General features: G+C 41.8%; 1 protein-coding gene and 1 long non-coding RNA gene across 9 annotated transcripts; one reads left to right on the forward strand and one right to left on the reverse strand.

Annotated features, from left to right (window-relative positions):
* The first annotated feature begins 45,427 nt into the window (after positions 1-45,427).
* LOC138748520 (uncharacterized) lies at positions 45,428-73,869 on the forward strand. 7 transcript variants are annotated; one of them, XR_011348095.1, is made up of 4 exons: positions 55,184-55,361; positions 58,375-58,441; positions 70,710-70,878; positions 73,643-73,869. It is a non-coding gene; the product is annotated as an uncharacterized lncRNA (long non-coding RNA). The 7 variants fall into 7 exon arrangements; XR_011348096.1 differs by lacking the exons at positions 55,184-55,361; positions 58,375-58,441 and adding an exon at positions 45,428-45,501; XR_011348098.1 differs by lacking the exons at positions 55,184-55,361; positions 58,375-58,441 and adding an exon at positions 51,347-51,374.
* Positions 45,533-107,128, reverse strand: rerg (RAS-like, estrogen-regulated, growth inhibitor). 2 transcript variants are annotated; one of them, XM_069908866.1, is made up of 6 exons: positions 106,851-107,128; positions 106,118-106,298; positions 65,761-65,817; positions 55,078-55,151; positions 47,125-47,598; positions 45,533-45,779 (listed from the first exon to the last, which is right to left on the reverse strand). In XM_069908866.1, the coding sequence occupies exons 2-5, from the start codon at positions 106,176-106,178 to the stop codon at positions 47,191-47,193; spliced, it is 600 nt and encodes a 199-aa protein (XP_069764967.1). In that variant the 5' UTR covers positions 106,179-106,298; positions 106,851-107,128; the 3' UTR covers positions 45,533-45,779; positions 47,125-47,190. The 2 variants fall into 2 exon arrangements, with proteins under 2 accessions (XP_069764967.1, XP_069764968.1); XM_069908867.1 differs by lacking the exon at positions 106,851-107,128 and adding an exon at positions 106,559-106,772.
* Between the last annotated feature and the right edge of the window lie 16,799 nt (positions 107,129-123,927).

The raw sequence follows: 123,927 nt of genomic DNA on the forward strand, positions 1-123,927 counted from the left end.
ACATCACATGGTACCAGAGTGTGTACAGGAGTAGAAAAAAACCCCCAGGCATGTGCAAAGTGAGTATCACTCATTATCAGCAGAGATAAGGAGAGCTTAAAGATTCCTGATGCTGTAAATTGGACTGGAAATGTCAACCATGAGTGGAGGCTATTCAAACAAAGATTCACCTGCAAGCCATTGGAGTCAATAGCAAACCTGATGCATGGAAGATTGCACTGCAACTTAACATGGTGGGACCTCAAGCACAAGAGGTTTTCAATACATTTGCTTTTTCCAAGGCAGAAGACCAGGACAAGTTCGACAAAGTTATCAAGATGTTTAATGAACAATGTTCACCAAAGAAAAACACAATTACAGGGAAAGAGTTTAATAAACTTGAAATTAAAAGCAACAACTTGCAATTTTGGATGGCTGCAAGATTCAATGATCTGTGATCAAATTCGGGATCATTGATAAGAAAGTGGGAGAGAGGTTTCTACAAGAGACAGAGCTTACTTTAGCTGGAGTTGTGAAGATATGCCACTCCAGTGAATTAGCCCTGCACCATGCGAACAATGTGAACAATAGTTCAAAAGCCAGTGAAAATGAAGGCACAGTTGTAGCCACAGTGTGTATCCACCCATACAAGCAAAAAATGAGATATAGGGAACAATAAAAGATGGAGAGACATTCAAGTGCAAACGTTAGGGTACTCAACATGCATCAAAACAAAGCTCCACATATGGAAAAGTCTGTAATAAGTGCAAAGACCAGAATCACTATGCAAAGCAATATTTTTCCAAAAGGTAACAAAACAGAAGTGAAACTGCTCTCAGTGATGCACTTTTCATTGGCAAGGAAATGCAGGAAGATTATAAACCAACAGACAGTGGACAGCCAAGTGTGAACAGAGTCGAGAAGGATAAGTGGACTGTGTCAGTACATACAAATGGAACAAATATTCCTTTTAAGCTGGACACAGGGGCAAAGGTCAATATGATCTGTGAGCATGACATCAGGGTAATGAAGATAAAACCATACATCCATGCAAATCCTGTACAGCCCAAGGCCTACAATGGACAGAACATCAACAGAAAAGGTACATGTAAACTCAAGGTGAGAGTTTAAGATAAAGAGCACCACCTCAAGTTCAAAGTGGTTCCAGATGGAAAGCTGAAGTCTAGTCAAGCAGGTATACACATCAGGGAAACCAATTATATTAGCTAATGCATTATTAAGGGAAACAATACAGAGTGAAGCACACAATGAGAGTTCCACAGATTCAGATGTGAATCTCCACATGAGCCTCATCACTGAATCACTTCCAATATCTGACATGAAATCCAAGCAGATCGCACCTGAAAGAGAAAAGGACACAGTTCTATAGAAGGTCATCAAGAAGTTGAATGAAGGATGACCTAGAGGTGAATGTCAGCCACACTACAACATCAGAGCTGAGCTGGGTGTTGTCAATGGACAGAAGTCAGAGCAGAATTGTCATTCCTCAATCACTGAGACAAGAGATGCTGAAATGTGTGCTTGAGGGGCATCGTAGTACGGAAAAGTGCAAAAGGAGGGCAAGAACTGCTGTTGATTGGCCAGGAATGAATTCTGACATTGACAGAGTGGTTTCCAGCTGTGACATCTGTTTGAAACATGTCACAAAGCAGACAAAGGAGCCCGTGATTATAACTGATGTACCAGCAGACCCATGGCAGAAAGTTAGAACTGATCTGTTCCGTATGGATGGAAAGAATTATGATGGTTATTGATTATCTATCATACTATCTGGAGATTGTGGTGCTTCCTAATATGTCTGCTGGTTGTGTGATCCAATATATGAAATCAATCTTTGCAAGTCATGGAATTCCTCAAATTGTCTACAGTGACAATGGACCATGCTACAGCTGTGGAGAATTCCAGAACTTTGCAGAAGAATATGATTTTTGACATGACTTCCAGTCCTCTGCAACCACAGTTAAATGATAAAACAGAGAAGGGAGTTCATATAGTTAAACAGTTGCTCAAGAAAGCACTAAACAGTGGTTCAGATTCTTATCTAGCTCTATTGAGTTACAGAGCTTCACTGCTTGAACATGATATACCACCCACTGAGCTTCTAATGGGATGTAGACTACCCTATTCTGCAGACCCAAGCAAGAACAGAGATATCAAAGATGTTGAGTATGTCATTGAAGACTTTTGTAAACTTCTACAGGTGTTCCATGGAGAGCATTCTGGCTGGTTGCATCCCTGCCAGATATGGAGGCACCAATTATTAAGACAAAAATAAACTATAGAGGGTTGTTAACTCAGCCTGTGACTTCATAGGCACCAGACTTCACTCCATCGAGGACATCTACATGCGGTAGTGTCTTTAAAAAAGCAGCCCCTATCCCAGTGGTTCTCAACCTTTTTCTTCCCATTCATATACCATTTTAAGTAATCCCTATGCCATCGGTGCTCTGTGATTAGTAAGGGATTGCTTAAGGTGGTATGTGAGTGGAAAGGGAAGGTTGAGAATCACTGCTCTAGACCCAGTTGTTACTGAAATATTTTGCTTGAGAAAAATTCTCATTGGCCCATTTCCTTTGGAGTTATGAAACCATGCACATAACGAGTTAATGAGGTATGATTAATACAATGGTTTTCAAACTTTTTCTTTCCACTGACATATCACTTTATGTAATCCCTTACTAATCACAGAGCACCGATGGCATAGGGAATACTTAAAAGTGGTATGTGAGTGGAAAGAAAAAGGTTGAGAGCCACTGCTCTATCCTCAAAGACCATTCCACCCATCCCACCCACCCACCATCCAGGTCATTCCTTCTTCACTCTGCTACCATCAGGGAAAAGATACAGGAGTCTAAAGACAAGTACTCAGAGGCACAAAGATTGGTTCTTCACCTCTTCCATCAGATTCCTGAATGAACTACAGTCACTGCCTCACTTTTCATGAACTATCATTTTTAATTTTTATAGAAATGTTGTAAGATGGTTATAATATGTATGTTTGCATTGTGATTATGTCCATCCGCAAAACACAAAACACCAAATTTCATGATTTATTTATGACAATAAATCCTTATTCTGATTCTGAAACAAAAATGTCTGCATGGGAGACAAAAAGCAAACTATGACAAGTCAGCAAGAAGCTTAGGGCCACTGGCACAACATGACCCAGTGTGGCTCTAAGATTCCACACCTGGGACAAAATGGCTACTCTTTTAGAGAAAGTAAATCCAAGATCCTACACTGTCAGAACAGAGGATGGCCAAATACTGAGAAGAAATCAAAAAAGCCTGCTGAAAATGCAAGAGACACTGCAGGAACAGACAAATGCAGAAGATTCAGTCTGCACAGTAACAGAGGAAACACCACCAGTGCTAGTCAGTCGTGGGCCAGCAGAGCCAACACAAGGACCTGTGTTAAGGAAGATCCATACTCGTTATCAAAGCACCTGACAGACTGAATCTCTAAAAAAGGAACTGCACACTTAAAAGTTTGTGCTGCTGATGTTTGTGTTTACATTGTGTTGTATTTTTAAATTGATATGTACTGTGTTAGTGAGTCATGCTGTTAGATTAAACATCTCAAGGAAAGGGGATGTACTGATTGAGTGCTAGTGATCCTCCTGACCACTTGAGGGAGACTAATTTGTTGCAGTTCAGTTGGATTGAAGATGGATGCCTCCACATGGTCCTGAGTCTAATCTTTAGCTAATAAAGTATAATTGTTTTAAAAAAAATACAAGTTTCTTTAAAAAAAAGAAACCTCACAGTGTCTCATCCAAATCTAGGCCATTATGTACACAGCGGCTCTGTGCAAGCATCAGGAAGAGACGACCACCTCATAAACTACCCATCCATCCCATTGCCCACATCCTTTTTCTCTGAGGAGGAGTTCATTGTTCACACTCTGGATTTCTCAGCCCCTTCAGGACCCCTAAAACTGGAGAGGATACTTGTCATCTTCATAAGGTTTATCTTCATGACACCAGGTAAAATAGTAAAGGTTCCATTATTGTCATGTAATATGGCATTTGGAATGTAACATACATGGAATTCATTAACTTTTGCCTACTGTAAGGCAGACGGAGAGTCCCACTTTGTCCAGTGCCCCTCACAGTCATTTGAATAAGGAAAAATCTTTCCTCAAATATTTTTGGGCAGTCTGCTTGAACCACTTCACTTCCATTTGAGATTTCCTTTCTTCAGAGTACTTTCAAATTCCCTTTTTTTCCCCAAATTAACTGTTGCCAGAACTCAGTTCTATATTTGTAATACTGAGCCAGTGAAGGAATGAGTCTCAGGGAGGAATCAGTTCTAAGCATCTCTTCACAGCTGTAATTGATGCCATGGATGGATCAATTATCATATTATTGTGATTCCAGAAACATTACATCGAAACAATGCCGTAATGCACCTTAAGTGCTGCTCTTTTATTAGCACAAGCATGAAGAGTTTTGTACCAGTTTACAATGGAGATCTCCCACTTTGCAGCGCTAACCAATTAGCATTTTAATTTCATACATCACTTCCCCAAAAGGCTGAATTCAAACATAGGGACAGTATTTATTGAAATACAACAACTTGACTTTTGCTTCAGGACACAAATACTTAATTCCCCTTCAAGACATTGCAGAAATAAATTTGGGATGCCGATTTAACATCAGGATGTAGTAGTCAAGATCATTTCAAAATTGAGCCAACCCATATTTTATTTATAACATGACTTGAAGAACTAAATATTAAATCAAAGTTATGTTTTTTAAAAGTTGGAAAAAACTCAAACACAATCAAGTCCAATGAGGGAAGGAGGACTGTTTTATTTAATTAGTAAAACAATTTCAGATCTCAAAATGTCATTTATAGCTGGAATGTTCTGTCCAATGGACAAGGAGAAATGTTTAAATTAAATGTTTAAAAATGTAGACATACAGCCCAGTCAGTAACAGGCCATTTCGGCGCACGAGCCAAAGCAGCCCATTTAACCTACAGCCCCAGTAGGTTTTGAAGGATAGGACGAAACCGGAGCCACCCCGCCCCCCCAGGGGAAACTCACGCAGACATGGAGAGAACATACAAACTCCTTACAGACAGCGCGAGATTTGAACCCCAGTCCCAATCGCTGGCACTGTAACAACATTGCACTAATCACTACTCTAACCGTGCCTGTTACAATGCAGAGAAACCAGAATACGACCAAGATGTTGATAAAGCTGCAGAAAATAAAAGATACAAAATGTCAAAATATTAAAATTAACATCCAGGCGTTATTATTTTGTTCCATTAGTGAAATCCAGTGTGTCATTCTGAGGTCAGTGTATGTAATACACAGAAATATAAATAATAAGTTTTCTTTGCAATCCCAATTGTATTATTAGAAAACATCAGAGGCTCTAATCAAGTACATTGCTCTGGTAACCAATTATTTACTGTTGATAGTTGAGAAATCTAGCTCTTGGTGGAATATTCATTCGTGATATTTTTAACTGAAGCATCTGCTAATTAGAACCTTCTTTAAGAAACAGGTGGATAAATACAAATTGGAATGGGCCTGGTAATCACAGGGATGAGTGGCGATTGATGGTTAGCAGAATTCCCTCTGCATAATTGGAAATGTAAAGGTTCAAGGGGAGGGGAGAACTATGCTCTGTAATTGATTAAAGCCCTTAATTATAGACTCCTACAGATTCTCTGCACCTGGACAAGCTAAGTGATTTCTAAAGCAGGTTCACTCGTACATCACGAAACCTTGACTACGATATTCACATCTTTGGCTTAACAGAAGCAGGGAGCATGATTTACCTTACACCAACGGTTTTCAACCCTTTTCTTTCCACTCACATACACATTAAGTATTCCCTATCCATAGGTGCTCTGTGATTAGTAAAGGATTACTTAAGGTGGTAGGTGAGTGGGAAGGGAAGGTTGAGATCCACTTCTCGAGACCCAATTGTTACTGAAATATTTTGCTTGAGAAAAATTGAAATTGGCCCATTTCCTTTGGAGTACTGAAATCGTGCACATAACGAGTCAATGGGGTATGATTAAAACAGGGGTTTTCAAACTTTTTCTTCCCACTCACATACCACCTTAAGCAACCCCTTACTAATCACAGAGTACCAATGGCACAGGATTACTTAAGGTGGTATGTGAGTGGAAAGAAAAAGTTTGAAAACCACTGCCTTACACTGATACTCATCCTGAGTTAACCTAAAATTCTTGCAACACAATGGGTATAATATTCAGTGGAATGAGGTGATCAGAGGGAGGGAGATTCTGCAGGTTTTCTTTTTAATGCCAGAAGATGGTTCTGCAATAATTTCCAGGCAAAAGGGCTGAACTGGCCAGAATTGTTCAAGAAATTAACTCAGTAGGCCAAAATACTTGGAATTACTGTTTTCTTAACAGTCACTTAGAAGTATTGTTAATTAGATAGTTTCAAGGACATGTCATGCACGAAGCATAACTCCTATACCAACATGTGCTATTGTTTATTCAAACCAGCTAAAATAAGTATAATTTGGGAAAGATGGAATACACTGTGTGGGAGAATGTTACAGAAGAGGAATAAATAAGGTTTAGGAATGAAGCCTGCAAATATATTTACTCTGTGAATTCACTAATGCAGCATACATCCAAGGGCAATTGATGATTAAATAAAATTACAGCCAACTCACAAAGAATCCAAAACATACAGCAGCACTTAAATCATTTCATCACTCCCAAATGTTACGCATTCAATGGATTACCAAGAAGATTACCTCCTCGTGCAATACTGGACAAAGCACAGAAAAATTTTTTTTAAAGCTATTGAACGATGAGGAAATCCAAACAATCGCCAAAAGATTGTCTTGTATACGTTAGATTACAATGGCTCTCAACCTTTTTCTTTCCACTCACATGCCCCTTTAAGTAATTCTTATGCCATAGGTGCTCTGCCATAGGTAAGGGATTGCTTCAGGCGATATGTGGGTGAAAACCACTGTTTGACTTGTTATGTGCATGGTTTCATAACTCCAAAGGAAATGGGCCAATGACAATTTTTCTCAGCAAAATATTTCAGTAATAATTGGGTCTCGAACAATGGATCTCTACCTTTTTTTTCGCCCACTCATATACCACCTTAAGCCATCCCTTACTAATCACAGAGCACCGATGGCATGAGGATTACTTAAAGGGATATGTGAGTGGAAAGTAAAAGGTTAAGAACCACTGGGTTAGAAGAAAACACAGGCACAATAAGTAAAACAATATATACTTTTTCAGCTGTCAGGGTGATGCTATCACTGTCACATGCTCTGTGGGAGAAGCAGATGGGAGCAGATATGCAATCGCAGTATTTTAGACTTTGTGAAATTTAACTTGAATATATGGATACTCCAGGTAATATTGAACTCCTGGGTCTGAAACAAAGCTATCGCTGCAATTTTTACATTATTTAATTTTCTTGCTTTGTCATTGCAGCATTAAATTAAAGCCAACGAAAAGGGTGCAGTGAAGTTTCATGAGGAATCATGTGAAAAGTTACCATGTTTGAACTCTTAAGATTAATTGATGCCTAATATGAGTTGTCTTTGAATTGTGAAAAGACTTTAAAAATTGAATAGGGGAAGGTTATTTCTTCTGGTTCACAGATCCTCACCAAAGGGCAAAGATGATGGATTATCGTAAGAACAAAGCTAAGTGATGATTTTCTTTCAAAGGGTTATTGACTAATGAAGCACTTTACAATAAGTTCAGCGCTTGACGTCCTGCTTTGCGGAAACTGCCAAAATGTTTGGCCTGGAAGTCAGCCTGAAGAAAACTGAGGTCCTCCATCAGCCAGCTCCCCACCATGACTACCAGCACCCCCACATCTCCATCGGGCACACAAAACTCAAAACGGTCAACCAGTTTACCTATCTCGGCTGCACCATTTCATCAGATGCAAGGATCGACAATGAGATAGACAACAGACTCGCCAAGGCAAATAGCGCCTTTGGAAGACTACACAAAAGAGTCTGGAAAAACAACCAACTGAAAAACCTCACAAAGATAAGCGTATACAGAGCCGTTGTCATACCCACACTCCTGTTCGGCTCCGAATCATGGGTCCTCTACCGGCACCACCTACGGCTCCTAGAACGCTTCCACCAGCGTTGTCTCCGCTCCATCCTCAACATCCATTGGAGCGCTCACACCCCTAACGTCGAGGTACTCGAGATGGCAGAGGTCGACAGCATCGAGTCCACGCTGCTGAAGATCCAGCTGCGCTGGATGGGTCACGTCTCCAGAATGGAGGACCATCGCCTTCCCAAGATCGTATTATATGGCGAGCTCTCCACTGGCCACCGTGACAGAGGTGCACCAAAGAAAAGGTACAAGGACTGCCTAAAGAAATCTCTTGGTGCCTGCCACATTGACCACCGCCAGTGGGCTGATAACGCCTCAAACCGTGCATCTTGGCGCCTCACAGTTTGGCGGGCAGCAGCCTCCTTTGAAGAAGACCGCAGAGCCCACCTCACTGACAAAAGGCAAAGGAGGAAAAACCCAACACCCAACCCCAACCAACCAATTTTCCCTTGCAACCGCTGCAATCGTGTCTGCCTGTCCCGCATCGGACTGGTCAGCCACAAACGAGCCTGCAGCTGACGTGGACTTTTTACCCCCTCCATAAATCTTCGTCCGCGAAGCCAAGCCAAAGAAGACTGATAAGACAAAGAATGGAAGGTAAAATTATATTTGAGGTACAGGTTATTTTTGATTGGTTGGAAAAAATATTTTGCTCAAAAAAAAAGCGCAAGGGTGCAAATCAAATATTACAGAAATAAATGTACTTTCAGTTAAAAGCCTGCTGACAAATGCCAGAGTAACCTTCTGCCCAAGATCTGTTTAATAAGTATTTGGGGAGGGCACTAATTACTAAGGTACCTACACACTTGGGTTGGTGGTGGTGGTGGTGGGGGGGGGTGGGGGGGAGGGGTGTGGCATTTGCAGGCAGATAATGCCCTAATGTGTGAGAGGGATCAACAGGTGGCGAGGTACACTCTGGGGGGGATTTGATAACAGTTAGCGCAACACTCTTACAACATCAGTGGCCCATGTTTGAAACCGGCACTGTATGTTCTCCCTGTGCCTGAAATGGTTTCCTCCGGGTGCTCTGGTTTCCTCCTACCCTCCAAAATTGTATGGGATTTGTAAGTTAATTGGTGTATTTGGGTGGCACAGACTTGTGGGTCGGAATGGCCTGTTTCCATGCTGTATCTCTATTTTTAAAATTTAATAAAGTTGAATTAACAATAAAATATTTAAATCAAATCTGCAGAAAATTTATACCATTTCAAAAGTAAGGAAGTCCCCAACATACATTCATGCCATGAGCCCATCTGCCTTCTCCATAACAACCAGCAGATTCCAGTATCTGCAGTCTCCTCTAGATCTTTAATTCATCTTTAATTCTGCTCCAGTAATAAATCTACTTTAGTGGAGCCCAGTGTCATGGGTTGTTCCAATGTTAAATTTGTATGGTATAATTGCTGGCCAAGAAAACTCTCACGATTTAGATGTGGTGACTCTAAAAGCACAAACAGTTCCGATTGCAACATTCTGGTATTTGACAGGCTGAGAAATTGTTCTTTTAACTATTTTTTCAGTTAGTGCGATTACTTCAGAAAAAAGATCAAAGACAAGACAAAGGATGCCTGTAGACAAAGGACAAAATAGAGAACAGTGCTTGAAAGTATGAAAAAATGCTCAATAAACTCAATAGCCTAATGACAAGATATACTGCAGGCATATTTCACGCTACAAAGTTCCAGGACATTTTATATTTGATCTCCTGTTTATGTTGACAGGAATGAAAGCAATTAAATATTACCACCAACCCCAAGGCGCGCGCGCGCACACACACACACACACACACACACCGTAAGCTATATAAAAATCTTGTTTCGGCATTTCACCTTTTACCTGGTGTTGACGCTTCAGTAGACTGAAGTGCGGGCATGTGCAAAAAATTCTGAGTCTAATCCTAAATGCTCAACAGTCTCTTTTTTTTTTAAATTTTTTATTTTTCACACCATAAATCACAATAGCCATGATATACACTTTTTCTTTTTCACACATTTATAGTGACTTTTTAATGCTCAACAGTCTCAATTCTCACAGTTCTACACAGTTCTCTGCCTTGGTTTGGCAGTCAGCACTCATTCAATGTGAATTCCAGAGGTTTCAACACAAATGTCCCAGTGAAGACTAAAGAGGCTGCTGCACTGTCAAAGGTGCCATTTTGCTGATGAGATATTCACCCAAGCTGATAGTATCTCTCAGTTAGATGTTCCTGAGTATAGTTTTGAACAGCAGAGGAGTCTGTCTAATATTTTGGCTGCTATGACAGAGTCTAACTTAAATTCACTTAATCATTATTGCTACCTACAAGAACTTGTTCTGTACTTGTTCCCACATTTCTTCTGGAACACGAGTATGTCATCCTGACCTTTTGAGCCTGTTCCATTTTCATTAATATCATGGCTGATCTTCTACCTCTGTACTTTTCCTGCACATTCCTCATATCCCTCGATTCGCTTGAAGTCCAAATATCGATTGATTTCTGTTTTGAATGAACAACGTCTGAGCCTCCCCAGCCCTCCGGGGTAGAGTATGCCAAGAGTTCACCATCCCCTGAATGAAGAGATATCCCTTTCTCTCTAATTGGCTGGCTCCTTATTTTGAAACAGTGCACCCTAGTCCTCAGCTTCTCAATTAGGGGAAACATTCTTCCTGCATCTTTAACAATTGTGTATAATTTCATGAGGTCTCATCACGTTGTTCCAAATGCTAGAGAACACAACTTAATCTGCTCAGTGTCTCCAGGTATCGCAAATCTTGGAATCTGACGAGTGGATCTTCATTACATTTGTTTTATGATAAAGGCATCTACTTCTATGAAAGGAGACCAAAACTGTTCACTGTAGTCAGGTGCAGTCACATCGAGTCCCTATACAACTGTAATATGACCTTGTTATTCCCATTTTCAAATGATCTTGTACAAAGGCACGGTTAGTGCAATGCTATTACAGTGCCAGGGTCCCAAGTTCGAATCTAGCGCTGTCTGTAAGGAGAACATACATTCTCCCTGTGCCTGACTAGATTTCCTTCAGGTCCTCCGGTTTCCTACCACCCTTCAAAGCATAAGGGGTTGAAGGTAAATTGGGGTATTTAGGCGGCAGGAGCTCATGGGCTGAAAGGGCTGGTTTCAGTGAAGTATGACTAAATTTTTTAAAATATGCATTAAAAAACATATACATACATTTCTTATTCAAAAATAATGGAAAAATGAATACACAGTGATTTTTTAAAAAAACCTTCACCCCCAAAAGGCCGATAGAGAAAAAGAAAAGATAATTTATAAAAACTTACTAAAACTATCAAACAAAATCTTTCTTAATTTTATTGATTTTGGAATTTAGAAGTTGGAAGGTTCAGATTGGGAGATTACAGCTTAATTCCGACAATTTGTAAATATGATTCCCAAATTTTTTTTGAAAATTTCGAATTTGTTACATAAATTATATGTAATTTTTTCAAGTGGTATACCACCACCTAGTTCAGTCTGCCAACTACCCATTCCCAAATATGCATCTGATTTCCAAGTTAATGCCGCTCATTTTCTATCTACAAGTATGTCTAAATTTAAACAAAAAGAATCTCTTGCTTCACCTGCATTGTTGGCCTTGATAATCTGTGTTCAAGCAGACACAGGTTCTATTTTAATCAATCAGGCTCAATCTCGCATTCTTTAACAAATACTCTACTGGTCTGTTACGTGTATCAAGGTGAATGACCTTACATGTTTCCACTTTGCATTTCATTGCCTCTATTCTTGCCTTCTCACCCATCTTTTCTGTGATCTAAGTTTCTTTACATTCACAAGCCATCTTGTTTAATGTCATTGGCACTCTTGGGCATTGGCCCATCCCCTAAATTATTGATTTAGATTGTGAAACGATGTGGACCAGTCATTACAGCCAAATTGAAAATGATTTATTCCAGTTCTTTGTTCTCATTGAATGGCTTTTCATGCTTCTCAGCTCCAAGTCCCCAAACTCGCTCCATATTTTCTGCTTTTGTTTATTCTTTCCCTTTGGTTTATTCTGAAGGGAAAGGATTAAAGTACTAAATTAGAGCCCCCTAAAAGAGTTCAGTGGAGCAGGAACAATTGGGAGCCAGGGGCAAGGATGCACTTATTCAAACAGATAAACCACTACTGATCATCCCTTTTCTGCAAAACCCCAAAATAGAAGTGGTGTTGGCCACCAAACTATCACCAAGGTTTTTACTGATAATTACAAAATATGATTGTTGATTCAAATAACAAGATCAAATACACTTGAAACATTCTTATTGTTCAGATGCATTATGGCATTTTGAGGCCATGATGTTGCGGTGGTGAATATATTTCTTTTTTATTGTCTTGCCTAAGCCTTCTTATGTTTGGAAAAAATGTAAGCAGTGGTAATGCAAGTCAGCACACTATAAATCGTTAATCTCTGAAGCACAATTCAAGTTAGAGCCAGTTGAAAACTCTGTAGGTTTCTATTGATCATTTTCCATACGCTCCTCCGCAATAGCTTCACCTCACACCCCTGTATCATTTTATACCATATTGAACAATGAGTGTGTGTGTGTGTGTGTGTGTGTGTGTAAAGGTTCTGTTATTGTCACTTTTTAGAATGCTACATTTTAGAATGTTACATACATGAAATTCTTTAACTTTATCTACCATAAGGAAGTTGCCATTTTGTCCAGCGACCCTCGCAGAAATGAGGCCCCATTGAAGAATGAACTTGCAACCCTTGGTTTACAAGACCTGTACTTGAACCACTGAGCTATTGGAGTGTGTGTGTGTGTGTGTGTGTGTGTGTGTGTGTGTGTGTGTGTGTGTGTGTGTGTGTGTGTGTGTGTGTGTGTGTGTGTGTGTGCGGGCGGGCGGGCGGGCGGGCGGGCGGGCGGGCGGGCGTGCGTGCGTGCGTGCGTGCGTGCGTGCGTGCGTGTGTGTGTGTGTGTGGCCAAAACCTGAATTACTGATGGATTATGCAAACAGAACTGTCACTTATAAAAAAGCATTCTGTTCTGTTCAACATCAGTTCAACATTAGACACAAATAATGTAAAAGTTGCAAATATCACTGCCAAAAGAAATCTCACTGTGCCCCAGAACTTATTTTTAATTGTAATGAGTTAATTTGTGAAGAATTATTCAACTTTGCAAGCTCTGGATTTGTATTCAACAACAAAATTGCATTTATTTAGAGGTTTGTCATTTTAAACTATTTAAAAGCTCATCTCTGTTGTGAGGATTAATAACCAGCCAGACAAGCTCTGCCAAAAATGAAAATGGTTTTATGAGATTATGGGGATTATGACCAGTGCCTCAAATATCTATTATAGTTCCTTCCATAATCAAAGCATTTTTAAATATGTAGAACACTTCCACTTTTCTTTTGCTTTAACAGATTTTTTAATTGCTAACTGCAGAATTAATTTTTATAGACTTGATTACACTTATGAGAAGGATTTGGATAAAGATTTATTTCTACTTATGCTGAAAGAGCATTGTTCTACATATCAGAGCTTGGAAGAGTGCAACAGCAGAGAGAGAAAGAAGACCATTCACCTTAGATTGCAGAACACAACTGACTGAGGATGCAAACAAAATGTTGCTGGAGGAGCTGAATGGGTCGGACAGCATCACCGGCTAGAAATGGTCACTTAATATTTCAGGTCCACTCCCTTTATTGACACCAAAGTGAAAAGGGGTGATATTACATCTATAAAAAGGGAAAGAATATGGGGAGGGGCTTAGGGGAAGGGTTCATCCCTCTTTATCTCCTCAATGAACCGTGCACATAACAAGTCAATTAGGGAAAATTAAGAAAGTTTTTTTTCAAACTTTTTATTTCTACCCACATACCACTTAAGCAATCCCTTACTAATCACAGAGCACTTATGGCATAGGGAATAATTAAAATGGTATGTGAGTGGAAAGAAAAAGGTTGAGAAGGAACAGAACTCTGAAGACCAGCCCCTCTCGGTTCAAGAACAAGTTTCTTTCCAACTGCTAACTTTCCTTTGTTACACGAATTAGAGACTGCTCCAACACCATAAAGGGCTGTCTCTACATAATCTTTTATCCAAAACCCTTGGGACCAGACACTTTTAATAATTTGGGATTTTTCGGATAAAAGAATAATAATAATAATGGTGATACGTTAAGTAATAGCGTTGATTTCAGATTTGCGCAAAACTAAGACACACACCAACTAGAAGGGTCTTTGGATGTGGGCGGTGGTGTGCTGGACATGGTGGGGGGGTTATGGCCATGCTGGATGGGAGGAGTTTGGTAAATGAAGTGAGATCACGGTAAAACTTCAACAAATTATCATTCTGCTTCTATAAATCATATAGGGTCGTAGTTCCCACACCCTAATCAGTAAGATGCCACGATCAGGCTTCTGCAATAACTCTACTTACTCTGCTATCAATAATGACAGATGCTTCCTTTTCTGCTTCTCTCTGTTACCTATCGGGGACTCTGCGGCTCTTTTTTGACATTTTCACACTCTTCAAAGAGGCACGTCTGACTGGTTGGAGCACTGAGGCGCGGCGCTGGATGGGGGTGGGATGCTTCAGGTCATGTTTAGAGCCAAATACGAGCTTTGTTGTGCAGACAACATCCATGGAAAAAATGTTCGGTTTTCTGAGGTTTCCGTTTTCAAAATTTCGGAAAAAAGTTTATGGACCTGTACTACTTTTTGCATTAGGATTCCTGTGAATATTTATTTATCCATCTATTTTATGTATTATTGTCTATTTTTAATTCAATGTACCTTTACTATTATCATTTTTTAAAAATACCTGTACAATTGCAACAAGAATTCTGGTGCATACATACATTGTACAATGTACTTGACAATAAAGTCATTCAAAAAAATAAGTACCATAGTAGAGACTTACAGAACGGAAACAGATTGTCCAACCGTCAGCATCCATCTCTACTAAACCTTAACTCATTACATTTAATCCTCCCTACATTCCTATCAACTGCTCCCAGATTCTACCACTCACCTCTACGATGGGGGAAAATTGGCAGTGGGGTGCAATAAGATTATTTGTTAGGAGGATATTAGGCTGGGATAGCAGATCTGTGGTGCAGTGCAGGGCACACAAGATTCTAATCTGCAGTTGAAGGACTTACTCTAGGAGGTGGTAGAAGGGAAACCTGAGCTACAAAGGAAGCCAGTGGGGGCCTACTTTAAAGGAAGCCAAGCAAAGTACATTTTCCAATACCAGCAAGGAACAGATGCACAATTGAAAATGATAGAAATAACATTCAAGCACTTGATATTGCACAGTTATCTCAAAAAATTTTTTTCACCACCCAGAGGATTGTGGTAATCTGGAATACAGCATCACGTTCTGGTATGGAAATACCAATACCTCTGGGTGTAAAGCCCTCCAAAAGATAGTGGGTACAGCCCAGGGCTTCACAGGCAAAACCCTCTCCACTACAGGGAATGCTGCCATTGGAGAGCAACAGCAATCATCAAAGACCCACATCACCCAGCACACATACTATTCTCGCTACTGCCATCAGGAAAGAGGTCTCGGTGCCACAAGACTCATATCACCAGGTTCAGGAACAGCTGCCACCATCACTCCTCAATGACAAACTCAATCCGGGATTCATTTTAGAACTCTTATTTGAGCATTTTATTGATTTCCTTTTTGTTCTCTCTGTATTGCCATTTGTTTACATTCGTTATCTGTTTACAATTCTTTGTTTATGTTTTACGCTGTGTACCGTTAATTTTTTTGCACTACCAATTATTGGTCTTTCATGGCTTGGTTCAGCATCATGCTGAAGAAGATTGAAAAGAGGGTTGGTGCGAGAACACAGCCTTGCTTCAGGCCATTGTTAATGGAGAAGGGTTCAGAGAGCTCATTGCTGTATCTGACCCGACCTTGTTGGTTTTCGTGCAGTTGGATAATCATGTTGAGGAACTTTGGGGGACATCCGATGCGCTCTAGTATTTGCCAAAGCCCTTTCCTGTTCACGGTGTCGAAGGCTTTGGTGAGGTCAACAAAGGTGATGTAGAGTCCTTTGTTTTGTTCTCTGCACTTTTCTTGGAGCTGTCTGAGGGCAAAGACCATGTCAGTGGTTCCTCTGTTTGCACGAAAGCCGCACTGTGATTCTGGGAGAATATTCTCGGCGACACTAGGTATTATTCTATTTAGTAGAATTCTAGCGAAGATTTTGCCTGCAATGGAGAGCAACGTGATTCCCCTGTAGTTTGAGCAGTCTGATTTCTCGCCTTTGTTTTTGTACAGGGTGATGATGGTGGCATCACGAAGATCCTGAGGCAGTTTACCTTGGTCCCAACAAAGCTTGAAAAACTCATGCAGTTTGGCATGCAGAGTTTTGCCGCCAGCCTTCCAGACTTCTGGGGGGATTCCATCCATACCTGCTGCTTTGCCACTTTTCAGTTGTTCGATTGCCTTATATGTCTCATCCAGGGTGGGAACCTCATCCAGCTCTAGCCTTAGGGGCTGTAGAGGGAGCTGGAGCAGGGCGGAATCTTGGACTGAGCGGTTGGTACTGAAAAGAGATTGGAAGTGTTCTGACCATCGGTTGAGGATGGAGATCTTGTCGCTGAGGAGGACTTTGCCGTCTGAGCTGCGCAGCGGGCTTTGGACTTGGGGTGACGGGCCGTACACAGCCTTTAGAGCCTCGTAGAAACCCCTGAAGTCGCCAATGTCCGCGCTGAGCTGTGTTCGTTTGGCGAGGCTAGTCCACCACTCATTTTGGATCTCCCGGAGTTTGCGCTGAAGACCCCAACAATGAAGACGCTGTTTACATCCGGTACCGCACGGATGGCAGTCTCTTCAATCTGAGGCGCCTGCAAGCTCACACCAAGACACAAGAGAAACTTGTCCGTGAACTACTCTTTGCAGATGATGCCGCTTTAGTTGCCCATTCAGAGCCAGCTCTTCAGCGCTTGACGTCCTGCTTTGCGGAAACTGCCAAAATGTTTGGCCTGGAAGTCAGCCTGAAGAAAACTGAGGTCCTCCATCAGCCAGCTCCCCACCATGACTACCAGCCCCCCCACATCTCCATCGGGCACACAAAACTCAAAACGGTCAACCAGTTTACCTATCTCGGCTGCACCATTTCATCAGATGCAAGGATCGACAATGAGATAGACAACAGACTCGCCAAGGCAAATAGCGCCTTTGGAAGACTACACAAAAGAGTCTGGAAAAACAACCAACTGAAAAACCTCACAAAGATAAGCGTATACAGAGCCGTTGTCATACCCACACTCCTGTTCGGCTCCGAATCATGGGTCCTCTACCGGCACCACCTACGGCTCCTAGAACGCTTCCACCAGCGTTGTCTCCGCTCCATCCTCAACATCCATTGGAGCGCTCACACCCCTAACGTCGAGGTACTCGAGATGGCAGAGGTCGACAGCATCGAGTCCACGCTGCTGAAGATCCAGCTGCGCTGGACGGGTCACGTCTCCAGAATTGAGGACCATCGCCTTCCCAAGATCGTATTATATGGCGAGCTCTCCACTGGCCACCGTGACAGAGGTGCACCAAAGAAAAGGTACAACGACTGCCTAAAGAAATCTCTTGGTGCCTGCCACATTGACCACCGCCAGTGGGCTGATAACGCCTCAAACCGTGCATCTTGGCGCCTCACAGTTTGGCGGGCAGCAGCCTCCTTTGAAGAAGACCGCAGAGCCCACCTCACTGACAAAAGGCAAAGGAGGAAAAACCCAACACCCAACCCCAACCAACCAATTTTCCCTTGCAACCGCTGCAATCGTGTCTGCCTGTCCCGCATCGGACTGGTCAGCCACAAACGAGCCTGCAGCTGAAGTGGACTTTTTACCCCCTCCATAAATCTTCGTCCGCGAAGCCAAGCCAAAGACCAATTATTGGTAATTCTACTGCACACACAGGAAAAAGGAACCTCGGGGTTGTATGTGATGTCATGTATGTTCTCTGACAATAAATCTGAAATCTGAATACTGTCTGAGAATGTGGAGAAGTTATGTACCATTCTTTGGCTTGGCTTCGCAGACGAAGATTTATGGAGAGGGTAAATGTCCACGTCAGCTGCAGGCTCGTTTGTGGCTGACAAGTCCGATGCGGGACAGGCAGACACGGTTGCAGTGGTTGCAGGGGAAAATTGGTTGGTTGGGGTTGGGTGTTGGGTTTTTCCTCCTTTGTCTTTTGTCAGTGAGGTGGGCTCTGCGGTCTTCTTCAAGGGAGGTTGCTGCCCGCCGAACTGTGAGGCGCCAAGATGTACGGTTTGAGGCGATATCAGCCCACTGGCGGTGGTCAATGGGGCAGGCACCAAGAGATTTCTTTAGGCAGTCCTTGTACCTCTTCTTTGGTGCACCTCTGTCACGCTGTCCAGTGGCGGGCTCGCCATATAACACGATCTTGGGAAGGCGATGGTCCTCCATTCTGGAGACGTGATCCACCCAGCGCAGCTGGATCTTCAGCAGCGTGGACTCGATGCTGTCGGCCTCTGCCATCTCGAGTACTTCGATGTTAGGGATGAAGGCTCTCCAATGAATGTTGAGGATGGAGAGGAGACAACGCTGGTGGAAGCGTTCTAGGAGCCGTAGGTGATGCCGGTAGAGGACCCATGATTCGGAGCCGAACAGGAGTGTGGGTATGACAAAGGCTCTGTATACGCTTATCTTTGTGAGGTTTTTCATTTGGTTGTTTTTCCAGACTCTTTTGTGTAGTCTTCCAAAGGCACTATTTGCCTTGGCGAGTCTGTTGTCTATCTCGTTGTCGATCCTTGCATCTGATGAAATGGTGCAGCCGAGATAGGTAAACTGGTTGACCGTTTTGAGTTTTGTGTGCCCGATGGAGGTGGGGAGCTGGCTGATGGAGGACCTCCGTTTTCTTCAGGCTGACTTCCAGGCCCAACATTTTGGCAGTTACCGCAAAACAGGACGTCAAGCGTTGAAGAGCTGGCTCTGAACGGGCAACTAAAGCGGCATCATCTGCAAAGAGTAGTTCATGGACAAGTTTCTCTTGTGTCTTGGTGTGAGCTTGCAGGCGCCTCAGATTGAAGAGACTGCCATCCGTGCGGTACCGGATGTAAACAGCGTCTTCATTGTTGGGGTCTTTCATGGCTTGGTTCAGCATCATGCTGAAGAAGATTGAAAAGAGGGTTGGTGCGAGAACACAGCCTTGCTTCACGCCATTGTTAATGGAGAAGGGTTCAGAGAGCTCATTGCTGTATCTGACCCAACCTTGTTGGTTTTCATGGAGTTGGATAACCATGTTGAGGAACTTTGGGGGGCATCCGATGCGCTCTAGTATTTGCCAAAGCCCTTTCCTGCTCACGGTGTCGAAGGCTTTGGTGAGGTCAACAAAGGTGATATAGAGTCCTTTGTTTTGTTCTCTGCACTTTTCTTGGAGCTGTCTGAGGGCAAAGACCATGTCAGTAGTTCCTCTGTTTGCGCGAAAGCCGCTCTGTGATTCTGGGAGAATATTCTCGGCGACACTACATATTATTCTATTTAGGAGAATCCTAGCAAAGATTTTGCCTGCAATGGAGAGCAGCGTGATTCCCCTGTAGTTTGAGCAGTCTGATTTCTCGCCTTTGTTTTTGTACAGGGTGATGATGATGGCATCACGAAGGTCCTGAGGCAGATTTCCTTGGTCACAACAAAGCTTGAAAAACTCATGCAGTTTGACATGCAGAGTTTTGCCGCCAGCCTTCCAGACCTCTGGGGGGATTCCATACCTGCTGCTTTGCCACTTTTCAGTTGTTCAATTGCCTTATATGTCTCATACCGGGTGAGGACCTCATCCAGCTCTAGCCTTATGGGCTGTTGAGGGAGCTGGAGCAGGGCGGAATCTTGGACTGAGCGGTTGGCACTGAAAAGAGATTGGAAGTGTTCTGACCATCGGTTGAGGATGGAGATCTTGTCGCTGAGGAGGACTTTGCCGTCTGAGCTGCGCAGCGGGCTTTGGACTTGGGGTGAGGGGCCGAACACAGCCTTTCGAGCCTCATAGAAACCCCTGAAGTCGCCATTGTCCGCGCTGAGCTGGGTTCGCTTGGCGAGGCTAGTCCACCACTCATTTTGGATCTCCCGGAGTTTGCGCTGAAGATGGCTGCATGCGCGACGGAAGGCTTGTTTCTTCTCTGGACAGGACAGCTTTGTAAGGTGAGCCTGGTGGGCAGCTCGCTTCTTTGCCAGCAGCTCCTGGATTTCCTGGCTTTTATCGTCGAACCAGTCCTTGTTTTTCCTGGAGGAGAAGCCCAGTACCTCTTCAGTGGATTGCAGTATGATAGTCTTCAGCTGATCCCAGAGAGTTTCAGGGGACGAGTCCGTGAGGCGGATTGCATTGTCGAGTTTTGCTTTGAGGTTTGCCTGGAAGTTTCCTCTCACTTCGTCTGACTGCAGGTTTCCAACATTGAACCTCTTTCTGGGGGCTTTACTGTTCCTTTGAAGTGAAGGTTGAGCTTGCAGCGAACCAGCCGGTGGTCAGTGTGGCATTCCGCGTTGGGCATGACCCTGGTGTGGAGCACATCTCGTTTGTCTCTTTCTCGCACCAGGACGTAGTCCAGGAGGTGCCAGTGTTTGGATCGGGGATGCATCCAGGTAACAAATGAATTGCCCAGGTAAGTGCTGGTAAATGGATTTAGTATAGATATGACATTCATTGGATTGAATGTGATGGGCCAAAGGGCCTGTTTTGGTGTTTATATAATTCAGTAGCTCACCCCCTCCATAAATCTTCATCCGCGAAGCCAAGCCAAAGAGAAGCTCAACAATCAGAACAAATATTACACACCGTATGCAGGTTCCACTTTTCAATGCTGTTTTATTTCACCTTTGCTTGGATTACATACTGAATAAATATACCATACAGAGGTTAAATTTCAGTAAAGAATACTTATCTTTCATAAATAAAGGCAAAGCCTGTATTCCTCCCCCTTCCCTTTCCTCTCCTCCTCCACACACCCCAACGCTTTGGTCAGGTGTCCACATTTTTACAGTTACCTTGCCTTTAATTCCTAAGGGTTTTGTGTGACCCGCTGAGTTTCTCCAACACTAGTGTATTGATCGTGGTTTTGAATGATCTTTTCTCATTACAATATACCATGTTTCAGATAGATTGTATTCTGTCAGTTACTGAATATATTGATCTAAAAAAAACATCCTTCTCACAGCATTATTGCTCATTTGGTTTGACTAGTCAGTTGTAGATTAAAGTGACAGGTGTTTACAGATGTAGCCTTATCTGAATTTTCCTGTTGAGTTCCATGTCATACATCACCAGCACTCCGTCACAACACTGAGTTGAACAAGTTCTTCTCTGCTCATTAAAGAATGGCCTGTAATTTGAGAGCTTTACTTTCCTGTAACAATGTCCCATAACATTTTTTCTTAATAATACTTCTACTGGTACAAAGTAGTTTATTCTCCATTTTATGAAGAACAATACCAAATAATTTCACAATTGTGATAAAATTTTCCTTTAATATGTAATGCAATAATAATGAATCTCAGACATAAAAAGAGTAATTTCAGAAATAATAATTATGATTGGATTATAATGACATAATACAAAGTCTGAATTAATTTACATCATATTCTCTTACAAACAAATGACTGAAGGCATAAACCTATTTCATTCATGCTGTTGCCACTGAAACCTTCAACAGATATTTGCAAGCTGTGCATAGCCATTGCAACATATTTCCCAAGAGATCCATTCCAATTTATCTTGATGTTTCCGCCTTAGTTACAAGGAATGCACACCTCTCAGTATAATTTAGCTATCAGACAAAATATTTGAAATTAGTGTTCTAGTTCAGGGGTGGGCAACCTTTTTTAAAAAAAAACTCACATTCCACTTTAAGCAATCCCTAAGCCATAAGTGCTCAGTGATGGGTAAGGGATTGCTTAAGGTGGTATATGAGTGGGAAGGGAAGGTTGAGAACCATTGTTCTAAACCCAGTAGGTACTGAAATATTTTGCTTGAGAAAAATTGTCACTGGCCTATTTCCTTTGGGGTTATGAAACTTTACACATAATGAGTCAATGAGGTACGATTAAAAGAGTGGTTTCAAACTTTTTCTTTTATATGTGCTGTTGGTGCACATCACAGTTATTGGGTCACATGGCATGGAAACAGGACATTCTGCCCACTATGTCCATGTCAACCAGTAGACACTCATCCATATTAATTCCATCTTCCAGGGTTGGGCCCAGAGCTTTCAATGCTTTTCCAGACATTCCTTAAACGCTGTCAGTGACTCTGCTTCCACCCTTTCTCTCCCACAGAGCATTCCAGGTACTCACCACTCTCTGGGTGAAAAGGGACTCTCTGAGATGACTGCACTGAAGACAGTCTAACAATTCATTTCCTTTCTTATATCATTTGCTCTATTTATGGAAATCAATAAAATACCCATTAAGCCCACTTGGGTTTTGCTGCATCCTTGTCTAATTTTCCATTTATACCCTGTGCCCAACTTTCTTCTTAAATATATCATTTAATTCTGTCCTTAAAGTGTCCACTCTCTGCTCCACTTGCATTGACCTATTTGACCTGTGCTTTGTCTTGCAAAGTGAAAATCTTCACCAGTGTTAGAAATAGAAGTACCTTTAAAGAAATTGCTCGAGACAAAAATTGAGAACAAAGAACATTTATTACAGCAACAATGCAAAGTTGGGTGCTTCCCCTTACCCTGGGAATACACACATATACTGGGGCTCACCCAACTTTTATACAGTTGATTTCAGTATAGGAATACCCTCCCCCTTACATTCTTCTGCCTCCTGCTGGAGAGGTTTGGCATTAGGCAATCCTGCCTGCCTACGTGCAATTTCAGTATACTTGGAGGACCAGGGGGTATCCTGTCGGTGTCCCTTCATGTTATTGTCCTTATTCACACCTTCCTGATTCTCGGGGCTACAGTCTCTTGATATGCAGAGTTGGCTCATCCTGTCTAGGGTTGGCTAATTTAATATGTATAAATCTGTGTAAGGTTAGCTAATTAGATATGTAGGACTTGGTACTTCTGTCCAGGGCTAGGAGACCCTTATCTGATCCAGACTACCTCAACTTCCTACATTCTATTGTTCCTTACCACTCCTTATCTTAGTCTTATGGTCTTGTCACAAAGACTAGAAGATTCTTATGTTAATCGTGCTGACTCTGCTTTCCTGCATCCTAACCCCCAAGCTCATCCTGTTTGTACTGGTTACAGCCATTAACTGATGTATGAATTTTAATTTCCTTCATGTTCATAATTTTAGATCAGTTTTCCCATCTCTCACACCAGCAATTAAATTATGTTGAATTTATACTCCAAGATCAAGATTAGTGCTACAATATTTTGACAAAGTAATTAGATGCATAATTTCTTCTTCAGGCATTTTGTTTTCTTGCTGTAATGGGAGTGAAACCAAACATCGAATGTAAACACTGAATTTATATGTGGAGGCATTGTTGAGGGAGTGGATGTAGAGAAATAAATATTATTTTCTTCCTATACTTAGTGGCAGTGAACTTCATATCCATATTCATGATAGCCCAGATACTATTTTTCCACTGATGTTACAAAATGCTGACCATTTGGAAGTTAGAGCCAATTCTGTGGATAGTATCACCGTTAAGTTTTACCTTATTCCACCTTTTCGCCTAGTTTATACATTAACGACTTCTTGTGTTGCTTTTGGAGAATGGGCCGCAGTTATAACGTTTATCAGTTATATCTCGAGTGCATTGACTCTGTGCTGAATATTTCAGACCTCTGCCTTTGCTATCCATTCATGTTAACATTCAAGTAGGCTGGGAAGCAAGTTCTTTGTAGTTCCTGTGCAAGCTTCTGCCGCAGCTGACACTAATTGTAAATTGCAGGAGTTGCATTGAAAGGCGAGAAACTATTTTACAGATGAATTGAAAACTATTCAATGTCCATCTAAACACTCAACAAAACTAACACTAGGTGTCTTGTTCATCTGCATTATGCTCTCCATTCATATTTTACCCATTACTTCTTGTCACCAAGACACTGATTGTTATAAGGCAGTGCATGTTTTATTTCACCCTAAGTAACTTCATGTGCAATAAACTAAATGTCACATTATTATTTTATGGATGGCATGTTGTACTAGGCAAGTTAGGCATTAGTAATGCTTCATAAAATTAATGTATCAATGTGCATATTCTTCAGTTTCTGCAAGCAATGTTACATAAACATTAAGGATTATATGGTGAAAGTACCTAAATCACTGTCCTGTAAAAAATCTGGGAAATGTAACTCTGTTTACAGCCCTGCTGAACTAACAGACAAAATCCTGAGGCAAAACATTAAGCTTTTATAATATCACATGCAATTGTTTCAGAATATCATCTCTAAAGTATAAACTACTTAAAATGGGGACTGATGTATGTAAAATATTTGGAATGTCCAATAAATATTGGCCAGTGATGCCCACATCCCTGAAACATGGTGAAATCATTCAATTTTTCTTTCATGTGTTTCACAAAGTCTAAGAGTTTACAGCATGGATGGCATGCATGCTGTCTTCAGGAGAATGAATCTGAGGAAAGCATCTGGCCCAGGATGGGGTACTTGGCCGAGTATTAAAAATCTGTGCTGACTAACTTACCAATGTATTCATAGATATCTTCAAGTATCACTCCAGCAGGATGTGATGCCCACCTGTTTCAACAGACGTCAATCATACAGATGTCAAAGAAGAGTGTAGTAACCTGCCTTAATGACTATTGGCCAATAGCATTTAAATCAACAGTGATGAAGTGTTTTGAAAGGCTGGTGTTGAAGCATATCAGCTCCTGTATGGGCACTGATAAGGATGCATTCAAGTTCACCTATCTGAGCAACAGGTCTACAGAGGATGCCATCTCACTGGCTCTACACAAAGCCCTGAACATCTGGACAGTAAAGATGCATTCATTGGAATACAATTTGGCATTTAACACCATCATCCCCTCAAAACTAATCATCAAACTCCAATACCTGGAACTCAATACCCCACTGTGTAATTGGATCATAGATTTCCTCATCTCCAGACCACAATCAGTGAGGATTGGCCAGAACATCTCCTCTACAATCTCCATCAATACCGAAGCACCACAAGGCTGCATCCTTAGCCTCCTGCTCTACTCACTTTACACCTGTCACAGTGTGGCTCAGCATGACAAGAACACCATTTACAAATTTGCTGACGATTCTACTGTAGAGGGTTGTATGAAGGAAGTAGATGAGTCAGGATACAGGATGCAGATTGAAAACGTGGCTGAATGGTACACCAACAACTATCTGACCAAGTTTACTGTCTCAGCTCATCCCATTTGCCTGCATTTAACCCGTACCTCTCAGAAACTTTCCTATCGATGTCGTTGTCTGAATGCCTTCTAAATGTTGCATCTCTACCACTTTCTCTGGAAGATCATTGCAGGTACCCACCAGCTGTGTATGGAAAAAAGTGCTCTTCAATTCTCTTATAAATTTTTCTCCCCTCACCTTTAATGTATGTTCTCTAATTTTCCCATACCCTTGAAAAAGATGATTTATCTTTTCTATGCCCCACATGATTTTGTAATGATCAAAAGGTCTCCCTCAGCCCCCAAACTCCAGAGAGAAAAGTTCCATCCAATCCAGAACTGCCAGCCCAGGTAACATTCTTGTGAATTTTGTCTGCACTTTTTTTCAGCTTAATGATCCCTTTTCTGGAAGCTGGGTGACCAGAACTGCACACAATACTCTAAGAATGATCTAAGCAATGACGTGTAACATGAGATCCTCTGTGTTTTGACTGATGCAGGTAAATTTCATAGAGTTGTATCCCTAAGTATCTATGTTCTATGGCACTCCCCAGGGGCTGATCATTTACTGCATAAGCCCTGACCTGGTTTAAGCTACCAAAATGCAACACCTTACCTTTGTCCAAGCTAGGTTGCATCAACAATTTTTTGGCCCCGCTTTGCCAATTCATCTAGATCCTGAGGTAATCTTAGCCAGCTTTCTGGGTTTTTTGAATTTCTCTCTGGATATTGGAGTGATGTCAGGAATTGATAAGTAAGACAGTCAATGAAAAGGAACTGGAAATCAGTTTATCGAACTTCCAAGCAGAACGTGGCATGATTCAATGGATTAAGGTCACTCATTCTGACCAATACTAAAGCAAGAGAGGATAAATTGACTGGAGTTCAGGATGAATAATTAATGTCAAAGAAGGATTTATAAGAATGGAGAATATTTCAAAGCCTAATATAATACAACAAATCAGAGGGTAAACCAAGTTTCACAAATGCTGCAACAGTTTTCTATTGAAATGAAAATGTGTGAGCACATGACAGCTCATGTATTAAATGATTATTTCCTTAAAGTATTCACCGGAGAAGGCATGTGCATCATGTCATCTCCTCCCCCAGCTAAATAACAATAACTCATGGAGATTTCATGTCTGAAGGAGGTGCAAGCGTTCAACAGGCTCACAGCCAATCAATCCCCCCAAGACGACTGCCTACACATTGACAAAGGAGATCATTGAAGCATTTATTAGCCATTACCCCTGTCAAATCATCTCTGGGGAGAACTCATAGGATGGAGTCACAAAAATAATTCTGTTTGGGTTACAGTTGATTTTCACTTAGATTGCCTTAATAGCAATCCATAGGAAATCACTGCCAGGTGCTTGCACTGAGCTCAACTCAAAATACATGTCTCAAGTTTAATTCAGTTGCCTGTGAAACCTCAGTAGAACTCAGGGTACTTAAAAGCAAGCACAGACTCTAGAATGTCTTTGGTTACATTAATGACAGCAGATTCTTTAGAAACGCAGTCCATGGGTGTGCCAAAGTTACAACAGTTTGGTGATTTGAAAAAGAAACCAGGGGATGTGTTAAGGTCGATGTGCAGTCCAGCAGAGAGTAGTTCAGTCCATCAGAACATGAAAGTGTAAATTTTAATCCATTTTTATTTTGATGAATATTGCAAATAAAATCAAACCACTGAAATTCCCTATTACATATTTTGAGAGACCAATTCACACAAATCAATAAATAATCCAATCTATTTTTTAAATTCTTGTTGAGGTTATTTCCATTTCTTATATTTACATAAATTAACAGAATCAGGGAATGTACAGATGAGGTAGGGATTAGGTGAGTCCACATGTTCTCATTGACTGGTATTGCCTCTTGTAAGGAAGGCATGGATTTCTGTCGTCCACTGAACAAAGAGAGAAATATTCTCTGAACTCACTCTTGAACTTAAAAGATAGGTGGCCTATTATCAAAAGCTTAGAGATATGTCATGGCATGTGAATAGCACAGAGGGATACTGACCTTAACTTGCGCTTCCAAAATATGACTCCCCTTCACCTCTCCGTGCAGTGAGTTGAATGGTTCAGGATCTCAAAATTGGAATATCTTCTAAAAGTCTCCCAAACAAGTTAAAGTTATAATAGCTATATTTTTTAAGAGGTTCTAAGGCAGATTTTAACAACTGCAAAGATCTTACTTCAATACCAGTATGAAGAATGGAGTAATCAGGGCAGTCTAACATAAATACAGGTCAGAAAAATCTCTCCTGGATATGATTCTTTTGAAAACCGTGCCATCCCAAGAGGAGAAGGCCATGCGTGCAGCATTTACATAAAAGCAGTCCACAGGTAGAATTCACAGTTGAATATGACACAGAAGTTAAAGTAAGTTCTGAGACTAGTTCTTGCACTGAGTCTGATCTTTCTGGGCTCCGTCAACTGCTCTCAGGAGTTTGAGGAATTGACAATAATTGATGTCCTGACAAAAGGAGTCAATCTGGTGCAGTGAGAAATCTCTGATTTAATTTGCTCTCATCAGATTACTTTTCTCATTTGGCTGAAAGCAGGGGTCAACAAAGTGGATCAAATTTAAACAAGCCTGGTATGAGAAATCAAATGATTAACTCAAAATTAAAATGATTTAAATGATTTAAAATGAAATGTCTTACTTCCCATTTTCAAGTTCAAGTTTATTTATCATCTGATTGTACATCTTCTCTGGTCCCCGGTGCAAAAGCAGTGTAAACAGACAAAACAGACATACACATACAGAAGCCTATATACAGTCCAACTCCGATGATCGGAAATGGTCGGGACCGGGCCTATGTCGGAAAAACTTTTTTTTTCAGGTAACTGGTCAGTTTTTAAAAACAACCCAGAAGCTCTTGTAACGGTGGTTAAACAACAACAACAACAAGGGAAGGCTTTTTAAGCATTAAAGTTTAATTCTCACCAAAAAAATCGGCCTCCGCCGATCACCGACATCTCCCCACCGCGGTTCCACTCATGCCGGGAGCCTGAGGATCACAGAGCACCTATGGCAGAGGGATTAATTCAAGTGGTTTGTGAGTGGAAAGAACCAATGGTCTAGAGAGGGTCACCTTTATTTGTTCTATCCTTCCCATCCTGCATCACTGCCTACAGTGCAACATCAAACATCCTTGGTACATGCTCCCTTCTCAGGTAATGCAATTTCTTCTAAACTCCTGATCAACTTTGGAAAATAATATTCCCCGTATCTTGTAGCCAGAATGCTTTAAGCATTGCAGACGGACTTTAAGTGGTTCTAGTCAATCATTCTATTGGCTGAGGTATGTCGCCTATAAGCAGTGCAGTTGAATCTTGATCACAATGCTTATATTGAGAAGCCCTCACGTGTTTTTAATGTTGCACCAAAATCCCAGCTCCTTCTGGGATGCATCTTCAACCTCTTAGTTCTCAGTTGAAGGTTGTTAACAAAACAGAGGCCCAAGTGACCAGAGAATGTAATCAACCAATCATCCTTCTGTGCCCACGTATGATGACGGTGAGAGTTGATTGTCATACACATGAGTACAATGTAGAAATGCACGGAAATGCTTGTTTGCTGCAGGAAAGGAAACCTGTGTCAAACATTTATACGAGACTGCAACTGTTAAGCAGCCATCGCTGCTGATTGATCATGATTTCTCTCCATTCTGTTCCAATGAATTGCAGTGACTTCTTCGTTTCACTTGATTCATGGTCCACCGTGGATCTTGTGAGGAATTTTCTGACTGAACCCCACTGAAGTTTTATCAAAAAAACTCATTATTTTTACCTGCCAGGAAATGAATTGCAGAGAAACACAGAGTGCTATAACTGATCATTCCTTTGATGTAAATATCACTGCAAAACAAAACAGCACTATTTCATTAACAGTATTGATCTGATTTGAGCTGACTGGGCCTTTCAGTTCCCCTTTTCTCCTTGCCAAGCTAACTCAACACGTCAATATTTCCCATGTAGAAATGGTTCCTAACAGTTGAAGAAATCTTTACATTTAAATTTTGGCCCTCGAGTCCATGCCACACAATTTACACCCCATTAACCTACTCCTCTAATACATTTTTGAAGGGTGAGAGGAAACCGGAGCCCCCGGAGAAAATCCACGCGAACATAGGGAGCATGTGTAAACTTCTTTCCGACAGGGATTCGAACCCCTGTCCGGTCGCAATCACTGGGTCTGTAAAGGCATTATGCTAACCACTGCGGCAGCTGTGCTATTTCATAAAATTCTGGCTTACTAACAGTTTCAGGCAAAAGGTCAAAGAAGAGCTTAGCAAAATCTGACTTGGAAAGTTATCAAGGAAATAATCTAATTATGTGTTAATATCTTTTTTAGGTTGCTAATATATTCAACCTTAATTTTAAATGAATGAGGTAGTAACTAAATACAAATTGTCAGTCCAGGTGAGGCACTTTCCATGAACTTTGGAAGGTGTTTCAACAAACTGCTGCCTCTTTAATGCTGCCTAGTCAGATCTCTTCTTATCCAGAGTTTCCCTTTAAGTAGCAAAAGGAGAACAAGCCAAAGAGGGATTGCCTCTTTGCTCTCTTGGGAATCTTCCCCATCGCTCTTAGTCACCCATTTGCTCTAAATTTATGTTTATACAGAGGAAAGTGCCATTAGGCAAATAGGATAACATTTGGTGTCCGCTTGTGGCTGGGAAAACATCAGGCATGGTGAGGAGAATAGCAAATGGCTGGACTAATTTCACCCAGAAATGATCTCAAACCCAATCAACTTCAGTTAAAGTCAAGAATGAACCATACACCAAAATGTAGATGACCTGCTGTCTAATTTCCAGTCACGTTTTATTGATTGCATCAAAGCGTCAGAGGATTTCTGACTGAAGGAAATGACACCAGCTGAATATTTTCAGAGAAGAGAGTTTTGTCTCAACAAAGAGAAGTTGCATTGGCCATTATAATTCTCACCTCGTTACTTATTTGTTGTTCTGTAAATTCTACAGATAAGCCTGGATGGCCTAGGAATGAAACCTTAATATAACTGTAAGCCACAGAGACTCTCAGCCATAAAATTGTGTTTTCAAGATCCACGCTGGGACTTAAGTCTTGGAATTTCATTAATATTCAGGCATTTAACAGGCATTCAGAAACTTGCGCAGTCTGAGGGTGCCACTTTTGAGATGAAGCATTAAAGCGATCTAAACTCTCAGGTAGACACAAAATATTTATCAGAAGAGGAGATTTCCTGGTTTTCTAGCCAATGTTTAAACTTCAGCTAACATCCACTTGTTTTTACAATTTGTAGAACTGTATTGTGCATCTGCTATGACATAATCCCACATTCCAACATAAACTATGCTTAAACGCTACCTCATTCATGTACATCTATTCCAGATATGCTAGTGCCTTCTGCAAACGAAAGTCTTTCTTCTTCAAATATCGTATTAAAATAGCAAAGCACAGTTATTATGCAGTCGAAATAGGATTATCAATGCACTTTTGAGGTGCAACCACATTATTACAGTGCCAACAACCCGGGTTCAAATCTGGCACTGGCTGTAAGTAATTTGTACATACTCCTCATGTTCTAGAAGGTTTCCTCTGGGTGCTCCAATTTCCTCCCACATTCCAAAGGTATATGGGGTCAGAAGGTGAATTGGTCTCATGGATGTATTTGGACAGGCTGGAAGGCCCTGCTACTGCGCTGTATCTCGGAATCATAAAAATGAATTGCAAACTCTTCCCATGTTGAAGGTGGCTTTTTCTCTGGTGAACAATTCATGTTGCCTGTTCTTGAACTCCATGACAAATTATGTTTATTTGAATCTGTAAACATTGTCATGGATAAAAAAAATCTGCATTGAATGAAATAAACATTTCAATTTTCTCTGGAGAATTTTGTGGGCGATTTAGAATGATCACACCATTTCAATTATGATCAGAGAGCATCTTGCCGCGATCCCAATTAAACCATTTTGCACCAGTTATTATTTGAATCAAGTCAAAAAAGTCAAGAACTGGTTCAGAGTCCCAAGTGAGAAAGCTCTCGTTCTTTCAGCACGCTTTATAAATTTACATTGGACTTAACATTTCTCAGTAAGTCTTTTCAATATATGTCCAATTATGTATGCAACAATACCATTATAATAAAATGATTTTAGTTTGTGAGTTTATTGTTTATTGTGACTTAATTAAGTTCATCAATATTTGGAATGCATTGTAAATATTATTCACCTTTTCAGTGATAGATTGATCAATGGTGATTATCCAAGAGTTTATGGAACAGTTACAGTTCAAAATTCGGATTAAACTCTCCTTTCAATGTTGCTTTGCTTATCCTTAGTCCCAGTGCGATGCACTGCAGCGCGAACAAACGAGCTCAAACTATGAAGGCTTTAATTAGCTTAAAACTGACAGACAAGGTTCAGTATCCTTTCTGACTATGTGTGCTCTACACCTATCCAAGGGCCGGCATGAGCCTTTATATGGGGCCGGTAATTGGCAGGGAGTAAGTGGAGCCAGCCTCCCAGGATTACCTCCTGCAGGTACAGTGGGTTTCCCCCTGCAGTAGGCAGGCAGGAATGCACAGGCACAAGAAGTCATAGACAGTCCAGTGGTTGTATCACCACACCCATACTGAGAAGATTTACAAAACTGGTCCCAGGACTTGAGAAACTGAGTTACAGGAAAGGTTAAAGAGGTTAGAACTTTATTACCTGGAGCTCAGGGAATGAGGAGAGATTGATAGAGGTGTTCAAAATTATGAGGGGTATAGGTAGAGTAAATCAGGCAGTCTTTTTACATTGAGATTAAGTGAGAACTAAAGGACATGGATTAAGAGTGAAAGAGGAATTGTTTAAAGGGAGCATTAGGGGAAACCACGCAGAGAGGAAAGAGTGTGAAAGATGCTACCAGCTGAAGTAGTAAATATGGGCTCAATTTGGACTTGAAGGAAAAATTTGAATAGGTACATGGATGAGAGGGATACGGAGGGCTATGGCCTAGGCGTAGGTCAGTGGGACAAGGCTGATTAATAGTTCAACATAAACTAGATGGACCAAAGAGCCTGATTCTGTGCTGCACCTCAAACACGAGTGAAGATGAATCCAATCCCTCCCCGGTGCACCATCAACTCCAAGGCTCTTGGAAGGGAAGAAGAGTAGGTCAGTGTCTGGCAACAAGCCAGTGTCAAATAAACATTTTAAGCTCTCTACAAATTGGGGTAGCGACTTCTTTTCTTGTTGAGAGCCTGTAAAGCTCTTTAAGATTCACTGTGGATCTTTATGTTCTGAACCCAGGTATATTTTAAGGCCATGTGTTAAAAGATTACTGATCTGGTAAAGGAGGCACAAGATGAATTTATCTCCTCTTAATTGTATGTGTAAAAGTTCCTGCACTTGTTTTTTTTAAGATGCCGATCGCTGAATGCCCTCCTTTGTACATGACTATGGTAGATTTCAGGTTAATTTACTGCCTTTAGCACAAAACCTGGATGCCAACGTTGAATTGCATGATAACAACTGGGAATTTCCAATTTTAGTAAGTCAAAAAACATATAACTAAAGGTGACTATGACACTACATGATGATTGACTGATGTCTTTCACAGTAGGGAATCCTGGTTGGTCCAATAAGGGACACAATGCAGTGTGAGTTAACAATAGGCAATAAATGATGGCATTACCAGCAAGATCTACCTCCCATGAAAGAAAGGTTGCCAGCACAATTACATCTCAGGATATAAATAGACAAATCCCCATGCATTAGATGTTTCAACGTTAATTTATAACCGTGTAGGAGAGGGACAATATCACCCAACAGCTACACCCATGAGTTTTAAATAATGTTTGAAGGAGAGGGATATATCTGATGAACTGCATCCCAATTAGCATTATCAAACAGGGCTATCATTTCCACTGTAGCTTACTTATTGGAGACAATCAGTCATGTTCAGAAAACCTTGAGGGAAATAAATCTGGTGGAAAAAGAAATTCTGTAATCAATATAAAAATGACTGACATATTTTATTTTCATGACTATTCCCAATTCTGAAAAGGTAATTGTAAGGAAAATTAGTTCCTGCAGGGCTTGGATGCTTTTCATATGAACCTTGCAAATAGCAAGAAGTAATAAAGATTTTTAACTTGCACGCAGCTATGATTAATGATTGTGCTTCATTAGTAATTGCCTGACTAAACTGCTCGAAACGGAAGTCTACATGAAGTGGCTGCCTCATCAGGAGGTTGGAGGAGTAGCTGTCAGAGTGCAGTAGGAATGTAATTCTTCAAGGGAGGATCCTAATAGAGATCGAGGGCGAAGGAGGAATATGGAGGCAAGGGTAGGCCCAGGTCATTGGTTTTCTGTCCTGTTATTTAGTTTGCTTACACAGAGGACTTGCTCACGGCCTCATTTGGATTCTGACGTTGCGCTTGTAAGGGCCAGAGGGATTTGAATCTTCTACAATGGCTGGCAAGATTCCTCAGTGTTGTGGCTCCCCTTTCTGGCCAGTGAGGGTCCTTGGGTGCCTTCTAAGAAAATGGCCCATCCACTAGTAGAGAAAGCCCCTAAAACTCTCATGAGAACTAGCTAACTCTGACCTCCAGGCTTACCCCACTCATCCTCTCTCAGGGTGAGGCCAAAAATAATCTGGAGGAACAATACATCATATTCCTCCATAACAGTCCACAACCATGAACATCAATATTTCCATCTTAAAGTAAACCCCACCCACATTTGGTCCCGATATTTTCATGCCTTCTTTGCCTCCTCCTGTATTTTTTTCTTCTTTCTAACTTTTCTACCCCCATCCTCCCGATCCTGGCCCCATCGAGAATCCGTCCTCCCGATCCTGGCCCCTTCAAGAATCCATCCTCCTGATCCTGGCCCCATCACGAACCCGTCCTCCCAATCTTGGATCCATCAAGGATCAGCCTATCAATTCTGGATCCATCAAGAAGCCAGCCTCCTCGTGCATTCGTAGCATGGCAAAGGCACAGTAGATAGGGACGTTACCTGAGCTCATGTAAAAGCTTTTCATCATTAGAGAGTAGTTTCTTGGTTCTTGGTCCTCCAAAGAATTCCATATGGAATTTAAACTGGACGTGGGGGAGGGTGTGCTGAAGGAGGAGATTTTCTGGATAATAGTTCCTATTATTTATCCAGCCCTTCCCAACATTATTGCCCAAACCAAAAAAAAATCTTATGAATTGTGCAGAATGATCCGGCTGAATCTAACCCAAACTGTCTTTTCTCAGCTGCATTAATTATGGTGACAGCCTCCAGGAGTAAATGAGAGCCCAACCATAATTTAATGAATTAAATTGATATTCAGTTCAGACATCCAGCAACAGATAACTCAGGGCCTGTGAAATAGACACCAAGATTGTGAAGATCAGATAGAAGGAGGCCTATTTTGGAACTGGCCCCCGTTACAATTTTAATTCTGGCAGAAGTATACCAAAGGAAAAAAAAAATCCCAAATTTGCAATCTGACATAATATTACCCAAATAACAATTAGTCAAGTTATATTTGCTCACTTGGCTGAGACAATTGTATATTCACACATCTCCTCATTCTGAAGGGAATAGATATATACAACATTTTTATCCAAAATTCTTTAAATAAGTTGAGAGGCAAAAGAACACCAAAGTGCCATAAATAATAAGGCACAGGAGGTGAGCTATGCTTGTAAAAAAGGAAACTGCATTAATCTTCACAACCTCCTGAGTCTGTTTGGACATGAGTGAAGTAAAGAAGTGTCTCGAATCTCACGTAATGAACAAAGAAGGAGAGCAGACGATGATAGAGACGTATAGCAATCAGGAAAAGATGATCCAGATTCTCCTGAAGCACGTTAATGACAGGCACTCATGTTTATATCTTGATTGTTAAACACTAACATCTGTGCTAGATGTATGTTGTGAGATCCTAAATGCTGCGTGCATGTGGAATTTTAGATGTAATACATAAACTGGATTTGGAAGTGTGTTTTCCAGTACTAGGGCAGAATGCTTTGATCCTTCTGTTGTATCTCTGAAACAATTATTACTGAAACATCATGTTTTTGCCTTCGACTCCACAGAATATTTGGTGCCAGTTCATCTGTTCAATTAGTTCCTGCTGTTTTCCTTTAATATCTTTCTCCTTGTTAAAACTTTTACACTCAGGCCTGGCTTCTATTTTAGGTGACGTAATGAGCCAATCCCCAAGTTCTCTTCTTCCCGTTACCCCCAATTTAAAGTGTTCTAATCTCGACAACATTCACAAGCATCTAAGCCCCAACCGCTCTTTCCTCGCTAAGGTTCTTAAGTGTGCTGTGAACTTTCAGATCTGTTCCCAGCTTTCCCATATGAGTTTGAAATGTGTTTCCATTCTATTCTTGTCTGAGCATTAAAACACCCCAACTCAATATGTAGTTGCCATTTTCTACCATTAGGAATAGTATCTCTCCTATTCACTCTGGAGTTTCTGACGCGGTCAAGCCTACCTCCAGTGACTTGCCCCCAACGTCTAGCTCGATGATAATGCCTTTCATTACACTTACCTGCCAAAGGAAGTACTGCCCCTTTCTGCCTTCACTTTTTCCCCCATTGATCCATCCATCTTCTGTGTTCAACTCGTGTGCTCGTCCACAAAGCCCCTGAGTGACTCAAGACCCATCTGCGACAAAGATGGGTTTATCATCTTCACCTTGCTTTATTGTACCAAAAGTGTACTAGTACATTATCCATTTCAGCATACCATTCCTTTTAACTTTAAATAGTACTCACTGATGCTGCTCAATCACCACTCACTTAGTAATCACTCAGTCTTTTATCCATAAACATGGCTTACCCCTACCCCTATCGATTGAGTCAGCCTACCACATCCAGTCCCACTTTTCAGAATGCAGCATCTCATTCTTATTTGTTTTAGTGAATGAGTCCATTGTTATCTCAAGGAAATTTCATTCCATGTGATATTTGAATCAGAATTTATTGTGATGAATAAGTCACGAAATTCGGTGATTTGCGCAGCTTCGCAGTGTGAACATTCATTTTATTAACCATCCTACAACACTAATATTAAAAAAAATAGTCGTGAACGAAAAGTAAGGCAGTGTCTTTGGTTCTTTGATCATTCAGGAATCTGATGGCAGCGGGGAAGAAGCTGTCCTTGTGCCGCCGAGCTTTCGTCTTTAGCCTCCTGTACATTTTTCCCAATGGTAGCAGCGTGAAGAGGGCATGGCCTGGGTGATGGGGGTCTTTGAGGATAGAAGCTGCTTTTTTAAGACACTGCCTCATGTCCTCGATGGAGCGAAGCCTGGTGACGGTGACATCACAGGCCGAGTTAACGACTCTCTGGAATTTATTCTTGTCTTGAGATTTGGCGTCTCCATACCAGGCAGTGATACAACCGGCCAGAAAGCTCTCTACGGTACACCTGTAGATGTCTTCGAGCATCTTCGGTGACATACCGAATCTCCTCAAACACCTCACAAAGTATAGCCGCTGGTGGGCCTTCTTCGTGATTGCATCGACATGGAGGCTCCAGAACAGATCCTCGGAGATGTTGACACCCAGGAATTTGAAGTTCTTGGTACTCTCCACTACAGAGGCTGTGATGTAATCAGTCAGAAAACTATGCATGGTACATCTGTGAACTGTTCAATGCTCCACAGATTAAGTAGTAGAATATGCCCAGCAAGAGCAAAACAATGTTCAAGCATGTGCCAGGAAATGACCATCTCTGAGAAACAAACGTCTGAACATCTACCCTGACCCTTCCTGCACTGCTGCTAAAAGTTGTTTACAGAGTAGAAAGTTGTAGGGCTGCATAGTATCTATGAGCATTAGTTACACCTGAATAAAATTACAGAATCCAGGCTCAGTTGTTGTGTGCTCTAAAAGAAACTTCACTTAACATAGTCTCCAATCCAACTCCTTCTCCAGTGGGGGAAAAAAAAGGTGCAGTGCATTGGAGTGAGAGAACTCCTTTCCAGATGAGAAGGAGAAGCAGGGAGAGAACTCTGCAGGGAAGGTGAGCTTTGCAACAGAGGCTGCAGGACTCACGCCAGGCACCAGACTGCTGGAGGCCGGCTTGCGAAAACTAAGTATCAGGACCGGGATTCAAGAGGGTGCTGATGGCAAGAATGGCTCCCGAAGGGGCTTGGGTGTTAGCCGCTTCCTGAGTTGTGTCGGTGGTTCAGGACCAGGAGTGAACAGGAGGTCGTGCGGCTGCAGGAATGCAGGAAGCTAACCCATGATGCTCTTTCACTTACTGCTGGGGGTGTTGGGATAGGGGAACCACTCTGTGTGACTGTGGAAAGCAAAGGTTGACAATTTTTATGCAGTATGTACAGGACAATAAAGGAGTCTTCAATTTTTGGATCTTGGATTCCTCTGTCCATGTTTTATTAAACACCTGTCAGGACGAGTGCATCTGTGATACCTGCCATATTATACATACTCACATTAAGGTATGATAGAATATCACATTATTGGAAAGGGAAATCTTTAGGAATTCCACCCACTTCATAATGTCACAATGTTTATTCGAGATTCTTTTTATTGCATTATAATAAATAAAGAAAATGTAATATTACATAAAATTTTCTTTAGTCTATCGTAAGGTAGAATAGATTGTCACCATCAGCAGAAATTGTCCGACGTTCTTTACATTCAAAGAGATGCAAATGAGAGTTCCCTCCCATCCCCAATCGATGGATTTGACTCCAGTGCTCTGCAGCCACAGAACCTTCAGTCCAAACCATCAGCAACCCCAGCTCCAGATTGGAACCTCCAACACAATTAGAAAGCCCTCAGCATCCCTGTTCTGATACCTGGTATCGCTTCAGCCGGTCTTGAGCCAGTCTCCAGCAATCTGCAGCCTGGTGTGAGTCCCTTGACTGCCGTTGCCAGCAGCCCACTACCTGTGTATTCTTCAGCTTCAGAGCCTCTTGCTGGCCCACCAACTTGGTTACCGCCCTGTGGTTCTTCTCCTCTGCTTCTCCTTCTCCGTTTCATGATGCCCTGCAAATCCAGAGTCGGAAACCCCTCAAGGCCGCTGCCGTACATAGGCATCGCCATCTTGGGCCCAGACCCCACTGCCGATTTAAAGCCTGTATGGAGTGGAAGGCAGTCGGATAGGCGGTTGAACCATGCAGGGTAGCCCCCACTCTCAGCTGGTCCAGATCAGTGCCAGTGCTGCCGATAACAGCAGCTCCAGCCATTTTTCACATTAATTTTCTTTGTGGTTAAATCCCCACTAAATGCTTTCAGGGTGAAAGGGAAATTGAAAGCTCAAATAATAGAAATATTTTCTGTTCATAATATCCAGACCCAGATCGGAGTCTCAATGTATCAATCAGAAGTTTGCCATTGCACCAAACAGTAGAACAAAAGACAAATGTTGAAGCTACTTTGTATTCCCTTGACAACTAAAAGCTCCTAAAAACTAGCGCCCAAGCCAAAGCCAAACCCACTTATTTTCCAGCACTTCAATGGAATCCCCACATGCTCTTCGGTATCAAGATTGGGGCTGCATATAGCTTTAATTACGCTCAAAGAAGGCTACAAGTCCTACTGGCTGTGAGCCAATCAAATTTATCAGCAATTCAAAACCAAGTGGCATGAAAATAGAAGATAGGAATGAGTTGCAAGGCGGCCATGTGATCAAGGGTTTCCAGTTAAACTGAACATAAACCACCTAAATATCCTGCAGTGTGGAAAACTGCTTTTTTGGTGTACACCTTGGCAAGATAAAGGAAGGTTATGTGATGATGTCCAGTATAAAATACTTGTGTCATCATAGTGAAGAGTTAAGCATTAAAACTGCTCATTACATCAGCTCTGTGAGTTTACTGGATGTAAACTGCTTTGCATAGAAAAAAATTGGTGAGTATTGATAACAACAGAGAGAGAAAGAGAGAGAGAGAGAGAGAGAGAGAAAGAGAGAAAGAGAGAGAGAGAGATACCCCTCCCTTATCCACCTATTCCCCACTCCTACCCATCCCAACTTGCCAATGTATTCACGGATATCTTCAACATTTTATTCCAGCAGTGCGTGGTACCCATCTGTTTCAAACAGGTGTCTAACATACCATTGCCCGAGAAGAGTGTGGTAACTTGCCTCACTGACTATCAACCAGCGGCACACACATCAAAGTGATGAAGTGTTTTGAAAGACTGGTGTAATTGGATCCTTGGTTTCCTCACCTCCGGACCACAATCAGTCAAGAGTGGAAAGAACATCTCTCCACAATCTCCATCAGTACCGAATCGGAGCACCACAGGACTGTGTTCTTAGTTCCCTGCTTGACTCACTTTACACCTATGACTGTGTGGCTCAGTAGGACAACAACACCATCTACTTGTTCGCTGATGATACCAACGAGGACATCTACAGGGAACACTGCCATTGGAGAGGAGCAGCAATCATCAATGATCCACACCACCCAGCACATGTTCTGTTCTTGCTGCTACCATCAGAAAAAAGGTATGGATGCCACACGACTCACACCACCAGCTGCTACCCCTCCACCATCAGACTCCTCAACAACAAAAATCAATCATGGACCCATTTAACGGCCCTTACTTTTGCACCCTCTGCATTGCACAGTTTGTTTACATCTCTTTATTTGTTTACATGTGTATGTTAAATCAGGTTTTTTTTTTGCATTGCACTTCCAATAAGTGGCAATTCTGCCTGGCCCGCAGGGTGTACATGATGTCCTGTATGTACTCTGACAATAAATCTAAAAACAAACTAACTTTTCATTGTATCTCGTTAGACATGACAATAAACCAAATACTAACCCAATGGTTCTCAACCTTTTTCTTTGCACTCAGATACCACTTTAAGCAATCCCTAAGCCATTGGTGCTCTGTGATTGGTAAGGGATTGTTTAAGGTGGTACGTGAGTGGGAAGGGATGGTTGAGAATCACTGCTCTAGACCCAATTGTTACGGAAGTGTTTTGCTTGAGAAAAATAGTCATTAGTCCATTTTCCTTTGGAGTTATGAAACCGTCCACGTAACGAGTCAATGAGGTACGATTAAAACAGTGGTTTTAAACTTTTTTCTTTCCACCCACATACCACCTTAAGCAATCCCTTACTGATCACAGAGCACTGATGGCATAGGGAACACTTAAAGTGGTATGTAAGTGGAAAGAAAAAAGTTGAGAACTACTGCACTAGCCCTTCGTTACATTTCATAATGCTCTGTAATGGGATTCAGTATAGGCCATATAGTTCCTCAAAGCTCTTCCAGCATTCATGACTGATCAGATCTTTTGCCTCAAGTCTGCCTTCCTCCCCAATCCCCTTGATTCCCTATTATCCAAATAAGTGAATAGAGAGAGGTGTGAGGGGATGGGAATGGGTAAGCCGTGGTGGTGGGGAAAGGGTGGCGGTGCACCCTTGGGATCAAGCAAAGGAGGTATTCACGGAGTTAGCCATGCAGAGGCTGTGGTTGGTGTGAGAACTGGTGAGGCGTAGAACACGAAAACCGTGATTGAAGTAAAAACACAATGCTGGAAAAAGAAAGCAGGTTAAACAGGTACCTCATGTAGCAGAGATCAAGATGTCTAACCAACGTTTCAGGCTTGAGCCCTTCATCCTGAGCAGAAGCTATGGTGCAACCCTATGACCACAGGGCACCATTTGAAAGGACACTCTGAAGACAGACACCTCATCGATCAACTCGACTGCATCAATTCCCTGACTTCCCTGCTCTTGGGCTGGGGGAGGTTTGCACACTAAACCCTGCTTTTATACTGTATCCCGTTTCTTCCTCCCACACACACCCTGTGAATCATTACACTGCACATGGAGGCACAGGAGAGTGCATTTGAAGGGTTCCATTTCAAAAAAATGGACCATTTATTCCCCCCCACTGTTGCTGCTCGACCCGCTAAGTTTTCTTCAGCAGGTTGTTTATCCGACTACACATCTATTACCCTTTAACCTTCTAAAATTTCTTTTTCCTGGACATCTCCTCCACTACCTTTTTTAAAGCCCTGTACACAGCACACAGTAGATCAGGTTTCCCAAGGAGATCTTGCTACTGCAGGCAATTTTCATAAAGGAATAAAAAGCCTGGAACCCTGACCAAGTTGGGAGCAAACTGAGAGCAAGCTGTCACTTGCATTTGATGGCACCCTGTCAACCCCTATTCCACACAACAGCTTCTTTAATGTGACTTCATACTGAGGTGCAAAATGTCACACAGTACGCCTAATTATTTTCCAGTTTTTAAGTGCTATTTATTATAAATATGGAGGCACTGAGGTCTCACTCTTTGGTAAGTTTGAAAAATCACATCATATCAAAAATCTCCAGCAATTAACTCACATCCTTTTGATTGTGAGTGAATACTGAAAATGTCCAGCGATAGAACCACAGAATGCTATAGCACAGAAAGCAGGCCATTTGACCCTTCCATTTTGTGCTGAGGACCATTCTCCTCTGACCGTAAACAGCCTGCAGCTTGAGCAATGCAATACCCAACATATTTCCCTGTCATCTATTAAAGGTAAAGAGAGATAAAGCAAACAAACAGGCCCTATTTTTAAACTGATTCTGCCCTAACCCTTTGTATTCTCTACAATCACACAACTCTCACTCCTTCCATTGTCACCCACCTCCATTCTCAGGATTATTTATAGTCCACAATTAAGTTCCCACACCACTTGTATTTTGGACGTAGGAGGACCCACACAGGCTGCAAGGCTGTTTACGGTCAGAGGAGACACAGAGGCTGCCGGCTGCTGGAGACTGGCTTCTGCGATCCGTGTATCGGACCTGGGATTTGAGAGTAAGCTGAGGGCAAGAAGGGCCTCGGGGGCTGAAGGCTTCCTGATCTGGATCTGGAGCTTGGGTTGTCGATGGTTTGAACTAGAGTCTGTGTGGTTGCTAGGGGCAAATTCATGGACACTCAGTGTCTCTGAAGGGACTCTCATTTGTTTCTCCTTCTCCTACTGTAAGGGTCACTGGGCAATGTTCATGGTGACCCTTTGTTTGTACATTATATTTTTAATGTATTTTTACGTGACAATAAAAGGTACCTTTGAATGCGAAACCCTCACCTGAGGCAGGATGTGAAGATTGAATCCGAAAGAATGTGGCAGCATCACTACTTACCATGTCATTCTACTATTTATAAATGGTTGGAGAAATTCAAGAGTTTTAACAAATTCATTGGAAATATATTCCGATCATGTTTACCTGGAAGTTACCCAATAGGCTGACCTGATATCTTGACATTACACCATTGGAGCAAGGTCGAGGAGGCACTCTACTCAACAACTTTGCCATTCACTAACATTAAGCCTGTGAAAGTACTCCAAAATAATGAAACACAAAAGAATTTAGAGTCCAAGAAATCTTCCAACTATATAATGGTTTATACACAGGAAAAAATGACTTTTAAACGATCATCTGGAACTGGATTTCAACTCCAAGACCCAAGGGAAGTGAACAATGCTGACATCCTGTATCCATGTTCTCTCCTGGCTCAGTGTTTAGTTTGTTCTCGTTGTTTGCCAGTGTTTTACAAGCCTGCGTGGCTGCAGCAAGCAACTTTGTTTTTAAAACTGTACATTGCACCAATGAATACCTTGATCACTGCACTTCAGTAACTCAAATGTTTATATCATGTGGTGAACTTATTTCATGCCGCTCTCCATTATCTTCACACCTCAGTCACAATGGTCAGCAAAAAAAGGGATGTCTACCAGCTTTTTGTAGAGATGCCCTATTAGTCCCATTCGTTTATTTTTTTCTCACAGATATTCTGCTTTGTGTCCATTTCAGTCACTTGTTGATAATTGGCATTAATGCTTGACTTTTTCATGCAACATTCGCAGGATTACTCAGAAAGAAACATTTTCATCACACCTGCTGCTATCAATTAATAGCCCATTCAAAAATCAACAACTCCATCATAAAACTGTATCATTCAAAGTCTATAGAAATTCAATATCAGTTCACTTAAATCTGAAAGAGTGGTTACAGAAATTAAATTGCTAACCCTTGCCTGCATTAAAAAAACCTCCCTCTAAGCATCTAAACATCTGCCACAATGCCAAACCAGAACTACATACAATTCTCAGCTCTTTCATGGGAAGAGGTAGAAGAAAATAGCCTCCTTCAAAATAATTGTAAACTTCCCATTTACCTCAAGGCCATGCATTGGTATGAGGCAGAAGTGCACTTGCCTGCTGCATGAAGCAACTTCTTATCCATCTGTGACAAGAGGCTGTGGTTCTCACAGGCCACCTCAGAATCCATAAAACTAAGGTGGGAGCCTGGTATCCTTAATCCCTAGAACAAGAAGCCATGCATGATCGGGTCAAAGGGGACACAGCAATGGCAACAAGCCTTTCAGCCCACTGTGTAAATCCTATCATCCAATCTCATTTCTGATCCTCCTGACATAGTCAGCACCTTCCAGATTCCACCCCTCACTACCCATTGGGGTAGTGCCCAATTGTCCTATCAACCTGCACATGTTTGGATTGTGGGAGGGAAATCAGCAAGTACAAAACCTTGGATAGGGCACATTTGGTGTATTTGTACAGATCTGGTGGCCACATTACAAAAAGGATATGGAGGCTTTGGAAGGGGTGCAGAAGAGGTTCAGCAGAATATTAACAGCTTGGAGGGTATTAGCCACATGGTAGGCTTGGAAGCAAAGATGAATTGTTTTCTCTGGAACCTCAGAGGCTAAGGGGGGAAATCTCAAAGAAGTACATAAAATTATGAGAGGCAATGATAGGTAAACAAAGTATTTTTACCAGGGTGGAAATGTCAAATACTAGGGGGGGTCGGGTGGAGTTTAAAGAGGATTTGAAGGGCTTTTTTGTTTTGCACAGAGTGGTAGGTGCCTGGCATTCACTAACAGAGAAGGTGGTATGACACATTGAGAAAAGCACATTAACAGAGCAGTGGTTTCCAAACATTTTCTTTTCATTCACAGTGAGGGATTGCTTAAAGTGGTACGTGAGCGTAAAGAAAAGGTTCAAAAACCATTATTTTAATCGTACCTCATTGATTCGTTATGTGCACAGTTTCATAACTCTGAAGGAAATGGGCCAATGGCAATTTTTCTCAAGCAAAATATTTCAGTAACAATTGGGCCTAGAGTTTAAAAAAAAATTGGGCCTAGAGCAGTGATTCTCAACCTTCCCTCCCCACTCACCTACCACCTTAAGAAATCCCTTACTACTCACAGAGCATCTAAGGATTACTTAAGGTGGCATGTGAGTGGAAAGAAAGTTTGAAAACCACTGGTATAGAATACAGACCCATGTGTACTCTTATGGGAATAGTTCAATTGCCTCGCGTTTGGTGCAGACAAGGTGGGTTGATGGCCATTTCTCTGCTGCGTTTGTCTTCTATGCACCTGGAGGAGGAAACCTATGAAGTCACAGGAGTATGCGTAAAGTTCACACAGACAGCACAGGAGGTCAAAATTGAACTAGAGTCTCTAGAGCTGCGAGACAGCGGCCCCACCAGCTGCGCCGGCCATGTGTACTTCAATAGAGCTCTCCGTTAAGATAAATGTAAAGAAAGGGGAAAAAAATAGGGTGGCAGGATTAGGTAATGGTAGGTATAACAGTGCCAGCGATCTGGGATAGAAGCCAGCACTATCTGTAGGGAGTTGTACATTCTCCCCATATCTGCGTGGTTTTCCTCTGGGTGTCCAGTTTCTTCCATCCCTTCAAAAACATATGGGGTTTGTAGGTTTATTGGTGTATTTGGGTGGCGTGGCATGTGGGCCAAGAAGGCCAGTTACCATGCTGTATCTCTAAATCTAAAATATAAACCATACCATTTTATACACTGAAATTATTCAACTTGAATTGAGCTAACGACCCTGGCTAATTCCAACAAAGAAACAAAATAATCTTTGCCTCGTGCAAGTAATTGGGCCACAAAAAACAAGGCTTTGATCAAGAGATCAGATTGTCAGTTCTTGAATATCATTATCTGCTGCACCATGAACTGAAATGGCCTTCCTCGTTACTGATCCGCTGAAATATCTCCAGGCTTCTCTGCAGCCTGAAAGCTATTGAATCGCTGTGGCAGTCATACCTCTCCCATCAGATCCGATCTCACTTGTCAAGTCAGAACATATCTGAACACAAGTATGTGTACACTTATTTAGCTAACCAAATATTTTGAAGAATAGTAAATATATTGAGATTTATTTTACATGAAAAAGCAAGTTACAACCATAACACGGCAGTAAATATTTGCAGAGGCAGTTTTTGTACTATTTAATTCGTGGAATGTTCTGGAAAGTCCATTGTATATGAAAACCAATCTTTCCTGCAGTCAGATAAACAAGTTCAGAAACAAAACATATTGGATATTTTTTGCCATTTGACAGAGGTTTCTGCTTGTGATGTATTAATGATGTAATCTGTGGGATTTAACAAGAATATTATTTTTCAATTTTATTCAATTCATTTGGACTTCCTTAACAAAATTATTTGAAACATTACTTTGAAAAGTAACAGATAAATTTTTTTCTGTGAGAAAACTTACACAGAACATTATAAACCTACATCATTTAGAAGTTGTTTGCTACTTTAAGAACTGATTAATTTACCTAATGTATCTCATTAAAAGCTTGACAAACCACACACCAACTAATGAAAAACACCAGGCTCATATTGATCTTGCAGTGTTGTGTAAACAAGCCAAGAGATAGCCAAGCTTGGATCTAATATTAAAAACCACAGATCACACATATTTACAATTTGAAAGTCTTTCCTCTGTTCATTCATTACATCAATGTACAATGAATAATTTTTCCACATCTTGCCCTGTTCCCACTGAGCCCTTGCTGGAAGGTGAGAATCCAAATCAGTGGGAGATGACGGTTCTTCAGTTTTCTGCAAAACTGGTCAATGTTTCTATCAGTAAGTGCAACAGTAGGTCAGCTTGACTATAAATGGATGGGAAGGGCAGGAGGGGCTATCAAGAGGGGGAGGATTTGTTTTATTCTATCTATATTGCACTGTTTGTTTACATTTACTTCTTTGTTTACATTTCTCTCTTTTATATGCATATCTTTTCTTGAGTACAACTACCGGATAAGTAGAAATTCTGCCTGGCCCACAGATAAAAAAGGGTTGTTTGTGATGTCATGTCTGTATCCTGACAATAAATCTGGAGTCGGATGGGTAGAGATAAATCACAAGCAAATCCAGTCCTGAAAATGAACAGATACTTCTCGCACGGGCTGCCGATGAGCAATTGGGAGTAGGGGCCAAAGGAACATTCTCAGCACCCTAACTCAGGGGTTGCCGCCAGTTACTGTAAGCCTGCTGAGTTTAGTGTCCGCAGCACAGACTGGGTACTGAATTCCAGGCCAACCTGATCCGTAGACTTGTCATAACCAGCCAGAGACTGCAGCAGAAGGCGAGATCTTTTTCTCTTACCTGCGGACCAATACCCTGCGCATAGCACACCTTTTAACTCAAATGGAATTGGAAACCTTGGTTGAACTAAAGAAAAAATAAGTACACCCATCATAAGATTTAAAAAGCGTTATTCCACCCCCCCCCCCCCCCCATATTTTACCAATCTTAATTATCAATAAACCTGTACACAGCAAGGGTTATCAACCTGATACACACTCTTAAATATGGTATATAATATTACAGAACACCAGATTTTTTTCTGACGGATGGATGCTGGGCTTTGTCTGTTTGACAGATTTTAAGCGATGTGGAAAGCTACCACCCCTAACTGCTTATTACCTATTTACGTGATATGATTCTAAGTATTCTTCAGTTTCAGAAAAGTTTTCTCTCCAGCATGGAGATTTAACTACTAATCTTAGTCAGCATTTTGTTGATGGCCTGCTTGACGTGGGTTGTAGAGCTTCTCCGCCTTGTCTTGCCCTGAATCATTTTGCGGCGTCTCACCTCCCTGCACAGTTCATAGAAGGCTTCATTAATGTTGCCTTCTCCAGTGCAAGCTGAGCATTCATAAAAAGCACAGGCCATTTCCGTAGCCATCTTCTCCCCTTCTTCTGTGGTGACCTGTCTGGAGTGGTCGAGGTCAGCTTTGTTACCCACGAGAATCAGGGTCACGTTCTTTGGCTTTTTGATTTCATCCAGGAAGTTTTTTAATGAAATCACTTCCTCAAAACTGATTCTATCCGTGATGTCGTAAACCAAGACAAAGCCCTCTGCCCAACGCATGTGACTTTCTCTCTGAATGGCATCTTCCTGAAAAGTAATGCCAGAGTTAGATGCTATTCACACTGAACAAACACTGAGATTACTACTGGTCTTCGAATACAGAAATTAAACCATCATCTCATAACTACATATACTCTACATGAAACACCACTTGATTTAAGAATTAATGACCAATCTGTGCCAGGAGCCAAACACCATGAATGTTTATTTATTTATCCTTTTAGAGTTATCTCTTTTTCAGTCTTGGCATATTGTCGGCATTTACTTTATACCAGTGGTTCTCGACCGTTTTCTTTCCACTCACATGCCACTTTAAGTAAGCCCTATGCCATAGGTGCTCTGTGATTAGTAAGAAATTGTTTAAGGTGGTATTTGGTTGAAATAAAAAGTTTGAAAACCACTGTTTTAACCGTACCCAATTGACTTGCTATGTGCGAAGGAAATGGGCCAATAACAATTTTTCTCAAGCAAAATATTTCATTAACAATTCAGGTCTACAGCAGTGATTCTCAACCTTCCCTTCCCACTCACATTCCACCTTAAGCAATCCCTTATTAATCACAGAGAACTTATGGCAGAGGGATTACTTAAAGTGGGATGCGAGTTGGAAGAAAAATGTGGAGAACCACTGCTTTATACTATTGTTGGTTACCTGCCTTTTACATTATACTTATGAATATGACAATAGTCCTCAGTATAATGTACAAATGCATTGACATTTAGCTCACTGGGGCCTCAGAATCCATGCTCCCGTGTATCTGACCAGTGTCACATTCCTGCACTCCCTTGAAATTCAACGGAACCCCATTTCCGACACTCTGGAGACTCATCAGGGCCAGTTTCCTGTGCATTCTTTAACCACATTCACTGGAAAATTCATTACGATATTTTATATCATTTTATAAAGGTGAATTGAAAATGAATTGGGGGCATTACTAGGAATGATAGCCATCATTCCAGAAAATCTGCATTTCCAAGGATTAATGAAATTTTACTGTAACACAGCCTTGAAGTTCCGTCCCATAAAGGAAGTTTATCCAGTCAGTCAAACCTGATGGGGAATTTTCAGATTTCTTATGGAATTTATCAGAAAATCATTTCAATGCAGCCTTCATAACCAACTTGCATAAAATATTTTGAGCTGAGTTGATCCACATTGACTTAAACAGGAATTCTTTTGAAAGACCTTAACCACATAATATCAATGAAAGTAGCATAAGCTGACCAAATATATGAGGCCAATGGCATTAAACTATTGTCATTTCCTCAGCATTCACTGAAATTTAGTGGCCCAAGGCTTTGTTACATCATGGAGGATGATATTGATTGCAATTCCTCTTTTACTGCTATCAAAGCAGATCTTAATTTTTTTTAAATTTAAATTTTAAATTTAAACATACACCACAGTATGGGCGTCACGGACTCGTGGGGTGAAATGGCCTGTTACCATGCTGTGTACGTCTATGTATGTATGACGGTCAGTAGAGTACTGGTGACAACTAGGGAATGGCTATTCATCGCCTTGAAAATATTAAATCATAATTCAATTCACCTTGGTTCCACATGCCTTGCTAGACTCACCTGATAAAAATCAGCCAACGTTGGGCTTAGAAATTTCAACATAATCCAAGGTATTTTAAGACTGCTGCTTCCATCTTTCAACTAAATTTCACTTTTTGATTTCATTTCTAAATGATGCAGTTCTAATTTTAAGATGATGCTTCCTCGATTTGGACGTGAGATATATACAGTTCAGAACTTAGGCAGGTGGAGAGTGGTGCTTCATACAACAAAAAGTGAAAATACATTATGCGGATACAACCAAAACAAAAAGAAAACCCAAATAACTGACTTATAGGGAAAGGTTAAACGGGTTAGGAATTTTATTCAAGCATCTCGGAAGAATCTGGGGAGTTTTGATAGAGGTATACAAAATTATGATGGCTATAGATAGAATAAATGCAAGTATGCTTTTTCCACTGAGGTAGGTGGACATGGGCTAAGGGTGAAAAGGAGAAGTTTAGGGGGGAACAATAGGGAGAATGTCTTCACCTAGAGAGTGGTGGGAGTATGGAACAAGCAGTCAGCTGAAATGGTGAATGAGGGTTAAATTTTAACATTTACAAAAACAAAATCGGACAGGTACATGGATAAGAAAGGTATGGAGGGATATGGTCTGGGTGCAGGTCAGTGGGACTAAGCAGAATGATAGTTTGGCACAAACTAAAAGGATTGAAGGTCCTGTTTCTCTGTTGCATGGTTCTATTCACCTAAGATTGTTCATTGATGAGATGCAGTCTTCTCAGGCAAGCCTAATATTCATTGCCCATCCCTACCCACCATTAACACTGTATATATTTGAAAAGGAAAATGTATGTATCTTGGTCAATGTGGTTTATGGTGTGAAAAATAAAAAATTTAAAAAAAAGAAACTGGGTGAGATATCTGTGGTCATTCTGGGAAGGGACAGACTCAGATTTAGACCTAGCAATAATTAAGTTGCTGATTTCTTGACTTGGCTTGCTAAACAAACTATAGGGTATAACTGATTTGAAGAGGAACAGAATTCAAAACCAAAATGGACACTCTTATTGATTCCATGGACTCATTGCCTGGAATTACTACTGTTGAGCAAGAAGTTTCTTCAGTGTTTGGCCAATGTGCACCTCTACTTCCTGCGAAGGCTGAGAAAAGTTTATCTCCCACCCTCCATCCTCACTACATTCTACACAGGATGCATTGAGAGCATTCTGAGGAATTGCAACACCACCTAGTTTGGAAGCTGGACCACCTCAGACCATGAGACCCTGCAGAGGGATAGTGAAGTCAGCGGAAAAGATCATTGCGGGCCCTCTTCCCACCATGATAGACATCTACTGCACACGATGCAGGCGAAAGGCAATAAACAGTGTGAAGGACTTCAAGCACCCGTCATGTAAACTGTTCAACTGTTCTCCCTTCTGCCATCTGGTAGGAGGTACTGTAGCACTCGGGCCCTTACATCCAGATTGGGCAACAGTTTTTTTCCCCCAAGCCATCAGGCTCCTGAATTCCCAAACAAATGTGGATAGTATATCTTGGACTTTTATTGTGTAAGTCTTAATATTTTAACTTATATTTATGTAAATCTGCTCTGTGGTCCTGGAGAAATGCTATCTCTTCTTTAGCATGCAATGTATGGTATGAACAACAAATAAAGATGTCTTGACCTGTCAACGATGCTTTTTATTATCTTATTGTTGCTGGTTTGACTTCACTGTGTACTTTTTAGTTACATTGGTTATAACAGTGGCTAACCGTTAAGCATTGTAAGGCTACAAAGTACACATTAAAAAAAACATGAAGGGTGTTAAAGACAGGCCTTTCATGCTTTGTCTTCCAGTGAGGTACCATATCCCGCTGAGAGCACAGAATAGGAATCAAAAAGAGAAAGATAAATCCAAATGATCAGTTATAATTGCTCCTCTCTCCTCAAACTAAAAGAAAACCGCAAAGCTGATCTCTGGAAACCAAATAAAAGTGGCCCGGGGAGCTTTAAGTGCCTTCTCAAAACTTAGGAGAAGCGATTATGTAGGTCACATTGAGCTTGGCCCAGTAACATACGAGGCAAGACACAAGAGGCAGTAAAAGCTGGATGCATTCCTGTGGTGTCTGAAGCATTCCTGAATGATGAAGAATGTTTCTTGCTCAATCTAGCTCATTGTTTGTGATTTTTTTTTTAAACAATCAACCATTAAAATGATATTTATGATGCAATAATACAGAATTTGAATCCTCTCCAAGCCGGGTCTCCGAATGTATAGGTAAGGATTTCAGCCAACATTTAAAAATAACAAGGTTGTGAGCCTTCTGTTTTAGTCAGAGGCCACAAATGTAGTAGGCAATTTTAAGGACAGCTGAGACAATCTTGATTTTAAGTCTGCAAAGGGAATACAAGAACCAGCGGCTTCATGTAATGCCTTTACAGAACATGATCTTCACAGCAGTCATTCGGTTGGAAAGCAACTGAGAAAATGGACTTTTTAAACCAGCGTGGAGTTGAACATTGAGAATCGCTTATGTCAGTGGGTGGAGAAGGGCAATGGGATTGTTCCCCAGGAGCTCGATGGACCAAATGACATTATTAAAACGATAAAATAATAGCAAGCTGTGTGCTCACTGCCCTGCAAGATGGTACTAGGCAAGCAGGGTATACTTTCAACACAAGCCACATCATTTAAGTTTGATGGTAAATTAATACATGGACTCCATTAACCTAGTGGGAGCCTGTATCCGGAAAAGCATCTGATGGGTCATTTGAAAAAGGATGTGTGCGTCCAAACCAGTGTAAAAAAAAAATGTCCTTGTTCTTGCATTGAAATTCCATCGCCACAAACAATCTAGATTACAGTCTTGATATGATTAAATTCATAATCAATTCAGTGTAACCAAACTCCAAATTTCCTGGAAGACAAACACATGATGAAAGTGAGCTCTTTAAAATGGTTACTTCAATAACCCATCTGATCAGAGGAGCTGCAAGATTTAGAGAAGCATCAAAAAGGGAGGGAAAGAAGAGCAAAATTACTCAGCAAAGCATGGCACGGACACGAATGAAAACTTCTCACAGATGATATGAACACAACAAAGGTGTGCAATGCAGCAGGTCTATGCCTTTATCTGTTTACATCCAATAACGTGCATGAGAAAAGCAAAGAGTTATTGGAGACAGAATATCTAAGTATCGGTGTAATCACTACATTTTTCAACCTTCCAGTTTTTGAAGGTGTTTTCCAATGAGTCCACCACCAGGAAAATGACACCACAACCGACAGATTCTTAAATGTCAAAGCCAATTGTTCTCTGCTTCATTGTGGGAGATACTATCAGGGAGCATTAAAATGGCCTTGAAGTTACTGAATACGCAAACGCTCCTTTCCATGTCGCATGTATCAGTGTTGGCAGTAAATAAATAATGTGCACTCGATAAGGACTGATAAAGATCTCATTCTTTGGAGGCAGGATATGATTGAATCCTGATGATCACATGATGGTAGGAAAAAAGGATTAGATTGTTATACAAGAAGCTGTGTACAGGATGTAAACATGTAATTGTTGCTAGTGACCAAAATAGCATTTGTAAGTGATGCCCTGAAGCTCAGTGTCTTATCAAAAATTAAAAATCAAGAAATTGTACGTTAAAATCTTCATCAGAGACCAACAATTTCCACCTCCATAAGAATAAATATCTGCTGCTGTACATCAGTCTGTGCAGTCCAGAAACTCTCAGCCATGCTTTGTTCTTTAACCTTTTGGCCAAGACTATTTCAGGGTTCTTCTGACTCCCTTCTCATCTTCATGCTTCACTGTCTTGAATTCATTCAAACTCTGCTGCCTTTAGCTTAACCTGCAATCTCATTCAACTTGTACTCATGACAACTATGTCCCCGCTCCACCAATTTCCAACCTTGAGTTTAAGATCCACTTCAGTCATGCTAACCTTACCTCTAGTGGAGTGAAGCAGGAAAAGTCTGCAGATGGTGTGATTGTAGTGAAAACACAGAAACGTTGGGAGGAGCACAGCGTCCATAGGGAGGTGAAGATATACAGTATATTTATAAGGTCAAGGTACTTGAAGAAGAGCTCGGGTCCAAAATGTCGGTCATACATCTTTACCTCCTATGGAAGCTGAACGACCTGCTGAGTTCCTCCAGCATTTCTGGTACCTTACCTCTAGCATTCTGGAGTTCCACAAATATAGCCACTTCAATTCTGTCCTTTTCACAGACCTTCCTACTCCTCCTTTCCAGCAATAACAATCTTCAGCCTGAGTGGTTGTGGGTTATGGAATCCCCTCCCTCAATCTCCATTTCCTTCTTTAAGACCCTTCACACCAAGTTTTCATTACCGCTCCAAATGCCAGTGTCAACTTTTAAGAATATAGTGGTTCTTGAGCTGGCGGGGAACATTTTTTCCCCCTCATTAAAGATGATTTTTTTTAAAGCAGGTTAGTATAATGGTAGAATTTGAATCAAAAATATAGTATTACACACAATTTATGTATGAAAATTTCCGTTCACAAATATTTGCCCAATATTTAGAGGCCATAAGGACCAAAAAAAATCCTTTAGAGAAGTTCTGTTTTAGGGAATAAATCTGATTTAAATGGGATGCAGCCTCTAATTTGGGTGCAACAAATATCCAATCCTATCTCTATAAACCTGTCCACATGAGTACATAAAAAAACACAGAAAAGCTGGACCAACTTGGCCAGTCTCGTAGCATTCACAGGAGTTAAGGAAATATTACTGACATTTCAGACTTGAGCCCTTCTTCAAGGAACAAGTTAAAAAAAAACACAACACTCTTCACATGTGTATGTGGACATGTGTCTGTTTGAACACAACAGCAGCTCCGTATATTTTGGCATATAAGATAAGACAGCCTTCAGATAAGAGGAGTCCCCAATTTCAGCCTGAACGTCATGGTTTTATTATATATCGGGTGTATAAAATAAAATACGTGTGTTGACTGAGCTGTTGACCATGCCAGAAGACGGGTGTTATCATGGAGCCTCCAGCAAAATGAAGAACGCGTGAAGCAAGTTTTAAGTTCAAAGTCACTGAAGTGGCCAAGGAATCTACCATCTGTGTCTCTACAAGGACATTTGACATCACTGAGAAGATGGTAAGAGAGTGAAGAAAGAATGAAGATATTTTAAGAAAAATGCCAAAGAAACAATGCTCGTTGGCCAGAGTCGGAAAACTCCAAATAGGTACTCGAACAGAGGCAAGGTCGCTACATCATCGCAAGAAATAAAATTAGAGCCTAGGCACTGAAGTGGGCAAGGTCAAACCCAGAACACAGCAGAGATTTTAAATGTACAGTAGGCTGGTGCAGCCATTTCTTGAACAGGAAAAAAATCTGGTAATACGACAAAAAAAATTGCTCAAAAGATCTTGATCCTAAAGTCATAAACAGTGAGAGTATGGATGTGCTTTGCTGAGTTCTTTACCTCAGATGATGAGAGTGATACCAAATTTGAAGGACTTTAGATGTGTCTTTGTTCTTTTTACCCCTCAATAAAAACTCTTTCTAATATACCGGTAGCTTAAATATTCGTTGTAGGGTGTGGGGTCTGAGTGGATTATGGAAACAATCAAGGGCTATTTTGAGTAGAATTTTAAGGTTACGTTTTTGAATCTGCCCTTTAAGTCCAACCCTTGTTTTTTGGCATGTTTTTTTTTAGGTGCTTCAAGGGTCATCTTATACGCCGAAATATTAACAAATTGCCATGTGATGAGTTCACTTTATCAAGGGATTAAGAATATATGCTAATCTTAAAAATATATACTAATTATATTTCTTTTGTAATTACCACATCACAAATAGTTTCATAGTTCCCATACCTTTTTCTGGTACATTTTCAAGCATGCATGCAGGGAGGATAAAGTACAAGAAAACATCATCAATAAGGTAAATAATTTTACAAGTTTATCAATGATCTTGGGCTTTGCATTAACTCACCTGTCCTGCAGTGTCTAAGATTTCCATGGAAACTGCTTCATCATCAATGGTTGCTTGGTGGCGATAGGTTGACTCTGGCAATTTGTATACAAAAAGGTATCTTTGATTAGTGCTGGCAATCAGCAGATGTCAATTTTAAGTTTAACAATAATGTATATAGATTGACCTCAGATCCAGACTGTTGGTATTTCTCAGAAACAAACTTTTAATCAGACCTGTCTTTAATGAGATTGGTGATTGCCTGAACCCTCCAAACAGCAAGCTTTCAAAACCCCTCAGCTCAGGTTAGCTTAGACCAGGAGAAGGGTTTCGACATGACGGGCGTGCTTTGCAAAAAGGGCTTTGAGAAGGGAATCTGGGATTGTATCAAATACTCTGCATGTACATCTGAGGGGCAGTTCAAATTAAAGAGTGGGAAACAGATAGCTCCCCCATCCAAGGAATCAGGCAGGGTTGCCCGCTCCCTCCAGTCTCACTTGCGTGCTGCACAGGGATGTTTACTGAATCCATCAGGAATGATGAGAGCGCAAGAGGAGTGACATTGCCAGGCAGAGAAGGCACTTGGGTCAAAGGCATCCTGTACCTGGGCAAGGTTGCTTGCTGTCTTCTGTTTGGACACGTGATCGGTCCGCAGCCTGTATCAGGTGCCAGGGTAAATCGGGGGGAAGATACTTCTTGGTAACTGGTCTGACAGTTAGATCTAACTACCTGATGGTTTGGAGGGGCCGAGGTGTGCAATAAAAAGAGGTTGCAGCGGATCGCAAATGTCCAGCAGAAATGGGGTCCAAAGGCAAAGCGTTCCCTCTCAATGACGGGGAAGAACCTGGTCGTCAGGTGCAAGGTGCTCTCAGTACGGCTGGACGTGGCACATCCTCCCCAACACCTCCACCCTGGCAGTCACCAGAACAGTCTTTCCATGATGGAAAGGGTCGTCCATGCACAAGTGACCTGACAATGGGGGGGCAATGGCATACCCAACTTGGCCCTCATCCAGATGACCACCTCAGTGTGTGGCTGGATCAGGCTGTACACAGAATCAAAATACAGGGGCCCCAAGTGCTGCAATGTGTTTAAGTTCTATCTGCCCCAGGTGCTGAGAGGATGAGCCTGGCCCCGTTGCCACACAATATCCCAACCAGCTAGACTTTGCCACGCCACCTATCAACAAACTCCTTTGGCCATAAGGCTATCAGGCAGTTGTCAGCATGGGACGTCCGACAGAACTTGATGGATACTGTGGGAAAGTTCCCAGAGTAAACCAAGTCATCTGGAGGAACATCTCATTGCCAGTGCTCACGGACAAGCACCAGGATTTGGCCTGGCTAGCAGTGAGAGGAGCCCTCCTTGTTAGATCCTTCCTTCACAATAGGACTATAACCCACAACACACATTGTCACCGAGATGACTGATGGAGTGGAGACAGTCGCCCACCTTTTGTCAGAATGCAGATTTGCTAAGTGTGTGGAGACTGATGCAAGGGTCTTCATCAAGCCCAAAACGTCAATTATGGTAACTTGATGAAGGGCTCAAGCCAGAAATGTCAGTGATATATCTTCATCTTTCCTCCATAAAGGACACTGCTTAACCTGCTGAGTTACTCCAGCATTGTGTTTTTACTTCAACCATTATGGCTGCAGACTTCCCTATTTTACTCCCTCGTCATGGTTCATCACCAGCTGTTTCCGGGGAAGCACACATATGTAAAAAAAAATGGTCTAAAAATTATCAAATTTTTAAAGAATTCATTTTAAAATCTCTTATAGACTGTCACGAAGATATAAAAGTTAGAAATATTAGGTATTTCAATGCTTTTAAAAGATTTTTTTTAAAAAGAATGTTTTGAGGAAGTTTTTCTCAGCGTCTCAGTGTATCAGTTGTCATGTGATTGTTAAGGGCCTTGTTATTTTTTAGTTTAGACATACAGCACAGTAACAGGCCATTTTGGCCCACAAGCCCATGCCGCCCAATTTACACCCAATTAACTCCCACCTAGAACATTTTGAACAGTGGGAGGAAAACCCACGTAGATACAGGGAGAATGCACAAACTCCTCACAGACAGCGTAAGATTTGAACCCCGGCCCCAATTGCTGGTACTGTAAAGGCATTGCGCTTTGACCCAAGTTCTGCTGACTAAGTCTTACCGTGAAGAAAAGCTTGCCTTTCACAGGGCATAAAGGGCCTTGGGAATACTGGAGGAACTCAGCCGGTCTCGCAGCATTCATAGGAGGTAAAGATATCTGACTGACATTCGGGCCTGAGCCCTTCTTCAAGGTATAAGCGAAAAGTAGGAAGACTGTGTTGGGTGTGGGGAGAAAGCATGCTGGGAAACCTGAAGGAGAGCTGGTAAGTATCTAAAGAATATCTACCTCTGTCAGATTCTTAACCCCAGGTGAGGAACTACTCAGGAAGTCCCTTTAAGTTATGGAGCACAATGAAAGTCTGATTAGCTGGGCAATCGCCCAGTAACAGACACATTTTGGATCCATGAAATCTAATCTCTCTAAGAAATGCTCTAAACAAGTATTGCACAGGGAATAACTTCATTAACTTTCTTCTGACGAGGCAACGGGAAAGGGGTGGACAAATTTCCAGACAACACAAGAATGTTAAGTCACATTAGAAACCCAGAAGCAACAATCTCCATAGGGTAGCACTGAGCTATTTTCTAGCAGGCCTTCTCTACATTGGAGAGACTGGGTGCAGAGCACCTTCACTCTGCCCACATCAGTGAGTAGAATCTCCCAGCAGCCAACCATTTCAATTCTGGGTTCCACCCCCACAGTCATATGTACTATCCCACCAAGACTTTCTGTAAATTGGAGGAACAACACTTGATTTTCCATCTGGGCGCTCTCCAACTGGATGGCAGCAACATTGACCTCCAGCTTCTGCTAATCTACTCTCCCTTCTCTCTCTATTCATGGAGCCATCCCTCCTCCCCCTCCTTGCTGCAGTGCCCTCCCACCCTTATCCACCTCCTGCTTGTGGGACCGTGCACCTCCCCCTATCCCCACCATTTTGTTTGGGCACCTGCTTACATTTTTCCACAACTTGATGAAGGGCTCAAGCCTGAAAAATTGGTTATGTATCCATATCTTTGCTCTATAAAGTACATGGCTTGGCCTGTTGAGTTTCTCCCGCAGTGTGTTTTTACTTCAATCACGGTGTCTACAGACTTTCATGTTTTACTGCAGACAAATCAGAACTGGATTAGGTTGATGCATGTATCAGCATGGACAAGCTGGGCAAAGAGCCCGTTTCTGTGATGTCAAACTCTAGTGTTCTTTTTTTCCAGCTTCTCTTCAGTTCAAAAACAATATCTGAAAACTTATCTCGCTGGCTGGTCAATGTGAGGTAGTTGGGTATGTTGGGATGGTCACAGTATTTTCCTATTTTGTGTGATCAGGGTTAGTTTTGCTTGCCCCAAGTGATCCCATTAAGGACCGGGATACCTTTTTGAGCGGGGGGGGGGGGGAGCTGGGAGGTCTCACCGTTGCAGATTCCTCCCAGCAGCTTCCAGAACTTTCCAATAAGGTGATCATAAAGGCCACTTTTATTTCTAACAGATGCCAGGGACAGGTTGGTGATGTTCCCCTTTGACAGAAGTAATGGGCTGCTGTGTTATTATGAATTAATGTGCATGAAACCAGGGATCATTTATGGAGATATTTGGGTTCATATTTTCTTCCTGGTGGTCCAGGTTGCTTCATTGTGCTTTGCCATCTTCAGAATCTGAACTGTTGCATATCCCATGCAAAGCACTACTGGTCCGTTCAATGCGATTTCAGTGATTGTTAGACTCAAGCACGCCAATCTGACATTTCCTTGTGGCCACTTAAATTAATTATGCAGATGTACCAATCAGGAAACTCTTCCTGTTTCACACTGACGCCTGCCATTATAAGTACAGTACTGTCTTTATATAAAAAGCTCAGCTGAAGATAATCAATGAGGCTGCAATCCAGTATGTAGACTCGCTCAGAAAATTGGGCAAGTGCGTTACTTCATGCTTGGCCAGCATTCAATGTTTGGAAAATTATCAACCACACTTGAGCTGCATTAATCCTGCTATCCTTGCCCCCTCCCCTGTCCAATCTGTTTGTCCCATCATGCTGGGCTCCACAATACGCAAAACCTTATCCTTGGCCTCAAAGATAAGTCGAAGCTCTTCAAATATTCCCCAATGACTCCTACAAGTCCAGGGTTGTGATTGGTCACAGTATTCTGTGCATCACCGGGGAGTATTTTAATTTTCCAGTGACGCTTGCACAAACATTTCTGCTGCCCTCTCTCCCTGCCACTTAGTTCACTGGGGCACATGTCAATTCTTCTCTTAATGCATTTCCAAACACATTTAACCCAAGAAAGCTTCCCTTATTTCTGGCCCCTCGTCACACGCTTACTAGAATTCACCGCAGCAGTAATAAGCAGCTGAAGGTTGAGGGTTTTGCTGCTATTTTACATTTCCACAGTCATTTTCTGTACAAACATGACTGGATCTCCAGCAGATAAATAGTTGACACAAATAATGGTTGGCATAGCAGTTAGTGCCACCCCATTCAGCACCAGCAATCAGGACGTGGGTTCGAATCCCGCATTGTCTGTAAGGAGTTGGTATGTTCTTCCCAGGTCTGCATGGGTTTTCTCCAGGGGCTCCAGTTTCTTCTTACTGTTCAAAACGTAGGTTAATTGAGTGTAATTGGGTGGCACGGGCTCATGGGCCGAAATGGCCTGTTACTGTTTCAAATGTAAAAAAAATAAATTAAAAAATATTAAATTTAAAATAACCATAAAATATTAATGATACAGCTGGATGATATTGATAATAAATTATTGGAAAATGCAGAAAGCAATGTTCCAAGAAGAAAAATTTATAGCAAGTTTAATTGGATTACAAGATTCGGTGGCAACTCAGATAAACTTCAATTATGCCTCCAATAAACTGTCTTGAGAAGGTAGTAAAACTGCCAATGAAGTTATTCTACAAATAAGATCAACTTTTATTTGATTTAATTTGTTGTATGCGTTACCTCCAGTATATCACTCCAACTGCCCTTGAAGTGGTAAAGGAGAGCCACATTTCAAACCATTCTAGCCTCGATCACATAGGGATCCCCAAACATGGGGATAGTTTCATTATTTTAATTTAATGGAAGGACAGCGAGTTCAGGTACAGGATAACACGTGACTTGTAGACTAAGCACCGCAGCAGTTGTAGCACAATGAAGGGGAGAGTGGCTGTTTAAATGAAGTGCCAGCAAGTAAGGTGCCTTGTCCAAATTATTATAAGTTTAATGGGTGTGTCTGAAGTTACACACATCAAGATAGTTGGCCAGTTTTCCATCACAGTCTGGGAGCACCGGATGCAGTCGATGACTCCCGTTGTGGCCTTCTCTGCATTGGAGAGACTTGACGCAGACTGGGAGATCGCCTCGCTCAGCACCTTCACTCCGACTGCATCAGAGACAGGGATTTCCCAATGGCCAACCGTTTCAATTTTGCGCCCCATTCCCAAGCAGACATGTCTGTCCACAGCCTCATATACTGTCAAACTTGCAAAGTGAAGAAAAAACACAAGTTTCCATCTGGGCACTCTCCAAACATGAACATTGACGTTTCTGATTTCTACTAGCCTACACCCCATTCTCCCTCCATTCCCCCTTTTCTCCAGCTCTCCACTCCCTTCCCTCTCCATTCACAGAGCCATCCCCCCCCTCCCCTTGTTTGTTGGTGTGACCTCCTTCCCTTATCCAACTACGGTATTACTTGCTGTGTGTAGGCTGTCCTCCTCCCCCCCCCCCCCACCCCCCAACCATTTTGTACAGGTGTCTGCCGACATTTTATCATACCTTGATGAAACATTGGTTTTGACCCTTTATCTTTGCTATGTAAGATACACTGGGTGCTCCAGCATTGTGCTTTAACGTCAATCACAGGGTCTGCGGAATTTTGGTGCTTTACTTCTATAATTACCCCAGCCTAATCTCAAGGTGGCCTCACAACACTTTATCACACTCATTCTGCCTTTATTTGGATAAAATCTTAAAATAATACAGCTATAAAGAACAGTCAAGACATCCAAAGTAAACTGGCATGCATCACCTTACAACCTGGGACAGGGGGGGGCAGGAATAACAGCTCAATGTTGCGGGCTTCCGTTGCTTCAGACGTGATAGACCAAGTGGGAGGAGTGGCATTACTCATCAGGGAAAATAACACAGCTGTGCTCAGGCAGGACAGACCAAAGGGCCCTTCTACTGAGGCTATGTAGGTGGAGCTGAGGAACGGGAAAGGTATGACCACACTCATGTATTATAGACTGCCCAAATCAGTAGAGAGATAGCAGACAGCTGCAGGAAACACAAGGTTGTGACAGTAGGAGATGGTAATTTTCTCTATATTGACTGGGACTCCCAATACTGTAAAAGGGTTTGGAGTTTGTCAAATGTTTTCAGGAAAGTTTTCTAAATCAAAACATAGAGGTGGCAACTAGAGAGAGTGTAATACTGAATCTCCTATTAGGGAATGAGACAGGGCAGGTGACAGAAGTATGTGTAGGGGAACCTTCTGGGTCCAGTGATCATAATGCCACTAGTTTCAAGTTATTTATGGAGATTGGAGGATAGGTCTGGGCCTTGGGTTGAGATTCTAAATAGGAGAACAGCGAATTTGGAAAAAAATGAGAAAGGATCTAGAATGCGTGGATTGGGATAAAGTTGCTTTTCGGCAAGGATGTGGGAGGTAAGTGGGAGACCTTCAAATATGAAATTTTGAGAGTGCCGAGTTTGTACATTCCTGTCAGGATTAAAGGCAAGGGAAGCAGACAAGACATCTGAAGGATATTGGGGACTTGGTTCGGAAGAGAGAGGCGTGCAGCCGGTATAGACAACACAGTGTAAGTGAAGTATTTGAAGAATATAAAAAATGATAAAGAAAACCACAAGAAATAAATCAGGAGGCTAAAAAGAAGACAGAAGGTTGGTTTGGCAGACAATGTGAAGAAAAATCCTAAAGGTTTCTACAGGCATATTAAGAGCAAAAGATTTTTTTAAAATTTAGACATACAGCACTGTAACAGGCCAATTCAGCCCTACGAGTCCGGGTCGTCCAATTTACACCCCATTAACCTACACCCCAGTATGTTTTTAAGGATGGGAGGAAACTGAAGACCTTGGAGAAAACCCACGCAGACATGGGGAGAATGTACAAACTCCTTACAGACAGAGTGGGATTCAAACACATGCTGGTCCCGATCACTAGCACAGTAACGACGTTGCACTAACTACTACGCCAGGATAAAATTGGTCCACTTGAAGATCAGAGTGGTTGGCTATGTATGGAGCCAAAAGAGATGGGGAGAACTTAAATGTTTTTGCATCATTTACTTAGGAAACTAACACAAAGTTGAGGGAAACAAGGAAAACAAGTAGAGGTCATGAAACCTATACAGATTAGAGTCGGAGGTGCTTGCTGTCTGAAAGTGAATAAGAGTGGATAAATCCCCAGGGTCTGGCAAGATGTTCCCTCAGACCTTCAGAGAGCCCAGTGTAGAAATTTCAGGGGCTTTGGCAGAAATATTTAAAATGTCCTTAGCCACTGGTGTGGTCTGAGGATTGGAGGGTAGCTCATATTATTACATTTTTTAAAAAGGCTCCAAAAGTAACCCTGTAAATTATAGCCCGGTGAACCTGACATCAGTAATAGGTAAATTACTGGCAGGTGTTCTAAAAGATTGGAAATACAAGTATTTGGATAGCCAAGAATTGATTAAAAAATGATAATCAACATGGCTTTGTGCATGGTTGATCATATTTAACCAATCTTATAGAGTTTTTTTTAGGAGGTTGCCAGGAAAGTTCATGAAGGAAAGGCTGTGGATGTTGTCAACATGGAATTTAGTAAGGCCTTTGAGAAGGTTCCACATAGGGAGGTTAGTCAGGAAAGTTCAGATGGTCAGTATTCATGGAAAGGTAGTAAATTAGATTTGACAATGGCTGCTGGATGGGAGAAGTCAGAGAGTTGTGGTGGATAATTGCTTCTCAGACTGAAGGCCTGTGTCTAGTGGTGTGCCTCAGAGATCATGGCTGGGACCACTGTTTTTTTTTTCATCCATATCAATGACCTGGATGATAATGTGATACATTGGATCAGCAAGTTGTTGATAACACTAAGAATTGGATGTGTTGTGACCAGCAAAGAAGATTTTCAAAGCTTGCAGATGGATCTGGACATAATGGAAAAAAGGGTTGAAAAATGGCAAATGGAAATTAATGCAGACAAGTGTGAGGTATCACAGTTTGGAAGCACATACCAAGAAAGGACATACATGGTAAATGATTGGGCACTGAGAAATGCAGAAGAGCAGAGGGATCTGGGAATACAGATACATAATTCTCTGAAATGGTGTCACAGGTAGAGGAAGTCTTCATATATCAAAGTATAGAGTATAGGAGTTGGGATGTTATGGTAAAATTGCATAAGACATTGGTAAGGCCAAATTTGAAGTATTGTGTGCAGTTTTAATCACCTAACTATAGGAAGGATATCAATAAGATTGAAAGAATTCAGAGAAGATTTACTAGGATGTTGTCCAGACTTCAGGAACTGAGTTACAGAGAAAGGTTAAACAGATTAGGACTTTATTCCCTGGAGCATAGAAGAATAAGGGGAGATTTGATAGAGGTATATAAAATTATAAGGGGGGTAGTCAGGTTAAAAGTAGGAAAGTTTTTTCCACTTCACATAGAGAACTTCTTCACATAGAGAGTGGTGGGAGTGTGGAGCGAGCTGCCACCTTAAGTGGTGAATGCAGACTCAATTTTAACATTTAAGAAAATTTTAGACAGGTACCAGGATAGGAGAGGTATGAAAGGCAACAGACTGGGTGCAGATCAGTGGGACTAGGAAGAAAAATGGATTAGCACAGATTAGAAGGGCAAAGGTCATGTTTTTGTGCGGTAATGTTATATGGTTCTAGGGAGAAGCTGGAAGGTGCCCCTTGGTGCCCTTGTAATTTGGTTTCACATACACCTTCATGAAGCCACACATGAGGTGCTCATTACAATAAGGGCCACTTCGGGTATGCCCTTGCCCCCAACATCAAGTGACCTGTGAGACCCATTCCTACCCTGATTACCAGATAAACCAGGAACAGGGGTGAATGCGCAGGATGGGGACACGGTAATTGGGCCGATAGGATCCGCCAGGAGCAGCCCACAAGAGAATGTAAAAGACAGAGTCTTATTTTTTACAAATAGAATTCACCTGCCAGCTTCTATCTCACCACAACCAGCTGACAAACTGCATGCTCGTAGAGCGTCCGCATCGGTCTTCATTTGAGGCAAGGTAATTGTCGAGATCACTTCAATAAAGGGCTCTCACATTGATCCAGGCCAATATTTATCCAAATCAATATGCACAGCTTATACAATAATGATCCTTTAAAAGAACCTTGATATTCACATTTGTTCCTCCAATTTCAAGTATAGTTTTTGTTCTGTTTCCAAACACAATTGGGGGACCTTGTCCTCCACATACATTGTACTGTAAATTCAATACATCCTCTTAAAATGAGTCACTGCCACTCATGTTTCCTCTTTATACAATGCACTCATGAACACTGAAGCTATGACACAGGACACAGTATACAGGATGACAGGACCTTGGACTGCAGCTTTTTTCCCTTCACAGAGCCTTTGCAGTGGAGGTAGTGAGAAGTATTCCTTTCATTATTTCAATTACACTTTTTAAAAAAAAACTGTAAATTGCTTTGGATGCAACAAATTCCATGTAAATATTTGCCCTTTCATCTGATGGTTAACAAAGCAGTGCTTGTGGGGATGATAAAGTTAGATCAGAATTGTTCCAATAGAGCACCCATCTTTGGTTGCATTGTTTATTAAGTGGAGATTCCACTTCCTTTCATTAATTATAGAACTACAGAACACACAAACATTTGAAAAAAACATTTACCGTGTCAGAAAAGCAATTTTCGGCAGCACTAGGTGAAATATAAATGGATTTAATGAAAGATCTTTTGTCTTCTGCATCAAATTTAAAAATAAAGTTATTGGCAAGTTTCATCCAATTCATCAAAATAATCCTGACTGCTTATTGGGTAGGGATGTGGCTATTATTCCTCAAATGCTACACTCTTCGGGGGGAGGGGGGGGGGGCTTGGAAAAACTGGGAGCGCCGATGAAATGAGCAGGCCAAGGTCCAGAAGGTAGATGGCTTTCCAGCTCTGCTCACGGATAAAAAGACACACAAAGGTCACCTTCTCGGTCCCCAGAGTGAGCCACCCTCCAACCTCTGACCCCTGCTCTCATCACACCTCACCCTACTCCAAGGTCTGCACACTCCTCAACCATGTTACCATGTTCTGACTTCCATTCCATTACTCAATCTCATCCAAACTACACTGCCCTCCCTCCTCTCTGTTCCTGTTTTCTATCTCCACCAACCTCCAATCTAATCATCCAGGAGCAGAGATAATAATTCAATTGAGGGTGACCTGCATTTTGAAATCCCTGGTATCTCCCTATCGGGACCACTACTTCCCTTCCCTGCAAATATTAATGCCAATCCAGTTTTTTGCATAACACGAATTTATTGGGGGCATTATGAGCTACTTCAACCCAGCGACCAGATTATTAATATTAATGAAGTAAATGGCACTCACCCAACGTGGGATCGTATTCCCAGATGAATCTCTTGGTCAGAAACCTCACCACAATAGCTGCAAAGAAAAGAAAAAGAGTTTTATGCCCTAATAAAAGCTGATTGTGTTACAAATAGGAAATGGTGCAATCTTTAACTCGACACCTGATAAGTATGAATGAAAAGGACCATTGTGACCCAATTCCATTTTAATTGTTTGAAGGATTTTTGTTCCACCATCCTACACGATGATGCATTCTGTGTATTCATTACTCTTTCCATGGAGCCCAGTAAGGTGGCCATTCCAAAGGAGGACATGGTCATAGGTTTTTACACATACACACACAACATACACATGTATACAGACATTATAACATACATGTTATTTTTGCAAGAATAATTTAAATGCTATTGCAAAAACAATAAATGCAAACACACTGTAGTGTGTGTGTGTGAGTCTGTGTGTTTATATATATAAAACCTATGCCATGTCCTCCTTTGCAATGGCCATCCTACCCTCAGCTCCAGAACACAGCTCCGAACGGTGTTCTATGAAGGCATAACTGGATCTGCCTTATAGGCCTTCTGCATAAAAAGGTAAGTTCACCCTTTTCTTCATTGAGCTGTCTTTAATGTGGGGTTGCACCATAAAAAGGCCTTAGGTTCCCTCTGGGTGCTCTGCTTTTCTCAAAGCTGTGCTGGAAGGTTAATAGTCTATCGTAAATTGCCTCTGGTTAACAATGAGCGATGGACCCTTAGGAGGGTTGACAAGAATGTGGGGGGAATAAAGTGGAATTAATTTAGGTTGAGTGCTTGATGCTCACCGTGGATCTTAAAGCCATGCTGTATGGCTTGTTGACTCCTTATTACTCAAGATGAATTACTTCTCAAATGTACCATCAACTAACTTACGCCTTCTAAAATCATCTTGAGTGTCAGATCTCACCTTCAATTTATTAAACTGGTCAGGCATCACCCATTGCTAGGCTAGCACTAGGAATGTACACTTTTAAGCACCTCGTACTGAAATTATGTTCCAGAGCACGATAGCCAAAAGTTCCGCCATGGTGGATCTTATATTTTAAATGCTCTGTCTTGGAAGTACACTTTAAATTAAGAAATATTAAAAATAAAGTTCATCTTCTAAGTGAATGTGGAAATCTGTTTATTTCTTTAATTAATGGCACACTAACATAATTGTTGGGTAAATTAGTTTGAAAATGCATGATTGTTAGTACAGTTGAATTAGCAATTAATCACTGACAATTAAATATGGCCATTCATCACTCAGGCCCAATGTTCCAAGGCATCTGGAGGGTAAAAATGGTTAGGTCCTTATAATGCTCATTCGAACAACCCTGCTGCATTTGCCACTCACAGTAGCGTGTTTGTTCAAACATCAAAATCAGAGGTTTATTTTCCAAATAGTTAATTGAAAACCTTGACTTGAGGTTTTTTTTTCCCAGAGCAACTTACCACATAGAGATCCACATTAAATAGGAACAATATTTCAATAACATGTTATCAACAGCACACTCAGTTGCCTCTATTTGACTGATGCATTGCAACAGTCTGTTACATAGCCACACAGTTCCCAAGCAGGCTGAAAAGGCCACTTGGTCCATCTTGCCAATTCCCAGTCAGGGTTCCACATTCACTTTCACGTGGGGAGGAGTTCTGCCATATTTGATCGATCCCTCAAATTATTTTACTTGCCTTGTAACTCCTGATGCTCTTAACAAATAATTACCATTTTCAATTTTGATGATTTAAAATAATGTAACATCCACAGCCTTTCTAAGGAGTGACTTCTAAATTTCAACTTGATTTTGACACATTTCCTGATTTAAACAGCACAGTTCTGATTTGAAAAAATATTCTTTCTTCATCTAAATTTCCCCACCAGTAGAAACAAGTTCACTGTTTCACTGATTTTGAATCCCTTCATTTTGATTTTTAATCTTCTGTTTAAACCTTCAACGTTTACTTGGATACATACATAATCTGCTTCTCTGAGTTCTGAATCTCTCATCAAAGAAATGTTCCTTTTTATATTTCATTTCCATTCATGTAACCTCATTCTTTCTCACACTGAATCCAATCTTTCAGTATATGGAATTGCTCAGTAGATTTTTCACATAAGAAACATTCTCACTGCACTTTGGTACACGTAATGCAAAGGGTTAAAATGCATTCCATGCAAGCAAATTCTATTTTGTGGCTTTCATGTTCTTTTGAGTGTCTCCTAGCAACACCTTCAAGCCAAGGTCTTATGGCTTGTTAGAGATTGCACAGGTGAGTTTTAGTTTCCTTTGTTCTAGGAAATGGTAAGGAATTAGAATGTCTGACAATTTTTATTGACAGTTTAACAAAGTTAAACAATGTTTCATGGCTTGTAACAGTGTATAGCAACTGATAATGATGTTAATAATGTTTAATAAACTCTGGAAAACTCAACTTTAGTATGGATTTGTTTGAACAAGTCATAGACAACAACAACATTCTGATATCCTTCAAGCGATTATTAAGAAAAATTGTCACTACGTGTGACAATAAACTTGAACTGAAGTTAACAGATTCTTTTATTCTGATATCCAGAAATCCATCCTTTACTTTCAAATGAATAAAAATTCACTTAATCTTTTGTCTACCCATTCTTAATTGGTGCTCCCAGTGCAATACTCCTCAATCAACAAAACCACCCTCTCCCATTCAACCTTTGAGGCCCTTTAAAGAACTTTAAACATTTCATTACAATTTCCTCTCATTCATAAAATACATAGAAAACATAGAAAATAGGTGTAGGAGTGGGCCGTTTGGCCCTTCAAGCCTACACTGCCATTCATTTCGATCATGGCTGATCATCCACTCAGTACCCTGTTCCAGCTCTCTCTCCATACCCCCTGATTCCCCCTAGTCACAAGTACTAAATCTAACTCTCTCTTAAATATAGCTATGGAACTGGCCTCAATCACTTCTTGAGGAGATACAATCCCAATCTACTCAATCCTCAATCTGTGCCACAAAGAATTGTTAAACCCGAGGTCATTGCATTGGCCAGTGAAAAGATGAGATATAAACAAAGATAATAGGAGCAAATTTGGTAAAGGCATGAGGACTGAACTATTAAAATAAAAGGCATGAAAAAAAATCCTGTTCATCCATCAGTTTTATGGTAATGCAGATAAATTAAATTCATGCTACCTTCCAAAAGTAGTAATGAATATTATAATCAGTGATGGGTTTTTTTTTAAATGAAATTTTAATGAATTTTTTTCCATGTTTGTGAAATTTTAATGATATCCCAAAAGTCTTGACAAAGCATTCAGGATTCACCAGAGGTCAGTGAGTGCAGTCCTGGGAACTCTATTACACACCATTGATACTTATTGTTACAGAGAGCCTCTTGTCAGCCTGTTGGGCTCCAAGGATCTTGCCATCCTCCAGATTCAAAGTTTAAATTTATTGTCAGAATACATACATGACATTCTTTTTCCTGAAGGCCAGGCAGAATTTCTACTTACTGGAAGCACAAAAAAATCATATTCAAGAACAAGAGAGAAATGTAAACAAAGAAAGAAATGTGAAAAAACTGAGCAATAAAGAAAAAAAAAATCAGTTATAGATAACGTGCAAAATAAAAGTCCTTAAATGAGAATCTGATTGAGTTTGCTGTTTAGAAGTCTGATGGAGGAGGGGTAGCAATGGTCCCTGAACCTGGTGTTACAAGTCTTATGGCACCCATATCTCTTTCCCGAAGGCAGCAGCAAGAATGGAGCATGCCCGGGTGGTGTGGATCCTTGATTATTGCTCTCTGATATCGGGGAGAACTTTGCCTGTGATGTCCTGGGCTGTGCCCAAACTTTTGCAGGGTTTCCCGCTCAGAGATATCGGTGCCCCCTGCGCCACCCCCCCCCCACCCCCGATTCTAGGTTGTCAGCCCACTTTCCACTACAAATCTTTAGAAGTTTGCAAGGTCTTCAAAGTCATAGAAAATATCCACAAACTCCTGAGGAGGTAGAGACGCTGTTGTGCATTAGTATGAGGGGTCCAGAAAAGACCTTTGAAATAGTGACTCGTAGGAATTTAAATTTGTTCCCCCTCACCCCCTAACCTTGGTTTTGGCGACATTGAGTGCGAGTTTCTTGTTGGTACACCATTCAGCAAAGTTTTCAATCTCCCTCCCATATACTGACTCATTGCCACTTTTTATGGAATTCACTAGCATGGTATCATCAACAAAATGGAAGATGGTGTTGTTGTCGTCCGAGCCATGGGTGTTAAGTGAGGTGCAAATCTTCATTCTTCTCTTCACAGCACAATCTTGCTCAGGAAAATAGCTGTTGAATTATACCCTCCACCCAACTCTTACCACTTCAACAGCACACCAAGCGAACTCCTTCAGTCAACCACAATTACCAGGTTGTAGCTGGCTGCTACAAGCTATGGCTCTGCAAAGCCTATAGCACAGGAGAGGTCATAGCTGGATGCAGGTTAGCTCAGAAAGAACAAGCTGATCCCAGAAAGAATGACACAAACCCAGTTCAGTGTAATTAAAACTGTCAGCTTCATTGGGCTCACAGCCCTGCTTTTATTCTCAAGCTGAGGGGTGGGGTCAAAACCCTCTCAGCACTGATTGGTGTGTTTGTCATCCGCTTTCCCTGATAGGGCAGTTAAGCTCTTTTGGTTGTGGCCAATTAGAGGGCAGCGCTGCAGGCCTCGTGCAGCCTGCTGGATCGTCGCGTTCGTCCTTCATTTTGTAAGGCCCACTGGGGGAGCTGCGAAGGGCCACCACTAGGCAGTAATTTTTGAAAATAAAGAAATACGAACAAAAACAAAATGATAAATGATGCTGACACGGGTCTGAAATGTTAGCCTGCTCCTCTTTCAGGAGATGTTGTCTGATGTGCTAATTATTTCCATCACTTTCTGGCTTTCATTTATTAAAGATTTATGGTTTTAATCTTCTAGGTCAATGTTCAAAGCCAGACTGGCTCCAGTGAATATGGACTCATCCATCAGAGCACTATGGTTGGGTTTGCCTCAAGGACTACAGATAATCTGTCTTCATGTGGAATTACCATCAAGCAGGAAATATCAAGCCAACTCCACCAACGTGATGGAAAATTATTGCAGGGCAGTGAGTAAAAAGAGATATGTGTCTTGGACAAATAGTAAAACAAAATAAACTGCAATGGTATAACATGAATAGTTTATGTAGGATGAATCATGGTCAGAATTAATGGTATTGCCAATAGTACCTTTGACCTTTAATTACTACTCTAGCATTCTATTGCAATGCAGATACATGTACAAGTTTGAGAAAAGCCTGTTCAAGTTTGTTGCAACTCATCCAATCTTAGAATCCAGCAGTGTTATGATTATGCCCATTGTTCCTGATGTTCTAACATACATCAATGTTAGAGAGAATTTCTTTTCTTTACTCATCTGTTTCCAATTTGCTTTTCACTAATTTTAATTAATATCCTCTGCCAATACTTGACATGCTAAAGTAATATTCTGGGTCATTTATCCACTCTTCTAAATGCCTTTTGTACATTAGGGCAATTCCTCTACCTCCCAGCAACCAAGCCCCTTCTCCCACCACCAATCTCCCTGGGCTGAAGAGTATTCTTCAAGCTTTCTGCCAATCTGCCCACACCATTGAGGAATATTCCTTTTGAAGAAACAATAACGAAAAGTGCACATAATATGGAATGTGAAATCTGGATGATGCATTGATTTCTGACTCTAATTAACATGTGTTCTGTGTTTTTTTTTAAAAATGCCTTGGTCAAATAAGAAACAAGCCATAATATTAATTTAGAAAGAAGTAATCAAGTAGCTTTGGCAAGGCAGAATTAATCAACCTGCAGAGCAGAGGAACCACTGGAGAAGCAGCCTACAGATAAACAGATGGAAGATGAACTAAAAAAAAAACCAAACATTCCCAAATTGTTTTACAGGAGTTGTTTTGACATGTGGCGAAATAATCACAGAGGAAAAGTGGGGAGTGGTATTCATGCCGAACGCAAAGAGCAAAGTCACAGAAGCTGAGCCCACGGCTTTCTGCTCTTCAGTACGTCCACAGCTTCTCCAGATCACAAGACGTGGGAGCAGGTGTAGCTCCATCGAATCTGCTCCACTATTCTAATCATGAGCTGATCCATCCATCCATCCACTCAACACCACTCCTTGGCTTTCTCCCCGTAACCCTTTATGCCCTGACTAATCAAATAGTTGGCAATCTCTGCCTTCAATATATATACCCAACAAATTTGCTTCCAAAGCTGCCTGTTGGCCACAAGTTTCACAGACTCACGACCCACGCTTCTCTGTTTTAAACTGATGCCCCTTTATCCTGAAGTTGTGTCCTCTTGTCATAGAATCCCCTACCATGGGAAGCATCTTTATCCAGGCCTTTCACCATTTGAAATGCCTCTATGACGCCCCACCCCCCCACCCCCCCATCCTTCTGTACCCATATAATGGCCACAGCTGACTTTGAGTTTCAGATTAGACAATAAACCTTCAAATAACAAGAGACAAAATTGTAGTGCGACAAACATCAAACAATTCATGTTTGCTGAGAATGAGAATTCTCATTCTCAGCAAACAAGAATTTGCAATCAAGAGTTTGAGATTCTGAACCTGCATTTTCAATTCTTTCAGTTTTGTTTAAAGCTCAGTCAACGTCTTTAAAATAAATTGCCTATTGCTGTACACAAATTGGCTTTTAAGTTTCCAGTATGGTAGCAGTGACAGTATTTTGTACAGTAAGCAGTTTGTGGCCCATTATAGTCATTTGTATGGTGAGAAATGCAGAAAGCTCCCACTGACACAATGCCGTCAACTTGTTTCAGGGATAATGTTCAAGGAATAAATATTGTCCAGGGTCCGGAGAACAGCTCCACAATTCTGCTTGAATTTAGTCTCATTCGATCTTCCAGGTTCATCTAAAAACGACCAGGTCCAGAATCTTAGATGAGAGTGGTATCATCCTCCGACTACCTCAATATTGTCTCTGGTCTGAGATGTACCCAGAACCTCTGGTAGTGCCACCAACTAAGCCATTCACTGTCATTAATATGGTACCAATGTAAAATGTTATTTTGCAATTCAACAATTTGATACTTGGAAATGGGCTTCAAAGAAGAATATTTTGTTTCCATTCATGAGTGACATCTGAAATATGAAGCCATAGCAAACATGGAAACCAAAGTAGAATGCAAGGATCGTGCAAAAGCCAAAGTACAATTCACCAAAAGGAAAAATAGACTTTGTATTTTTTCAAGTACGTTATATTGGTCAAATCTGCAAAGCTTTCAGAAAGCATGCAATACAAAACTAAGATACTGAGCCAAATATGATTATTTCTGCATTTTCAATTCTTCCAGTTTTGCTAAAAGCTCAATCAACATAAATTGCCTATTGCATAATTGTTTGCTGGTTGCTTACTGAACACAAATTGGCTGCTGCCAAGACACAAATGAATGGGATGAATATATTGGATGTCCTAGCCGAGAACTGTCTGATACCAGCTACATGTGTTGGAGCGATCTTCGCTGAGATACCTAAAGAATGTCATGTAATTGACAATGACAAGACTGAAAATAATCATATTCCTTGGTGCAGTTGTGCGACTGAGCTCTGTCAGTTGTTAAAACACAATTAATCGTCATTATTCTCCATTGACGTTGTCTTCCTATGTTATTAGCTTCATTACAATTGTGAATCCTGATTACATCCATTAATCCTCATGGAAGTAGTGGGGAAGCATATAGGTTTTGTAACAACAGTTCTGCAGTCCATAACAGTCAGGATGTTGAGGCACAAAAATGCTCAATTTCAGTCATTCATCCGAGACACAACATGTTAATTATTGTTTTCTTTAACCCACATAGAGGCGCTTAATTGGAAGAAGATTTCTCACAGCAGGAATTTAAAGAAAACAGATTCCATTCGCAAAACAGATGAGAATCATCAAAAAGAGAAAAAAATAATTCTTCCACCTCAACAGGAGCCACTGGTGTGAGATCTGAAAAACCTAGTCATTGTTGTATGTTGAAGGCACCAGGGAAGCATTGCAATGATCAATAAGCATGAGTCACAAATTCTTTATATAGCAGTTTTCATTCAAAAAAAACTTGCTGTAGCTAGAAACCTCCCAAAAACTCCTACCTTCAAACAATGAACACACCCCATCCAGGCAACAATGCAATGAAGCTTCAGCATGTTCATGTAGGACACAAGACAACCTATCCATCTTTAAAAACTGCAGATGGTTTGGTCATGGTCACATTTCCTTTAACCTACCGGGAGGTCGAGTCACTGATTTATTCAAGCCCAAGTCCATTTGCAATATTTGCTTATGTAACTGCACACATCACATATTTCCATATAATTATTTGTGATTTTTTTTTGTTCTTTGGTAAGAAAAACTCAGTGGAAAAGTTTCAATTCATCTTCAGAGAGTTTTCCAATTTACATCAGAGAGGTAGATCCCACACAACTGGGGAACATCTGGGACATCACTAGTTCCAAAGGGTCAAAAAAAATCAGACCCAAACTTAGACCACCAGGGGAGGAGGAACAGTTCTTGGCAAGTGTTGCAAAAGACAAAATATTTGTGTCATTTAACTTCCAGGTTCCAAGTGTCAGGACTTAAACAAGTCTCAATCACAGATGGACACCACCTGTGCTCTTCTGGAACCTGTTGATTCATCTCATTAGGAGAGGCAGACACTATCATTCTCTGAATCCTTTGAGGACTGAGATTGGTGTCCAGTTCCAATGGCCATATTTGGATTCAACATATCCAGGCCCAGCCTTTGGCTTTCCAACCAAGGAAATCTTCCCTCACCACCATTCAGTGCCCCAAACAGTGAAGCAACCATTTCACATGTGAATCTGCAGGGGTCATCTGGTGCTCCCGTTGTGGCCTCCTCTACATCGGAGAGACCGGATGCAGTCTGGGAGATCATTTAATTGAGCACATTCACTCCATCCGCTTCAATAGTTGGGACCTCTCAGTGCCCAACTATTTCAATTCCATGCCACACACCAATAGGTCTGTCCAAAGCCTTGTGCAAGGTCTGTCCAAAGCCTTGTGCACTGCCAAACTGAGGCTACCCACAAATCGGAGGAACAACACCTATTCCTGCAATCCCTTTTCTTGATAGCGGGGTCAATGGAGATCTAGTTAGCCTTGTCCATAACAACCTTACCTCACCCACTGTCAAAGGGCACCTTGCTTTTCTTTTCCCACTTGCTCACGTGCCTATCCACATTGTCAGTGACTGAACACTTTTGCTATCTACGCTTTCCAGGTAGACACTGTGGGCTGGAGGATGGGTAAGGTGAAGCGCAGTTGCAGGGCATTAAGCGACTCTAACTCTTCAGAGTGGTTATCAGTTCATTTGCAGGAGGTCCCTGGCTTTAGAAGCTCAACAAGGTCTGGTCAAAAAGCAAATGGGTCATCACACAATGGAGCAGTAACATTGCCATAACATCTGAAAAGCATTCCAGCCTATGCTCAGAAACGTTTATGTTTGCACTGTTCCAGGAAGCGCTTTGAAATCTCAAACCTTTGCTGAGAATTATCCTCCTTTTTAACCAACTCTGGTGCCCTCACACAAAAACTACCACTCAGAAGAGATTATCGCCAAGCATTACCTTCTACTGTTACCTGTTTTCTCCCATAAGGAAACAAGGATGTTTAGTAAGTTGTGGGAAAGTGACAATGAAAAGGTAATGGTTCCCATTTTCGTCACGTTTAGAATGTAACATACATGAAATTCTTTAACATTGTCTATCGTAAGGCAGACAGATAGTTTCCACTTTGTCCAGCGCCCCTCACAGAAACCTACAGTGTTCCTAGGCGGTCTCCCCTCCAAGTACTGACCAATCCTGAGTCTGCTTGGCTTTCAAGATCAGACAATCTCAGGCATTTTCAGTCCATTAGATGCTGTGATGAAGCGACTCGTGTCAGAAGTTGAGCTGCTCAGAGATTTAAAGTGGTTTTGCATGGATAGAAGACACTGACTCTTGGGAGATTTTAAACAGCAGACATGCTTGTTTTTACAAAGCTAACATTGATGAAGCATGATTAAGTTCTAAAGGAAGAAGCAGTCAGAATACTTACAAAGGTGCGATTGTGATAAATAATGCAGATTCACAAAGTGAAGGGAGGAAAGTTTAGGGGCCTGTAGTGTTCTATGTTCAACGTGTAATGGTCATCCACCCCTTGTTAATTACACCCACTTTGAGCCATATCTGGTTACCCTAAATAAGATGGTGAAGATGAAGTTTTCTTTTTTACCTGAGGGGAAAGTACAGCACAGTCCTTTCCCCCACAACACTGCCTTCAGCTTGCTTCTGACAACTCTATGCTCTTTGCCTTACAGTTATTCTGTGTTGTTGAGGAAACTGAAGATAACATCAGGGCATGGAACTTCCAAAACAGGAAGAGCATGCTGAATGCAGAGTATAACTCAGGCATGAATATATTGATTTAAAAGCATAATATAACAGGCTTGTGGTCAGCTTTAATCTTCAATACAAAGTTTCCGAACGAAACAAAATGCCAACTAGTCACTGACACCAAAAACTCTGAGGATTGACCAAGGATAAATTCCCTATACTAAATGATCCCAATTCTGCCCTGATGGCTGAGGACAGAAAGTCCTTCCCCAGTGTGTTCTGCCGCAAATGGTCACAGAATCTCCAGTCTCTTCAGTGTGAATAATGGTCCTGAGGAAACCAGCCACCAGATCTTTCCAGGTTTGTCCACTGAGCTGGATTTGCCCAGGAGACAAGAGTTTGGATCAGAGATAATGCTCCTGCCTCTAAATCACATTATCTCTCCTGGCATTTCTGTGCAACACCACATCAGCCATGATAACGGAAAAGGTTTCATAGCATTCTTCTATGATTATCGGGAAGCCTTCCTAAAATCTCAGCAAACATTAATTCCTCAATCAAACTGTAATTATGCAAAAGATACAATTAACTAACTCATTGCTGTTTGTGAGATCTTGCTGTGCATACATTAGCAAACATAACTTTTGCAACTACAGAGGCATTTTGAAAGATATTTAAAGATAACCTAAGGAATGGATAATGAATATAGAATGGATAATGAGTTTAGAACAAACTCAGAACAAAAAGATTTTAAATTTAGACATACAGCACTGTAACAGGTCATTTCAACTTACGAGCCTATAATTACACCCAATTAACCTACAACCCCTGGTACATTTCAAATGGTGGAAGAAAACCGGAGCCTTGGGGGAAAACCTACGTTGACACGGGGAGAACAAACCAACTCTTTACAGATAGCACGGGATTTGAACCCTAGTTCCAATCACTGTCGCCGAAAAGATGCTGTGCTCACTGCTACGCCAACCCTGAAGAAAAATGGATGAACTAGAAATTAGATTGGAAACTCCAGGGATAGAGAGATGCTAAAATTCAATATAGATCACTATGTCATATCATTTTATTGGACTAACCTAATATTCCATAGTTGCAACCTATTCCTCTTTAGAGATTCCCAGTTATTTTTCCATAATCCCCTCCAAACTGCCCACCCTCACTTATCGCCTCATCCCTTTTGTGAATTTGACCAGTTTTAATTGAACTTCAGAAGCTAACCCATTAATCCAGTGGAGTGCCTCGATCCCACTTGTGAGATTCTTGATGAGATACAGACTGGCTGGGTTGCTGAAGTGGAAGGATCTATCACAAGGGGGAGACCAGCAGTCAGAGATGGTACGGTGGATTGTTTGTTTTACTACATCAGAGTTCTCCTCACAGTATTAAATAAGCAGAGAAGCATTTAATTAATTAGAGTAGGAAACAAACTGGCCGGAGAAAGGCAGCGGGTCAAGAAATTGTCAATCTTTCAGGCCAAGCGTCAGGACTTTGTATGTCCTCTTTTTAGGTCCCCATCTGAAACGGCGACCATTTTTTTTCCATACATGCTGCTTGACCGGCTGAGTTCTTCCACCAAGTTTTCGTCCCTCCATATTTCTGCATCTGAATTCTCTTGTGTCCTCAATTGTGGTTGTTTGTGCATGGAGTAGGCTTTATTATTTTCTTTGATCCCACTACAGAAGTACATGCACTGCACACCTAGCTCCACAGCTACTGCTGGAGTTCTAGCCACTCGACACTTTGGTCATATGTCTTGTCTGTTTCTGGCTAGAAGGCTTAATTTGCTGTCTCGGATGGAGGTCAAAGCTGTTTGGCTTGAGCTCAGCCACTGTCTAACATCAAGGGGTGCAATTTTTTTGAATGAGGCATGATGCGAATTTATTTTCTAAAGATCTAGAGCAAAGTTGGTTAGAGTTTATAAGCACCCAAGGAAGCAATAGACACCTATGTTATTCAAACTGTACTGGAATTACATTACAAATTGGATTAAAGCAGAGCAGTGCCTTCAGCTGAGTGTCAATGTTTCAGTTCCCAAATTTGTCACCCAGTCAGGGAAAGATTAAATTTAACAGTACCTCTTCAATGAGATATTGCTTGGTTCATGAAAGGAGTTTCTCAGAGTGAAGTCAAGCCCTGGCAGTGTATAGAGTGATACATAAAGATATGTTCAAGAACTGGGCCAGATTCAGAAGGTGCAAATTTACAGACGCTGCTCAGTTCAGGTGAAAAACCACATCAAGTACATGTTAAACAAGAAAGTCTGCAGATGCTTGGGTCTGTTGTAGTACACACATACACACGCAGGAGAAACTCAGCAGGTCATGCAGCATCCATAGGATGTAAAGGCTAACCAACGTTTTGGGCCTGGTTCTATAAGCAAAAACAGACAGGGTCCAAAAGAAATAAACATGACAATTTTAGCTTCATGTTTGTGAGCTACTTGATCATCAGGCACAGTAAAGAGAAGGTGAAGAGATCACCAACGATCATACCTCATGATTATCTTCACTGGCTGTGGGATCTGATTGCTCAGCTTATGGTTGATAAGGAGGACAAAAAGGAAAATCAGAAAAATAAATGAAGTAAATTTATACAGATCTTAACTTAAAACCATGTTCCGTTCTGACTGACCAGTTGTATCTCGCAATGGACGCAAGCCGGAAATTCACTGCACTGTTTTAACATTTGTCAACATGTGGCCACCAAGGCCAGCTCTCACGAGAGGTTGGCCACCCCTGTCCTAGGTGCTATTTTCCATAGATAGGCCCCTCCTTTCACCCCAAAAGCATAATTTTTATATTCACACATTTTTTTCTTCATTTTGTATTTTTAAAAATTGAGGTTGCATATACGGATGGCCGTAAGTGATTTAAGTTGTAAGTCAGGAACCGCGAGGGTGGCCATTCCAAAAGGAGGACATGGTCATAGGTTACCACATATAAATAGGCACACACACACACACACAGAGGCACACACAAACACGCACAGACACAAACACACAGTATGTTTGCATTTATTGTTTTTGCAATACCATTTAAATCTTATAAAAACAATAATTTATTTAGATATAGTAACCTATGACCATGTCCTCCTTTTCGAATAGCCACTCTAGGGACTACCTATACTCACATTTTGTATATAGGCCACAAGCAGTCATAGAAAGTGGTCAGGTTTTTTTCACCTCACCAACCGACCCATCCGTATCTCCAACTACAGCGTATAGAAGAGTCTGCTGTTCCCACATTGGCTTCATTAGCCACCTCAGACCCCACAAAACATGTTTTCACCGGTGATACTGCTGCAAAACAATGAATTTGATGACAATAAATTCTGATTCTATTTAACAAAACAGGTTTAGCATTCACTCTGCTTTTGAAATGCTTTGCTTTTCTTTAAAAAAAAAGCAGGATCAAGGTGGCAGAGTTCTCAGTGGTGGGATTCACAGATCCCCGTATAAAATGTCAAAATACTGCAGGGCAGAAAAACAAAAAATGTCAAGGTTGGATCCTCACTTCTCTACTTGGTCAGTGGCAGTATACAATATAAGGTCGCAAAACAACGAGCAAAGTCATCAAAAGTGAGCTCTCTTATATTAAGCAAGTTATTCTCGATCCTGATGGACAGCCTAAGAGAAAGTGTTACGCAGAAATTTGGCATTGCCAATGGAAGGTATCATTGGACACTGATGTGTACCCTCTCCAATCCGTGCCCCTGTAAAAGCAAAGCTTTCAAAAGGAACGTGGAATTACTGAATTCTTCCACGATACAAGTAACCACAGCTTACCATGTAAAACTGGAACTATTTGCTCTGCGTTCCACTGAGAGTGGTGAGCTCTGAGATTTAATCCTCTACAAAACTCACTGTTACTATTTTAAAGGCAGGTGTTGGATGACGGACTGAAAGGGACTTATGGAAATCCATCCATTGTTGTAAAAATCAACTTCAAATATATTGGAGAGTTGCATTAAATTCTAAAAATAATTGATTCTTTAAACCTCTCTGCGGTTAGCACAAAGAGGATTATTAAAATCCGTCCCATTTTCAGCTTCTTGCTGCATCAATGATCTGGCAGTAAGCACAGGAATGGAAAGTTTGTTCTCAGATAAAGCAAATATTTAGCTTTAATAATGATTGTTTCCTTTCCTCTTTACCGTCCTGGGTTAAAATAAATCACATCTTAACACGTTATCGTGATTTCATAAATGTCCCACATCCACCGACAAAACATGCAAATTCTCTCAGCAACACTTAAATGAGCCACATCAGTTTTCTATATTGGCTTTCTGTCGTGGAGATCTAAGATTTAAAATGTTGCAATGTTATGATTAAAGTTTGGGTCCCTCTCTCCTTTGTTCACCAGGCTGAGTTTAGAAACATAATTTAACTTCTAAGTCAGCGTCACAATCGCTCCATGGCAGATGCAATATCACTGGCTCTCCACTCAGCTCTGGATCACCTCGAAAACAGCAACTCCTACGTACGGCTGCACCTCATAGACTACAGCACCATTATTCCCTCAACTTGTTGGCAGAATCACAAACAGCAATGAGGAAGCGTATAGGAGGGAGAGAGATCAGCTCATTGAGTGGTGTAACGACAACAACCTTGCACTCAACATTAGCAAAATCAAGGAAATGATTGTGGACTTCAGGAGTAAGTAAGAACGCGATCCAGTTCTAATCGAGGGCTCAGTAGTGGAGAGGGTCAAGAACTTCAAATTCCTGGGTCTCAACATCTCCGAAGATTTGTTCTGGAGCCTGTACATCGAGGCAATCGCAAAAGAGGCTCGCCAGGGGTTATACTTTGTGAGGTGATTGGGGAGATTCATTATGTCACCGAAGACTCTCAAATACTTCTACAGGTGTACCGCGGAGAGCTTTCTGGCTGGTTGCATCACTGTCTGGTATGGAGACGCCAATGATCAGGACAAGAAAATTCTCAAGAAGGTTGCTAATTCAGCCTGCGACATCACGGACAACAGCCTTCACTCCATCGAGGACATTTACAAGAGGGCAGTATTTTAAGAAAGCAGCCGCTATCCTCAAGGGACCCCCTCCACCACCCAGGCCACATGCTCTTCACTCTGCTACCATCTGGAAAAAAGTACAGGAACCTAAAGACGAGCACTCAGCGACACAAGGACAGCTTCTTCCCCGCTGCCGTCAGATTTCTATGATCAATGAACCAAAGGCACTGGCTCACTTTGACTTTTCGTGCACTTTTAAATTTATTGTTGTAAGTGGTTTGTGTTAATGTTTTCACCGGTGATACTGCTGCAAAACAATGAATTTGATGACAATAAATTCTGATTCTATTTAACAAAACAGGTTTAGCATTCACTCTGCTTTTGAAATGCTTTGCTTTTCTTTAAAAAAAAAGCAGGATCAAGGTGGCAGAGTTCTCAGTGGTGGGATTCACAGATCCCCGTATAAAATGTCAAAATACTGCAGGGCAGAAAAACAAAAAATGTCAAGGTTGGATCCTCACTTCTCCACTTGGTCAGTGGCAGTATACAATATAAGGTCACAAGACAACGAGCAAAGTCATCAAAAGTGAGCTCTCTTATATTAAGCCAGTGGCAGCGAGTCTTGGACCCGAAACGTTAACTCGGTTACTTAGTCCTCAATTGCCGCATGAGCGTTTCCAGCTTTACTCTTCTTTTTTTAAAAAAAAGATTTTCAGCATCTGCCACTTTAAAAAAAAAATTCATTTAATTCTCTGAGCAAACTACTGCACAGTAGTTCCAGGCAGAAGGGATGATGAGGAGATGCCACTGGGTTCTCCACGGCAATGACCGAGGGCGCATTTAAACATCCTGCCTCCTGAGTGGAAAGGATAGAATCCACACTAAAATGTTTAAAAACAATCTTTAAAACCACCCAGTGCGCACTTTAAATAATACGGGAATGAGATTTCAACAACTTGTGTTGATTTGGCACTTTTCAAAGCTTTGTTCTCACAAATAAGCAATGGTGATCAAATCGTGTCAATTTAATTTATCTACTATGAGAATGATAAAGATTTAGATTGTGAATTCCTGAACCTGCTATCTGAACAACTACGTACATAGTCACCAATGGTAATGTAAATGATGATCGAAAAAATTGATCAATGAGTAATTATGCAAAGTTTTAACTAATTACAACATATTTGTTTGATAATCACAATATCTCTTTGGAGCATATCGAATAGAAACAGCTGAACATTGCACCACGTGGATTATGTTTCACTGTTTCATGTAACATCCAGTGCTTCAATGAAACATAAGTATTCTTCTTCACCAAACCAGCTTGAGGCCTGGCAACGTGCCAACAAGGATACAATGCAAAGAACTGGGGCTCCCATACCTTAAACATGGATGTGGTTAACATTTTATAACCCAAATGGAGAGGATCTATTTATTTAGTCATAACCAGGGAGAGAGAAGGCTTCATTTTTTTCAAAATTATACCAGCCACTAACTTTAAACATCTGGGACCTGGGCCTCAGCAACATCTATAATTATACAGCTCTTATGGTAAAGCTTCCAAGGGTGCTTCCCAGGACTGTAATTACAGACACACGAGACTGTACCAGAGAAGGCAACATTAGGACAAGTGAACAAATGCTTAGCCAAAGCTGTAACGTTCGGCATAAAACCTAACTCAATTGACCAAGTACTTGGTAGATACAAGGAAGGAAATTACATCTTGGTATCCAGATCAGTTGTTCTCAACCTTTTTCTTTCCACTCACATCCCACTTGAAGTAATCCCTATGCCATTGGTGCTCTGTGAATGGTTGTGAATCGCTGCTCTGGACCCAATTGTTACTGAAATATTTTGCTTGAGAAAAATTGCCATTGGCCCATTTCCTTTGGAGTTCTGAAACCGTGCACATAACAAGTCAATGATGTACGATTAACACAGAGGCTTTCTCCCACATCCCACCTTAAGCAATCCCTTACTAATCACAGAGCCCCTATGGCATAGGGAATACTGAAAGTGGTATGTGAGTGGAAAGAAAAAGGTTGAGAACCACTGATCCAGATTGCTGAAGGTGCTGTTAAATTTTAATTTATTTTTATATTTTAAATTTAGACATGCAGCACATGAGCCCGTGACACCACAAAACACCAATTAACCTACAAAACCCCAATGTTTTTGGAAGGTGGAAGAAAATCGGTAATAGCATTTGTGCTAACTGTGAGGCAAAAGAAATAGGAGATATTTTGGAGACGAGAGTTGGTGGAATCCCAAGTTTTTATTTTGCTTTAAGGACTGAGAGGTCGCCAACAGTAAGTTTTTGAACACAAGATATCACAGTTTTATCCATCCAATCCCTTCAGAACTATTTTGCAACTTTCAATACTCTTGAAATATTTTTCTGTTAGCATGGAATCAACAGTTCAGAAATAATAGCCATGTGATGCCAACATACTTCAGAGCTGTGAAAATATATGCTGGTGTTGCCAAGGAACTGAATGTATTATTTTTATGTGATCCAGATAAATTTACCTTGTTGATAAGCATCTTTGAGGAGGCAGATTTGTTCCCACTTTGATGTTTAGTAGATTGCGACCACAAAGAAAGGATTAACAGCTTGGCAGTTCTGCTGCAGTTGATTAATAATTCTTAGCCAAGTTTTTATAACCATGGATAAGTTTCATATCACTGAGCCTCTTCAATGGGAGAGCATTCGGACTATCTGATGTGACAATTATTAAAATAGCTGAAACACATGGAGATTTAGCCAACCTCTGACTGGTTTTATTTTTGTTCTTCCCCATCCTGTCCATCTCACCAGCAAGAAAAGTACTAATATTGAAAGTATATCTGAAAACGTCCCTTTAATGATCTAATCCATTGACTGCTATTTTTGGAATTGTAGTTCCAGAGGTGGGTCAAGTTCCCACCTCTGCACCTCGGGTTGTAGCCTTTACTACACTGTTGGCCAGAAGGGCCTTTTTATTTCAATGGAAAGATCCTAATTCATCTACTTCGATGAAATGGTTTTCTTCAGTTATGTGGTCAAATATGGTAAATTAGAAGTTGCACTTTTGATACCTCCATTAAGTTTGAAGAGCCTTGGTGACCTTTTATAAACTATTTTCATATGAGTTCATTTGTATTTTGACTTTACTGTTTTGGATTTCTGTTGTTTTTTTTGGCAAGGACCAGATAAGTAGTTTGTACTGATCTGTTGTAGTGAACTCTCAATTTAGGCTGCCCAGTCTTTTTTTTTGTTTATTTTTGGTAGATTAGATGGGGTTTTAACAATATTTTTCTTTCTCTTTTTTGAATATTCCAAATTGAGGAGAAAGGGACAATATTGTTCAACATGTTATAATGTTGTACGTTGTATTATATATTGTAATATATTGATGTTTCTGTTTTTACTATGTGATTCTGGATTCTGTTCTCCTCCTGTATTGTTTACTTATATTTAATAAAAAGATTGAAGATGGCCGTCCTGGCCAGAGAAGAAACGAGCCTTCTGTCGCGCATGCAGCCATCTTCAGCGCAAACTCAGGGAGGTCCAAAATGAGTGGTGGACTAGCCTCGCCAAACTAACCCAGCTCAGCACGGACATTGGCGACTTCAGAGGTTTTTACGAGGCTCTAAAGGCTGTGTACAGCCCCTCATCCCAAGTCCAAAGCCCGCTGCGCAGCTCGGATGGCAAAGTCCTCCTCAGCGACAAGTTCTCGATCCTCAATCGATGGTCAGAACACTTCCAATCTCTTTTCAGTGCCAACCGCTCAGTCCAAGAATCTGCCCTGCTCCAGCTCCCGCAACAGCCCTTAAGGTTAGAGCTGGATGAGGTCCTCACCCGGGAAGAGACATATAAGGCAATTGAACAACTGAAAAGTGGCAAAGCAGCAGGTATGGATGGAATCCCCTCAGAGGTCTGGAAGGCTGGCAGCAAAACTCTGCATGCCAAACTGCATGAGTTTTTCAAGCTCTGCTGGGACCAAGGAAAGCTGCCTCAAAACCTTTGTGATGCCATCATCATCACCCTGTACAAAAACAAAGGCGAGAAATCAGACTGCTCAAACTACAGGGGAATCACGCTGCTCTCCATTGCAGGCAAAATCTTCGCTAGGATTCTCTTAAATAGAATAATACCTAGTGTCGCCGAAAATGTTCTCCCAGAATCACAGTGTGGCTTTCGCGCAAACAGAGGAACTACTGACATGGTCTTTGCCCTCAGACAACTCCAAGAAAAGTGCAGAGAACAAAACAAAGGACTCTACATCACCTTTGTTGACCTCATCAATGCCTTCGACACCGTGAGTAGGAAAGGGCTTTGGCAAATACTAAACCGCCTCGGATGCCCCCCAAAGTTCCTCAACATGGTTATCCAACTGCACGAAAACCAACAAGGTCGGGTCAGATACAGCAATGAGCTCTCTGAACCCTTCTCCATTAACAATGGCGTGAAGCAAGGCTGCGTTCTTGTTCCAACCCTCTTTTCAATCTTCTTCAGCATGATGCTGAAACAAGCCATGAAAGACCTCAACAATGAAGACGCTGTTTACATCCAGTAACGCACGGATGGCAGTCTCTTCAATCTGAGGCGCCTGAAAGCTCACACCAAGACACAAGAGCAACTTGTCCGTGAACTACTCTTTGCAGACGATGCCGCTTTAGTTGCCCATTCAGAGCCAGCTCTTCAGCGCTTGACGTCCTGTTTTGCGGAAACTGCCAAAATGTTTGGCCTGGAAGTCAGCCTGAAGAAAACTGAGGTCCTCCATCAGCCAGCTCCCCACCATGACTACCAGCACCCCCACATCTCCATCGGGCACACCAGTTTACCTATCTCGGCTGCACCATTTCATCGGATGCAAGGATCGACAACGAGATAGACAACAGACTCGCCAAGGCAAATAGCGCCTTTGGAAGACTACACAAAAGAGTCTGGCAAAACAACCAACTGAAAAACCTCACAAAGATTAGCGTATACAGAGCCGTTGTCATACCCACACTCCTGTTCGGCTCCGAATCATGGGTCCTCTACCGGCATCACCTACGGCTCCTAGAATGCTTCCACCAGCGTTGTCTCCGTTCCATCCTCAACATTTATTGGAGCGATTTCATCCCTAACATCGAAGCACTCGAGATGGCAGAGGTCGACAGCATCGAGTCCACGCTGCTGAAGATCCAACTGCGCTGGGTAGGTCACGTCTCCAGAATGGAGGACCATCGCCTTCCCAAGATCGTGTTCTATGGTGAGCTCTCCACTGGCCACCGAGACAGAGGTGCACCAAAGAAGAGGTACAAGGACTGCCTAAAGAAATCTCTTGGTGCCTGCCACATTGACCAGCGCCAGTGGGCTGATATCGCCTCAAACCCTGCATCTTGGCACCTCACAGTTCGGCGGGCAGCAACCTCCTTCGAAGAAGACCGCAGAGCCCACTTCACTGACAAAAGACAAAGGAGGAAAAGCCCAACACCCAACCCCAACCCACCAATTTTCCCTTGCAACCGCTGCAACCGTGTCTGGCTGTCCCGCATCGGACTTGTCAGCCACAAACGAGCCTGCAGCTGATGTGGACGTTACCCCTCCATTAATCTTCGTCCGCGAAGCCAAGCCAAAAGAAAAGAAAGAATAAAAAGATTGAAAAAGATCAAAAACCAGTCTCGTTCATTTCAGGGTTTATTTACCAAACAAACATAATGCAGAGACAATCTGCCATTGATAATCAAGTTAATAACTGAGGGGAGAGACTGCTTGTTGATATTCTATCTCAACACTTCCTTGCCCAAATACACCTTTTTCTCAAGTCCAATGAATAAGATCTCCTGAATTAAACATTCACAGTACATAGTGAAGATGACTGATTTATGTTATAATTTCCCTGCCCATGCATTAAGTTCTATTAGACAGGTTAATGAACCACAATATGCCGAGACAAATTACAACACAAAGCCAATACTTCTGCACAGTGTCACACTGGTGGTCAAAGACAAATTCTTCTCCACACACACACACACATTAATATATTCAGTTTGCCAAGATGCTGATGTGGTATATTCATAATATTAGTCAAATATCCTGGCCCTAGTTATGAAAATTTATCAAGTGAAATGCAAGCCAAAGGCTCTTTATCAAAACCAATAAAACAATACTGCAACATAATTTTTTTTTTACATTTGTGAACCTTTTACTGTGTTTAGTGATTCACTCAACAAAAAGTATTAATTGATTTCTGTACATTCTTCGTGATCACTGGTTTTGAGAACTAAATTGCTCAAAGCAAAGGTGAGGCGGATCCTTCCAGGAGGATGGTGATCAGTTCTAGGTACTGTACCAGAGGAATATTCCAACATTTCTCAAACAGATTTCACACTAAATGATTGATGCTGTTATTTCACAAGTGATACATTTATTTCTATTGAAATTACATAATGGATTTCAAGGGGTAATTTACAAGGAGAACCAATGGGTCATAATATTTTTTTCCCGATATTAGGCATAGGATGGATGTGGGCTCTGTTATTAGGGGAATGTCTAATAGAGCCAAGTCTTGCAATAATCAAGTAAATACTTCCTCACATGGTCAAAAAAAAAATTTGTACTTATTTTCAATAAGCTGCAATGAAGTAATTGTTAATCTTAAACCTGGGACAGAGAGATTTTCGAAAAACAAAGTTATTAATGGAGATATGCCAGGTGCATTACAGTACAGAATTCAGGGGCTACATAAGAACATAAAAAATAGAGCCAGCCGTAAGCCAAATTATCATCTCCAGTATCTGCATATAGTCAGAAAGATCTGAACCACTTATTTTTACAGCAACTATAACTGCAGCTTTATTTTAAATGGGAACTCTCTTTCCTCCAATGCTTTAGAGGAATATAAAATTAAAAGATATGAAAACTAAGTGCAGAGAAAGAGAAATAAAAACAGAAAATGCTGGAAGTTATCAGAAGATTGGTCAACCAATGTGGAGAAAGAAATGAGGATAACTTTCCAGACTGACCCTCATCAAAACTGGAACTAGTTAGAAACAAGAAAGTTTTATATTTACGGCCTTGTCTCATCCAGAAGGCAAAATCTCCTGCACTCTAGCGGGATGGTGAATAACATTGGGAAAATTATATTCAGGTTATATCAAGATATTTTCATCTGTGTGTACCATAAACATCCAGCATTAAACTAAGAGTGTGTGGCCCCTGCATTCGAGTCACTGTGATGGTATTTTTTATTTAATGGAATGGAATTGATTAATACAATATTTCAAAAAGGAATAAGTTTGCGGGAGTGAGTGATCCCAGTATTGTCCATTATGTTCAAAAGACCTCTGAGAAATGTAAAACTTAGTTTTGTCATTCTATACAGCAACTCTGGCAGGCTATTCAAAGAATGACCTTTATTTAGATACCATTATTCAGTGTTCCAAAGCACAGGTCTAGTCTGGTACAGCTGTATCATGAGATCCCAACTTTTGTTGTCCCGCACAATGAAGGGAAGTGTGCCAAATGTCACCTTCACCACCCTGTCCATATGAGCTGCCTCTTTCAGGGAACTATACACCTGTACTTGCAGATCTCTGTTCTGCAACACTCTACACGACTCTAATGTTTACTGTGCAAATCTGACCTTGGTTTGAATTATGAAAATGAAACCCTGCTCGGAGTTACTTTATTTGACAACATATTCTAGCGGGATGACAACAGGGTTCCTCCTGTAAGGCCCCTTAAAGATAAATGAGCAATAGCAGAAATGCGTTCTTCTGCCTGCTGGACGCCAAGGCTAAGGCCACTCCCCCCACACCGAGCAAACACAGGTGGTCCAGGACCCACGAGAGCAGGAGGGAGAGAAGCCGGTCATCAGGCAGGGCACACCGTCGCGGGGAGCAGATGACCAATCGCTTTGAGGGGACTGCTGGGCCTCGGTAATCAGGCTCCATGCTGACCCTTTGTTCGACAAGCATGGACACCCACCCCCCCCCCCCGAACAAATTGAATGAGGCACGGGGGCGGGTGGCAGTGAGTGAGTGGTCTGACCAGGGGAAGCATGCAGCGGTGGTGGCTCCGGAAAGCACGGGCCACCCAAGGGAAGGCGGTGCGCGAAGGTGCAGGCCCACTTCCTGCACAGCTGCAGCACCTCCACGGGCTTCTAAGAGCTGGGTGAGTCGCTTGAGTGCTTTCCTCCTGTCACAATCTTGTGGGAAAAAAAGCTTCCACTACATTTGTATATCAGTGTGCAATGCAAGATGGCAGCACCAAAAACTCACCTTTGCATACAAGACCCGGGCGGGGGGGGGGGGGGGGTGAGAAGAGTTTGGAGCAATTTTATAGAAAAAAAGGGGGGGTCTTGTATGCTGCCAAATATGGTAAATTTCATTTGCCACTCCTTAGCCCACCTTTCCAATTGATCGAGATCCTGTTGTAACTTTAGGTATCACAAATTTTGATGTCTTCGGCAATGTTACTAATTAAAGTTGAAGTTTGAAAATCCGGACTGCTCAGGGATTGTGTTGGTCTGGATTTTTGGATTTTCCGGATTCTTGGGCAGTACTTTTAAAATTCAAATTTAAGGAAGAATAAAGAAGAGCTGAATAACTGAATGTTGAAAGTTTATTGATTAGCAAATACAGCAAACAAACAGTGTTAAAGAAAAATAAAGACAACACTTGACAAAAATGTAAACATAAAATGTTTTCACTATGAAAATGAGCACATAATGCTTGAAATTATGTTTAAAAATGAACATTGTAAAAGAAAAATACAGTACGTAAATGAAAGCACAAGTTATTTTAGACAAATTAATCATTGTTATACTGTCATGCCTTCATGGTCACTTGTTGCCGCTGTACATCTGTGGCATTTACGGATGCAAAAGCCGCTAAATTTAGAAACGTTTTAGAGTTTTTTGAAAACTCATGATTCACGGGTGGTCCAGATTTCTGGCAGCTGGATTTCTGGATTTTTACTGTATGCTAAGTACATTTTCATATAAATCATTAATTTAGATAAAATGGGCCCAGCTCCACCGCCTGCAACACACTATGGGTCACAGGCCTCCAGTCAGAGAAACATTCCTCCACCACGAGCCTCGGCCTCCTTCCACTAAGCCAGTTTTGAATCCGACTGGCCAGTCCACCTTGTATTTCGTGTGATCTAACCTTCCAGACTAACTGCTGTGGGGGACCTTGTTGTCCAAGGCCTTGCTGCAGGCCATATTCACCAACATCAAAACTATCATTTTAAAGCTTCCAAAAGCAATCCCTTAGCAATTTCCATGTAACCATCAGGGAAGCAAGGACGCTGCGAGACCTGCTGAGTTCCTCCAGCTTTCTGGTATTTTTACTACAATCAGAGCGTCTGCAGACTTTTGTGTTTTGCTCAATTAACATTCTAATTTAGTTATCGAAGGCAGCAATGGTCAATTCCAATAGGTTAGTGCTGAATTTATTAAACAAAAGGAAAAGTGATTCCTTCTCTGCTCCGCGATGACTTAATGTCTGCTATAGTTTGCAATATTGGCAAATAGTTGGCCTTCGACACTTCTTGCAGACAAATCAGCAATGAAAATGATATCCCCTGGAGCCATTCCCCATTCAGTGCAATCTCAAAGTATAGATTAGATGAAAAAAAATCTTAGCTTCAGGAAAACATTACAAATGGAGACTTCTTCCATTTCTACTTGAAATGGATTGTAGGGAATCCGTGGATTTAGTGCCACATTTTCACAAGGATTCAGTCTTGGTGAAGAATTGTTTTTCTCCCCCATTAGTTCTGGAGGTTGAGCACGGAATGATCCAGAGAGCCAAGTGGTGCCAAATCAAATAAATGGGGTAGATTTGACTTAAAACTAAATAGCTTGGGGAAAAGGAAGGGAAGGGATGCAGGCATAAACAATTGGGCAGTTAAAAAGCATTCAACAATTGCGCTGGGTAGCAATGTGATCAATGATAACCAAGAAAGGGCAGGCCTTTCTAGTGGTTGGTTCGTCAATCTCTCAACGCACAATCTCAAACAACCAGCAAATTCACTCAATCAGCGGGGTGCTGGTTATCAGAGGTTGTAATGTACGTCCAAATAGAAGCAGAGCAGGGAAAAATGGTGCAAACACAAAAATGGTGAATGACAAGGCAATTGTTATTCCCTTGAGAACACTAGGTGTGCAGTTCTGGAAGAGCAAGTGGAGCTGCAAACTTGTGACTCCAGCCACAGGTTCAATGCTCCCCTCCAGAGAAGTTGTGTGGGTCTCCCCTGGGTGCTTAGGCTTCCTCCCACATCTCAAGACATGCTGATAAGTTGGTTAATTGTCCTCTGTAGACAACCCCCAGTAAAGGCAAGCAGCAAGATAACCAGAGCAAGTTGGTGCCTGGTAAAGAATAGGTCAACTGAGAAGAAACTGGCGAATGGAATTGATAGAATTATCCCAATAGCAGTATAGACTCTGATAAGGCTCCCTTCTGACATATTGAAAAATGCACAAACAAAAATAAATGGGCTTGATCTAATAGCGATTAGCCACCCAATCCATCACGCACCCATAACCTTATCGCATTTATCACTCCTATTAATTCGACATAGCTTTAACTACTTTCCTGGAGATCTAGGGCCAATTAACTGACCAACCCACATGTCTTAGGAACCAGAGCACCTGGGAGAAACTCATAGGATCACAAGGAAACTCCACACAGATAGCAGGACTGAATTTGGGTATCTGAGACCATGCTCTACTACCTGTGCCTCTATTTGACTGGAAGAAATAAACTTATTTTGTTCTTACTTATCTCAACTTATCTGATCCCTGTCATGGGATCAGAAAACTGGGAGTGCAGGGGGAGATGGGTTGTGAGAGTGTTGGTGGAAAGGAGAACAAGGGGGATACATGAGATGTCTCAATAGGCCCTTTTATAGACAGATATTTTCTGTCTTTAAATCGCTTCGCTTACCTCCACAAATGCTCCAAAGGCGAAATGACTGGTTTAACTCATTCCATCTTCCATCCACCTGGGGGCATAGACTCAGAGGTGGAGTGAAGTCACTCCGCTTCCTCTGTAAAAGGAATGCCGCTGAAAGTGGCTCCAAAGGGGAGGGCTGATAATGTCACGAATTTTAAAAAAAACCAAATGGTTACTAGAGGCTATTACGTCGTGTAAGAGATCTGCCTGAGTCCTACGACTGCTTGTACAGATCTCCACGTGCTCCAACCTGCTTTTTGGTCGCCATTTTCAGGTATAGGCCACTTTCCCTTCTCGGTGTGTATACTTGAAGTCTGGAAGCCAGATCCCGACTCAGCTCTGCTTAAAGGTACCGCGGGATCCGCATTATAGGCCGGCACCATAAAAGGTAAATTTGTCTTATTGGGTTTCAACAGAAAAAGAGCTAATGCCTGTTCCTGATGAGTAAACAACAGCACCAGTAACACGGAGGCATGACATCGTCCCCAGGGTGCCAAGTGCCATGAGCACAGAAGAAACTGCAAGATTCTGTGTGATGTTTGTCCGATAGCTATGAGATTAATGGTTACTTTAAGGATGGTGGGTTACAATCACCTTATGCACAATGTTACATTAATCAACGAGGTTATTTGTTATTCATTGCTTGCTCTTGAAGAATGACTGCAATATGGAGTTCTGTTTAACTTGATGCTCTGGGTGACTGAATGAATGATAGAGAAACTGGCACCTCCTGGCCAGTTTGCAATGAATTTCACACTTTGGTAATTACGTCCAGTTATAAAAGAGAATTAATGAAAACTCATTTCAAAATCTGGATTTTTATTGGGTTAAATAACTAATAACTGAAGAAATGTTTTGGAAATGGCATCAAATGTAGGTTATGTGCAAGCCATTTGTTGCTGCCTAGAACATCCCCTTACTCAATCCCTGATCTTGGAGTGGCACTTCTCCTCCCTTCCAGCTCCATTGCATTCCTCAAGACAGTTATCTGAAACCAGCAGAGATCCTGAATACTCCAGTAAATTGCTGAAGTGTATGGTTAAATTATGTACATTCCAAAACACTACTTAAAGGAAACAATATATTTCTCTCAAGCAGAATATTTCCAGACATGTTATCCTTCATGCTAAAATGCTAATTCCACTCACTCTTGCAGCTCTGACGGACATTAAAGCCAAGAAATGAGCAAGACTTTTTGAGGGTTTGTGTAATACTGCCTGACAGACAATTTCATTTGGCTCCCAAACTGTCTGTTTCCAATTGGCAAATCTTTGGCATTTTTAAAAATATTTGTTTACTCCCTTTTCATTACACAGGCACACAAACTCACACACATATACAATGCATCAATCTCCAGGCTTCTGAAATTGCTGCTCACTAGAAAGGTTCCTGGCCTCTGAAGACTTCTACAATGACATTCCATCCACTGGGAATATGGAAATGTTATTCTCCGTTTTGCGTTTAAATACTGCACAGTAAATTATAGGATCCTGTGTACCACAATGATACACAGTGACTCTCACCACAGAATTCAACAGGCAAGTCCTGGGCTGATGCAAATAAGCAGTATTGGTTCCTCACGTGATGAGCCAATTCTAATGCAAATTAATTATTTCCTCATGTCTGCAGTTTAATTTGTCACAAGGCGCAGATTAACTCTTCAGTGGCTAGAGTGTGCACTATCTGCAAAATGCAAATCAAGTACAGTAAAATTCCTGGTATCCGGAATTCAACCTCAAGTAACCAGCTAAAAAAAAATTGAGGAAGACAAATTTTAAAAATGAAAATAAAACAAATAGGTAAAAAATACACAAGTTTAAAATTTTAAATGCAGATGTTCTCTGAAGTACCACTTAAACCTTGGGTGAAGATAGGAGCAAATATTCAGCCAGCGGAGGGCCTTGGTCGTGATTTGCTTCTAGCTTGTGTGAAACTGCAATGGTGTCGGCCAGGAAGAAGAGCTGGTTCATGCCACTCACCATTGAAGTGACTCCCTTAAAGTGTCACCTTTTCCCCCAGAAAGAGGCTTTATCTGTCAACTTGCTGGGGAGGGGGGGAGTGGGGGGGGGGGGGGTATTTATCTATAATGTTATTGCTTGTCTTCCGATTAAATGTTTTCAAAGAATGTGACTGAAATTAAAGTAAAATGCTTTAAAGTTTATATATTCGTACAAGTGAAGTTTGTTCAGTGCAGGTACAGTCTAGTATTTTTGTCTTTTAAACTGTTTATTCTTAATGCAGGTGTATTTAGTTGGGCATTGTAAAAGTAAGTCTCAAGCAACCAGAGATTACACTTATTTGGCATCTACTAATCCCCATAGGTGCCAGATTACAAGGTTTTACTGTTCTCTTAATACTCTTACTGCATCTTCAATATCCCTGACCTCTCCCACCAAGGATGCCAGGGCAGTTGATACTTGGGAATACAGATCCCCTTCCAAGATTGGAAATACAGTATATTGCCTGTCTTTCAATAACTCTAGGCCCAAACCTTGGAACTCTCTATCCAATAAATGAAGGCCTGCAGCGATTCAAAAAGATAATCTACCAGGGAAATTAGGGGTGGTAATAAATTCTGGCTCTGTTAATCATGCTTAGATCCCCAAAAAATTGAAATGCAGAACAGGGAAACAGAAAGCATTTCATGCAGAATTCTCAGAATTTTGCACGTCAGTAATTCAAGCCCATGAGTAAGTGAACACAATATTAAAATGTTTAAACAGGTGCTATACAGGACTCAGAACATGCAAAAAAATGTTAAAACTGAATACAGCTTTAAAAATACACTAACAAGAAAGATTCTCGAAAAATTTGTACCAAACTTCCAGGTTCAAGAGACAATTTGAATTAAGAACTGTCATTTAAATTAGCCACAATCTTAGAACATGCCCGAGTGTTTTATGGCTAATTGAGTATTTTTGCAGTCACGATTGTGAACTAGGGAGTTCACTAGAGGTAGAGGCTAAAAGCATTAAGAAAAATAAACAGGTTGACAACTAGTTTTGGTGATTCAATCATAGAATATAGGCCCACGCGTAGACTCCTAACTCAAGGATAAGTTTGTACCAGCACATGGAACTAACTCTCCATGACCTTCTCATCGGTGAAAGATGATGCCCTTACTCTGTTTAACTGTATTTAACTCTGTACCCTGCGCTTTGTAACACTTTACCCACCTATTTTTGATTTACTATGACACCACACCCTGCACTTTTGTTTTATTATTACACTACCTACTGTACTTTGCCTGGATAGTATGCAAAACAAGACTTTTCATTATATTTTGTTCCACATGATATGTTGTAAAGTTTAGTGGCTCATTTAAGTAATGAAATCCTAAATAATGATCAGAAATGTCATCCTAAATTATGTAAGTGTTCAGGGTGGGGCTTAAAACCACGACCTTCTGATGGAGAGGAAAGAACGCTACCTTTAGCCTACAACGGCTGGCAGGTTGGCATAGCAGTTTGCGCAACACCTTTTCAGCGCTAGGGATCGGGACTGGACCGGGGTTCGAATCCTGCGCTGTCTGTATGGAGTTTGTACGTTCTTCCCGTGTCTGCGTGGGTTTTCTCCAGGGGCTCCAGTTTCCTCCCATCATTCAAAACGTACCGGGGATGAAGGTTAATGGGGTATAAATTGGGTGGCACGGACTCATGGGCCGAAATGGCCTGTTACCATGCTATATGAATGTATGTCTCCATCTAAAATTTTTAAATTTAAAATGTTTAAATGATTGATATTACTTTTAAGATGATGAAGCATTTCAAGAAGAGCAAATAAGAAAACTGACTGGGGTCTCAATGATGAAGGATGATCAATTTGGAATTATGAAAAATGAGGAATGAGAAGATGGGAGCATTTTCTTTGCACCAAATATAATTAAAAGCCTGAGACCGTGCTGGCAAAGTCAATGTGTCAGAGAAAAACAATTGCCATTTTAAGAGATATCTGTCAGTATGTGAAATAAACTGACATTGGTGGAGCAAAGGGCGTCACAATCATGGGTTATAAAATTGTCTGCCTCTGTGATTTTCAAATGAAATAGACGCATAGCCTTGGTGAGGACAGTAATATGCTTACTTTGGGAGATTAAAAGCTTTTGTAAGTTCTTTACAGCACTTAAACTGATAGGAACAGTAAGTCTTCCCTTACCTGAGCATTATTGGTCTCATGTAATAAGGATGGAAAAACGGTGATTAATTGGTAGAAAATTTGTATTTTCATTTTCAAGAAAAACTAATAAATAATCTGAACAAACTGTCCTGTGAATTCTTGCTGGTAAAATGTACAGTGGCCACTTGCACAGCAGTTAATGGAGTGGTTTTCAAACTTTTTCTTTCCTCTCACATACCACCTTAAATACTCCTTATGCCATAGGTGCTCTGTGATTAGTAAGGGATTGCTTAAAATGGAGTATGAGTGGGGGGGGGGGGGGGGGGGCAAAGGTTGGACCACTGCTCTAGATCCAAGTGTTACTGAAATATTTTGCTTCAGAAAAATTGTCATTGGCCCATTTCCTTTGGAGTTAATGAAACCGTGCACATAACGAGTCAATGAGGTATGATTAAAACAGTGGTTTTCAAACTTTTTCTTTTAGAAACATAGAAAATGGTGTAGGAGTAGGTCATTTGGCCCTTCAAGCCTACACGACCATTCATTTTGATCATGGTTGATCATTCATTCAGTACCCTGTTCCAGTTCTCTCTCCATACCCCCTGATTCCCCTAGTCACAAGTACTAAATCTAACTCTCTCTTGAATATAGCTATGGAACTGGCCTCAATCAGTTCCTGTGGCACAGAATTCCATAAATTCACCACCATCTGAGTGAAAAAATTCTTCCTTATCTCAGTCCTAAAGGACTTCCCCTTTATCCTTAAACTGTGACCCCTGGTTCTAGACTTGCTCAACATTGGGAACAATCTTCCTGCATCTAGCCTGTCAATTCCCTTAAGAATTTTGAACATTTCTATTAAATCTCCTCTTAATTGTCTAAACTCCAGCAAGTACAAGCCCAGTCGTTCTAGCCTATCTTCATATGCAAGTCCCGCCATCCCTGGTATCAATCTGGTCAACCTTTTCTGCACTCTCTCCATGGCTATGATGTCCTTCCTCAGATAAGGGGACCAAAACTGAACACAATACTCCAGGTGAGGTCTCATCAAAGCCCTAAACAACTGCATCAATACCTCTCTGCTCCTGAACTCGAATCCTCTTGATATGAACGCCAACATACCATTCGCCTTTTTTACGCTTGCTGCACCTGCCTGCCCACTTTTAATGACTGATGCACAGCGACACCCAGGTCTCTTTGCATCTCCCTCTTTTCCTAATTGGATACCATTAGATAGTACTCAGCTCTCCCATTCTTTCCTCCAAAGTGGACAACCACACACTTATCCACATTATATTGCATCTGCCATGCATTTGTCCACTCATCCAACCTGTCCAAGTCACCCTGCACACTCTTAACAGCCTCCACACAGCTTACAATGCCACCCAGCTTCGTGTCGTCTGCAAACTTGGAAATGATGTTTTCTATTTCCTCATCTAAATCATTAATATATATCGTAAATAACTGGGGTCCGAGCACTGAGCCTTGTGGTACCCCACTAGTAACTGACTTCCATTCCAAAAAGTACCCGTTTATTCCTACTCTTTGCATCCTATCTGTCAACCAATTCTCTATCCACCTCAATATCATATCCCTTATACCATGTGCATTAAGTTTGTATAGTATCTCCTGTGTGGGACCTTATCAAAAGCCTTCTGAAAATCCAGGTAAACAACATCTACTGGTTCTCCCCTATCTACTCTACTAGTTACATCCTCAAAAAATTCAATAAGATTAGTCAGACACGATTTTCCCTTCATAAAACCATCCTGGCTCTGACCAATGAATTCACCACTTTCCAGATGTGCCGCAATCACATCTTTAATAACTGACTCTAACATTTTCCCCACTACCGATGTCAAGCTAACTGGTCTATAATTCCCTGATTTCTCTTTCCCTCCCTTTTTAAAAAGTGGAGTTACATTAGCCACCCTCCAGTCCTCAGGAACTACTCCAGAATCTAAAGAGTTTTGAAAAATTATCAACAATGCATCCACTATTTCATGGGCTACTTCCTTTAGCACTCTGGGATGCAGACCATCTGGCCCTGGGGACTTGTCTGCTTTTAATCCCTTCAATTTATCCAACACAACCTCATAACTTACACTTATTTTCCCCAGTCCTTCCGTCACATTAGCCCCATGGTCCCCCATTATTTCCTGAAGATTATTCATATTTTCCCTAGTGAAGACCGAACTAAAGTAGTTATTTAATTGGTCTGCCATGTCCTTGTTCCCCATGACCAATTCACCTGTTTCTGACTGCAAGGGACCCACATTTGTCTTTACTAGTCTCTTTCTCTTTACATATCTATAAAAACTTTTGCAGTCATTTTTTATGTTCCCTGCCAACTTTCTCTTATAATCTCTTTTGCCTTTCCTGATTAATCCCTTTGTCTTCCTCTGTAGAACTCTGAATTTCTCCCAATCCTCTGGTATTCTGTCTTTCCTGGCAAGTCTATATGCTTCCTCTTTACACTTGATACTCTCCCTGATTTCCCTTGTTATCCAAGGATGTACTGCCCTCCTTGAGTCATTCTTTTTTCCAAACCGGGATGAACAAATGCTGTATTTCATCCAGGTGATCCTTAAATGCTTGCCATTGCCTTTCTACAGTTAATACTTTAAGTAATATTTGCCAATCTAACTTAATCAATTCGCATCTCATACCCTCAAAGTCACCCTTCTTTAAGTTCAGAACCTGAGTTACAGAATTAACCTTGTCACTTACCATCCTAATGTAAAATTCCACCATATTGTGGTCACTCTTGCCCAAAGGGCTTCTCACAACAAGATTGTTAACTAACCCTTCCTCATTACTCAGAACCCAGTCTAGAATGGCCTGTTCCCTCATTGGTTCTTCAACATACTGGGTTAGAAAATTATCCCGTATACCTTCTAAGAAATCATCCTCATCAGTACCCTTATCAATTTAATTCATCCAGTCTATATGGAGATTAAAGTCACCCATTATAACTGCCTTGCCTTTGTTGCACGCATTTCCAATTTCTTGTATAATGCCATCCCCAACCTCTCTACTACTGTTAGGCGGTCCATATACAACTCCCACTAACGTCTTCTGCCCCCTTGCATTTTGCAGCTCTACCCATATTGATTCCACATCATTCAAACTAACATCCTTCCTTTCTATTGGTTTTAACTCCTCTCTAACCAACAATGCTACCCCACCTGCTTTTCCTTTCTGTTTGTCCCTCCTGGATATTGAAAATCCATGAATGTTAAGCTCCCAACCTTGGTCCCCTTGAAGCCATGTCTCTGTGATCCCAACTATATCATAGTCATTTACAGCTATCTGCACATTCAAATCATCCACCTTATTATGAATACTCCTTGCATTAAGACACAAGGCCTTCAAGCTTGTTTTTACCAGAGCCTTAACCCTATCACCATTATGCTGTAAAGTGGCCCTTTTACATTTTAGCCCTGAGGTTACCTGCCGACCTCTTTTGCTTTTCACCCTATCTCTGACTTCTTCCCTCATGCTAAACCCCTCCGTCTCTCTATTCCTGATCCCATCCCCCTGCCACATTAGTTTTTCGTTTAAACCTTCCTCAAGAGCACTACCAAACACTCTCCCAAGGGCATTGATCCCGGCCCTGCTCAGATGGAGACCATCCTGTTTGAACTGATCCCATCTGCCCCAGAACCGATTCCAATGCCCCAAGAATTTGAACCCTTCACTCCTACACCACTGTTCAAGCCACATATTCATTCTATCTAACCTGCAATTCCTTCTCTGACTAGCTCATGGCACTGGCAATAATCCAGAGATTATTGCCCTAGAGGTCCTACTCCTTAACTTCCTTCCAAGCTCCCTGAATTCTTTTTATAGGACCTCATCCCGCTTTTTTCCTATGTCGTTGGTACCAAAATGGACCACGACAGTTGGCTGTTCACCCTCCCCATCCAGAATGCCCTGCAGCCACTCCGTGATATCCCTGACCCTTGCACCCGGAAGGCAACACACCAACCGGGAGTCCCGTTTACGGCCACAGAAGCTCCTGTCTATTCCCCCTACAATTGAATCCCCTACGAGTATTGTCCTACCACTCTTTTTCCGGCCCTCTTGCACAGCAGAGCCACTCACAATGCCCTGACCCTAGCTACTGCTGCCTTCTCCTGATGGGCCATCTCCCCCAACAACATCCAAAGCGGAATATCTATTTTTCAGGAAGATGACCACAGGAGACTCCTGCACTACCTTCCTGTTCTTACTCTTTCCCTTGGTCACCCAGTCCCTATCTCCCTTAACTCTATGAAGCTGTGGTGTGACCACCTCGCTAAAGGTGCTATCCACCAAATCCTCAGCATCCTGGATGCTCCAGAGCGAGTCCATGCGCAGCTCCAGTGCCATCATGCAGTCAATCAGGAGCTGCAGTTGAACACACTTCCTGCACACGTCGTTCGCAGGGACACTATCAGTAACCCTGAGTTACCACATAGCACAAGAGGAGCATGATACGGGACTGAGCTCACCTGCCATGTCTAAAATGACCACCTACGATTGAGTTAAATGAAAAAAGATTTACCCCTTTACCCGTGCCTCAGCCTCTCTGCGCCTAAATCTCTCGAGCCAAAGTCTCAAGTCTCCACTCCTTCACTGCCCCATGAGCTAAAGTCTCAAGTCTCCACTCCTTCACTGCCCCACTCACTCACTGAGCCACTCCTCGCTTTCACTCCTTTTATTTTATTGGCCCTCAGGCAATTTACTTACCTCTTGCAGTCTCTCCTCGCCCCTCCGCCAACGGTCGCCTTGGGAAACACCAACTCTGTTGCTCTCCGAGCAGCAGCAGCCCGATCCAACTTTTTCTTTCCACTCACAAACCACCTTAAGTAATCCCTTACTGATCACAGAGCACCTATAGCATAGTGATTACTTAAAGTGGTTTGTGAGTGGAAAGAAAAAGTTTGAAAACCACTGAATTAATGCGACTGCAGCATAGGACAAAACTAAAGGGGTTCTATCCCACCCTCATTCCTCAGTAACATTTGCCCATTCTTGGTGTGACCAAATTAATTTTCCCCGGGTGTTCCCATTTCCTCCCACATCCCGTTGGAAGCTTAAATGGCAGTTGTAAATTACCCAGAGAGCAAGAGAATGAGTGGGGAGTTGGGAAGGCAAGAATAAAAAGATTGCAGGCAAATAAGTGGGAGTGGTCTTAACGGGGTTGTTCTGAGGATCAACAAAAAATCAATGTCCTTTTTCCACAACATTAGGAAATGTAAGAATACAGCACTGATTCAGGAAAAGAGCTGTAGAGATACTTCCAAGCAAATGGGATGAGCTCAGATGGGCTACTTGGTCAGCAATATCAAGTTAGGCCAAAGAGCTGTATCCCTCTATAACTCTGACCAAATTGTTTTTATTCGCAAACTTAAAATTACAGGGTCTGTCTGTGGATAACACAAATTGAGTTAGTTTATATAATTATTTAAATAGGTATTTTCCTTGTACAGCCCCTTCCTAAACAAATTAGTAAATAGATTTAAGGGGAAAAAAAATCAGCTGGAGGAACTCAGTAGGTTGAATAGCATCTGTGGTTGGAAAGGAACTGTTGACGATTCAGGCTGAGATACTTCATGACTTTCAGGAGTCTTGATGTTTTCAATCCAAAATGTTGACAATTCCTTTCAGGAGTCTTGATGTTTTCAATCCAAAATGTTGACAATTCCCCTCCACCCCTTCCACTCCGCACAAGTGATGCGCAACCTACTGAGTACTTCCAAAAGTTTATTTTATCCTCCAGACTTCAGCATCTGCAGCCTCTTGTGACTTCATTAGATACATTATGCCAACATGTCCCAAAGTAATACCCATGAATGAAGTAAGATTGAAGGTGTGAAATATGCAGACAATATGGACGCAGTTTGATTCAACTAAATCAAAATGAAATAAAGCTTCAGACCATCTGTTTTAATGGTCCTGATTGACTAGTAATTATTGACCAGAATTTTATGTCAGTCAGGTTTAGAATTATTCCGAGACTCAACTAAAGAACATGGAAGTGTTCACTGAGACGTTCTTCTCACCTTTTGTCTGGTACTTGAGATTTGACTTAAAGGCAGGGATGTGCTCTCTAAACTATTGCTGTCGTTAGTTGCCATAAAGCCAACATTGGAATGAAGCAGGAGGAAGCCAGTCGGCTCACACCATCCTCCTAAAACATCACAGCTGCACCTTTATCTCAGTACACTTTGGCATACTATGAATCTAAAATTCTCTATATCTGTCTTGACTACATTCAGAAACCAAGCCCTGTTCAGTGGAGAATTCCATTGCTTTACGGCACTCTGGCTGAAGATATTTCTTATCTTTTCAATGGCCAAAATTTATTTTTTGAGGCACTTTCTCCCCCCCACCCCACTCTAGCCACTCTAGGTTCTAACCTAGTCAGGAAAAACATCATTGCTGTATCTTACTCTCAAACCCCAAAGACTGGAGTACATTTCAATGAGATTGTCTCTCAATCTGTAAAATTCGAAAGAACATCAACTCAGTATGGTTAATCTTCGCCCATGGACACACTCCCCGATCCCATGAACCATCCCTTCCTCTACCAACATAAGATCCTTGGATTTGCTCTCTGCCTTTAATATATTTAGCGACCATGCCTATAGTTCTCTTGGGTAGGGAATTGGGTACAATTTTATAAGGGAGCTGTGATACTGGAGTATTCTGTAACTTCCGACATCAACAATAACATTTGATTTAACTTATCATGTTTGGCTCACTACATGCAGTATTTTTATATAGTCCCAACTGCTATCAGTCCCATAGCTAAATAACATTTTTTTCCCTCCCTTGATATTCTTTATGTTAAGCAACTGGTTCCAATTTCCCACCTCAATATAGCTCAACATCTTAATAATAGGCCTTGCAAAATTTCAACTCAAAACTGCTAAACACTGCAGCAGAATCAAAATCCTTGAAACAAAATCTACACCATGTCTCCCTTTTTAATATCAGTTCAATGTTGTTTATTCTGATGATCTCCAGCACTCCAGGAGAGCACTTGAAGTACTGCACACACCAGCAGCAGGCAGGGTCATCAAAACTTCAACCACACCGAGAGCTTGTGGGGGGGGGGGGGGGGGGGCATGTTAAACAGAAGCAGTATGCCACAACCCAAGGTGGGAATTCCTGCAGCTGAATTGGCAGCATACCATCAAGTGGGGACTGCCACCCCTATCTTCAATGGAGCATCAGACATGAAATTTACCATGTAGAATGAGTCACAGGAAAGCAATTCTGCCCTTATTGACTTCCCAATTATACGCATCAATCCACTATGAGCGTTTCTGAGATCAATTTAAGGAATGTTGATGATTTGCACATTTGGCATAACTGGGCGAACAGGGCATCAAAGAGCTACCTACAAAATCAGTTAAACAGCTGCTCATAAATGGCAGGGATGGCGGTCTTTGACCAAGAAACCAGAGTAAAGCTACTGGCCCAAATAGGGTGAAAGAGAACAAAATCAGTCTGAGAACACAGTGTGCAGCCTCCCCATACACAACGATGCTCACTTTAATTGTGCAGGACAATAGTGAAAGCAATTCCACAGAGTCCTAATCGCCCAATTTCTCAAGACATGTGGAAGCAATCGAGATCATCAATATGAATTACTTTGTGTCACTGAAGGACCTGGAGCGAAAGCAAGGGTTATTTCAGGTTTTTTTTTAATGTGTGTGCTCTTGGTGAAAATCAAGGATACTGAGCTGTCATTCTTCCTTCAACCTGTTGAATTAATAAAAAATTGTAAGGAAATGAGACTATCTGGCATCCACATCACTCTTAGTTTTGCTAATACAATCCCTCTGGTGACTTCCAACATAGTTAACACTATGCCTTAATGAAAATAATATGAATGCCTGAGAATATAAGTTGGTAGTAAATTTGAAGTATATTTGTTAGACTCCAATTGATTCTTTTTTTATTTCTCTTTTGTGTACCTTTTAACATTTTCCATTACAGAGACCAAGAGGTTCCTTACTCCCACACACCTGTTGTAACGGACAACAGCAGCTGTATAGCTCCAAAGTCCAAGTGTCCTCCTTCTACTCCAGTTAGAGTAACATTTACCTCCCGATCCCACCACCTCATGCAGCCTCACCAATCCCCACTGTCAGATAACCAGCGCAGTAATTCAGTGCTGCTTTTTTTTCTGTATGCCTTTTCCAACATGTGGAAACAAATGATTATTTTGGGGAGAGATTCACTGTTCCAGTGTGGTGCTTGGATAGCGGCTGATAGTATTCTGCCTATTGCCCAGATGATTCAATACTTCAGTTTTTTTTTGAGATTACTGAAACTACAATTAAGTATACTATCTATTTTTTACTGTAAATATAGTAAAATTCAAAACATCCAACAGGATAAATGGGAACCTATCGCTGATTTAATCTCAGTCTACCACAGTGGTTCTCAACCTTTTTTCTTTCCACTCACGTACCACTTTAAGCATTCCCTATGCCTTCGGTGCTCTGGCATTAATAAGGGATGGCTTAAGGTGGTATGTGGTGGAAAGAAAAAGTTTGAAAACCACTGTTTTAATCGTATCTCTTTGACTGGTTATGTGCATGGTGTCAGAACTCCAAGGGTAATGGCCCCAATGACAATTTTTCTCAAGCAAAATGTTTCAGTAACAATTGGATCAAGAATAGTGATTCTCAACCTTCCCTTCCCACTCATACACCACCTTAACCCATCCCTTACTAATCACAGAGCGCCGGTGGCAAAGGGATTTGTTGAAATGGGATGTGAGTGGAAAGAAAAAGGATGAGAACCACTGGCTCTACCACCATTTTGGAAACGTTTTACTCCCTTGAGAGCAATAAATCAAGAGGCTGCAACTGGCTTATACAAGGGTTGATTAACCATACATTAATCTGGGATCCAGTGCATTCCAAAACTTGACAGTGATAAATTCCTGATACCAGGATTGGGAAGTTCAGCCCGGTCTGAACTGCGAGCCCAAGCAGAAAGGAGCGAGTGAAGAAGACCCGGGCAGGTTCTTGCCCGCCTCCAGCCGCGGTGAAATGGTCTGTGTGCTCACAGCGGACCCCGTCCCTGGCCGCCGGATGAAAGGTGGAGAATGTTACACCGACTTTAAAATGTCAAATGCTCAACTTCCACCCGTGTATCCGAAATAATTAACTGAGACCACGACACGGAATTTAATCGCGAAGGGCAAAGATTTGACGGTGCAGGGAAGAAATTGGTGCAAGGCGACATTTAGGACCGTATCTTCCGATGGAAAGCGTCAGATCCAAGTGGACATGATTTTACCAGGTTACATCGGACAAATGAGTGGGTGGAAACTATTGATCAAGCGATCATCTGCTGAATGAATTCCCACTGCTTAACTTTATCCATTAAATTGACCTCTCCAGTCTCAGATCCCACGTTAATATTGAATTACCTCCTATTGAATACACACGGTTTACCATTTATACCATTCCTTTCTTTGACTGAAATGGACCCGAGTGACATGAGAATTTAAAAAAAAATCTTCCACTCTCTGCTACCGGCAACACGCAATTCAGCCAAACCTACAACCCCTTGGGTGATTCAGGCTGCTGTCCCTCCCGCCTACTGATGCCTTTTACTGCATCCCCAGTCGGAGCTGGCACTTCGTGCCCAGCGTGGAGCCAAGTCTGCCCGTGTCGGCGGGACGTACCCCGTGCACTGCTCAAACATGCACGGTCGGGAACCCCCTCGGTGAAATGATCAACCCCCCCCACAGCTATAAATATCAGAGCAAATGGCCCGCTGCTGACAATTTTGCATTGCACTTGACGACAGAGTATCACGATCCGGGGGTTTACAGCTAAGCAGGAGTAGAAAAGAGAGTGGTCACGGGGCGATCAACTCGGTTGCAGAGATCGAGCCTATTTTGTTTACCTGATTTGCCCACGCCTGCGCTCCCGAAGACGGCCAGCTTCACCTCGGCACACTTTGCCATGGTACCCCGACTGGAGGATTCAATCAGTGAGCAGGAAAAACGAAGCAATTCGAGCCAAAGTCAAACTTTACCATCTCATTCGCTCCTCAGAACGACCCTCTGTGTGTGTAGAAGGAAGGGCTGGGAGAGAGAGGGGGCGGGGGTGAAAGTTACTTCAATTTGTCGGGCTTATCCGCGTCAAAACAAATCACAACCCCTTAAAATAAACGGACAGAATTCACCCAGCGCTCGGTCACACTTTTAAATGCTGGCCAATGTAGCAGTCATCATTCTGGCACTTTGAAAGGAACAGTGGGGATGCTTTGAATTCACCCATCGTTGCAAATGCTGTGATGACTCAATGTGACTAACGCATTGCAAACGTTGAGCTTTCCATTCACCTGATGCATTGCAAACGGTTGCAATTTGCCAGCTTCCTCCGCGCAATGTCGCCGGTGGGGGTAATGAGAGGAGGCTGAGTGTGATGTCCTGAAGTGTAATAGAGAGAAATTTGGGGAGGGGGGTCCGCTCTCCTCTGCATCCAGTTCTGTGCAAATGACTAAATGCTGTGTTGTTCCCCCCACCCCGGAGAGTGGCTGCGAGAAGCGGCTCCCACGGATGCCTCCAACCCGGTCTCGGCTCACTGTCCGCGGGCACTCTAAAACTACTCGAGCCGCAAGCAAACCCACGCACCGGCCCCTGTTGCTCCTTGCGACTCCCTCCGCCCTTGCGCGTCTGATCCTTCCGCCACGCTGCAGTTCGGGACAGGATTCTCTGCCGACTCCAGCTGCACAGTGTAAAATGGGATGTTCTCTCGGATTACGAATGGGAAGGTGGGAGTGGGTTCGCTGTCTGCAAATCCGCCACTCAGAAAAGGAACAGTTGTGTTCCGGGGTGGGATGCGCTATTGACACAAATTGGCACCTCCCACCACGGATCGGCTACAACATGCGGACAGGAGATGAGTGAAACGGGATGGATATGATCCTGATGAGTCCGTGACAAAACAAAATTGGGAGGGGAGGATGCTGTCAGGTCACAATCGCAAGAAATAACATGTTATGATTTTTTAAAATCTTCCCTCCACTTGGTTAAATATCCAACACTGTTTTCTTTAAATGAATGCTGGCGCAGCGTCTATAGGTGTGAGAGAGAGAGAGAGAATGTGTGTGTATGTATATTCTTTCTTTTGGCTTGGCTTCGCAGACGAAGATTTATGGTGGGGTATGTCCACGTCTGCTGCAGGCTCGTTGGTGACTGACAAGTCCGATGCGGGACAGGCAGGCACGGTTGCAAGGGAAAATTGGTGGGTTGGGGTTGGGGGTTGGGCTTTTCCTCCTTTGTCTTTTGTCAGTGAGGTGGGCTCTGCGGGTCTTCTTCAAAGGAGGTTACAGGCCGCCGAACTGTGAGGCGCCAAGATGCACGGTTGGAGGCCAGATCAGCCCACTGGCGGTGGTCAATGTGGCAGGCACCAAGAGATTTCTTTAAGCAGTCCTTGTACCTCTTCTTTGGTGCACCTGTCTCGGTGACCAGTGGAGAGCTTGCCATAGAACACGATCTTGGGAAGGCGATGGTCTTCCATTCTGCAGACGTGACCCACCCAGCGCAGTTGGGTCTTCAGTAGCATGGATTCGATGCTTGCGGACTCTGCCAGCTCGAGTACTTCGATGTTGGTGATGAAGTCATTCCAATGAATGTTGAGGATGGAGCGGAGACAGCACTGATGGAAGCGTTCTAGGAGCCGTAAGTGATGCCAGTAGAGGACCCATGATTCGGAGCTGAACAGGAGCGTGGGTATGACAACGGCTCTGTACACGCTGATCTTTGTATGTTTCTTCAGGTGGTTGTTTTTCCAGACTCTTTTGTGTAGTCTTCCAAAGGCGCTATTTGCCTTGGCGAGTCTGTTGTCTATCTCTTTGTCGATCCTTCCATCAGATGAAATGGTGCAGCCGAGGTAGGTAAACTGCTTGACCGTTTTGAGTTCTGTGTGCCCGATGGAGATGTGGGGGGGGGCTGGTGGTCATGGTGGGGAGCTGGCTGATGGAGGACCTCAGTTTTCTTCAGGCTGACTTCCAGGCCAAACATTTTGACAATAAACACACAGTATACGTTTATAGTTACTTTGGTTCACAATTTACATTCTCATTTCATTCTCAGCTCTGACTCAGAGGCTCAATGCTATATAGGCAAATTCCAGAGACCTGTACTCTCACACTTCAGTACAGTTCTGAACCACATTGTTAGAGGTGCCCTTAATAGGGTGAATTGTTAAAACATTGTTCCTTTTTATACAGACGTGGAGGGTTCTGTGGTTCTCTTAAAAAGAGCAGGGGAGTTCCCAGTGGCTAATACATGCCAGATAGCTTCAATAAAAGAGATGGCTAGCCATTACCATCTGTGGGGGTCCACTGAATACATTTCAGTTCCGTTAGCCTTTATTGTTGCTTTAACAAGTACCACGGAATTAAAACGATACAATGTTCCCGAGACCACAGTGATTTTACAAAAGCTGCTTAACAATTAATTAATCAGAGATTAGACAATGACACAAGTAAAGGCTGGTTGCAAACTAGATTTCCCTGGTCAGGTTACCATCCTCTCCAGGATAAGATGTTAATGGTCTACCAGCATTAGGGGAAATAGACAACCTCACAGTCATAGATTAAGGCTCCAGTGCCATCCACCACAAGGCCCAGAACAAGCATCTTCTAGACTTCTGAATGTGTCACAGCTCCACAGCTCCAGTTGCAACCGGACACCACCTCTGACTCCGCCGCTCCATCCTCTCCTCTCGACCTCTGGCAGAAGATACCCCCGACGTTGACCTGATGAATCTGAAAAGCCGCCGGGCTCCATCAGCTCAAAGTGGCTCGACCTCCTTCACTAGGCCGCGCCTGAGCTCTGTTCTTCAGAAGACGGGTTACCCGCAACTTCACCGAATTGGCTTGGAGCGGCTCCTTTTCAGTGCTTTCTACTTGCAACACACAACTCACTGTGATGCAAAGTCCTACTTCATCTAATTAAAAGTTGTGTTCGGCACCAGCTTGTGAGTTCCTGCAGCAACTGTAGTCCAAAGGAGCCGCTGCAGGCTGTATCCATGCCGCCATTTTTCTTCAATTTGGCTGGAACTTTCTGATAAGAATCTGGGTAATGATATTAATCACAGAGAATAGATCTTATTTTGAAAAGTGTGGCTCTTCAACTCAAAGAATCTTCCAGAATGTACATGAACAACTTGTTTAAGATGCAGCAAATTCATGGCCCATCACCTTCTCTTCCTAGACATTCCTTCACGATTGAGGTTGATTTGCTGTCACTTAGGTTTTGTGGGTTCTGAAGCCAATGTGATGATCACTGACTCTTTCACAGATGGGGCAAGTTGTTCGTGAGGTGTGTGGCCTGCTCTTTCTGCTGGCACTGCAGACCTTTATGTGTTCCCAATGCACTGCCTCAAAGTTCTCAATACCATGAGAACAGTATAACGTCTGGATTTCGTAGTTCTGTGTTTCTGCCCTACCGCTGAAGCAGTAATAATGGGGAATCCTTCGCACTCAGCAGAAAGCCACAAATATACGCACAGATCAGTGTGTACCCTCTATCCCACTCATACCACTTCCTGCTGGGACAATTGAACTCGCCATAATATTACTGCTGTGTTTCATGTGCCCGACTGGATTGCAGGGCCAGAAAAGATCAAGCCCAAGTAACAGATCAGACACAAAAGCAAACAACAGTGAATGCATGAGGGAGAGACACATTGTTGAAGGTACAGCCCTGGACACCCTATCTGAAGAACTAAAGTGAGGATCTTTCAACCTGGGCCACCAAAAGAATATGACGGGGTTTTTGCCTCATTGCTATTTGTGGAACTTTGCCATTCACAAAGTGAGACGGCATTTTCTTAACAGTGAGCATGTTTCAAAAATGTTTCTTTAACCAGTCAAAACAATAAAGTCTGCAGATTGTAGATGAATACAAAAAAATGGCAGGAGAAATTCAGCAGGTCCCGCCGCACCCATACGAAGCAAAGATAATATAACCAATGTTTCAATGCTGAGCCCTTGAACAAGGTGTGAGCGAAAAGCAAGCAGGCACCTGACTAAAAAGGAGGAAGGAGGGAAGAAGGGAGAGGAGCACAGGCTAACAGGGAAAAGGTGGATATGGGTTGGAGGGCAGAAGAGAAAACAGCTGAGAAGTGATGGGGAAGTAGCTCTCTGAATGGAGAGGGAAGGGGGTGGGGAGCATGGAGGAAAGGAGACACAGGGAGAGGGAAAGAAAGACAGGGGAGCTGCTTAATAGAAACTGGAGGTCGGTGTTAATGGCATCCGATTGGAGAGTGCCCTTCCCTCTTCATTCTGAGAGCTACTTCTCAAATGATTTTCTCCTTTGCCCTCCCACCCATGTCTGCTTTTTGGTCATACCTTGACAAAGGGCTCAGGCTTAAAATCCTGTTGTATATCTTTGCTTTCTAAGGATGCAAAGTTTCTTCTGCACTTTTGTGTTTCATTAATCAGGCAGGATTCAATGCAGAACTAGCTTGCTTTTTTATATTTTTCTATTCTTCGCCATATAAACATACACTGCATATTTTGTGACAGGCATAACTGCAGATGATAGCCAGGTGCCATTTATAGCTTATTCAAAGCCTACCATAGGAAATTGAAAATGTCCACCAAATGCCAGCATTGCAGAGACAAAGGAATGTCTAGGATCAGCAAAAGCCATTTTAGTCCATCTGGCCATTTCCAGAGAAGCACAAATTGTTCATAACACAATCCTCTTTTGCAGTCCGCTACGCAATGGCATAATTTAATGTTTAATTCCATCTGCGTCCTGAGTTTATTTTCCATTGCTACTTTATGACAGCAGCGGAGACGGTCACACAAACTGGCCATAAACCAGCAGAGAGCTAAAGAGGCCCAGATGGAGTGAAACACAAAAGTCTGCAGACACTGTGATTCTAGTAAAAACATAGAAATGCTGGAAGAACTCAGCTGGTCTCATAGCATCCATAGGAGGTGAAGATGTACAGTAAAAGCTAGGTTTCAGGCCTGAGCCCTTCTGGTGCTCATTTTCTTCATTTCCCACTCTATTCCCTTGTTTCTTTGATCAAAAAGTGAGGAAGAGAAATACGAAATGTGGCATACTTTCAAAAGTCTTCTGCCTTTAATTACAACCTGGGATAATGTTTTTTTTTAAGGAAAGATGCCATAATTTTTCACTGATGGAGATTAAACTATCTTGTGGCAACCAGCGCACATGGACATTCGGAGCTAATTCAATGACGGAGTTAAAAACAGTTCTGCCATGCTATCTGCCCAAAATGGATTTTGCTGTATCATTACTGAGTCAGTGTTGCCAACAATAGCACAAAGCAAGAGGAGCGGTGTAATCTAACAATGACGGGGTAAGAACAACGACCCAAGTACCAATCCAGAGAAAGTATAAATGCCAAGAGGGTGATCATTGATTCCTCTGGAGTGCATCCATCAGATCCTACTGTTGAAAAGACATTCATCCTACCAAATCTCATTGCTTGAGAGGCACTAACCCCCAGAAAATCCCACCAGAGATTAAACATGACAATTAATGCTGAGGGTGTACATTGATGGAGCTGTCAGCTGGCCCTCAAACAGCAGTAACAGTTAGTTAGCAGAAAATACCACAGTATTTGGGCAAACCAATTTAGAAATACTGTTAAACAGGAAAGTCTGCAGGTGCTGAAATTGAGAAGCAAATTGCAAATCTGCAGAACAGATGGAGATTGGAGAATGAAATGGATGCCATGCATACTGTTGGACAATATTCACTCTTTCTAATCCATATACCAAACAGCTATATTTAAATGTTGACCTCTTTTCAGAATAAACCTTGCACTGCAAATCCATATTTGACACATTACATCATGTCCCATAAAGTATGCAATGTCTAAGTCAGTTCAAAACATTAGAATTTTGGGTAGCATGGACTCATGGGGTGGAAGGGCCTGTTACCATCCTGTCTGTCTAAATTTAAAAAAAATTAATTAAATTTTTTAAATTGAAATTTAAGTGCATTTCTGATATAAACCAAGTTGTACATCTGTGAAATTCCACACACTGTCATGTTAATCAAAATGCAAACATTATCTGCTATGAAATTCCCTCCTCTCCAGGGATAAATCAAAAGTCTTACATATTATTTCATAAATTTCAATGAAATAGGAAAACTGGGAAATCAGTTGGAGACACCCTGCACAGCAATGCTACAAATCCCAGGTTAAACATTTCATCAAGCCCAGAACAGTCCCAAAAAGTAACTGCAAAGCCCTTCCCAATATTATTCAATGCTGAAAACACTTCAACATTTTTATCAAAACTGTTCCATAAAGTGATTTAGCTTCATAGACACTAAATCGCTGCACTTCATACTTCCAAATTTAAAATAAAATTGATTCCCCTGATCTTTAAAACCTTGACGTACAGCATTTCAAAGTGAAGTAGATCATGTAGCAAAGGACCGCATTAATTCCAGGGAGGAGATTACTGTGAATATATTTTTAATCTTCAGTATGCTCAGTCCTCCAATGCAGATTACAGAAAGGATCTAGATTATGTGGTCAGGAAGGCCAGTTGCTGAATGCTGCTATTTAGTCGCTGAGGGTGACCTGCTACTTTTAATTTCTACAAACGGTTGGAGTGGGGAAATATTCAAACTATACGAGATGTGTGGAAGTAATCAATACTGATTTCACCACCTAAGTAAATCCAGTTATCTACATCTTTCACTCAAATCATAACTTCACTGTTTTGTCGTATCTTCTGCGCACATGCTACTGCATTTTTTTTAACCAAGAAAAGGGTATCACATTTTACAACTTTGGGAAGTACAGTAAGAAAAAAATTGGATCCTACATTGAGAGATAAGTGTTTTCAATCGGAATAAAGAATCTATTAATCTCATGATTGCTCCCATAATTTCACATTGCAGGATGATCCTCCCCTACCTGAGTGCATTCTGAATATAGTCCATTCTTTAACGTTAACTTAATCCCATCCGAATCTGGGAGCAGAGCAGAAACCGAATCCAAGTGATGGCCTTCTCTCAAATAGATATCATGTCATGATGTCATTGTAAACTGAAGGTTTTAGGACAACAGTAGTTACAGAACCATTGCACAACAACTAAAATTGAATCAATTTTTGAAATGTTATGATAATAATATTAATTATTCCCACCCATTAATACCTACCCTCCCAAAGCATTTCTAAACGTCTGTTCGCACTCATGACTTGTCTGCACATAAGCAGAAATGCATATCCAGTACAGCTCTCGAGTTAGCCCCCAGTCAGTCACAAGTCAAGGCTCATCGAAAGATAAACATGACACTGCATCATGTATAATGTCAAACCTCAACGGCGCAATACATGACATTACAATTACTTAGCAACTACAATACACAAATAAAATCACAAGAGGATGTATAATATTATTATGTGAATTCGACAAACATTAAAAAAAATCTTAATAGTCAATCTTCTGAAATCTCAACATTGCATTCTCGTCAATTATTTCACCATAAATTAGCATTTTTTTCAGAGAGATTAGAAAGATTTGAAGAATATCAATTCCTCCTGAAGTCCTACTGGTTTGCATAAAAAAACAGCTTTACCACTGTTCACAGTAGGTTCTGGATTCCAACATCTATAAAATGAACGCTACTGTTGTTCTTTCTTCTTTTCTTTGGCTTGGCTTCGCGGACGAAGATTTATGGAGGGGGTAAAAGTCCACGTCTGCTGCAGGCTCGTTGGTGACTGACAAGTCCGATGCGGGACAGGCAGGCACGGTTGCAGCGGTTGCAAGGGAAGATTGGTGGGTTGGGGTTGGGGGTTGGGTTTTTCTTCCTTTGTCTTTTGTCAGTGAGGTGGGTTCTGCGGTCTTCTTCAAAGGAGGTTGCAGCCCGCCGAACTGTGAGGCGCCAAGATGCACGGGTGGAGGTGAGATCAGCCCACTGGCGGTGGTCAATGTGGCAGGCACCAAGAGATTTCTTTAAGCAGTCCTTGTACCTCTTCTTTGGTGCACCTCTGTCTCGCCAGTGAAGAGCTCGCCATAGAACACGATCTTGGGAAGGCGATGCTCTTCCATTCTGCAGACGTGACCCCCCAGCGCAGTTGGGTCTTCAGCAGCATGGATTCGATGCTTGCGGACTCTGCCAGCTCGAGTACTTCGATGTTGGTGATGAAGTCATTCCAATGAATGTTGAGGATGGAGCGGAGACACCGCTGATGGAAGCGTTCTAGGAGCCGTAGGTGATGCCGGTAGAGGACCCATGATTCAGAGCCGAACAGGAGCGTGGGTATTTGTTCACAGAACAAATATCCATCAATTTCACACTGCCTATTTCATCTTTCTCTAACCATTGTCTTTTCCAGTTCTGATACCCTTTCTCTATCAATGCCTGAATCCCAGACCTATTCTATTTTCATTTTACTTGTATGTAATGTCTAATTTTGGCTATTTAAACCCATGCTGCACAATCTCACCCCTATTAACCTACAACTCTGCATGTCTTTAGATGGTGAGAAGAAACCAAAGCACCTGGTGAAAACTGACAGAGACACAGGGAGAACGCAAAAACTCATTACAGACGGTGCCTAATCCAAATCCAAGTTGCTGGTGCTGTAATAACTTTTTCTTTAACCTCTCAACGCTAAGTATGTTACCCTAGAAATCTTAGAGATCCAACAAAAAAATGACTGGATTAAAAGATAGCTAGACAGACAGACATGTACTATAAGTAGGTGGGTGGCTGGGTAGATAGGTAGGTAGATAGATAGATATAGATAGGACAGGATGATAATATAATTCACTTTGGACAATTAAAAATAATTAAAATTTTTCCTGTGATTACATTTTCTAATACATAAACTGAATAGCTATATTTAAACAATGACCTCTTTTCAGGACAAAAGCTTCACAAGATCAGAGTAAACCTTGCACTGCAAATCCATATTTGACACATTACATACGCCAAATCCTTCTTCCGAAAGGTTAGCACTTATCTCCCATTAAATTAATTTTAATCTGCATGAAAACTGTTGGCCTATAACAAGTTAACACTGATATAAAGCTGTTCCTTATTAATGGACAATCACTCTGCACTCTCTACAATGATGTTTTTGTGGTGGCTCACCACAAGGCAGGCAAACAGGCCCCGCTTGTAAGCCATGTGGCGGGGCAGCCGGCCAAAATGGCGCCGTTGGAGGTTTCCCTTCCTTCCAGCTCAGAGCTCAGAAACCCGTGCTTGGGGACCAGGTGACACCCGGATGATGTCAGCGCCCTCCAGCACGGTTCTCAGCCAGGTCCAGGCTGGGAGTATAAGTGCAGCCCAGCAGCCTGCAATAAACTTGTCTGCTCACTGAGCTCAACCCGTCTGGTTGCGAGTGTTATTGCAGGAGCAGAGTAGCCGCCGCTACATTTTGTTATTTTCCCTCTTGACCCTGATCTCAGAATGGATGACTTTTTAATCAGCTCTTCAGCTAGTCTGATATGTTGAACTTTTTTGATTAAAAAGTACACTCATATGTAAATTTGAGCAGACAAAACAAACCTTGAAAATTTCCTGCAAGATAAAATTCGATGTTTGCATTTATTGCAAGTTTTATGTTCGCAAACTTCTATAGTATACTGCCCATTTCTTCCTTTATGTGTTCAATTAACTCAAGATCATGTGTAAAATGTATTTCAGTACCGAACAAATCTGGGAACCATTAGAAAAATTTATGTACATTCAGTACAGATCACATCAATTTAATATCCATGTATTTAGATACAATATATATATTTTTATTTTCTAAAGTGCCTTTGTAACTAAATAATTGTGTTTGTATGGGATCCCAAAATGTGTCCTTTATTCTGACATTGTTCTTTTTACCCAGGTATCATTTTGAATTCAATTATATAACATTTGATTTGTACATCTGGGGCATCAAAGGTGAATCAGTCACACTTCCTACCCGCAACACCCCTGTGGTAATAACCAGGGGCAACTGCAGGTGCTATAGTAATGCAGAGGCTGTTACAGGAGAAGCTTCAAGGACCTGTACTCCGTCCTATTCTAATAGGTTCCATCATACAGCTCAATTAATGGTTTACTGCCTTTTAAGCATCAGGGTGCCAAAGATTCCATTTGGAAGATTCAACTTAAATTAATTCTGTTGCTGCATGGGTTTGGGGAGTAACCCCTGAGACTAGAGCACAACAGTTCAGGATTTGTAAAATTCACACCCTTTACAAGAGTACATAAAAAAAATAGTATTTCTCTTTGTACTTCTTCAGGACAAGTTTGGATCGTGTCAAGGGAATTATCAGTCATTATAGAAGTGCTTTGCACTTTATTCTGGGCAAAAGCACCATTTATAGGTCATGTTTTCATTTACTCAGCATCAGGACCAAATGGAAATAGATTGGAGCTAAATGCATGTTCTGTCAGAATTGAGCTTTAGAGCAGCTTTCCAAGCCATCGGCGCTCTTATTCCTTGAGTATATATTTAATCTCAGTTCACATTGTGTTTCACATGATGATGGTCAGATTTCACAAATTTTCATTGAGACAATCTTATAAACCAAGCGGGAGAAAGAAGCAACAGAAAATAGTGACAAAACTGTGGGAAGACACAATACTCTTTTGTAATTAAAGATCCAAGGGCAGAGTTGGCCAGAAATTATATCCTGCACTATAACCACATACCTTTCAATTGGCCAATAAAACCTCAAATAGGACTTGTACTTTCTATGTATCCATGGGCCTGGCTACATGTTCTCACAAGCTAAGCATTGAAATTAGTTACAAAGGTAAAGTACTATTCCATTTCAATTCCGGGTCACACTCCCGCACTCGCAGGCCTGTCCATGGCATCATGTATTGTCCCACCCTGACCACCCATAGATTGGAGGAACATTTTCCATCAGCCAGATGGCATGAACATTGACTTCACTGCTTTCCATTAAACGCGCTTGCCTTTTCTTCTCCCTCCTCCATTTCCCGCCTTTCAGGTTCTTTCACCTACACAGCCCTGATTTCCCCCCCCCCCTCAACACAATGCTACTGTCCCTTCCCTCCCTTCTCCACCAATCATCTCCTGCCCTGTCACCACCCTTCTCCCGCCCACTCTTTTATTCTGACACTTTCCAGCGTTTTCTCATACTTTGACGAAGGGCTCAAGCCCAAAACGTCAGTTCTGCATCTCTGCCTTTGCTACATAAAGGACACCGTTTGACCTGCTGAGTTTCTCCAGCATTTTGTGTAAAGTACTATTCATGTGAAAAGAGGCTCTGTCACAGACAGGATACTGGAGGACAGGATGCCTTTGTAACAATGCTCATGGATGCTCTGCAGGGGTGAAATGGTGAGCACCTGTCCATTAAACCCAGAGAAACACAAGGAGAAATTAAAAGATGACAACTCTGCAACACTCAGAACAGATGTTTTCCTTGTATTGGGTGTCATCTTCATTTTAGACAGATCTTTCTGTTATTTTGTTCTTTCAATCATTTTTGCCAGTATTTTTTTTAAATATTTCTGGGCTCTCTAACATGATTCTTGTAATTCTTTATTCATTAAATTCTGGACTGAACCATGTTGATCCCTCCCTTTTTAAATAATTCATTCTTAAATAAAAATTACTTAGCCTCTGCTTTCCATCAATCTTCATTCTAAAATGCTCTGCTGTTTTTCCAGCCCTTAACCTTCTCATTGCAACTATATTATCTTTAGATCACCTCCTTACTTCCTCATCAGTCTATGCTTAGTGGTAACATAAAACATCTCAGTTCTTAAGCTGTGCGTACATTCCCAGAGATGTGATCAATGATGAGCTTGCAGGGTTGTGCTGAGGGAATTCTCAAGGCTGAAATTGCTGTTGTTTAAGCAACTCATTAAGCTGTGCCTTTGTCCGCTCTTCCCAATGGATGAAAAAGTTCCATCCGCAGAAGAACAGGGACATTTTTCTTGTCTTGTCCACATTTATTGCTCAACCAATCAAGTAAAGGAGTTGCTGGGACTGGAAATGGTCTGTTCTAGAATTAGTGAGTGTGATATTGGATATACTCTGGGAGACTAAAAAGCTTTGGAATAAGTGCCATGTTTTTTTTTGTCAAACATCATCAACATCCAGCATGTGTCATTACTACACACTTTTGATACGTTCTTATATCATATTCAAAAGACATTTGGACAGATAACTGGTTAGGAAGCATTTAGAAGGATATGGGCCGAATGCAGGCAAATAGGATATCCCAGAATGTCAACTTGATTGGCATGGATGAGTTAGACCAGTTGTTTTCAAACTGCCCCACTAAACTCACATTCCATCTTAAGCAATATGTATGCCATTAAGTGCTCTGTGATTAATAAGGGATTTGCTTAAGGTGGGATGTGAGTGGGAAGGGAAGGTTGAGAACCATTCCTCTAGACCCTATTGTTACTGAAATATTTTGCTTGAGAAAAATTGTCATTAGCCCAGTTCCTTTGGAGTTATGAAACTGCACATAACGAGTCAATCAGGTACGATTAAAATAGTGGTTTTCAAACTGCCCCTCTAAACTCACATTCCACCTTAAGCAATCCCTATGCCGTAAATGAGTTAACGAAGGCAAAGAACAGAAGATTGTGCTGCTGTTTGGAAGACTGATTAACAAAGGACAGGTTGCCTTTGTAACAATCCTGCAGTTGTTTTGGGTTTAAAAAAAAATCACTTGTCTGCGTTCCGGAGATTGCACTGGTTGGAATCATTGAGTGTGGATCAAGAACCTGCGACAAAAGTGAAAGAGCTTCTCAACTGAAACCAGTGAAACGTCTTCACCCCATAAAAGTGCTTCTTTATCCAAATGGATATTATTCCATTCATTCTTATTTCATGGGTGAGATGCAAATACAAGCAGCTTCTCTTGGCCATTATCTGATTACAACTCCCACTCTGGAGCTCGAGATGTTCAACGCCCTCAGCGTAACATGGTGAACCAACAAGAATTCCTTGTTTCATATTAATTTACAAAGATTTTACATTTCCTGTCAGTCCTCATTTTGGTTGCATATTTATCCTTTTAAACAGCTGGTGCAGAGGCTGTCGTTAAATCTGGTAGCAGTGTGGAATAAAACTTAACCACATCCAAGAAGGACATAAGCTCAGTCTCAAGTCTCTTGACCTGTACAGTAGTTCAAATTTTGACAGGTTAAAAAGCATCGATATTCACTTTCGACCCCAGATATATGATTTCAGTTTGGCCTTGACTCACTTCACATTGTTTCACATTCCAGATGCAATCATCTGGAAACTTCAGAATGAGAATTAAAATGTATTTTCATAAAGATGTCTCAAAGGTTGCAGTAGCATTACAGTGCAAACACTGGTATAAATTACATTAAAAAAGTAAATAGAGCTAAGAGAAAGTGTGATAGCGTTTGTGGTTCATTGTCCATTCATATATCTGATGGTAGAGGGGAAGAGGCTGTCTTTGTGCCACTGGGTGTTTGACTTCAGGCTCTTATACCTGCTTCCCACTGGGTGGTGAGGTTGCTTTCTTAAGACACCGCCTCTTGTAGATGTCCTCAATGGAGTGAAGACTGGTGCCCGTGATGTTGAGGCCGAGTTCACAAAGCTCTGCAGTTTTTGTTCCCTATTCTGTGGCATCTCCATACCAGAGAGTGATACAACCAGTTAGAATGCTCTACATGGAGACATTTGCAAGAATCTTTGGTGACATACCAAATTTTTTTCCAACCACTGATGAGCCTTCTTCACGATTGCATCGACATGGAGGCCCCAGGACAGACCATCAGAGATGCTGACACCTGGAAACAAAGTTAGTAACCCTTTGCACTGCTGACCCCTTGATGAGGACTTGTTTGTGTTCTCATGATTTCCCCCTCACATTCTGCTAACATTAAGTGCAAGGTTGTTGTTGTGACATCACTCAACTTCTTAAATGTGAAAATGGTCTTTCTCAGTAGCATTGGCAGTTAGAAGAATATATTGTTTATATCGTCAAATTCTTACGGATGTATATTGTTAATAGGAAAATCTCCAGAGATGACCTAACCACAGGTGCTAACTTGGTTTAAAACTACAAACCTTATGTGTGTCCATGATGAGTCAGTATTGACCTTCATCTACCTTTAATTGATGTGGCAGCAGCCTTGATCCATGTCAGTTCTTATTAACCAGTATGAACCTCCTAAAAAGGTTTTTTGAATTCTTGTTCAATAATCATGACCTCATAGAGATGTACAGCATGGAAACAAACCCTTTGTTCCACTATCCATTCATTGACCAGCAAGCAGCCAAATAATACTGACCCTATTTTTCCTCTTGGATCTATCAACTCTCTCTACTGTCTAGATTTTCACATCTATGAACCCAATCTACACATATTTGCGATGTTCAGGGAAACTGTAACACATGGGATAAAAACTTCAGAGGTCACAGGGAGAACATGCAAACTCTATTGGTCTATTTGCACATCCTGAGTCCCTAGTTTGTGCTGCAACATCGGGTTACTGAATATTATCTCGAGCCAAGGTTCTATTTGTCCCTGGCACTTGGAAGGATGGAACTTGTGTTCCATTCAGTCAGATCTTGCTCATTAACCTGCCCCTCATTAAAAAAATCTTCCCAGAGAAAGACCTCTGACCATTGCTCCATCAGGCTGTGGTCAGTGTGTGAAGTCTTGCGGACCCTGTGGGAGGAGGACACAGTGGACCCTGTGAGTTGGATCCCTGAGCAGACTGTCAAGATTATTTGGCAGAGTGCCTCATGACCGGGATGCAGAAACAAGAAAGAGAACCTTGCTTAGCTGGCAGTGAGAGGGACCCAGTGTCAAATCCTATAATCGCAGCTGGAATCTCAACCCACTGCCCTTGAGATGGCAGTGGTGTGGATGAGATATCGTCCATCTTTCCATGGATTATGCATTTACTGAGAAGGTTTGGTAAAGGATGCAAGGTTCACCCCAAGCAGCTGCATGACGCAGGGCTATGTGAACTGTGGGCTGTTCCCAGGAGTACCCACTGAGGCTGGAAGATCATTAACTCAGTGAAAGAAGCATTTTGTCTGTTGAAAACCTGTCGCTCTTCCAGTGTAAGAAGATGTCTATGAGTGAATGCTGCTGAATGGTGATGCATAAGTATTTACTGAGGAACACACTTAAGCCATTGTAAGGTCTTGAAACAAGACAATAAACAAAGGTCATACTGCCACAGGACACTAGGGAGTCAGATCCTCTGTAAAAGCTCTAAGTTGCAATGTATAAGGAGGAAATATTCATCCACCCCAATATAATTACTCACGGGGAAACTCAGACTGAAGTAAACACCTGAGAATTCCTGCAGAGGCTGGCGATATCTACCTCTGAAGCCAATGTCCTTCAAGAGGGTGAATCTTCACAATCCTGATGATGTGCCTGGCAGGGTACTAAAATTCATTGCCAACCAACTAGCTGGAGCGTTCATGGACATTTCCAATCTCTCATTGCTGCAAACGGACGTTCCCTCCTGCTTCAAAAGGGTATCAATCATACCGATGCGCAAGAAAGCAGGGTGAGCTGCTTCAATGTCTATGGCTCCGCAGCATTCCCATCCACTGTGATGCAATATCACAGGCTCTTTACTCAGCTCTGGATCACCTAGACAACAGCAACACGTATATCAGGCTGCTTTCCATTGACTACAGCTCTGCATTCAACACAATCATATCCTCAGGACTGGTCTGCAAGTTTCAAAACCTGGGCTTCTATTCCTCACTCTGCCACTGGATCCCTGACTTCTTCATCAGAAGACCACACTCTGTACGAATTGGAAGCAACAATGGACAGTAGGTGCTGGAGAAGGCCAATTGACCCATCGAGCCAGCACTGCCATTTATCGGATCATGGCTGATCATTCACTATCAGTACCCATCCCTAACCTTATCCCCATAACCCTTAACTCCTCTGCCCACAAGAGCTTTATCCAACTCCCTTTTGAACATATCCAGTGAATCTGTCCCCACCACCCTCTGTGGCAAAGCATTCCACAGATCCACACTTCTCTGGGTAAAAAAAATTCTCCTCATCTCCATCCTGAAGGGGGCCTTTCCTTTATACAGCAATGAGCTCTCTGAACCCTTCTCCATTAACAATGGCGTGAAGCAAGGCTGTGTTCTCGCACCAACCCTCTTTTCAATCTTCTTCAGCATGATGCTGAACCAAGCCATGAAAGACCCCAACAATGAAGACGCTGTTTACATCCGGTACCGCACGGATGGCAGTCTCTTCAATCTGAGGCGCCTGCAAGCTCACACCAAGACACAAGAGAAACTTGTCCGTGAACTACTCTTTGCAGACGATGCCGCTTTAGTTGCCCATTCAGAGCCAACTCTTCAGCGCTTGACGTCCTGCTTTGCGGAAACTGCCAAAATGTTTGGCCTGGAAGTCAGCCTGAAGAAAACTGAGATCCTCCATCAGCCAGCTCCCCACCATGACTACCAGCCCCCCCACATCTCCATCGGGAACATAAAACTCAAAACGGTCAACCAGTTTACCTATCTCGGCTGCACCATTTCATCAGATGCAAGGATCGACAATGAGATAGACAACAGACTCGCCAAGGCAAATAGTGCCTTTGGAAGACTACACAAAAGAGTCTGGAAAAACAACCAACTGAAAAACCTCACAAAGATAAGCGTATACAGAGCCGTTGTCATACCCACACTCCTGTTCGGCTCCGAATCATGGGTCCTCTACCGGCATCACCTACGGCTCCTAGAACGCTTCCACCAGCGTTGTCTCCGCTCCATCCTCAACATCCATTGGAGCGCTTTCATCCCTAACGTCGAAGTACTCGAGATGGCAGAGGTCGACAGCATCGAGTCCACGCTGCTGAAGATCCAGCTGCGCTGGGTGGATCACGTCTCCAGAATGGAGGACCATCGCCTTCCCAAGATCGTGTTATATGGCAAGCTCTCCATTGGCCACCGTGACAGAGGTGCACCAAAGAAAAGGTACAAGGACTGCCTAAAGAAATCTCTTGGTGCCTGCCACATTGACCACCGCCAGTGGGCTGATATCGCTTCAAACCGTGCATCTTGGGGCCTCACAGTTTGGCGGGCAGCAACCTCCTTTGAAGAAGACCGCAGAGCCCACCTCACTGACAAAAGGCAAAGGAGGAAAAACCCAACACCCAACCCCAACCAACCAATTTTCCCCTGCAGCCGCTGCAACCGTGTCTGCCTGTCCCGCATCGGACTTGTCAGCCACAAACGAGCCTGCAGCTGACGTGGACTTTTACCCCCTCCATAAATCTTCGTCCGCGAAGCCAAGCCAAAGAAGAAGAAAGAAACTATGCCCTCTAGTCCTAGTCTCTTCCAACATTGGGAACACTGACAATCTACACAGGTGCACCTCGAGGATGCATGCTTAGGCCACTGCTCTACTCACTCAGTACCCAGGGCTATGAGGCCAGGCACAATTCAAATACCATCTACAAATTTACCGATAACACCACTGTCGGCAATGAGAAACCGAACAGGAGTGAGATAGATCAGCCAGATGAGTGGCATCACAACAACAATCTAGCACTCAACGTTAGCAACAGTAAGGAACTGATTGTGAAACTCATTGAGAACACAAACCAAACCTTATCAAGAGATCAGCAGTGGATCGGGTAATGAACTTCAAATTCATGGGCGTCAACATCTCTGAAGATCAATCCTGGGGCTATCATGTCAATCCAATCATGAAGAAGGCTCGCCAGTGG

The sequence above is a fragment of the Narcine bancroftii genome, chromosome 13, assembly GCF_036971445.1.
Source record: "Narcine bancroftii isolate sNarBan1 chromosome 13, sNarBan1.hap1, whole genome shotgun sequence".
In the NCBI taxonomy this organism is placed as follows: domain Eukaryota; kingdom Metazoa; phylum Chordata; class Chondrichthyes; order Torpediniformes; family Narcinidae; genus Narcine; species Narcine bancroftii.

What these genes read in the sequence shown, in the direction of transcription:
- rerg (XM_069908866.1), bottom strand. Translation starts at nt 106,178, where the DNA reads ATGGCAAAGTGTGCCGAGGTGAAGCTGGCCGTCTTCGGGAGCGCAGGC. An exon ending in CGCAGGCGTGGGCAAATCAG is followed by an intron (nt 65,818 to 106,117) that starts GTAAACAAAATA and finishes TTTTCTTTGCAG; the next exon opens with CTATTGTGGTGAGGTTTCTG. An exon ending in GGAATACGATCCCACGTTGG is followed by an intron (nt 55,152 to 65,760) that starts GTGAGTGCCATT and finishes ACAAATTGCCAG; the next exon opens with AGTCAACCTATCGCCACCAA.